The sequence below is a fragment of the Condylostylus longicornis genome, unplaced genomic scaffold (assembly GCF_029603195.1).
Source record: "Condylostylus longicornis isolate FDR11 unplaced genomic scaffold, ASM2960319v2 ptg000024l, whole genome shotgun sequence".
Lineage (NCBI taxonomy): Eukaryota > Metazoa > Arthropoda > Insecta > Diptera > Dolichopodidae > Condylostylus > Condylostylus longicornis.
The window spans coordinates 812,623-956,801 of NW_026577993.1; the positions used below are offsets into that span (position 1 = coordinate 812,623).

The 144,179-nt window shown below is 27.9% G+C and overlaps 2 protein-coding genes and 1 long non-coding RNA gene across 4 annotated transcripts; all 3 read left to right on the plus strand.

Moving 5' to 3' along the window:
- Positions 1-1,049: 1,049 nt before the first annotated feature.
- Positions 1,050-68,579, plus strand: LOC129607008 (uncharacterized). Of its 2 annotated transcripts, none has more exons than XM_055517695.1 (11): positions 1,050-1,131; positions 8,661-9,617; positions 9,689-9,927; positions 32,013-32,236; positions 32,291-32,679; positions 34,522-34,897; positions 36,462-36,630; positions 44,237-44,430; positions 62,811-63,288; positions 63,342-63,781; positions 68,253-68,579. In XM_055517695.1, the coding sequence occupies exons 2-11, from the start codon at positions 8,819-8,821 to the stop codon at positions 68,365-68,367; spliced, it is 3,423 nt and encodes a 1,140-aa protein (XP_055373670.1). In that variant the 5' UTR covers positions 1,050-1,131; positions 8,661-8,818; the 3' UTR covers positions 68,368-68,579. The 2 variants fall into 2 exon arrangements, with proteins under 2 accessions (XP_055373670.1, XP_055373669.1); XM_055517694.1 differs by lacking the exon at positions 1,050-1,131 and adding an exon at positions 5,151-5,236.
- Positions 68,580-108,927: 40,348 nt separating this feature from the next.
- On the plus strand, positions 108,928-109,643 carry LOC129607006 (uncharacterized). The gene is made up of 3 exons (XR_008696791.1): positions 108,928-109,024; positions 109,083-109,202; positions 109,281-109,643. It is a non-coding gene; the product is annotated as an uncharacterized LOC129607006 (long non-coding RNA).
- Positions 109,644-119,824: 10,181 nt separating this feature from the next.
- Positions 119,825-126,858, plus strand: LOC129606996 (neuferricin homolog). Its single transcript, XM_055517676.1, has 4 exons — positions 119,825-120,172; positions 120,555-120,778; positions 120,898-121,040; positions 124,218-126,858. Exons 1-4 carry the CDS (start codon positions 119,873-119,875, stop codon positions 124,418-124,420), a joined length of 870 nt encoding a protein of 289 aa, XP_055373651.1. The 5' UTR covers positions 119,825-119,872; the 3' UTR covers positions 124,421-126,858.
- The last annotated feature ends 17,321 nt before the right edge of the window (positions 126,859-144,179 follow it).

Sequence of the window (144,179 nt, forward strand, 5' to 3'; positions counted from 1 at the left end):
ATTTTATAATGTTTCCAAATATTTAAAATTAGCTTTTAGAGTTGTATGGCAAGTACCTGAATCTGTCAAGCAATTCCATCAAAGCTTCACAAATTTATCTGATCTATAATCGGACACACAACTGCCAAGTTTCATGAATCTGACTTTATTATTTTTCCAAATATTAAGAATAAGCTTTTAGACTTGTATGGGAGCTACTCGAACCTGTCAAGCAATCCCACCAAAACTTTAGAAATATGTCTGAACTACAATTGGACACACGACTGTCAAGTCTCATGAATCTGACTTTATTATTTTTCCAAATATTTAAAATTAGCTTCTGGAGTTGTATGGCAGGTACCCGAACCTGTCAAGCAATTCCACTAAAACTTCAGAAATATATTTGACTTATAATTGGACACATGACTGCCAAGTTTCATGAATCACTTTATTATTTTGCCGAATATAAAAAATTTGTTGTTGGAGTTGTATGACAGCCACCTAAACCGGTGAAGCTATCAAATTATAATTTCTAGAGCATATGTAGAATATAATTAGACAGATGTATACAAAATTTTATATTTATAGCTTTATTAGTTTTTGAAATATTTAAAATAAACTCTTTGAGTTGTATGGCAGCTACCCGAACCCGTTGTCCGAATCAGTCCAATAAGAATAGGGTTCGTCCTTGGCACAAAAGAAAAAATTTGTGAAAGTTTGGTGTCGATTGCATTATTCGTTTTTGAGTTATCGTGCGATCGGACGGACGGACGGACATGTCTAAATCGACGCAGAATTTTACGCTGAGCAAGAATATATATCTATATATTATACATATATTATCATTTTTATACCCTTCACGAAGTGCAGGGTACAAAAATGATAATGCAATGAATAAAAAAACATTGGAGTTATATTTTTATAGTCTAGAATACACGGCCTAAAATAAAGTTAATAAAAATTTTATTAGATTTTAATTTAAGTTTGTAATTATTGGATTTAAAGTTTTATAATTATGATAGTGCTTTTAAAATTTTATAATCATTATGAAAAATGCTTTGTTTCAAGTTGTCCCCTATATAAAAACAAACATAATAAAAATATTGTAAAGAAATTTGTATATGATTTAAAGTTTCTTATGCGGTAGTTCAGGTAAGTTAGTGAATTAGCCTTACTAACAATGTGAAAATATTTCTTAATAAAACTGAAATCACATATATACCTAAAAAGAATTATATTTAATATAAAAATGAATATTTAATATAAAATAATTATAAATATTTAATATAAAAAGAATTCACATATGCTATAATTTTTATGAATTATGAAGCATATAAATTTAATTAATATATTATACAGATGAAAATTATATACATATGTTATATACGTGATTATGTAAGAAGTATGCATTTTGAGAGACATATTATATAAAATTAGTAAACTTCTTAAATGTTTTCAATTCTCAGATTTGAAAAAATACACCGGAATCCACTAAATATTTCGAAAAAAAATTGCATTTTTTTTTTCCTGTAGTGCATCGTTTATTGAAATCTTAAAAAAGTGAACGGAACCTGAAAGGTTTTTTTTAAATCAATTTTTTAATGTTTTAATAACACAAAACTTCAAGAATGTAAGCACTAATAAAGTAGAAAAAGATTGAATTTTAACTTTTTCTATTTAAAAATTTGAAAAAAAGTTGATCTTGTGGGAGATTTATAATGTTAAAAAGGGCCCTATATAGATCCTATAAAAATACGTGTAAATTCGTCAGCTGTGAACTGCTACTCTCTCTTAGGGTCCAGGCCTGTATTTCTGTCAGCCGTGCCCAATACACTGCTTAGCTTGCACCTTAAAATTTCAAAAGAGGCATTATACATTTGTACATATGAAGTCAATGTATATATATGAGCATTTCTATATCTAAATTTGCAAAATTAAATTGTATGTATGTCCTACCTACACTGTAAAAAATGGATGCAAAATTGCTAAAAAACATAGTAATTCTTACTATGTATTTAATATAGCATATTAAATTTTACTCGATTTGAGAGTAATTTTGCAGTCTACTCGATTAGCGAGTAAATTTACAACAAGATCGAGAATATTAATGCTGTATAGTAATTCCAATCTGAAAGACAGTAATAATCATGGATCAAGTTGAAAATTACTTCAAAGTAGAGTAAAATTTTCTTTGTGAAAGTGATTTTAATTTTTTTAAAAGTATTTTTTGACAAATTACTATTTTGTAGAGTAAGTTTTATTGACCAAGTCACCATTTTTGAATTTTTTCTCAGTTTGAATAGAAAGCGATAAGATTGAGGTTGTATTTAGAATGATACATAAATTCATAAGTTTAAATTTTTAAGTGATTTTAATAAAAATATGAAAATTAAATATATTAAGAAAAATAAAATTAAATTAATTGTTTAAATCATATAGATATAAAATATTAATAACTTAATATAAAAATTTTAAGTGTAAAATAAAAGTGCAGGTAAAATTTGAAAATTATTAATTAAAAAAACGTAAATTAAATTTTTTTCTTCTGTTTTGTTACTGATGAATTTAAATGCAAACACTTTTATAATGAATAAAAAAACAAAGCTGAAATCAACCAAATTGCAAAGAACTCCAAAGAAGAAGAAGGGCAGAGTTTACATGCTTTAGCAAAATATTTTAAAGGAAGAATTGATTTGCTTTACATGAAGTGTAAGGTAAATATATTCCATATAAATATAATTTAATTTTTTTTGCAGTTTGGAACCACGATGGAAGATATCATTATATCTATTCCGACGAATGGTCCTTGGTTTGCTATAGTTGGTAAGTTTTCTTTCAAGTATTTTTTTTTGTTTTCACACTTACATAGCTTATTCAACTTAAGTTTTTTTAATTTACACTTACTTGTTTTTTAGATACTATGTTTGAACAGCGCATAGCGTATATTTTTGCAGAAAAAATACTAATAGTAAAGGAGGAAAATTTTACTTTTGTGGATTTACTCAGCCAGGTTATTTGCTACAATTATATGTATTTAACATAGTACAATCCAAATTTCGAATCCTAGAATTTTGCGTAAGGTATTTTTATAACCACTACTGCGAAAAATTACGAGGTTGTAAGAAAACAATTTTAAATATGAGCTAAATTACAAATTATATAAATTATATAAATAAAGAAAATAAACCAATTCGAATTAAAATGAAATAATATTTAGAATTTAGAAAGAATTAGATATTGTAGTTACAAACTTTTGTTAATAATATTCTTTTTAAATAATAAAAAAAAACAGTATTATACATATTTCAAATTTTATTTTAATTCATGATTTATATAAATTCATCAGCAATTTGAAATAATTATTTTAATATTTATAACTGATTATAAAAATAAAGCTCGAAATACATACTTTTACAGAGCCAAAATTTAAAATATTTGCATATGTCAAGATATTTCATAAAACAAAAATTTTTATTTGTATAAGTTTGATTTAATATCTTGTTTTGAATCTTTTTAATTTTTGTAAAATGTTTTAGTTTTAAGTAAAATATTAAAATTTTTTAATTTTTTTAAATAAATTGCGAAATGTGTAAAATGTGTAAAAAAGGTTATGTTTTAAATATTTCAACTAAAGTCAGTATGTTAAAACCCTAAGATATCTTGTTATTTAAAATTAAACATTTTTTTATTGCTCTTTTTAGCACTTTTCCAAAAAATTTTTTGAAAAAAGTGCTTATTAGCACTTTTCCAAAAAATTTTTTGAAAAAAGTGCTTATTAGTTTCACTCTGTCCGTCCGTCCGTCCGTCCGTCCGTCCGTCCGTCCGTCCGTCCGTGGACACTTTTTTTGTTTACAAAACTTCTACACCTTTGAAGATAGAAAGCTGAAATTTAATATGTACATAGATCTTCACTAGAAACTTATTTTCGTAGAACAAAATTTTTACCTATCTCCCCCCCTCTAGAAGTTATACCCCTCCAAAACCCTAAAAATGGCCTTTTTTAAATATTTGTTGCAATGAAACCATAAGCATTTTTGAAATTTTGCAAACGCAGAAACACAGTGGCTTGCTTCCCCTTGCGCGCTATACTATAGTTAAACTTTATAAAAACAAAATGGCCGTTCAAATTTACCGTTATCTAAAGTCCTTTTTTTCCAAATTTTTGATGTCGTTTTTCTTTTAGACCCCAGACTGTAGAAGCTTGGAATTTTAGGAGCTTTTAGACATTACCAAATAGTTTATTTTGTTAGAACAAAATTTTTTTCCATCTCCACCCCTTCTCAAGTTATCACCTCTTGAAATTCGTAAAATTTGAATTTTTGACACCTTATATTTCCGAAACCGCAAGCTCTTCCAAATTTTTATAAACGCAAAAAGCTAACGGTAAATTCCATGAAATTAAAAAATATAATTATTTTTCTTAACTCACACAATTAACCCTTAAAATCGAGCATTATGTTAACCCCTCTTTATATTAATTTTTGCTTTATTTCAAAGATTGCATGAATGCATCATCCTAAATATATGCAATCCTAGAAATAGTTAAATATGAATGAAAATAATTTCAATAGTGTATAGGTATACATAGACTGTATTTAAAAGCAGAATTTTCACTTGTTCAAGGGAAAAGTGCTACAATACAAACCATTGGTTTGACCCAACTTTATTTATGTAAAAAAACCATTTGTTATATTCAAGTGCCGAAAATTTTTACATAAATATTAGAATACATAATATTAGCAAAAATTTCAATAGGGCAATTTACAGTTCCATGGGAAATGCTGAAAGATAAAAATGACGTAATATTACTCGAACAAAGAGTATTATCTTTTACTTTAGTGAAGTAAATTACTCCTTTGACAGGAGGAATAAATCGCTATACCTAAATGTAAAATACTATACCGAAAATTAAAATTATTAGTTCAGATTATTATTACTCATCGAAGAGTAATTTTTGTTCTATTTTTTAAATTAAGTTTCCTCTACAATCTAGTAAAAAATTTGCTCTACAAAAAAGTACTAGGAATTCAGATTCCTAGAATTATTGTAGTAATTTTACACGACTTTTTTTCACAGTGTACTTATAGTAAAATATTGAATTAAATACATACATATATATGTGTAGAAGGTAAACGCAAAATAAGCACCTATTAGACAGAACTTGTCAGTTAGCCAAATGCATTTGTTGTACATAGTAATCGCTTTATAAAATTTTGTTAAATAAAAGTTTAAATGAAGCATATTGTATAAACGCCGGGTAATAATTAGAAAAGTGTTATTTAGATTAAATCAATATTCTATAAAAAAAAGAACCCCAAATATAAGTGCTTCTCTGTTTGCTAATAAAATAGTTTTGGAAATTCATATTTTGAAAATTTTCCGATAAACAGAGCAAAATTTTGGCTATTTATAAATTAAAATAAATTGTTATTTAAGTTATTTTCATTTCCCTATTTTAAAAATTATAACAACAAAAATCCAAGTTTTTTTTGGTTTACTATGTATGTATGTTTGCTAATGTACAAATACATATGTATGTATATATGTAAGATAAAATAGCTAAAATAAATAATATAAAGAATTATTTCATAGGGACTATAATTAGAGAAACTATAATAAATTCCAACATTCTACTATTTTTTATTAGTTGGCTTTTAATGAAATTTTTATTTGTTATATTTATACACAAATAGTGTGCCATAATACTAAAAAAAACTTTAATATAAAAACGTTGTGATGTCATTTTGTTCGCTACAGAGGAAAAACAGTGACATTTAAAAAGTTTTATGATCCAAATTGTAAACTGAAAAAATTTCATAATGTTGAATTATCCAAAATTTTTAGGAAACACCAAATAAAACCGAAAACAAAACAAACCGAGCATTTAAAAGTTTAAGTATGCTTTATTAAATCTTTCAAAACCTTATCGTATCCATTGAAAATTTAAATCGAACAGATAAACATTTTTTATGAAATTTAAAAACTATACATACAATAAATGATAATTAAAAATTATACATTACAAATACAAAAAATGATCAATACTTGATTACACTAGTGTTTGTAAGTGCTGTTTTGGCTTCGAAATTAAATTTTACAAAAAGTTTTAAAAATAAAGTTGGGTCAAACCAATGGTTTGTATTGTAGCACTTTTCCCTTCAACAAGTGAAAATTCTGCTTTTAAATACAGTCTATGTATAGCTATCACACTATTAAAATTATTTTCATTCATATACAAAACTATTTCTAGGATTGCATATATTTAGGATGACGCATATATGCAGTCTTTGAAATAAAGCATAAATTAATATAAAAAGGGGTTAACATAATGCTCGATTTTAAGGGTTAATTGTGTGAGTTAAGAAAAATAATTATATTTTTTAATTTCATGGAATTTACCGTTAGCTTTTTGCGTTTATAAAAATTTGGAAGAGCTTGCGGTTTCGGAAATATAAGGTGTCAAAAATTCAAATTTTACGAATTTCAAGAGGTGGTAACTTCAGAGGGGGTGGAGATGGAAAAAAATTTTCTTCTAACAAAATGAACTATTTATTAATATCTAAAAGCTCCTAAAATTTCAAGCTTCTACAGTCTGGGGTCTAGAAGAAAAACGACATCAAAAATTTGGAAAAAAAAGACTTTAAATAACTGTAAATTTGAGCGGCCATTTTGTTTTTCTTAAGTTGAACTATAGTATACCGCGCAAGGGGAAGCAAGCCACTGCCTTTCTGCGTTTGCAAAATTTCAAAAATGCTTATGGTTTCATTGCAACAAATATTTAAAAACGGCCATTTTTAGGGTTTTGGGGGGGTATAACTTCTAGAGGGGGGGAGATAGGTAAAAATTTTGTTCTACGGAAATAAGTTTCTAGTGAAGATCTATGTACATATTAAATTTCAGCTTTCTATCTTCAAAGTTGTAGAAGTTTTGTAAACAGACACACGGACAGACGGACGGACGGTAGGACGGACGGACGGACGGACGGACGGACGGACAGAGTGAAACTAATAAGCACTTTTTTCAAAAAATTTTTTGGAAAAGTGCTAAAAAGTGGTTCTTGTTTATCTTTTGACAGTTTTATTTTCTTAAACACTAAATATCAGTTTTAAAAAAGCTTTGAGAAAGGGCTGTCAATATTTTCTCCCATTTTTTATCAAAAATATCACGATTTCCATGCAAAATTTTAAAAAGTTTTAACAAAATTTTTTAAAAAACATTCTTACAGCAGAAATACCTAATTTCTTTAAAAGTTTTCTTTAAATTGAAACAAAAAAAAATATAAAAAGGGCAAACATTTTTGAATTAAATATTTTTTGAACATTGTTAATTATATACATTCAAGTGTTGATGTGAATACAACAACAAATTTTGACCTAAAATGTTAATTTTCTAATTGACGCTTTTTATTTTCTAATTGACGAAGAAAAAGGATTTAAAAAAAGTGCTTAATAGTTTCACTCAGTTCGTCGGTTTGTCTGTCCGTGTGTGTGTTTACAAAACTTTTCCACCCTAAGATTGAAAGGTGAAATTTCGTGTACTTATATGTAATCGTATCTTTAGTAACGAGTATTAGAAATTTTTTTTTTCTATAAGTCATAAATATGTAATTTTTTGACTATTTATTGTAACGAACTTTAAACTTCAAAAAACAATGACTAACTTTTTCTGTAACGATATAATATGGTCAACAATTTAATTGCAAAGATACCGATTAAAATTAACCGTTATTTTAAACCCCTTTTTTTCAAATTTGCGATGTCGCTTTTTTCTTATCAAAATTAAAAAAGTTGTACGATTATCTTATTTTTGAAAAGTTAGAGTAGTTTATTCATGTCCATTTCCAACTTTTCAAATCAGAAATTCATATATTAAAATCTTTTAAATGTAAACTCTACATTAATGCATTTTAATCACATGTAAAATTATGGATATTAATTATTTTTTATTTTATGCAAAAAAAATCCATATATATATATATACACATACTCGTATGATATTACGTGCACAAATATGAAAAACATGATTTTTTTAATAAGTCGCTTAAATTTTATTGATTTTCATTTTCATGATTTTCATATCTTTTTTTAGGTTTCATTTTATTTGAAAAAGTTTTAATTTAAAAAAAAAATTTAATTTATTTCGCAAAAGGATTAATTCAATTCGCAAATGGTTTAGTTCAATTCGCAAAAGGGTTAATTCTATTCGCAAAAAGTTTAATTCCACTCGCAAAAAAGTTAATTTAATTCGCAAAAGGGTTAATTTAATCTGAAAATGCTATATATTAAAGTATATGTTCAGTATAATAAACATATAATAGTTTATTTATCTAAAGTGAAAATCTAAAGAAATAAGAGGTTTTTAATGGTAACTTTCTATATGCGATTATGAGAAATGATTGCCTTTATTTTTCTAAATTGCGGTGTATGTCCAAAGGTTTCAAAATGTCAGTAATTCTATTATTTTTCTTTTAATTCTAAGAAAATTTTCTTTCATGATAAACCATTTTACAAGTGTTTGTATACATACATACATATGTGGTTTTGTACAAAAAGTTTAACTAACTGTATTGACGAAATTGAATCGCAAAGAGAAATTTTTTATTTACCTAATTTTTACCTATTTTATTTATTTTACCTAAATGGGAAATTAAACACTAATTTTATTTTTATTATATTCCAAAGTCCATTGTTTCATGTTCATTTGCGTGTTAAGTTTAAATTACGGGAAAACCAATAGAAATACTCTTTAAATTATTCCATAACTTTTTATTTTGGAGAATCATCTAATCAATTTTAACAACAAAATATCCTCAAAAACGAAAAAATTTAAACTTGTTCCAATGTCGCAACAACGATTTCCGTCATTATATTTTCAAATAACGGCTTTGCTAATATTATTTGTGATATTGCTTTTACTGCCATTTGAAAGTGCATCATACGGATTAAAAAAACCTAATCAAGAACCTAAACCAAAAAAAACATTTCCATTTCACAAAGTTACTTACGTTCCGATTAAAGAGGATGATGACGTTGACGAAGATATTAAAGAGTTTTTTGAAAAAGTACACTATGCCGACGTGAAAACATCTCACTCTCAGCTTCAAATTGATAATGACGAAGAAGACGAAGATTTTGAAGAAGACAAAAGGCGATTATCATTTGGTCTATTTGGTTGGTTTTTCGGTAGTAAGAAAAATGAGTCTGATGAATTAGAGATCACACGTGCTAATAATGACGATGAGGAACTCAATTATGAGAAAAGCGAAAACGAAGACAATAAAGTTTTAAACAAAAATAATGAGAAAACTGGTATTATAACTTGGTTAGAATATTTAATGAAGACTAATGAGCCTAGTAAATCGCAATCCGATAATTCAAAAGACATAATATCAGAATATTTTAATCGTTGGCCATTCAACGTGATTTTTCCGATAGGCCAATCACAAAAATTAGTTGTTCCCCGAAATGGAGGTAAATGGGTTTCAAGCCAAGGTATCAGCGATGAAGAGTTCGAGATTTTATTAGAAGCTCTCCCAAGTTTTATTATTAATCCAAATTTCATAGACGATATTGATTGTAAACAACAAATTCAAATTTTTCAAAGACAGCTACGTGGTCATAAAATGTGGCCATTGCAAAGTAAGTTCTATATATTAAGAGCGAAATAAAACTATAAGTATTAAAACTTACTTTTTTTCCCATAATTCCAGTGATAGATGCGTCTGGAAAAATTTCTTCTGGAATATTACGTGGTAATGTTAATCAATTTGGCGATTTTGATTTGTGTACAAACATCAAAACATCGGTAAAAATAACCAACGAAGTTTCAGTACGCATAAAAGGAAAATATTGTCTTGCGCATATTGAAATTGAGCCAACTAGTGCTGATTTGAAACTAGCAGTTCACCTATTACAGGGGCGAGGTTTATGGAACAGTCATTTAAGCGACGTAAGTTGAACCTTTTTTCGAAAGAAGCAACATTCTGAAAACATAAAATATTTTAACAAAAAATTGTGCTATATAAATGTTCATAGCAACTAAGACATTTAAATAGTCTGTACTGCTTTGCTTTTATACATGGTTTTTCGCATAAGGTCACAAATAATTTCAGGGATGATCCTTTGATTGATTTGCAGCAGAAAATTGTATGGGGGGTGGGCAGATATATTCGTTTAAGAGCTACAACCTGTTGAAAAAAAAAGGTACCGGTCTTTTCCTGCATATAAACAAATGCCTATGACTTCATAACTATACAACATAAAGTTATCATTAGCTGCTTGTTTCATAGCCGGTTGATTTTTCTTCATTTTTAGTCTCACAATTAATTTTATTTGAGCCTTAATTGATTATTATGTTTTCGAAATACAGTTTGTCCAATTCGGAATTTTTATTTTTTTTTTTTTTGAAATTTTTCTTACAAAACTCGAAATTTTTTGAAAATTATTGTTATTATTTTTTTTGTCAGTCACTATAAAAATTATATTCAATATTGGTAGTTTTCTTTTTTCATCAAAAACCAAAAGAACAACGAAGGAATATGTGCTTGAGATATCTTGGCAAAAATCCTCTTATTCTAGATTTATGTAGAAAAACTTCTGCACAAAAGCATGCTAGTTTTAAAAAACTTCAGCTAGCATTCACAAAACTCAAGTACTGAAACACAAAGGCAGTCTGTTTTTAACTAATGAAACTATTTTCATAGTTCCATTAGATAAATATTGACTTAAATAAAGATAATTTAGCGTGTGGACCCCTTTTCATTTCAGCAAAAATATGAAAAATACAAGGTTCAAAAAACAAAATGAGCTTCATAAGCTAAGTGTCATTGCTTTTAGGAAATGAAATTCAAAATATAAAAGTTCAAAAATTTAAAAAAATTTTTTTAGAATTTTCCTAAAAGGAAAACGTTCTTTCCAAATATCGACTCCTAATGTCATTTGTAATAGCAATGTTCAGAATTTCTTCAGAAAGTGTTTTCCTCATTAGTTCAAAATACTTTGTATAAGTATACATATATGTATTAGTTAAAATATAATCAATTATGTACTCAATTATAATAAATTAATATTTTGTAATAAAATACATAGTTTGTTACTTCTGAATAAACTACCATACAGTCACATGTACTTAATATATTATAATAAAAAAAATCTGATGTGGTCAGCACATAACCGACCGCATTGTGTATTGTCTAGTTAAATGAAAGTGTTACAGAATATTATAAAAATGTCTGTTAAATACTTCTTTCCAATTTTTAGGACATTAGTAAGCTTATAGTTAACATACTTAGAAAAATGTAAATTTGGCTCTTAGTAGAGTTTCGCTTTGTGCTACCCGAATTCCCTGAAATGCTCGCCAGTTAGTTTCGGTAACAACCAGAACTCAAATATCGAATTTCAAGAAATTCCATCAATTTGTTCTATGGATATGGTGAAAAATGTAAAATCGGCCCGCAAATCAGTTCTCGAGCCCTGATCTTTCCAAAAAAGTTATATGTTCATTGCTTTAATATGAGGAATTCATATATTAAATTTCAATGAAATCGGTTGATTATTTCTTTTTATATACACAAAAGTGTATGTTTGGCCCGTAGTAAACGTCTAGTTGCCGATGCCTGATCTTTCCAAAAAATTTACGTGTTCATTGTTTTAATACGGGGAATTCATATATTAAATTTCAATGAAATCGGTTGATTATTTCTCTTTATATACACAAAAATATATATTTGGCCCGTAGTAAACGCCCAGTTGCTGATGCCTGATTTCTTCCAAAAGTTAGGAATTTTTGCGTATGATCGAGCAAAGCTTATATATGAAATTTCAAGTAAATTGGTTGAATACTTTCTTCAAAATGGTAAAAAATGTAAAATCGGCCCGCAAACCCGTTTTCGAGCCCTGATTTTTCCAAAAAATTTATATGTTCATTGTTTTAATACGAGGAGTTCATATATTAAATTTCAATGAAATCGGTTGATTATTTCTCTTTATATACACAAAAATGTATATTTGGCCCGTAGTAAACGTCTAGTTGTCAATGCCTGATTTCTTCCAAAACATACGAATTTTTGCGGACGGTCGAGCTGAGCTTATATATAAAATTTCAAATAAATCGGTTGAATATTTTCTTCAAAATGTTCAAAAATGTAAAACAGGCCCGCTAAAAAGTGCAGTTCCCGAGGCCTGATATATACCAAAAGTTGATCGATCCGTGACATGGTGGAAACAAACTTACATATAAAATTTCATCAAAATCGGTTCAGCCGAACTTGAGATACACGCGTGCACACACAGACCGACAGACGGACAGACCGACAGACCGACAGACCGACAGACCGACAGACCGACAGACCGACAGGTTGCTAAAAATAGTTTATTTACACTTCCCTGCTATGGAGAAGTACGTTCCCACCGAAAACTCGATATGCAAAATTTGTTGCCATCACATAACCTACCTATTGTTTACACAATACGGTCGGTAATAAAATATATTTAACACAGTTTATGGACTCAGGTAGATGAGAAATGTGAATATAAAAGTAATCTTAATAATTCTTAAACCATCGATTTATAAAACGTTTTATTTTTTATAAAATATTAATTAACAAATATCAAAGACAAATTAGTATAAAAATTTTTGAAAGATGGCATATAAATAGAATATTTGACCATTGATACCTATGACACGTCGAAGGTGTACATGGAATCGTTGATGATAAAGAATGACGTCTGGGATTATGTATGCGGAAGTATCAAGAAGCCAGTTTCGAAGCCTGAAGAATCCAATAAGAAGATTATAGAATGGGAGCGATTAGACAAAATGGCTAAAGCTAATTTAGTATTGAATATACATCCATCATTTTTAAAGGAAATTAAAGATTGTGTCACAGCAAATGATGTCTGGAAAAAAATTAAAAGAACTGTGAATCAAAAGGGTCAGCCAAGAAAGCTACACTGCTTAAAAGATTGATTATGATGAATTTGACAGGTAATATTTCTGTTAATGAGCACTTAAATAATTTTTCTGGCGTTGTAGAAAACTGAAATCTATCGAAATGGAGATAGATGATGATTTGTTGTCTGTGCTCTTATTATATCATATACCAGAAGAATATGACAATTCCAGAAAGAGAAACTCAAAATTAATCTTGCTAATTCGAGCGCTGTTGAAATAAAATGTGTTGGTAGTATTAGATTAAAAATTATAGATAACCAATTTATAAATTTGAAGAATGTGCTATATCTATCTAATGTAAGAAAAAATATTATATCTGTGAGCAAAATAACACAAAAAGGATCCATGGTAAAATTTATTGGTAACAAAACAGTAGTATTAAATAAAATGAATAAGTCAGTGTTTGAATCAGTAAAAATAAATCATTTATATGAAGTAAATTGGAAAATAGAATATGAATTAAATTTTACAGAAAAAATAAAAAATAATATTAAATTATGGTATTATAGACATGGTCATTTAAATTATAAAACGATAATCGATATGGTGAAAAATGATAAAATAAAAGGCGTAAAAGAAAAATTTCCCACTGATTTTGGGCCAAAATGTGAAATCTTTCTTTAGGGAAACAATGTAGGCAATCATTTAAATCACATAAAAAGAATAATTGCAAAATAGAACAGTGTCGTTTGTGGTCTCTTAAACGTAACTTCTTTAGGGGGTGCGAAACGTTTTATTACGTTTACTGATGATTCGACTAGGTGGACCGAAGTATACTACATGAAAAAAAACTCTGAAGCGTTTAATCATTCAAAAATTATAAGAATACAGTTGAATTATTAATTGGAAGAAAAATTAAAAGATTACGAACAGGCAACATGTTAGAATTCGCAAATAAACAGTTTTCAACATATATTCAAGAATCTGGAATTAAGCATGAAAGGACTGATGTATATTCTCCATAAAATGGAGTTTCGGAACGGAAGAACCGTACCTTAGTTGATATGGCAAGATGCTCATTAATACAGCCTAATTTACCCAAATTTTTGTGAGCTGAATGTATTTCTACAGCAAATCATATTCGTAATCGCTGTTCCTCTAGTAGTTTAAATGGAGAAATCTCATATAAATTATGGATGAACCGAAAGCCCAATATCAGTTATTTTAAATCTATTGGCTGTATAGCTTATGATGTAGACAAGTCTCCAGGTAAGATCAAAACCGTTTTTTCTTTTAGGCTACGATAATAGTTCTAAATCTTGCCGACTATGGCAAAAAGGCAGTAAAAGTATTATTAAAAGCCGAGATGTAGTTTTTATAAATGAAATAGGCTTAGAACAAGATAATTTAAAAAGAACATACCCCATTTCAGAAAATAATGATAAGGAGACTTTAGATATTTGTAAAGATGAAGATCTCAGTTTTGAATCTGCCATTGAAAATTATGAGACTGAAATTGACGAAAGTGAAAGTTCTTTAGAAGAAGAATTTAGAAAATGTAAAAACCAAGAAAAAATGAATAGTGATGTTGAATACAAAAAGAATAGAGGACGTCCAAAATTAGTTAAAACCGGCAAAAGAGGTAGGCCACCGAAGGAGTATGCTGTAAACAAAAGAAATGAATCCAGGTCTAAGCCCATTGGTACAGCAAAAGCACACATTAAAAATGAAAAACCAAAGATAAAAGCTATGTCCGATGGTGATAAAGCACGTATTGAACAAGTAAAAACGTTTCAGTCGGTATAACCCGACTGAATTATACCCTGCACCACTAATAGTTATATAGGAATTACTCAAACCTGTGAAACCTTTCTATAGAAACTTCACGAATATATCTGACCTATAATTGGACATATGACTGCCAACTTTCATTAATCTCACTTTTTTATTTTTCCAAATATTTAAAATTATGTTTTGGACTTCTATGACACCTACTCGAAACTGACAAGCAATTTATTTATTTATTTATTTTTTTTTTATTTACTTTATTTAGTAAGTTTTACTATTTATAATAATACATAATTAAAAATTCAATTACAAATATAAATTTGTTTTTGTATATAATTAAAAGTTTCTCAAAAAAAGTTTAGGATAAATAATTCAAATTATCAAGCAAAAGTTTTCATAATATATTCTTTTAAAGCTTTTTTCAATATTCTAAAATTTTTTTCACATTTTCAGCTTAAAGGTAATTCATTGAATAATTTTAGTCCATTATACATAATCATATTCTGAGTTTTGCTTTTTTTAAATAAATTTAATCTAAAATCTAAAATGTTCTTTAGAAAATAATTATGACTAATATATGTATATTAGCCTATTTGTTAAATATTGTGGCATCAATTTATTTTTTATTTTAAACACAATTAATAAAACATTCATTTTTAATTCTTTGAGTTACACTCATCCATTTCAAAGTGCTTAACATAAAAAGCCCAGAGGTTTATCTATTGAATTTAAGAATAATTCTCATACCTCTATTTTGCAATTTTTGTAATCTGCCCATCATCTCAGAATTCATTGTGAAAAGAATTGAAGAACAGTATTCAAAGTGTGGCCTTATCATAATATTAAATAGTTTTATTGCACTCATCATTGATAAATTTTATCTAATTTTTGAAAAAAATCCTAATTTTTTTAATATTTTTTTACATAAGTAATCCAAATGTGATTTAAAATTTAAATTGTCATCTATAAATACACCTAGATACTTTATTTCACTGACAGTGTCAATTATTACATTATCTATTTTAATTTCAACATTAGAACTATTATTGATTAATATACTCTTAGTTTTAGATACATTTAATTTCAATTTATTTAAAGCCATTCATTTAATGTTTTTAGATCATAATTAATTTTTGAGACACATTCTTTTACTGAATTACCTACAGTGTAGATTAAAGCATCATCCGCAAACAAAGCTAAACTACCTAAATTGATTACCTTCTCCATATCATTAATACATATTAAAAATAACAATACGCCCAGTACCTTGAGGTACACCAAGTGCCACATCAATTGCATCAGAAAATGCCTTTCCTACTCTTGTTCTTTGAGTGCGATTAGCCAAATATAAACCAAACCAGGACAGCTCAATGTTGCAAATATCATAAGAATTTAATTTCTGCATCAAAATATTACGATCAACCGTTTCAAATGCACGCTGTAGATCAAGAAAAACTGCTGCGACCTCCTTATTATCATCAACAGCAATTTTCCAGTTGGTCAATACCAAATTTAACAATGATTCACAACTATAGTTTTTTCGAAACCCAGATTGATTAAGTGATATTAAACCATTAGTTTCAAAAAAACTTTTCCAATTGGTTGCATACTACCTTTCCTAACATTTTAGCAAGAATTGGAGACATATTGATCGGACGAAATTCTTTACATTGGATTGTGTTCTTTACCTTTTCAACTGGAACTATAATTGACTCTTTCAAACACTCCGGAAATATACCAGATCGTAAAGATTAATTTATAATTGACAGAAGATTATTGCCAATTAGATTAACATTGTCTTTAATCATTTGCACATTACAAAAATTCTTATTATTAATTGTTTTTAATACCAATTTTAAATTATTTAGTGTATATTGCTCAAATTCAAAACGTAAATTTCTATTTTCAATTAAGTTTCTGTACTGTTTTAATGGTATAGATTTTTTGATAACATCAACATTATTAATAAAGTATTTATTAAAATTATTGCAAATTTCAATATCACTTATATTGAAGTTTCACTTATATTATGCAAATTTCAATACGAGTATTAACACTGAAATATCTTGGTGATCTACATAATACTGCTAAATATAAAACTGTATTAGCTCGGTAAACTTCAACTAATAACCACCAAACTCGCAAATCAATTGAAATTGTCTTGATGACTTCATAAGACCAATCTCTTTGAATAAAAATTATAACACCACCTGTATGTCGCGATTTTGTGTTAGTTCTTACTATATTATGATGTTTTATACTTATTAAGCTATCACTATCTTCTTCCGCAAAGTGAGTTTCGCTCAGCATAAGAAATTCAAAATTATTCTTAAATATCAGTTCCTTCCGAACGTTTATATAGTGCAGACGTGTTCTCAATTCGTTTCGTAGTTATATCAACCAAAATAAAAATTATTAATAAAATTAATTGTAATAAAAGTTTAATATAATCAAATAATTACTCCTTTATATTATTGTGTTATTATAAATATATAATAATATCAATAATTTATAGAGTGAATTAAAAAAACTAAAGTTTCATTCAAATGAATGAACAAGAAGACAATATAAAATGTGACGAAAATAAAAATAGAAAAGCAAATAACGCCAAAACATCATTTAAAAGAAAACAAAATAACTTAAAAAATATGTCAAACAAAAAAAAGAGTGATTTGCAAAAAATTATTGATAGTCTTATTACAGAAAACCAAAATTTAAAAAAATTAATTCAAACTAAAAATGTGACACAGCTTAGCAACAACAATAAACACGTGCCTTTGCAAACATCATCAACATCTAATAATCAATTTGCAATGCTAAGTGAAGACATTGATATTGATGAGAATGATGAAAACGAAAACAATCATAATATTGAAGTCGAAGTTAACAATAAATACGACAATATAAATAAATTTATCGAAACAGTGAAAGAGAAAAATAAAATAAAAAAACAACAAAAAAAAGAAAAAAATAATCAGACGGACAGTAAAGAATCTGATTGTATTGATGTTAGTGAAAACAATAATAATAAAAAAAAAATCACAAAATTACCACCAATAAATGTTATGAATTCTGAACCTAAAGATATTATAAAAATTATGACTGATAAGATAAATATTGATAAAAAACTTTACTATATAAAACAAGTTAATAATAATAAACATGCAATTTATGTAGAGAATCTTGATGTGTACAAAAAATTTAAAGAAGGTTTAGATTTAATCGAAGCCGACTATTATTCATTTACACCAACTATAGAAAAAAATAAGACATACCTACTAAAAGGCTTACATGCTAATGAAAATGAACAGGATATACAAGAATATCTTCGTCAATTAAATTGCAACTCAATAGAATTTGTAAAAGTAAACAGATTTTCAACCACCAAAAGTAAAAATGAAAATAAAATTTTACCTTTATTCCTTGTACAAATCAGTCCCAACAGCAATCCAAAAGAACTGTATAACATAAAATACGTAAAAAATCAACTAGTACATTGGGAAAAACTAAGAAAAAATGATATTCTACAATGCAAGCGCTGTCAACGATTTGGTCATGCGGCACCAAATTGCCGATTAGAATACAGATGCGTCAAATGTAGTGAAAATCACGGACCTGGTGAATGCAAGTTAAATAGATCAGAGAACCATGAAATCAAACCATACTGTGTACTATGCAAAGCATCTGGACATCCTGCATCCTTTAAAGGATGCCCTGTATACCAAAACCTAAAAAATAAAATGAAAAATAAAAAAAAGGATATCAAAAATATAAGAATGGGTGAGAGACAGCTAGTAAACACATCCTACATAAATCCGAACAAAACATTCTCTAGTTTATTCCAAGATAATAACAAAACCAAACCAAATACTGATGAAAATGAGATCAAAAATTGCTTAGAACAAATTATGACAAGATTAGAAAAATTGAATAATACTGCTAACGAAAATTCGAAAAGAATAGATATACTATTTAATATACTAAGAAATGATGATAATTAATACCATGAAAATTATAGCACTAAATGTAAATTCATTAATATCAATACAAAAAAAACAAGCGTTAAAATTGTTATTAGAAGAAGAAAAGCCTGATATTGTTATGTTAAATGAAACAAATCTCCCTGCGGAACATAGGTTGTCTTATTCTGATTATAACATAATTAGAAATGATAAAATAGGTGACAAAAGAGGTACTGCAATACTAATAAAGAAAAATATAATATATGAAGCTAGTAATGGTATTATTGAAAAAAAAAAATTTTAAATGCATAGAAACTACAACCGCCATAATCAGTTTAAATGACAATAATAAATTAATTTTGATTTCATTGTATGCTTCACATTATAATAATAATTATTTTATTAAAGAAATCAGAGATATTTTTGAGTTAAATCGATTAGATTACCCGAATAATTATTATATAATAGGAGGCGACTTTAACGCCAAGCATGTGACTTGGAGAAATAACTGCTACAATGAAAGGGGTAAATCGTTAGATGCATGGATAAATTCTAATAAAATTCCATATAAAACAAAAATTTATTGCAGTACAGAACCAACCTACCCCAGATCTGGATCATATTTAGATTTATTCTTAGCTGATACAAGATTAAAATTCTTTAAGGAAAACCTAGATACAATAACATTTGATAGTGACCATCGCGCAATCTCATCAGAAATAGATTTGCAAGACAACCAAACAGCTATTTATACAGAAGTCTATGAAGAACATTTTTTAGACTTCAATAAAGCCAATTGGTATTTGTTTCAAACTACAATAGAAAAGCAAATACAAGAATTAAACTTAGATACTTCTTTACCAAATAGTAGAAATTTAACAAACGACGAAATAGATGAAACATTAAAGCTTTTCAATGAGATAATTGTAAATAACATGCAAAAATCAATACCTAGTAAGAAGAAAAAAGAAATATTTAGAGATTATAACAATCATATAATAAAAAAATTACATAAAAAGAAAAGTGTGTTAATAAGGACTCTTCATACTATGTATAGATTCGGGTTGAATGGTCATGATTCAGAAATTCAAGTAATAAAATCTTTAATAAAAAATATAAAATCACTAATACAACAAAATTATATATATCGAAATAAATAAATATTGGACTAACAAAGTTAAAAAAATTAAACCCAGCAGTAATATGTTTCCGGCGCTAAATAAACTATTCAGAAAAAACGAAAGTAGCAAAATTGATTTAATTAAAATTAAAGAAGCGGATTGTATAGATACAGATATAGACATAACACACAATATAGAAAAAGATGAACATAACAATTTTATAATAAAAGACAAAAAACTAATTGTAAGCGTACTAGGCCAAAATTTCCAAAATAAGCATGTACTAAACGAAACAGCAAGTGAAACTCTAATAAATGAAATTAATAATGCCACGCAAGAATACTTTGAAAACAGTACAATTCAAAATATCAATATTTGCGAGTTCTCTAATGTCAGCAGAGCAGATACAATAGCAGTAAATCAAAACGATAATCAATATTTTGTTACACCTGATCAAATTAAAGATATTATACATAAATTAAAAAATAAAAAATCTACTGGAATTGATGGTATTCCCAACATTGTATTAAAACACCTCCCAGAAAAAGCTATTTATTATTATACGATCATTTTTAACAACGCGATAAACAACTGTTATTTCCCCAAATGTTGGAAAAAGGCCAAAGTTATACCGATAAGAAAACCAGGTAAAGATCCTACATGTGCAAATTCATACAGACCTATAAGCTTGCTACCAACTATGAGTAAAGTATTTGAACGACTAATTAAAATGAAAATAACAAAATATTTAGATAAGAATAAAATTTTAGAAGATAATCAATTTGGTTTCAGAACAAATCATTCAACAGTCCATGCTACTAATGTATTTATGTCAAATATTTGCTGGAATATCAATGAAAATAATTGTGTGGGTGGTTTGCTAATAGATTTAAGCGATGCATTTACAAAAGTCTGGTTAAAAGGGCTTATTTATAAACTTGTGAAAATGAATTTTGAAAAACACCTAATAATATTAATAAAAAACATGATTAGCGATAGATCTTTTTACGTTAATACTGAACAATTTTCATCAGAACTTTTTCATATTAGTAATGGGCTACAACAAGGTACAGTATGTTCACCTGTCCTGTTCTTAATATACCTAAATGATTTATTAAAACAGCTGAACTCGATGCAAAACTCTGAGTGTAAAAAATACGCTATTGCATTCGCAGATGACCTTTGTCTATATGTGGGCGGTAGAAAACAAGAAGATATTCAAAATGAGCTTGAAAACATTTTTGAACTTACGAACTGCTATGTTAACTCTTGGAAAATGAGAATTAACTATAGCAAATGTGAGCTCATTCTATTCAGGAAAAATGTCTCAAAATGTCACATATCAGTTCGAAAAAATTGGAAACAATTTAAAATTAGAGCAACTAATGACATCAATATCTATACCAGCCCTAATGTAAAATATTTAGGTGTCCATTTCCAAAATAATCTCAACTTTACATTGCACTTGAGACGGCAGATCGATAAAGCAAGAAAGGCTTTCGCAATTTCAAAAAATCTATTTTATTGCAAACGCCTTGACAGCAGAGTAAAAATTATTGCCTATCAGACACTTATTAGACCTGTCTTAACATATGGTTGCCCGACATGGTTCAATGTTAGTGCATCTGTAATGGAAGAAGCAAGAAAGTTTGAAAGGAAATGCATGAGGGCTTGCCTAAACAAATACAGAAAAAGCGAAACAAATTATAAACATTACATTTCAAACAGAAACATCTACAACGAAGCAAAAATAATTAGAATCAATAATTTTATAATATCACTAACAAGAAATTTTTATAGACGTGCGGCATTAGTACAAGAAAACTCCCTTATAAACCATTCTCAACATGAAAGTGACCAATACATACAAGAAGCTATGACAAGTGGTTATATTCCCCCAGAGGGGTTTATATATCTCGACAAAATGGGAATTATACAAAATCAAGATAGAATCCCAATTCTATATCATTTTAACAGAAGAGCTACAGACACATCTATAATAAATTGCCCATATACTTTGAACGAAAGGACGAAATTCAGTAAGGACATTTCTAATAGAGACAAGAGTATTACAACACACAGAAGTCAATATTGGTGGTTAAATTGACAATTTTTTTCTTAGGTTTAGATAGTTAAATTTAGATTAGTTTAGAATTTTCAATTTTCTTTTTATTAAAGATTAGGGTGTTTTTTTAAGACTTTTTGCACCCAATGTAAATATAAATGTATTAATATAAATTAAAAGTAAATAATATAATACAGATTTGTTAAAACCAATTTTCAAATGGAAATAATGTGTAATTTAGAGAGCTCCAAGGGGGCCATTACTTTAGTTAATATGATATTGAATTCTTATTTTATAGTTTTTTTACATGAAGAAATTATATGAATTAAATGAATATAAAAAATAAAAAACTAATAAAAAAAAAAAAAAAAAAAAATTATTCTTAAATATTAATGATTCTAATTCATTAGAATCATTCTTTTATAAATAGGACACTCAACACTTTTTGTATCATGGTCAACCTTAATATCAGTTAAGTTCAAGTCCTTTTTTGCCCTGCAGCAATTTAGACACCCAATTGAATTATTTGTACATTCTTTAACTAAATGCCCCCTATCACCACACTTAAGACAGCATAAACCTAAGGTGCAGCTATCAGCTTTATGGTTATAACCAAAACACTTATATGCAGCGATTCCACTTAATATTAATTGTACCATGTTCAATAATTTTTTTAAACGCCTCGCCATCAAGCTCAATTATAGCATTATATATATTTTTTTGCTTTTTTGACTCATAAACTTTATGGCACTTTAAAGTCTTTATATCAAAATCATTTTGAGCCCTAATAGCATTTTCTACTTCACTATTATTTAATTTTACAGTTATACCTACAGCCAAAATTTTGGGATTATTTAGATAAGGAAACTGAATCACATAATTATCACCTAGCTTATTTTCTATAGCAGTTTTAATTTTTTCAGCTGATAGTTTGTTTTCACAATTAATTGATATTGCACCATTAGATTTTAGTTCATAAATATTGCTCACATATGCAGATAGCTTAGTTGAATTTATTTTATTTTTTATTTCTTTAATAGTTTTGGCACTTTCTTGATTATTCTTTTTAGGTTTAATTATAAGTGGAATTTTCAACATATCAGCATATGAAATAGCTTTCTTATTTTTTATCTCATTACATTTCTTTAATTCATTTGAAATAACATTAACATTCTTTTCTAAGCTACTAACATTTTTATTTATCGCTTGTTGTACAAGAATTTCACTCAATTTGATTAATGCTCTCTCCAAATCACTCAATTTTTATACCCTGCACTTCGTGAAGGGTATATTAACTTTGGTATGGAGTTTGTAACTACTTGAAGGAGTCATCTGCGGTATGGACATATATATATGTATATTCTTGCTCAGCGTAAAATTCTGCGTCGATTTAGACATGCCCTTCCGTCCGTCTGATCGCACGATAACTCAAAAACGAATAATGCAATCGACACCAAACTTTCACAAGTTTTTTCTTTTGTGCCAAGGACGAACCCTATTGTTATTGGACTAAGTCGGTCAATGGGTTCGGGTAGCTGCCTTACAACTCAAAGAGTTTATTTTAAATATTTCAAAAACTAATAAAGCTATAAACAGAAAATTTTGTATACATGTGTCCAATTATATTCTACACATGCTCTAAAAATTATAATGGGATAGCTGCACCGGTTCGGGTGGCTGCCATACAACTCCAACAGCAAATTTTTTATATTCGGCAAAATAATAAAGTCAGATTCACGAAACTTGGCAGTCATGTGTCCAATTATAGATCAGATATATTTCTGAAGTTTTAGTGGAATTGCTTGACAGGTTCGGGTACCTGCCATACAACTCCAGAAGCTAATGTTAAATATTTGGAAGAATAATCAAGTCAGATTCATGAAACTTGGCTGTCGTGTGTCCAATTATAGGTCAAAGATATTTCTGAAGTTTTGGTGGAATCGCTTGACAGGTTCGAGTGGCTCCCATACAAGTCTAAAAGCTTATTTTAATTATTTGGAAAAATAATAAAGTCAAATTCATGAGACTTGGCAGTCGTGTGTCCAATTGTAGGTCAGACATATTTCTAAAGTTTTGGTGGGATTGCTTGACAGGTTCGAGTAGCTCCCATACAAGTCTAAAAGCTTATTCTTAATATTTGGAAAAATAATAAAGTCAAATTCATGAAACTTGGCAGTTGTGTGTCCGATTATAGATCAGATATATTTGTGAAGTTTTGATAGAATTGCTTGACAGGTTCAGGTACTTGCCTTACAACTCTAAAAGCTTATTTTACATATTTGGAAAAATAATAAAGTCAGATTCATGAAACTTGGCAGTTGTATGTCGAGTTATAGGTCACATATATTTCTGAAGTTTTGGTGGAATTGCTTGATAGGTTCGAGTAGATCCCATACAAGTCTAAAAGCTTATTCTTAATATTTGGAAAAATAATAAAGTCAGATTCATGAAACTTGGCAGTCATGTGTCCAATTATGGGTCAAATATATTTCAGAAGTTTTGGTGGAATTGCTTGACAGGTGCGAGCTGAAATCTTATGTGACAGTAGTTTTAATCAAATTGTAAGTCAATATACTAGAATTCCTGAAACCTCCAGATCTCTAATTGATTAACATATTAGTTAATTATAAGTACAATATTAGCGCTAAAGTTGAAAGATGATCTAAAAATTAATGATCATGAAACTATATTGATTGAAGTTAATATAAAAGTTAACACAACACCGGAACCATTAGAAATAAAGTATTTGAATTATAATAAAAATAGATTCACAAGTAAAATAAATAGTAGTGAATTAATGACAATGTACTTTCTTGATTGTAATTCTAAAACTCAAATATTTCATAATAATTTAATAAGTATTGCTGATGAATTTGTTGTTAAGAAAAAAGTTTACAATAACAATAATAATTGTGAGTGGTATTCCGCAGATTTACTTATGTTAAAAAATGAAAAGATAAGGCAATATAAAGTAACGAATGTTACAAACAGTGTAATGAAGTGAAATAATTTTAAAAAATTACGAAACAATTATAAGAATAAGTTAAATGATGCTAAATGTATATTATTATATAACAAAATTGATAAAGCAATTGATCAAAAATCTACATATGTGGAAATCTATAAAGCAATTAGTTTTGCAAAAGTCAAAAAGAGAAATAAAAGAAGTAATTTTTGATAATAAGTTTTTTAAAAGTGATATTGAAATTTGCAATAATTTTAATAAATACTTTATTAATAGTGTTGATGTTGTCAATAAATCTATACCATTAAAACAGTACAGAAAATTAATTGAAAATAGAAATTTACGTTTTGAATTTGAGCAATATACACTAAATAATTTAAAATTGGTATTAAAAACAATTAATAATAAGAATGGTATGAATTTTTGTAACGTGTAAATGATTAAAGACAATGTTAATCTAATTGGCAATAATCTTCTGTCAATTATAAATTAATCTTTACGATCTGGTATATTTCCGGAGTGTTTGAAAGAGTCAATTATAGTTCCAGTTGAAAAGGTAAAGAACACAATCCAATGTAAAGAATTTCGTCCGATCAATATGTCTCCAATTCTTGCTAAAATATTAGAAAAGGTGGTATGCAACCAATTGGAAAAGTTTTTTTGAAACTAATGGTTTAATATCACTTAATCAATCTAGGTTTCGAAAAAACCATAGTTGTGAATCATTGTTAAATTTGGTATTGACCAACTGGAAAATTGCAGTTGATGATAATAAGGAGGTTGCAGCAGTTTTTCTTGATCTGCAGCGAGCATTTGAAACGGTTTATGATATTTGCAACATTGAGCTGTCCTGGATTGGTTTATATTTGGCTAATCGCACTCAAAGAACAAGAGTAGGAAAGGCATTTTCTGATGCAATTGATGTGGCACTTGGTGTACCTCAAGGTACTGGGCGTATTGTTATTTTTAATATGTATTAATGATATGGAGAAGGTAATCAATTTAGATAGTTTAGCTTTGTTTGCGGGTGATGCTTTAATCTACACTGTAGGTAATTCAGTAGAAGAATGTGTGTCAAAAATTAATTATGATCTAAAAACATTAAATGAATGGCTTTAAATAAATTGAAATTAAATGTATCTAAAACTAAGAGTATGTTAATCAATAATATGTAGTTCTAATGTTAAAATTAAAATAAATAATGTAATAATTGACACTGTCAGTGAAATAAAGTATCTAGGTGTATTTATAGATGACAATCTAAATTTTAAATCACATTTGGATTACTTATGTAAAAAAATATTAAAAAAATTAGGATTTTTTTCAAAAATTAGATAAAATTTATCAATGATGAGTGCAATAAAACTATTTAATATTATGATAAGGCCACACTTTGAATACTGTTCTTCAATTCTTTTCACAATGAATTCTGAGATGATGGGCAGATTACAAAAATTGCAAAATAGAGGTATGAGAATTATTCTTAAATTCAATAGATAAACCTCTGGGCTTTTTATGTTAAGCACTTTGAAATGGATGAGTGTAACTCAAAGAATTAAAAATGAATGTTTTATTAATTGTGTTTAAAATAAAAAATAAATTGATGCCACAATATTTAACAAATAGGCTAATATATATTAGTCATAATTATTTTCTAAAGAACATTTTAGATTTTAGATTAAATTTATTTAAAAAAAGCAAAACTTAGAATATGATTATGTATAATGGACTAAAACTATTCAATGAATTACCTTTAAGCTTAAAATGTGAAAAATTTAGAATATTTAAAAAAGCTTTAAAAGAATATATTATGAAAACTTTTGCTTGATAATTTGAATTATTTATCCTAAACTTTTTTTGAGAAACTTTTAATTATATACAAAAACAAATTTATATTTGTAATTGAATTTTTAATTCAATTTTAAATTAAAAATAAATAAATAAATTGCTTGTCAGTTTCGAGTAGGTGGCATAGGAGTCCAAAACATAATTTTAAATATTTGGAAAAATAAAAAAGTGAGATTAATGAAACTTGGCAGTCATATGTCCAATTATAGGTCAGATATATTCGTGAAGTTTCTATAGAAAGGTTTCACAGGTTTGAGTAATTCCTATATAACTATTAGTGGTGCAGGGTATAATTCAGTCGAGTTATACCAACAGAAACGTTTTTACTTGTTCAATTTCAATACGTGCTTTATAACAATCGGACATAGTTTTTATCTTTGGTTTTTCATTTTTAATGTGTGCTTTTGCAGTACCAATGGACTTAGACCTGGATTCATATCTTTTATTTACAGCATACTCCTTCGGTGGCCTACCTCTTTTGCCAGTTTTAACTAATTTTGGGCGTCCTCTATTCTTTTTGTATTTAACATCACTATTAATTTTTTCTTGGTTTTTACATTTTCTAAATTCTTCTTCTAAAGAACTTTCACTTTCGTCAATTTCAGTCTCATAATTTTCAATGGCAGATTCAAAACTGAGATCTTCATCTTTACAAATATCTAAAGTCTCCTTATCATTATTTTCTGAAATGGGGTATGTTCTTTTTAAATTATCTTGATCTAAGCCTATTGCATTTATAAAAACTACATCTCGGTTCGTCCTTGGCACAAAAGAATCAACTTGTGAAAATTTGGTGACGATTGCATTATTCGTTTTTGAGTTATTGTGCGATCGGTCGGGCGAACGGGCGGACGGACGGACATGTCTAAATCAACGCAGAATTTTACGCTGAGGAAGAATGACTCCTTCAATTAGTTACAAACTCCAAATCAAAGTTAATATACCCTTCACGAAGTGCAGGGTGTCTTAACTTTGATTTGGATTTTTTTATATCTGCTATGTAGACCATAATAGATATAAAAATACAATGGGAAAATGCCATAAAAAGAGAATTAAATGCTCACAACAAAAATAATACGTATAGCATTGTTGAAAGGCCAAGTAATGATTGAAAGTAGTACAAAACCAGTTGGTTGCTGATGGATATTTACTGAAAAAGCTGATACACCAAAGTAAGAATTGCGTATCATTAACACAACAGAAATATATTGAAAAAATCCTCAAAAGATTTAACATGGCAGATTGTAATCCGGTAAGAACACCACTAGACGCCAATATCAAAGATGTACCATATCAGGAGTTGATTGGGTAAGTTCTATACCTCGCAATTACTACAAGACAAGACATATTGCATCCAATCGTTATGCTGAGCCAATTTAATAATTATTTTGATAAAATTTATTGGGCTTCAGCTAAAAGAATTTTAAGATATTTTAGATACCTCAAACTCAATATTATAGTAAAATAAAAATGGGTACTCAACATTATAGTTAAAAAATGAATGACTTGAATGATACTTTGTTTGTTCGATATTAAAGTACCAATACTTAATAGATTAGTTAATACTTAGTTAAAGTAATAGATCTTATTTAACGACAATAAGAGCGCACAGTTAATGGCAACTAATAATATAACATAATTAACTAGTCGTGTGTGCTTGCATTGCAAGCCTTGCAAGTATTATGCCTGTAGTTTTGAAATTGTGTTCCATTCTGTGGCTGAGATATTTTAAATTTACTTTATTTTGTCAAAAACACACCTGCAATATACATATAGATATGTTTTTTCCCAATAAATAATAAGATAAAACTTAAAATAAGAAAAGTTCTAAAAATAGTTGCCAAAAAATACATAATTAAACAAATAATTAGTTCCTATCAGATCTCATACCTTTTGAGTAATTTATTTTAGAGCCTCACTTTGAGTTATGTCGCATTAAATCGTAAAATACCTTTGACAACAAGCACTTTAAGCGATAAACTACTGTATACGCATAAAATAATTCGCCACTAAAATGCATGCACGTATGTATTTGGAGTTTATAATACATGCGAATAAAACGCGTGACTGTAGAATGAGTTAACACCAATACTAACGTATATAGGGTAATGCGTATAGCATACGATTTCTATGCAAAAAGTCCCAAGTTCGAACCCTGAAAAATGCGATTTGCCGATGAACCTTTTTTTATTGATAATTTTATTTTTTTTTAAATTAAAATTAAAAAAGCTTCACCATAACAAATCAATATCAGCGAGTTTCCGTTCTAAATATTTTTTTGAAAATACCATATTTGTAAAAAGTTTAATGCAATAGAATAACATTTTCTTATAAAATATTGCCCTAAAAATATTGTCAAGAAATTTAATGTACACTTAAGTTTTGCTTACTAATACATTTTGCAGCAGATCACGAAAAGAATACATAACTAAATGCGTACGTACTTACCTATTATACAACAATGTAGATTTTATTAAAACTTTACAATTTTCTTATGAAAGTGATCACATTTTGTTATAACTCTCACTTCCAAATATGAATTTACATACAATATTTATAGCACCAAAAGTAAATAAAAAATTACCCCTACAGGATTTAGTACCATTTTGTAAAAAAAAGTCTTAAAGCATCTTGGGAGGTGGTGAAGGGGGAGGGCGGGTGGAATTCTTGCTTTTTCTGGGACCCTAGAGGCAAAACCCTATCTAATGCCTTTTGTCCCATGTTTCTAGCCCTTCTAGAAGTACTCGTACTTTTTGACACCTGAGAAGTAGCTAATAATCGCAACAAACATATAGATATTCGAAATCATTTTGTTATAAACGCTATACTTAAAAAAGATGCGGTTGTGAAATTTTTGAAAACGAATGATATGCCAGCAGACATATTAACTAAAAGTGTAACATATGCTAATTTGTAAAAATGCGTCGAAGATAAGGGGATTTCAACTTAAAGAATTAAATAATATCAGTTAGTTTTTAAGTTATTAAAAATAAATATGTATGTATGTACCTACTTCCAATCAATTTTTTTTTAAATAATTATTTTGAAGCTATTTCAAACTGTTATATTGAGTGCTTCAAAAATTTTGTTGTGCACTTGTTTCATATTTCATTAACACGTAAACAAGAGCAATCTTTTTATAAAATGGCCCTGCCTGTTTATGAATCTTAATAATAGTAAACGCAAACGGACAAAAATTTACATCAGTACCTACTACCTGTCATTTTACAATCGGAGTTTTTGAGTCATTTGCTATTCGTAAGATACTATTTATTTCAAAAATAAAAAAAGATATTCGAATTCGGTCATAAAAATATATTATTATCTTTTCCAAAACCTTTTAAATATTTTTTTACTTAGATACTATATTAAGTTTTAAAAAATTTTCTCGCAAATAGAGGTAAAATTTAGAAGTGTATATAAAATTTGTATTTAAAAAATAATATTTGATTGTATTTTAAATATTATTTTCTAATTCCCTCTTCAAATTTTTTCTTTACTACGTATTTATATCATTATTTAATAATCATGTTTCATTAATTATATTTTCAACTTGGCACCACAGTTACTTCCCATACCTTGAGTTAACTTACCCTATGAGAAAAAAAAGCTGTTCACTTAAAAATAATGAAGCTTTAATGAAGTAACATATAAAACGTTGAAGGCGAAGGTTGTGCTTGTTTTTCTTCCGCTTTTTTGTATATGCGAATATTTCAAGAATTTTAAAATAATTATGAATGAAAAAATTAATATATATAATTGATTTTTTAAATATATTTCGAAATTTTACCTGCTTTATAATAAGTGTGAATTTATTTTAATATTTCTTCTCAAAAATAGCCACTTCGATTTAAAAAAACCCATATAAAATAAGGTCGTGCTTTCAAATTTCTCTCTGAGCATTGGGATTTGTTAGATATACAGACATTATTTAAGTACATACGTACATAAATTGTGTATCTATATTTTTTTAAAGCTTGCTGACAAAACATAATATTCAAAACAATAACAAATGAAGCATTAATATTCACTTGCCATCAGATGTTTTATCTGATGTCTTTGATAAAAGCTGTCATTTATTTAAGTTCATTTCGATTTTTCGAACCACAAGTATGTAAGATAATTACGTTATACTTTGGAATATTATTTATTTCTCGTTCTCGGTTTGTGTTTCTAATAATATAAAGTATCATTTATTTCTTGGTTTGTGTTTCTAATAATATAAAGTTTAAAAGAAAAACGTGCTTTTGTTATACAAAACTTTTTTCAGAAAATCTTAAAATAGAGCGATTTCAAAAAGTTTCAATGTCAGATTCTTCTGGAACCTTAGAGGCAAAACTCTTTCTAATGCCTTCGTCCCATGTCTCTAGCCCATCTAGAAGTACCCGTACTTTTTGACACCTAAGAAGTACCTATATATGTATATATAATAAAATATTGGTTGACAGTATTGTTATTGGTGGTCGTTGTTATACCTAAACTTATATAAGACTTATATTTCTGATGAATCCGAGCAATTCTTCTGAGGAAATATCGCGCAATGACATACCCACCAGCGAAGGTGTACCCAACCTGGCACATCTCTTATGAATCAACACTACACAATGAGGAAGTACAACAGGGCATCCTTCCCTCCTCTACAGAACCTGCAAGACCTGTTAACCCCTAAACCCAGTTTCCGTAGGTGTTTCTTGAGCATTCAGTGTCCCATTAGAAAACCCGTGAGAATTTCCATCGGTTGTAATTGGTCAAAAGTGCTTTTACTTGCCGAAGTCCCAGACACGTCCTCCATAGCTCTAGCTTTTCTCCTCGTGTTCGCTTCTTAGTACCTCCCGGATTTAGCTTGCTCGAATTCCATAAAAAGGACACTGGCCTTATAAAGCTGGAACTGAATCTATGGCTTGCCTCAAATTTCTCTTTGTACTTTCGAACAAGTTATATATATGTAGGATTTGCATAAAAACATCATATCATGTCATCTGATCCAAAATATTTAGTAAATGCCACATAGAAGCAACCAACATTGTATTAGTGAGGTACATAAACTGTAATAAAACTTTGTATTGAGACGACTTGGATGTCACAGCAATATAAATTTGATTATGGTAAAATATAAAATTTTCAAACATTTCGTGTCATTTTTTTCTTTATATCTAACGGAAACAGTTGTTTTAAATCGAAAGCTATTTTGAAATAAAATTCGAAAATTATCTCTCACCTCAACTTATTTAAAATATTTATTTTTTTAATAGTATGTATGTACATATGTATAATAGCGAAACGAATTATTGAATAAACTATTATAATTGAACAAACAACAATGAAATTATTTACATATTTTATTTTCTTCTCAGCTTTTAAAATTTTTATTCCAATTTTACTTGTAATTGTAGCCTATACACTTTGCACCTAGATATTCAATTGTCAATTGGGGTATATGTATTCCACATGCATGCCAAGCGCAAGTAGTACAGAATATGATTGATAGAAGTCTCCAACCTTACAATCGTACTGGTATTTATTTTCATGTTGAAGTTAGTGAAAATGATTGCTACATTCGTAATAGCACAAACTTTGGAACTTTACTAAAACATTATAAAAACATTGATTTTACTTTGTAAGTTTCTTCATTTTTTTTTAATTTTCGACTTATACGATATTCTCATTTCAGCGGATATTTTTTGATATTTATATTCGCTGCGATAGCATCGGTTTTGATAGAAAACCGATGCATCTTTAAAAACCTTTTTAAAATGATTCAAAGTAACTTCAAACCTAAATGGTTACAAATGCTAGTAGAATTTAAAAAATTTGTTGAGATTGTAAAGAAAAGTCACAGAGAAGCTCAAGCTGAAATTGAAATGCAAATGAATAACAGTAAAATGCAAACAAGAGATGATGTTAATGCTACTGAGGTTGTTGGAGTTTTAAAAGAAGAATACGAAAAGCCAGAAAAAAAAAATGAAACCGAAAAGGAAGAAGAAATTCAAGTTGAGAATGTATCAGAAAATTTGGAAATTGAGGAAGAAAATTTTGGAAGTGAAACAAATTTTGCGAATGGTAAAATTGGAACAAATTTTTCAATCAAAAATTTGTTTTCAGTAGTCTGCTCTTGATAGCTTTATTATTCAGCTATACATTATAATGTTATTTAATACTATATTATATAGATACACATATGCATATGTGGTGCTCAAATTCTTAATGGACCTTCACAAATAATTGCATGGACCCTCATAAGAAGATAATGTACATAACAGCAGGTACCGGAATTCCAAAATACAGGGACTTAAGGTCATTGTCGACCACTTTTCTTTTTTTAAATTTTTGCAACTCCATTTCATTGTCAGAAAGACGCATGATTAAATGTGGAAGCTTAGAACAAGGACTTTCATGCTCATTTCAAGTTGCTGAAAAGAGATAGTGTTTTTGTAAGAACATCAAAGCTATAGTACTTGTTGTTATAGCATTCAGTATGTCTTGTTATAGCATTCAGTGTGTTTCAAACATAATAATTAGAATAAAATATAATAGTAATGTCTTTATATTTAACAAGTCCCAATGTTAAGAGAGAAACTTGAAAGCACGACCTTATTTTGTATGGCTTTTTTAAAATCGAAGTGGCCATTTTTTGAGAAGAAGTATTAAAATAAATTCACACTTATTATTAAGCAGGTAAAATTTCGAAAATATATTTAAAAAATCAATTAAATATATTAATATTTTCATTCACAATTATTGTAAAATTCTTAATTTTGCAATAATTTAATTTTTTCTTTCCTCCTACCTTTCTCTCTCTTTCGTGCAATAGAATTTAAATGGGAAGCTTTTTAAAAAATGTGTATAATCCTGAGATTTTTTAAATATTAAACTCTTTTTTATGTAAAAAAAGAAAAAAATAATAAAAAATATGACATGATCAGTGGCATTTAAAGAAAAAAACAGGAACCAAGGCAACAATTCGTAAAATTTCGTAAAAAAGTTGAGTATTGGGACTTGTTATATATAAAGACATTAGTTAGAGTTTTAATAAAGCTTTCAAGAGTTTTAATAAAGCGCACATAATTATAAGTTATAATTCCGCTTTGGAAAACATAAATTTATAAGAATCGATGGTTTTGTTAAAATATTGGTTTAAGAAATTGAATTAAAAATTTTTGCCTTGTTCTGGAATATTTTGCCCATTGTTATACATATATGACGAGTTATAAAATTTTCATTAAGCTAAAATAATATGTTGTTCCGTCAACTATCAATGATAGATTTTAATTGACACTGTTACAATTTATGAAAGTGCGTAATAAAATATTATATCTAATACATAACTAGCAATCAAAAATATTACATTACTAAGCCTTCGAGACACGACATTTCGAGTTACATGATAATAAAAATTTATAATTTATATTATAAATGTGGACCATTTTTATTCGGCTTGCGACATTGTTCCTGACATGAAATTAAAAATTTAAATTTTTTTTTCAGATTTTACTGATTTTTGAATAAAAATCTATACCGAATTTAGTTACGAAACAAGTCCAAAGCACGTACTTTAATGATAAACTCTTTCTAGTTAAAAATTCTAGTCAGTAGTAAAAAATACGAATTGAAGTGATACAATATCAATTTAATGAGATTTTATATTATTTATTTTTGTGACAACATTGATTTTTTTTTGTTTTATTATTATATTTTGTTGTTTTTTTAAACTTTGTTACCTTTTTTTAAAAAATAGGTGAATTATATTATAAAATAGTTTGTCTAATTCACCTTTTGTTTCCATGCATTTTTTTTCCTTCTCAAACGACAATTCGAGTTACGTAATAAATTTCTGGGACCAAAAATGTCGTATCTCGAGAACCTAGTGTATACATATACAAATTAATTTGGTTTTATTTTCAGATCCTGTTGAAAGAACTAAATCTATCTTCAATGATGCCATTCTTTCTTTCGCACCAAAACGGTCTATTGAAGCACTTTTGAGTACTGAAGGGCAAGATACAATTTTTCCAATAATTAATGTAATAAAAATATTTTCTACTTTTATGTTATACATTTGTTTTAAGTATTTGATGCTAGGACATTTACCAGTATTAAATCGTGACAAACTAATCATGTCTTTTGATACGCCTTTAAGTATTTTTTATAGATCTCCTATATTATATTTTGATATATTACTTATGATAAGTGGTTTTATTAAAGCATACCATATGTGCACAGAAATGGAGGAAAAACTTCATATACATGCGCTGAAGAGATTGATGCTAAATATTTTAAGGTAATTACAAATTATAATAAAATATAATCAAGAATTCTTTGATGTGGTGCGTTGCACTATAATTTAAAATTTTTATCGGCTTGTCTTTGTTAGTAATACTCGTATAAATTTAATTGCTGAAATATGTGAATGTACAAAAGATATCTGTCCACGAAATTTTCAATTTAATAAGTTGGAAAAACTATTGGAATAGTTTTGATAACTTAAGATTCTTCTTCTTCTGCGTATCCACTTACTGGATGTTTGCGACTACATTTCTATATGTCTCCCTGTCTTGCGCAACATGTACTAGCTCTTCTACTGTTCGTATGCCAGTCCATTGTCTGATGTTTGTGAGCCAAGACATCTGCTTTATTCCCACACGCCTTCTTCCCTCAATTTTGCCTTGCAAAATCAGCTGCAGTATGAAATATTTGTCGTTACGCATTAAATGACCGAGAAATGTTGTTTTTCTGTGTTTTATTGTTAGCAATAATTCTCTGACCATTGGTGCAGTGGTTATGGCACCGGCCCTTTAACCGAAGGGTCTCGGGTTCAAAACCCGGTCAGGTCACTATAAAAATTATATTCAATATTATAACTTAATATGCACTACTAATAAATATTATACAAGTAATTTTCAAATATTCATAATATTCGATACTAAAGACTAAGAAAAATAAACAGTAAATATTAATAAAGTGAAATATTTAATATAAATAAAAAAAAAAAAATAAAACTATGGTATTATAGTCACCTACCTAGCTAACTCTCTATGACTGTAACAGAAACTAGGCATGATAGATATCATGCACTAGCCCTATACTCCTCCTAGGAGTGAAGAAGGAAAAAAAAAAAAAAAGAAAAAATAATTCTCGGTCATTATTTACTCTTCTTAAGACCTCTTCATTTGTAACTCTATCTATCCATGGGATTTTTAACATCTTACGGTATATCCACATCTCGAAGGCTTTGATAAAAGATAATCAGGAAGAAAATCAACTCTGATAAAGTGCGTATGTAGCGCACGAAATATATTAGCAAAAAATAAAAAAAGTATTTTATTCCGAATAAAAGGAAGTGTTCTTTTCATACCAATAAAAAAAAAAAAAAGAATTATATTTCGGAAAAAGTATCAACCATTGAAAAAAAAAAAAAAATTTTTTCATAATCTTCTTGAATAATTGTACCAATCTAAACAATATACATTGCGGTCGGTTATACGCTAAACACATCAGATTTTACATCAGATTTTTTTGTTAACCGATTTACTTTTATTTTATGAATCAACTACGTAGCACGCCAAGAGCTCTCATCTATTTTGTTTGAAGAAGTTGGTATCTATTTGGTAAAGTTTACGTTTTGAGGGCATTTATTGAATACAAGTAGTATTTCTAATACCTTGTTACATAAGCTGTGAATTTCACTGTATTTCCATATTAAATGTTAAATGGGAAACTAATGTTTAAGACGAATTAAAAGAACTTTTATTAATTATCAAAAATTTTTTTTGAATGTTATAATTTGAATTGAGTACATAAATGTTATATAAGGAAAATTTAAATTCGAAAATTTTTTTTAACAGGTTTCTACCATCTCTTTATGCAATTTTACTTTTCCAAACCTGGATATTGCCACATCTCGAATCTGGACCACTTTGGAATAATATTATACGAATTCAAAGTCAATTATGCGAAAAAAACTTATGGCGAAATATATTCGGTGTTCAAAATGCTATTGACTTTGAAGAAACTGTAAGTATACAATAAAAATTAAAATGCTTTAATACAATAAAAATTAAGAGAAAAAATATAGATTTGATGAAAGCTTCAAAAATAAATAACAAAAAATATAACAAATTCTTAAGTGTTAGACTTTCTTTCCTTCCGAAAATAAAATTTAATTTTCCAAAATTTGTTCTCGGACATCTAAAAGCACAACATCTAAATGACATCGCAAAATTGGAAGTATCTCTTATCCTTTAGATTTGCCAGATTTCTTGTAAGTGTTATTATTGCTTTTGGGATCATTTTGTCCCTTTGATTTTGGAGAAAATAGAAAACCAACTAAAAGTCAGGCTCCTTTCCTCCCGGTATGAAATTTACAATATTATTTCACAATGTATAAAAGAAATACAAGATTTTTTCTTCATATTAATAAATTCTTATAGCTTCTTCAATCTGTAAAACAAGCCCTTAAGTAAAAAAGAAAATGAATGTTTCTGCACTCTACCCCCAACCAATACAATTTTTTCCTGGAAGTTGATCAAAAATCATCTCTAAAATTGCTTAACACCTTATGCGAAGCATCCCGTATATGTATGTATGTATTTGAATGAAGGTTAACGTTTTAAAAATAATATTTTTATATTCATTGCATTCACCCAAAGCGATATGGAAAGTAAAGTTAAAATAGAAATTAAATAATTTTTATTGATGATAATGTAAAAGGAATTAAACTAACCCAATTTTTACACACATACTTATGTATTTATGCATAAGGTATTTAAACAAATGTAATACTCTTACATGTCCTTGAATAAAAAGAAACTTATTAAAGAAGTATAGTCAAAAACAAACGATTTGCTTTACAAAATCTGAAATTATTGTAAGTTATAGCTGTTTTCCATTTCGAAAAAATATAATTAATTATTACATACTTGCTTATTATTGGTCTATTTGGTATAAAACTTGAAGCAACATTAAAAAGCCAAAAATAGGACGTCATTTGTTTTAAAGAGAAAAAAAATAAGCCAGACGAAAAATAATGATAATTTTGAATTTTTTCGATAATATCAATATATTTATCAAACGTACTTATGTTAACAAATACATATTTTTTAGTTATACAAACATGTAGAAAACACAAACATGTCCAGCAAAGAACAAATTTTAAATTCAATTTTTGTAATTTTCTTTAACAAAAAATTTATTATTGATGAAAAAAAGTTTTTGAAAAATAAATCCTTCTAACACAACTAGGAAAAGCATCTGTTTTGGCAGCTATATGATTTTAAAAATTTTAAAAGATTAAATTTTACTTTATAAATCTAGCAAAAACTTTAAACATTGAAAAAATGCTGACGTCATCATTTTCTCTAATTTTTTTTAAAGTAATATACCAGACGCTTTGCATACTAAAATTGTTGAGATCTTTCTCCCATAAGGTTTTCCACCCCTGGCACAATTTTTATTATTAATAAATTGTTGGAAAAACTTTCATACATTTTCTTAAATCTTTCCTTATGCTCTTTGACTTAATTATGTATATTTAAATTACCTACCTAATTTTGTATATACATATATGTATATATACATGTATTAAGTTTTTTTTCTCCATAGAAATCAATTTTATTTTTGCGTTACTTAATTATTCGTATGTTCAGTAATGATTCAAGGCATAGGGGTTTTCTTGTGTTCACCATTTTCGGCATTTGCTCACCGGCAATATATTGAGACTCAACGTGTTAAAATATGAATTTATGTACATTAGTGATTCATTTAATGAAGGAAGGAAAATTAAAAATTAAATAAGTTTATATGCTCTGTAAGAATAAATTCATATTGAAATTAAGCTAAACATACAACTGTCAAATGCACATTATGTTCTATATAAACTTAGTGTATTAACTAACATAATATGTTATAATATTCTTGCAAGCATTATATTGATTTATATAATAAAAAAAATCTGATATGGTCAACACATAACCGACCGCCAAACATTGTTCATTTTAGCTAAAATATTGCATAAAATTAAGAAAATGTCTTTTAAATATACTTCCCACAAATTTTAGGAAGGCTAGTATGGTTTTAGTTAACATAAAAAAATAAATTTAGCTCTTATCAGGGGCTCATTTTACTCCAAATTCCCTGAAAACTTCCTCAGTTAGTTTCGATAGCAAATTTTTAATTCCAAGAAATTCCATTAATTAGTTCCATATATATAATATCAAACTAAATTTCGGACCTGGTTCGGTTACCGAACCCTGATATTCACAAAAAATTTATAAGTCTATGGTGTTAACACCCTGAATGTGCACATTTCACGAAAATTGAGTAGTTATTTCTCTTTAATTATATGCACAAAAATGTAATCTCGGCCCATATTTTTTGTTTTATTTACTTTATATTTACATTATGTCGGATGTTAAGATCTTATTCGGCTGTAAACGAATTGAATTTTAATTACATGTGTACTCATTTACATACACATAAATATTATTTTTTCTATTATAAAATAATATAAATGCATGTAATTAACGCAAATCTTTTTTTGACTCTTTTTTGAGTATACATATGTAATTATAACAAGTAAAAACGTTTCAGTCGGTATAAACCGTTTGAATTATATCCTGCACCTTTCGTTGTTGTATAGCAATTACTCGAACCTGTGAAACCATTCTATAGAAACTTCACGGATATGTCTGACCTATACCTGGACACACAACTGCCAAGTTTCATGAATCTGACGTTATTATTTTTCCAAATTTTTAAAATTAGCTTTTAGACTTGTATGGGAGCTACTCGAACCTGTCAAGCAATTCAACTAAAACTTCAGAAATATATCTAACCTATAACTGGACACCCAACTGAGCAAGAATATATATATATGTCCATACCGGAGACGACTCCTTGAAGTAGTTACAAACTCCATACCAAAGTTAATATACCCTTCAAAAAGTGCAGGGTATAAAAAAACTCTTTTTTGAGTATTACTTTATTTCATATGCGTTATTATTATTCATGCCCGAATTATATTTCTTTGCTGATTTCCTTCATTTCAAGAATTAAAATTATAATGTAAATTTATAGTTAAAATAATATCAATGATAAACTACATTAACATTAATAAAAATACATACATATTTTGTTTTAAATAAATAAATAAAAAGATAAAATGGTCTTCTTGCCTACAGTAGAAGCTACATATATTGGTGACTTTGACGTGATCAATTTATTGTATAAAAACTTACTAAAAGTGTATATTGTAAAAAAATTATAATATTTTGCAACATTTATTTACATTTAAAATAAATTAAAACTACATCTCAATTAAATACGTACATTTCAAATAAATTGATTAGATAATATAAAACAACAAGATTTAATACATACAATAAAATTTTAAAATTAAAATTATAATTACAACAACTACAACAAAAGTAACCATAATAAAATATAATTATTAAAAATATCTAATTTCAATATAAGAGTATTAATCAAAGTATATCTACTAATAAGTAATTCGACTCGTTCCATTTCGTTAGTTTTCGTTTGCATCTTGCTTCCAAATTCTCAAAATATTCCATTTTTTTTAGAAATAGATGGTAATAAGAGTTGTGTAGGCTAGAAAGAAACAAAATATTGTAAACAAACGAGTGTATCAAAAACATTGAACTAAAATAAAATTAAATTAAGTTAGGTGAAAATTTTGTTATTTTTATTTTGATAATAACAAAATTTATTTTTCATTTTATAAAATTTAGGTATTTTTTTTTTATTTCTGATACCTTCTTGTATATGTATATGTTTTAGATTTGAATACAGGAAATACCCATTTAATAAAGTTTCATTCTTACTTTCTTATAAAAAGTTTGAATACCTGCTTAAAAAAACCCGAAAATAACATTTTTTGTAATATTTATTAAGTGTTGAGAAATAAATGTATCCACATTTCAGCAAAATTTTCAAATGTAGCCAATTTCGGTATTTTAGCAAATTTGAGTACCTTTGTATCCAAGCTCAAATTTAAAGCAAAAATTTATCCAAATGGATACAATTTTATACAAGTGGGAACGCTGGCCCCAATACTCAATTTTTTTACGAAATATTCCGAATTTTTGCCTTCGTTCCCGCTTTTTCCTTTAAATGCCACTGATCGTGTCATATTTCTTATTATTTTTTTCTGATTTTTACGTAAAAAAGAGTTTAATAATTTATAAAATCTCAAGATGTTATATACATTTTTTAAAAAGCTTCCAATTTGAATTCTATTGCACGAAAAAGAAAGAAAGGTAGGAGGAAAGAAAAAATGAAAAAAATTTTTTAAATTCATACTTGAGTATGGTTTCAAATGCAAACGATTGCAAATATTTTAAAGCTTGACGTACGAGTACATATAACATAGACATAGGCAGTACATACAACAGAAGAACATATCTTTTCAAAACTAAAAGTTTTTATCACAGTATGCCATTTTTTTTTCTTTATATTTCTTATGTTCTATTTGGATTATTTATTTTTTTATTCGATTTTCTAATTTAATAACAAGAAAGGGGAAAAAATTAGAGGAGTAGGATATTAAAAACTTATTTTGTTAAAAGGTCAGTTTTGCTTTATTTTTTGCATGAAAATGGCCATATTTTTTAAGGAGGTCGTTACTCTTGGAATGTGCACATTAGTGCCGTAAGAGGCATTTTTCCAATGCAAATTGTCCATTTTGGTTGTGCCGCACCCGGACGAACTGTATGCGACTCGATTTTTCATAATGATATAATATATTTTGTTATCTGAACCATTTTTTATTGAACGCTAGTTCAACTTGAAAAGAATTATTAAACCAAGTTTTCTTTTCATTTTTAAAAATCTTAAATTTACACCGAAATTACTGGGGAAATATTTATTTTATTTATTCAATATCAGGATTTCGTAAAACTTTTTTCATTTAAAATTTTTTTTTTCATTAGTGCTTTGGAGGAAGAAACAAATTACTCTTTTCGGTCCTGCGAGCGCAATAAAGTAAGTAGCGCATTAAGTGCAAAGTAGTGCACGTTTGTTTGCCCCCATTTTGGTTCGCGAACTCGGCAACCTGATTCAATCAGACTGAGGCGCAATTTTCGATTTATAAAATAACCTATAAACATAGAATTAGTTAATAAAACTATCGATAGTACCATCGATAGTTTTCAACTATCGAAAGTATCGATGGTTTAAAGTCGATACAATATTATTTATTATGAATTTCATATATTATTTTCGTACCTATGCACACTAATTTACGAGTATTATACTAGTGAAGCTTGAAAATTTTTTTTTTAAAACGTGAAGTGAAGCTGGAAGATTCTTTGGAACGAATAAGCTAAAAAACTTGTTACTAGCTATGTCGAAGTTTAACACGCAACATCTCGTTTAAATACCGAATTTAACTGAGCATAAAAATGTTTAATATATACAATAATTCTATTAATATATACAATAATTTTATTAATATGCAATAATTTTCAACTTGCCAGTTTATTGGCAAATAACAAAACATTTGCTTCGCTTAAAGATATGACAAATTCAAAAAGTTCAAAATAACAAACGATTTTATATCGGTAAAATAAAGAATGAAAAATTAGCAAAAGAAAATGTTTATTTAATAATATTTAAATGTTTAAAGATAAAATTAATAAATATGTATTTAAAGTTAATAATATTATGCAAATTACCGTTGATAAGTCTAACTACAGTTGATATTTTTCAAATAATATTATTTATATGCTGTTTGATTCATTACATGTTTGGAAATAATAGTACAATCATGTATATAACACTATTCCATGTTTCTTTACAAATTAAATGCAGGTCACCGGTGCATTATACTATACAAAAAGTTGCGTTATAAAACTACAGATCTATTGTGATAGTTTTTCGACGATGTATCGAAAACACTAGAATAACCAATAGCGATACCAAATACTGCCTTGCCTCCGCAATTTAATATACATACGTTAAGATATATTAAATTTTGTGACCGATATTTTTAACAGTTCACCGTGTTCGCAGCTATATGAAACTCTTAAGAAGGCCATTATAGAAAGACACTCGCTCTCCCAAATTAAAAGAATAGAATCTCTCTTAGATCATCAGCAAGATATCGTTGATCGTAGAATAAGAAGTCTTCAGGTCCATACGGATGCTGGCTGGTGGCTCATTTAGTTAAAATATTTTTCGAAATTTGTGGCTTCGTTATTTACCGCGCAACATTTACATTACCTTACTGGCCTCATAGAAAGACACTCGTTCTCCGAAATTGAAAAATTAGAATCTAGAAGAAAAAGATTAGAAGTCTTTAGGTCCCCGATAGGTAAACCTATCGCCGCAATGATGGAAACATGTGAATCACTCGTCATCGAATTTCAAACTTCAAAAAATTTCGGTTCCTGAATTGGATGTGTATTACGACCCTCGCAAAATCGCTCTTACATCCTAAGCCCTTTATGTCGTTATATTTTCGAACACTTGGTTTTTCTCACCCAAGAGCTTATCGTAAGCCTTTAACTAGTTTTAGTTAGATAAGTATTTTTGGCCAAAAATGAACTTCGACACCGCGAAATTGGCAGGAACTTGTTTAGCTTCCCAAAGATCAAAAATTCGATGGAAAACGAAATCAAAATTCGAAAAACCTGAACCTATTCGTACTTTCGGGTCGATTCGTAAAGGGCCTACATGGATTTGGTAGGTTATTACCCTGCCGATTCTGACAACTCTTTCATATTGACAATTGGGAACTTGATCACATCAATTGTCGCACGCGCTTTTGCCGAGAATCACATCCCGAAATTTAGAAGTCCATCTAGAATAACCACGCATCAAGATTCACAATTTAAGTCTAAATTATTTGCGGATTTTACGAGTTTATTCGGTATCCAGGAGATCCACGCTGCCCCTTATCATTCTCAGTCGAACGGAATGGCGGAGCAGTTTCACTTACAGTTAAAATCCGCATTCATGCAGCTTCGAACTCCTAATCGTGCTTCTAGGATTTCGGACCGCAATCAAAGAGGATCTAGGATGTTCACCGGCAGTAGTGGTATATAAACAAAATCTACGCGCTCTTGGCGAGATTTTTGTCGACGAAAAACCTAATGTTAACGACTGCGACACTGTTATAAAGCAGCTTCGCGAAACTATACAAAATCTCATTCCAACCGCGCCTAGGGTAACGGAACAAAAAATTTTATCCCGAAATATTTAAATAATTGCTAACACATTTTCTTATAGATACGAGCTTAACACATCCTTATGAAGGACCATTCAAGGTCATCAGAAGATTTAGAAAACATTTTGTGGTCGATATACGGGTAAAATTCTTCTATTTCGGCGACCGTTTAAAGCCTGCATTTAGCATTTTAGCTTCGGAACTAGATAGTCGCAAAAGTTCACGCCACATTAAATTTAAATAATTCTTCTTGGTTATTTTATTTTTTTTTGCAATTTTCATTTTTCATACTTAAATTAAGAATAATTTTATTTCATCACTAGGATGTAATTTTTCTTATAACATTTGCGTATTATAAATTAACCCTTATATATATTTATTTAAAAAATTCATCCACTGAAAGTTTCATGTTGTTCATTTGTTTTTTTCTTTCAGTGTTCACCAATGACTATACAAACATCTGTGGAGATGCAGCTCTACTTGCTCGCGCCGCTAATAGTTTGGTTCTTTTACTGCAATTCTGAAGTTGGGTTTTTCTTATTTGGAGGAATTAATATGATATCTGTTGCATTACGATATTCTCGGACCTATAGGGATCATTTATCACCAATCATATTTCACGGAATGCAGTTGAGTTATATATAATAATAACATAAAGTGTTGTCGCAATTTTCGACTTTCGGTTTTTATATGTTTAAAATTTACATTAAAAAGCTACCATTGTGACAAGCCCCTGAAAGTTTAAGTTGTACTTTATTTTCTAGCAGTATTGAAAAACAAACCTGTAAGAAAGAACGACATTTTAATATTATGAAAATATTCTTTGTTTCTTGTAAAAAAATATTTACTATAAAAATTTCACATCATACGCTTTAAATTGGAAAAATACATTTTTTAGTATCTCTGTCACTCGTTCGAGTTCAGTTCGAAAAGAAAATTTTTTTAATTTTTCTGCCCTAACTCAGTTGTATGAAAAAATTTCCATTGAATTAATATTAGTGCAGTACGCAAAATACTATTAAGTAGACGTATGAGTAATTCAGTAATAGGAATGAAAATTTAAAATTAAATCAGGTTCCTATTAACTCGCAAAATATAAATATTTATGTATATCCATATGTTCTAGAATTTGAAATCACAAAATATAAAAATCTAGCATATCTTTACGCTTTATCCTTTTGTTTTAGCACTTGTATAATGTTCATGAATACTACTATGAGATACTATTCATAAACATTATACATATATATTATGTTTAGTATAAAGCTCCGCCGGAATACATTTAAATCATCCTATTATACATCTTTTCTCTGTTAGTAACATGTTTATATATCATACTTTAGAAGAGTTCTGTACACCCAAAAATAAAAATAAAATGGAGATTATAATACATGTAGATGAACGTGTGATTGTCGTTGTACGATATGCAAATGTTCTATTTATGTAGACACTAAGTTTACGTTCACTAATCAATTCATCTGCGGAACATTTGAATGAATGGTATCATAATTCTTATAGAATAATGCATCGGACTTTGTTTTCGCTTTTTTATATCGTTTGGTTTTATTTACCGTGACTTCCAAAACGCAGTATAAAAAGTTTTAATACAGCTTAAATACCGTCTATAAAGTTTTACAAAAACGAAAAGCTTTTTAAATCGATGTATTGTATCATACATAGGGACGGATGGCTCATATATGCAAAGTATGTATTTGCAATGGGCGATAAAAAACGGGGGCGCCACTGAAAACTTAAACAAACCCTAAATTTAAAAAAAAAATTTAAGTTTTCCTTATATAGTTTTCCTATAATTTCTCATTTTATCAATTTACAGCGAAATTATCTTGATAAAATGTGTCAATATACAAACATAATATTTGAGTCCTAATAACATAAAAAATGTGGATGTAAAAAAAGTCAGTTTCTCAAAATATTAAGCATTGATCTATATTTATTTTTCTTTCGCACCATATAACAAAAAATGTTCATAAAATTAAAATTATTCAAACATTTTGTTACTCTACACAACTCTTTCATTTTATTTATAATACGAATTACTTTTTATACATACGAGTACTATGTTAGAATAAATTCGTAAACACACATACTATTATTTCATACAGAATTTACATACAGGTTATTATTTCATACAGCTGTATATTTTTAAATATACATAATACACAAGTGAAATCGTTTCATATACTTAGTGTACATAGAAGCACGATACGCAAAAGATAAAAAAATTAGAAAATACACCTGTACAGATATTTTATATTGTCTAATATACGAGTATATAAGATCAACACTCGTGCGTACACATGTAATTATCTCATAAAGCAAGATTTTTATTTTGCTGAGATTGCTCCCTACCAACACTTGCTCGTAGTTCGTGCACATAATTATATCACAAAAGATTTTTATTATGCTGAGTTTGTGCTCTTTCAACACTCGTTCGTACCATTGTTCCCGTTTTGACACCTTTATGGAAAAAATTGCACTTTTTAAGATTTTTTAATTCCAAAAAAAAATTTATACTATTATATTCACCCAAGAAATGTTACAAAACTGATTTTTGCAATTCTTACAAATAAGTTTTAGGAAGAATATATCAACATAAGCGACGCGTTATATTTCGCTTTAATACTGCATCTCTTACACGATTTATATTATGTTGATGAGAGTTTTTAACAATTTTAATAACTTAATTAATTGTAATAATTTTATATCCACTTTCTGTTAGACATATGTATTTTATGACGAAACGAGTAAAATGCTCTTCAAAAGTTTTTAAGTTTTTAGAGCAATGTCAGATATTATATTTAAATTGTTTCATATACATACATATATACAAAATTTTATTTTTGCTGATAAAATTTTATTTTGAGTTGGCGTCGCCTTGTCAAACAAACAAACACATCTTTATAATGTATCAATTTTTCTGTATACATTATTATAATGTATCAATTTTCTGTATTGCATTAGTAAAAAACAAAAAAAAAACGTGGAATGAGAATAGAAAGAAAATAGCAAAAGACAACGAGAACAATATTCTCAAATAATGGAATTCATAGTTTGATATTGAGATGTTTACCAATTACCATTATCTTTCTTTTTGTTTAATAACAAAAAATTTTGAATGAATTTTAAAATTACATGATTATTATGAATTTCTACTACTTTTATCAATACAGATTTAAAAATAAATTGGTAATATCTACTTTTATATTGAAGTGAAAAAATGTTGTTTAATAATGAAGTGAATGTTAAGAATTTTACGTTTGATTGATGTGTTGTATATCATCCAAAAAATAAATCCAAAATGAAATGGTGCAGAATTTATTTCATATATTTATCTCAAAAACTAAAACAGTCTGAGCAACATTTTTAAAATTCAAAACCACAGTTTATCATAAGTTCATGTATGTATGCAAATCTATAAATACCAGTAAATACATTTATTGTAATAAAATATTAAAAAATATAATGAAAAATATTAAAGCAAATAAAAATATACATAAAAAGCTTAGTTTTGAAGCCACAATTTTTGGACCGAAACTTTAATTTCTCCTAAATTTTTAAATGCAAGTCGAAACTTTTTTTTTCATTTCTCGGACGATTTGTGAAATGAAATGCAAAATTTTATTTGTAAGTATATTTAAAATTTCGAATGTTTGTAATTTTTTTAAAAATATAAAATTTCGCAATGTACAATCATTTGAGTATATTTATTAAGTACTTTAAAAAAGCATTAAGTACTTTCAAAAAGTTTACAATTTAGTTTTACTTACGCCAAAAAGTAAATTTTTGGTTGTTAAAACCAAAAAATCAAGTTTAAATTATTAAAATTAATGTGATAATAACTACATAAACTATAGTTAATACCTTGTTGTTGAATTTATAAACCAAAAAGTCTAGTTTCAAGCTTTAATTCTATAATTAATCCTGTATTCAGCCAGATAAGGTTACAAGAAAGTGATTTATGTTGCACAATTTGCAATGCTTATTACATTTTGTTCACAGTATTAAAAGAGGTGGAACAATGGAAAGGCGGACGCATTTTTCAGAAACCGCTTGGGGCGCCGAATAAAGGAGGACTGTGCCTGATTGTATGTAAGCTTTCGTTACATTTTCGAATAATGTCAATGTGATAAATAGCTTTACACATACATATGTACATATTATACGTTGTTTATTTTTTAAAATTTCCTTATAAAAATCTTTGTTCAAAAAAACATTTTTTTTTTTTTGCATTTACAATTTTTGAAATTTGCAAATAAATATTCATAATAAAAAATATGTTAAAATATTTTCTAAAGATTTAATAATTTAATTTTGATAATTTGTTGTTCTTGTTGAATTTCTTTATTGTTTTAAGAATTATTTTAAAAGCTTATTAAATACTTTTTTGAAAATCCTAAATAAATGTTTTAAAGAATATGATTATAAACAACGCAATCGATTTGAATTTTAATAGTTTCGGTAAATAAATTAAAAATAATAAAAAATATATTAAATAAAAAACAAAGATACCATTTTAATGAAAATAAGCAAAAGATTGACCCGACAGATTTCAAAAACTCTCAATTTTCTAACATTTAATACAAAAATATCCAGATGTTTACAATTATGGGAACAATTTTTCAAAGTGGAATGTTTTATTCCACAGTGCAATTTTTTTGTGGAAAAATACAAATTTATGAAAAATACAAGTTTTTAATATTCATTAGAAAGTCAAAACTGAGGTACAAAACGAAATGTAAACTTCTTATCATTAACCGCTTTTTAATAATAAGAACGTATTGTAAATCCTGTAACAAATGTTCTTTAAAGAAATATAAAAATTGTAATTTGGTTTAATTTATCGTGGAAGCTGAAATAATCAATGACGATATCTTGGAAATTCTTCAAATTTGGTCCTGTTAATACATTAAAAATATTTTTTTGATTTTATATAATGTGTTCACATAGAAACTTGTATTTGGTTGTTTTGTTTTTAAGAAGCTATTTTATTTTTATTTAGTTGTACAAATAAAATTATATTTATTCTATATAAAAAACCTATTATGTAGCCCAATTCAATTTCCCCTTGGGTGTTTTACCAAAAGTCCCCTGCATACTTTCACTTTACAGATTTTCCGGTTTTTAACAAATTCATCTTGTAAATCGCAGTTTGAAACTATTTTTTTACAAGCGAAAAATTCTAGCATATTTTTTGTGAAAAATTAGCATATTTTATTCAGATCATTTTGATTTCTTTTTTGTCACGTCATGTTATTTTTTCGTTTTCTCTTTGTTACGTTATGTTTCTTTATCGTTAAAATCTCGCTACAATCATACATATAACTAACCCCTTGTGCGAATTGCATTAAGTTAAAATATGTTCCAAAAAACTGAAACTTAATTGAAGCTTTTTCCGAGTGTATCGTACTTGCACTTCCCGAAAATATTTTAGTGTGCACTATTTATCGCACTTTAGTATTTTTCGGACAAATTTGTGATAGATAGTTAAAAAATTTTTCAGAATAGAATACGTGTTCAGTGCATATTTTTATAGTCGTTTTAAATCAATTTATTGCGACGGCACCGAACAATACTTTATATATTTTTGTTAAATGTTGTCATATTCCATATGTCATACTCATATATGTTTTTTTTACAAAATAAAGAAATTCATATGTCATTGGTTTTTGTTGTATGAGCATTTGAGCCCATATTTTTTTAAAAAATCAATATACCTTTGATTAAAAATCCGGAACCAATTATTGAAATTTAATTATAATCAGGATATTTAAAATATTTGAAACATTTGCCAAAAAAAAGATTTAAAAATTTGTTGGCAATATCAAAGACAGTTGATTGTGGAACTCCAATACATATTGCAATAGCTCTGTAGGAAGAATCACTAAGTAACCAAAGTAATACTAACGCAAAGTAATTTGCTAACGCATTAGCAGCTTCAAACCATAATTTTTTTGACGTACTTCGCATGCCAACCTTCTAAATTTTTTTGTACTTTTGTTGTCAATACCCACCTTTACATCCGATATACTACCATTTGTTATATTTCAGTACAAAATAATTTCTGCAGAGTATAATGCATAAAATTATTTATTAGCTAATAAATAGAACCATTAATTTGTTGGGAACCATTTAACGTTACACGATATACACTTATTACATTTCTTATTATATTATGATTTGTTGAATTACCATTTTGTTTGTTTTTATATTCACTTTTTCCTTAAATTATTTCTTTAACTTTTTTATTTATTTAAACTTGTTTATTTACTTAAAATTTAATGCGAATTGCGATCAGCTAATGTGGTTTTAATAACACTAAATTTTTTGCGAATAATCTAGTGCGAAGAAAAAAATAGTGCGGTATACTAAAATAGTCGGAAACAGCCTAGGAAATGAATGTATACATGTGTAAATAACTATTTTCACTCTACATAAACCATTAATTTAATGTAAGAAGGAAAGTTTAAAATAAAATCAGGATGCCGATGACTCGCAAAATATTAAAATTTATATCCATATCACTGCTATGGGTAGTTTAGGCCCGCGCAGAGAAAGCAACTCTCATTTTCCTTTAATGGTTTTTTAAAAAAAATGTACATAGTTTATACCAAGGAAAAAAGTTATGACCGTCCCTTTACGTTTTAACTCTTTTGTATCTAAAACTACTTAAAAATATTTATATATAAATAAATTTTAGAGTTTTATTTTGATATTCGCAAAAAAAAAATTGCCAAAAGAGGGAAATTTTCTTTTAAAATAAATTTTATTAAAAACTAGTTGCATGTGCTTGCACTGCAAGCCTTGCAAGTATTATATCTATAGTTTTGAAATTGTGTTCCATTCTGTCTGAGATATTTTAAATTTACTTTTTTTCTTTAAAAAACACCACCGTAACATACATATAGATATGTTTTTTTCCTAATAAATAATAGTATAAAACTTAAAATAAAAAAAGTTCTTAAAAATGCATGCACGTATGCGAATAAAACACATGAATGTATAATTAGTTAATACTAATACTATATAGGGTAATGCGTATAGTATAAGATTTCTATGCAAAAAGTTTTAGGTTCGAACCCTGCAAAATGCGATTTTGCAGGGTTTAACTTATTTCTTATTTAGAATGAAATTAAAACAGCTTTACCCTTACAAATAAATGTCAACGAGTTTTCATTCTAAATATTTTTTTGAAATTACCATAATATTAAAAGTTTAATACAATGGAATTACATTTTCTTATTGTCGAGAAATTTAATGTACTTATGTTTTGCTTACTAATACATTTTGCAGCAGATCGCGAATAGAATACATAACTAAATGCGTACAAACATACTCGTATTTGTTATAAAACAGATTTTACTAACTTTTTACAATTTAAGAAAATGTTCACTTTTTGTTATGACTCACACTTCCAAAAATGATTTTATATACAATACTTATGCCACCAAAACTAAAAGTGGAATTCTTACTTTTTCTGGGACCCTAGAGGCAAAACCCTAATTAATGCCTTTTGCCACATGTCCCTAGCACTTTTAGAAGTACCCGTACTTTTTTAAACCTGAGAAGTAGCTATATCGTATATACATAAAATGTAATATATGATGGTTTTAGAAGAGTTCTACGAAGTATGAATAAAATATAGAATTATAAAGGGAAATTTAAGGTATTGCGTAGCCTAGTGAGTAACGTGGTAGTCTGATTACCAGAAGGTATAGGATCGATGCTTGCCTGGATATTGTCGTACTTTTCCTTTTTTGGTTTTTTTTTTTAATTTTTTTTATTTTGTTTGAATTTTTTGCTTCATTTTTTTTTAAATATATCAGATAAATATTATTATAAAAATTCTAGAAAAATTTAAAAAAAAAAAATTGTTATAATGTTTTGGAAAAATTCGCAAAAATTTTATTTTGAGTTGGCGTCGCCTTGTCAAACAAACAAACACATCTTTATAATGTATCAATTTTTCTGTATACATTATTATAATGTATCAATTTTCTGTATTGCATTAGTAAAAAACAAAAAAAAAACGTGGAATGAGAATAGAAAGAAAATAGCAAAAGACAACGAGAACAATATTCTCAAATAATGGAATTCATAGTTTGATATTGAGATGTTTACCAATTACCATTATCTTTCTTTTTGTTTAATAACAAAAAATTTTGAATGAATTTTAAAATTACATGATTATTATGAATTTCTACTACTTTTATCAATACAGATTTAAAAATAAATTGGTAATATCTACTTTTATATTGAAGTGAAAAAATGTTGTTTAATAATGAAGTGAATGTTAAGAATTTTACGTTTGATTGATGTGTTGTATATCATCCAAAAAATAAATCCAAAATGAAATGGTGCAGAATTTATTTCATATATTTATCTCAAAAACTAAAACAGTCTGAGCAACATTTTTAAAATTCAAAACCACAGTTTATCATAAGTTCATGTATGTATGCAAATCTATAAATACCAGTAAATACATTTATTGTAATAAAATATTAAAAAATATAATGAAAAATATTAAAGCAAATAAAAATATACATAAAAAGCTTAGTTTTGAAGCCACAATTTTTGGACCGAAACTTTAATTTCTCCTAAATTTTTAAATGCAAGTCGAAACTTTTTTTTTCATTTCTCGGACGATTTGTGAAATGAAATGCAAAATTTTATTTGTATATTTAAAATTTCGAATGTTTGTAATTTTTTTAAAAATATAAAATTTCGCAATGTACAATCATTTGAGTATATTTATTAAGTACTTTAAAAAAGCATTAAGTACTTTCAAAAAGTTTACAATTTAGTTTTACTTACGCCAAAAAGTAAATTTTTGGTTGTTAAAACCAAAAAATCAAGTTTAAATTATTAAAATTAATGTGATAATAACTACATAAACTATAGTTAATACCTTGTTGTTGAATTTATAAACCAAAAAGTCTAGTTTCAAGCTTTAATTCTATAATTAATCCTGTATTCAGCCAGATAAGGTTACAAGAAAGTGATTTATGTTGCACAATTTGCAATGCTTATTACATTTTGTTCACAGTATTAAAAGAGGTGGAACAATGGAAAGGCGGACGCATTTTTCAGAAACCGCTTGGGGCGCCGAATAAAGGAGGACTGTGCCTGATTGTATGTAAGCTTTCGTTACATTTTCGAATAATGTCAATGTGATAAATAGCTTTACACATACATATGTACATATTATACGTTGTTTATTTTTTAAAATTTCCTTACAAAAATCTTTGTTCAAAAAAACATTTTTTTTTTTTTGCATTTACATTTTTTGAAATTTGCAAATAAATATTCATAATAAAAAATATGTTAAAATATTTTCTAAAGATTTAATAATTTAATTTTGATAATTTGTTGTTCTTGTTGAATTTCTTTATTGTTTTAAGAATTATTTTAAAAGCTTATTAAATACTTTTTTGAAAATCCTAAATAAATGTTTTAAAGAATATGATTATAAACAACGCAATCGATTTGAATTTTAATAGTTTCGGTAAATAAATTAAAAATAATAAAAAATATATTAAATAAAAAACAAAGATACCATTTTAATGAAAATAAGCAAAAGATTGACCCGACAGATTTCAAAAACTCTCAATTTTCTAACATTTAATACAAAAATATCCAGATGTTTACAATTATGGGAACAATTTTTCAAAGTGGAATGTTTTATTCCACAGTGCAATTTTTTTGTGGAAAAATACAAATTTATGAAAAATACAAGTTTTTAATATTCATTAGAAAGTCAAAACTGAGGTACAAAACGAAATGTAAACTTCTTATCATTAACCGCTTTTTAATAATAAGAACGTATTGTAAATCCTGTAATAAATGTTCTTTAAAGAAATATAAAAATTGTAATTTGGTTTAATTTATCGTGGAAGCTGAAATAATCAATGACGATATCTTGGAAATTCTTCAAATTTGGTCCTGTTAATACATTAAAAATATTTTTTTGATTTTATATAATGTGTTCACATAGAAACTTGTATTTGGTTGTTTTGTTTTTAAGAAGCTATTTTATTTTTATTTAGTTGTACAAATAAAATTATATTTATTCTATATAAAAAACCTATTATGTAGCCCAATTCAATTTCCCCTTGGGTGTTTTACCAAAAGTCCCCTGCATACTTTCACTTTACAGATTTTCCGGTTTTTAACAAATTCATCTTGTAAATCGCAGTTTGAAACTATTTTTTTACAAGCGAAAAATTCTAGCATATTTTTTGTGAAAAATTAGCATATTTTATTCAGATCATTTTGATTTCTTTTTTGTCACGTCATGTTATTTTTTCGTTTTCTCTTTGTTACGTTATGTTTCTTTATCGTTAAAATCTCGCTACAATCATACATATAACTAACCCCTTGTGCGAATTGCATTAAGTTAAAATATGTTCCAAAAAACTGAAACTTAATTGAAGCTTTTTCCGAGTGTATCGTACTAACACTTCCCGAAAATATTTTAGTGTGCACTATTTATCGCACTTTAGTATTTTTCGGACTACAAATTTGTGATAGATAGTTAAAAAATTTTTCAGAATAGAATACGTGTTCAGTGCATATTTTTATAGTCGTTTTAAATCAATTTATTGCGACGGCACCGAACAATACTTTATATATTTTTGTTAAATGTTGTCATATTCCATATGTCATACTCATATATGTTTTTTTTACAAAATAAAGAAATTCATATGTCATTGGTTTTTGTTGTATGAGCATTTGAGCCTATATTTTTTTAAAAAATCAATATACCTTTGATTAAAAATCCGGAACCAATTATTGAAATTTAATTATAATCAGGATATTTAAAATATTTGAAACATTTGCCAAAAAAAAGATTTAAAAATTTGTTGGCAATATCAAAGACAGTTGATTGTGGAACTCCAATACATATTGCAATAGCTCTGTAGGAAGAATCACTAAGTAACCAAAGTAATACTAAATTTGCTAACGCATTAGCAGCTTCAAACCATAATTTTTTTGACGTACTTCGCATGCCAACCTTCTAAATTTTTTTGTACTTTTGTTGTCAATACCCACCTTTACATCCGATATACTACCATTTGTTATATTTCAGTACAAAATAATTTCTGCAGAGTATAATGCATAAAATTATTTATTAGCTAATAAATAGAACCATTAATTTGTTGGGAACCATTTAACGTTACACGATATACACTTATTACATTTCTTATTATATTATGATTTGTTGAATTACCATTTTGTTTGTTTTTATATTCACTTTTTCCTTAAATTATTTCTTTAACTTTTTTATTTATTTAAACTTGTTTATTTACTTAAAATTTAATGCGAATTGCGATCAGCTAATGTGGTTTTAATAACACTAAATTTTTTGCGAATAATCTAGTGCGAAGAAAAAAATAGTGCGATATACTAAAATAGTCGGAAACAGCCTAGGAAATGAATGTATACATGTGTAAATAACTATTTTCACTCTACATAAACCATTAATTTAATGTAAGAAGGAAAGTTTAAAATAAAATCAGGATGCCGATGACTCGCAAAATATTAAAATTTATATCCATATCACTGCCATGGGTAGTTTAGGCCCGCGCAGAGAAAGCAACTCTCATTTTCCTTTAATGGTTTTTTAAAAAAAATGTACATAGTTTATACCAAGGAAAAAAGTTATGACCGTCCCTTTACGTTTTAACTCTTTTGTATCTAAAACTACTTAAAAATATTTATATATAAATAAATTTTAGAGTTTTATTTTGATATTCGCAAAAAAAAAATTGCCAAAAGAGGGAAATTTTCTTTTAAAATAAATTTTATTAAAAACTAGTTGCATGTGCTTGCACTGCAAGCCTTGCAAGTATTATATCTATAGTTTTGAAATTGTGTTCCATTCTGTCTGAGATATTTTAAATTTACTTTTTTTCTTTAAAAAACACCACCGTAACATACATATAGATATGTTTTTTTCCTAATAAATAATAGTATAAAACTTAAAATAAAAAAAGTTCTTAAAAATAATTACCAAAAAATACATAATTAAGCAAATAATTAGTTCCTTTAAGATCTAATATCTTTTGAGTAATTTATTTTACAACCTCGCTTTGAGTTATGTCGCATAAAATCATAAAATATTACCTTTGACAATTAGCACTTTAAGCGATCAATTACCGTATACGTATAAAATAATTCGCTACTAAAATGCATGCACGTATGCGAATAAAACACATGAATGTATAATTAGTTAATACTAATACTATATAGGGTAATGCGTATAGTATAAGATTTCTATGCAAAAAGTTTTAGGTTCGAACCCTGCAAAATGCGATTTTGCAGGGTTTAACTTATTTCTTATTTAGAATGAAATTAAAACAGCTTTACCCTTACAAATAAATGTCAACGAGTTTTCATTCTAAATATTTTTTTGAAATTACCATAATATTAAAAGTTTAATACAATGGAATTACATTTTCTTATTGTCGAGAAATTTAATGTACTTATGTTTTGCTTACTAATACATTTTGCAGCAGATCGCGAATAGAATACATAACTAAATGCGTACAAACATACTCGTATTTGTTATAAAACAGATTTTACTAACTTTTTACAATTTAAGAAAATGTTCACTTTTTGTTATGACTCACACTTCCAAAAATGATTTTATATACAATACTTATGCCACCAAAACTAAAAGTGGAATTCTTACTTTTTCTGGGACCCTAGAGGCAAAACCCTAATTAATGCCTTTTGCCACATGTCCCTAGCACTTTTAGAAGTACCCGTACTTTTTTAAACCTGAGAAGTAGCTATATCGTATATACATAAAATGTAATATATGATGGTTTTAGAAGAGTTCTACGAAGTATGAATAAAATATAGAATTATAAAGGGAAATTTAAGGTATTGCGTAGCCTAGTGAGTAACGTGGTAGTCTGATAACCAGAAGGTATAGGATCGATGCTTGCCTGGATATTGTCGTACTTTTCCTTTTTTGGTTTTTTTTTTTAATTTTTTTTATTTTGTTTGAATTTTTTGCTTCATTTTTTTTTAAATATATCAGATAAATATTATTATAAAAATTCTAGAAAAATTTAAAAAAAAAAATTGTTATAATGTTTTGGAAAAATTCGCAAAAATTTTAAGTACATAAGCATGTATGTATATTTTTTTAAAACTTCCTAACTATTGTTTTTTAAGCTTTCTATATGAGTTAAATAATATTCAAAACTGTGGTTTGGCAAATAGAAATAAATTTTAAACACATAATTATTAAATAATAAAACATACAGAAATAAATTTTTCGAATAAAGAAAAGGTTTAGGCATAAACAAAATAATATTTTTTTTCAAATATATATGTATGGACATATGAATGTATTTTAATTTAGCATTTTACAGTTTGTCGCTCGAGCAACAAAAATAAAATTTTAAGTACATACGTACATAAATTGTGTATGTATATTTTTTTAAAGCTTGCTGACGAAACATAATATTCGAAAGAATAACAAATGAAGCATTAATATTCAGATGCCACGAAACATCTGATGTCCTTAATAAAAGCTGACATTTATTTACGTTAAGCTTATTTCGATTTTTCGAAACAAAAATATGTGAGATCATTATATTTTCAAATATTATTTATTTCTCGGTTTGTGTTTTTAATAATAACGTAAAACGTATTATTTATTTCTTGGTTTGTGTATTTAATAATAACGTAAAACGTATTATTTATTTCTTGGTTTGTGTTCCTAATTATAAAAAGTATAAAAGAAAAACGTGCTATTCTTATACAAACATTTATTCAGAAAATCTTAAAATAGCGGTATTTCGAGGCTAAAAAAATCCAATATCAGATTTTTCTGGGACCTTAGAGGCAAAATTCTATCTAATGCTTTTTATCCCATGTCCCTTTTGAAGTACCCGTACTTTTTGACACCTGAGAAGTAACTATATATGAGTAATATATTTTCTAAAATGTGTAGAAATTAAATCGATGCAGACATACGACATACCTCACAACGTTTAAAATATTATTGAATTAAATTATGAGGAAAAAATTCAAAATAAAATTTAAATTAGTTATACCCAAACCAAACTATAACCATATTTTCCTTTTGTTACCAACTTTACTAAAAAAATAATTATATTGAAGAAAGTATTTGGTATTTTAAATAACCAGAGCTAACCTAAAATTAATACAAAACATCGTCGAAAAATTAAAACCGTCAAAGAACTCTTTTTAAATACTTTAAAATCTAATACAGATATTAATATCAAATTCGCAAAGGTGTCCAATTACATTTTACATATATTCTGAAAATTTTAATGGAATGACTACTCTGGTAGCCGTGCCTTGCAACTCCAAATTTCCAAATTATAGAAAACATATATTCGAAAAAGTAATAAAGTTAGTTTCATGAAACTTGGGAGACGTATGTCCAATTACAGGTCCGATATACCCTTGAAGTTTTGGTGGAATGGTTTAACAGGTTTAAGCAGCCAACTTAAAAGAAAATTCAAAATATTCGAAAAAATAATAAAATTAGATTCATAACACTTGGCAGTTGTATGTCCAATTATAGGCCGAATATGCCAGTGGTTTTCTTTAGATAGGTTTAACAAGTTCGAATACTTGGTATACAACAATGAAAGCTTATTCTAGATATTTTAAAACAAATTTTGAAATATCTAGAATAAGCTTTCTAGATATTTCAAAATTTGTTTCTATATATTTCAAAAAAAGAAACGTTTTTATTTGTTGTTTTTATTTACTTAGTTTTTATTTTATTTCATCTTCCTTTTTATTTCCTATTTAGAAATAAATCGCATAACAGCAATGGACTAATTATTATAAATGTTTCATTTAAGCTTAGTGGATGTCACTAAAAAAAAGGGAAACACATACTTTTTCTTTTCTGACGAAAAATTGTACACTATATTGGATGTATACTAACCAAGCAGTGTTCATATACAGAAACAGTAATAGCCATATTATTGTTATTTTGAAATATTCTTAAATTTTACATCAAACAATTTTAAAAATATTTGCAGTTCTGCAGGCTTTATCGATTTACTTTAACGCCTGAAAAAGTCTGCGAAAAGGAGGGGGAGAAAACGGTCGCCTGTGTTTAGTTTTGGAGGCTATTAATTGAAAACGAAAAGTCCGACAAAGCTGTCCGAAAAAAATTTTCGAGCACAGCTTTGCCGCAACAGCTTCCCCATTTTTAAACCCTCAAAAATTACCTCTTGATATTCGATTGAGTACGTATGTTTTGTTTTTTTTTTGTTTATGTTTGAAATAAGTTATGTAAAACTTTTTTGGCTACTTAAACTTATAAACATAAGCAACAATGAAAAAAATAAAAAAAATTCACTCCGTTCTCAACTTTGAGTATAACTTTATTTCATATATGATTTTATCTAGACTGCAGAAAATTTCAAATATCATTATAAGTATATAATATGAATTAAGTTAAAAATGAACGCAGCAGACTTTAGTTTGTGAGTAAAAGGATATAAATACATAACATAAAATGTATGAGCATTGAAAAAAACTGTTTTTTTCGTTTCCTTTTTTGTCATGCTTTTTATACCCTGTACCTTCGTAATGGGTATAATAACTTTGGTATGGAGGGGGTTTTCGTTTACTCAGTTCTAGAATAGTTCTAACTTGTAGTACGTTCAAAAATTCACGAAATTACTGGCTGCAATAAAATATATTCGGAAATTCCATCTGCAATAAAGAAATGTTAGAAATGTGGCGCAGACCTCTGGTATAAATTTTGTCGCTGCCTTATGAAATTTTTTTTTCTTTTTTAATTTAAAATTCAAAAACAAATTTTAAATTTCCAAATGGCAGATTCAGATATTGATGGGTGTTAAAGTAAGTTTCCTTTAAGTCTTCAAATCTTGTTAAAATTTCCTTATTTTCCAGTGAATTGGAAGGCGAAAAGTATTGGGATATAATTTCATAAACAATGTCATTTATGTTATTTTCGAACGACAGATTATTTAGAAGTTTCAGTATTTGAAAACTGCGTAAACAAAAAAAGCTTAGCTAAAGTTTTTGCATACTGTTTGAAGCTACAACTTAGAAATTTTAGTTCTGATGTAGAACTTTCAGCGCAGCGTGCATAAACGAAAACCTCCGAAGTTTGTAACCACTTCAAGGAGTCGTCTTCGGTATGCACATGTACATATATTTTTGCTGAGCTTACGCTCATTTCTGCGACCGCCCATCCGTCCGAGCGCACAAGAACTCAAAAACGAATTAAGCAAATACGATCAAACTTTCACAAGTTTCTCTTTTTGTTGCTATTGGACCAATAGCAACTGACATAACGTTTTTCACGATTTCATCACACGAATATACTTTGTTCTTTTATATTTTTTACATAAAAAAGTATGTTCAATATTTACACTGTTTTTCTGAATCGAATCAATTTTCCTTGGACTCTATATCAATCTTGAATTTTTGTATCAAACTCATCGTTCTATAAAGTGACACATCATAAACTAACTTTAGAATTTACAATTTTTTTTTTTTGGATCGAGAGGAAAGGTGAAAAATCTCGAAGAACTCTGCCAGACGAAAAGCAGTAATGTGGAACTTTAATCCATTAAAAAACACCCTCCTCAAAATAAATTATAGAACTAGTCGGAAACGACTAACCATAAATTTTGCTCTAACCTTTTTGATTATTTGCAAGCTTTTGATCTGGCACAATAGCGTACTAAGTACATATTGTTCCAGATAAAAAACATCAAACTTACTCGAGAGGTCTCGTACGTTTAAGTCTCCTAACAAAGTTTTGATTGTCAACCAATCGAGCCGCCTCGATGTTGACATGATTGAATAAAAGCATTTTATGATTGGCTGCTTGCTTTTTAAGTTCGTCTGTGGCACTTAGGGTCGTGAGATCCCTTTGTATATTGGCATTGCGGACATACCTTTTTGAAATCTTTGAATAAATTGGATATGAGTCTGCGCAGCGCAGCCCTATAACTGAATACCCTAAGCCCAGACAAGCTTAAATATTTGATTATATATCAAAACTTTGTTGTATATTGTCAACTTAAAACGCCTTCTCAAAAGCCATTCAAATTTTCTGTATTCCTCCTCAAGTGGAGACCACTTTTTCTTTATGTACTCCTTCCATCTGAGCTTTGAGTCCAACGTCATTCCCAAATACTTTATCAAGACGCCATTTATGCGAACCGTAAATGAATTGTCTATTTTCTTATTAGTGAAATTCACGTGAACTGATTTCACCTCGTTAAGATCACGCGTTTGCTGCCACCTCTTTCTCGCCCGTCTGCTTTGTCTTACTTTTGTTAGTATATGTGGGGGATAGCTAATGCCTCCCCTCCTAATAGCATTAATTTTCGAACTACTCCAAGCCGCAATTTGAATAATTTTAGTAAAGTTTTCGGCCACCTCATCTATGTGCTGGGTTGTTCCTATTCTTTTCCTTAGATCTATTTGTCGTTCAATCTCTAAGCGAAATCTTGACCAATCTGTAGCCCTATTTGTCAGCGCAGGGTTTACTCTTTTCTTTACAATATTTTCCTTAAGTTCAAGAATAACCACTGAATGATCAGAGATTAAGATCATAGTTATCATGTACCTCGATGAAATTTTTCGCAATCCGTTTTGTTATGAAGAAATCTATTAAATCTGGACACTTATTAACATCAGTTGGCCAAAACGTTGGCTTCACAGTAGAGTGAAAAAGGCACCGCCAATGGCTGTCCTAAGTTCTCTTCCTCTAGTTGAAGCATGCCTCGAACCTCAATCAGTGTACTTGGCGTTAAAGTCATCCCCCAACATAAATCTGTCCTGGGATTAAGTCGCCCAGAACGTTCTGAAACATATCTGTCGTTATTTTAAATCTGGGATGACAATACAATGCAACTACTCTAAATATTTGCTAAGTCGAAGTGATCTGAACTGCCGTCATTTGCATTCCCTCGGTTTGCATCTGGTGCAGATCGCAATGCACTATATTTTCTTTTATTATTCCGCCTTTCGCTATATTTCCAGAGTGGTTCGAGTTGTACATTCTAAAACTTCAATGTCCTTTTTATTTGCAATATCATTGCAATTCCATGTTGTTATTTTAAAATTATCTCGTGCCATCATTTACCAGGTCCTTTGGTATTCGATTTTTTCCTTTCGCTCTCTAAAATGCTCATTCTCTGAGAGATTTTGTCCATCATATCTAGCATGTTCTGCATCATATTTTGCATTTTATACAAAACATTCACGTCACTGGCCCTTGCTTTATTGCTCGTGCTACCGTCATCAGTTTTCGTTTGGAGATCTTCCTTGCATGTTACATCTTTTGAGACTATTCTCGAGGTAAATTGCCTCGGTGGCTAGTCAGAATTCTTCTTCAAGTTGTTGCTGTTCCATAGCTACAAGACATCCCCTATAGTTTACTGGGTGGGCCTCCAAGCAATTGGAACACTTTGCTGCAGTACTATGTTACCTACTTTTTGGGAGGTGAGAGTCGGATTTGTTGGCAGAGCTGATGTTTTCACAGGGCATTTCCCAGCATTTTCAGCTTCACATGTTAGTAAAATGTGAAACCCACTAGGACCCTTTCTCTCCCAAGCGTTCTTCTCAAGAAGTTACAATCTAACAAAATTTTCTTTCAAGATTCAAACTTTGACTTGGCGTTACTGGTAAACCGCCTTAATTTTTTTTAATATACCTACGTGATTGAGAATAAAAGTTTTGTTTTTTAATTTTCTTTTCCTTTGACATCTGATGAAACTTTAGTGCTACTAATCATGAATGAGATGCAATTATATTACCAAATGATGAGTTTGAAATTATTAATTTTCAATACGTTCTAAAAAATTTCTTCTGTGTTTTCTCTGTTTAGAAAAAACTTTAAAATTATTACATTAGATTCAAAATTATTATTACATTATATGTATAGTATATTATACATACGAGTACCAAGAAAATTGAGCTAATTTTTTTTCAATTTTTTTAGCATTAGCAAATTTTACCGGACTGCAAATTTGTTATTTTCCTCACCTCTTTCAAGAGCTACACCTTTTTTGATTGGAATTGGAGCTGCTATACTTCACAAAAGATTAAAGAAAACGTTTGAAGATTTATCACAAATTGGATTGATATGCGGATGGTTTACAGCAATTGCTTCACTTATTTACTGTTATTGGTATCCATATTCAGCGATTCGTTTAGATTATATTTATAACTCAACCGACGCAGCTTCGTACGCTTCATGGTCTCCTTTAGTATTGGGATTAATCATGACTTGGATAATATATATAATTTCATGCTATACATGTAATGAAAGTAGAATTCACCGTTATAAAATTTTAAAGTCAAAGCCTATTTTGATTTTAAGTAGAATCATCTATCCTACGCAATTAATTATGTATGTTACGGTATTATATTTTACAGCCCAACAAAAGGAACCACGTCCATATTCTGCCACCGATCTTGTAATTTTGAATAAATCGTTATTACTTTTAAAGTAATTTTTTTTTTATTGTAGATTAGTTTTTCTGAGATTGGTATAATCATTTTATATGCTATCGTAGTTGCGATTTTCGTTGACATACCAATGCAAAAAGTTTCCAAACTATTAGTCAATGAAATATTCCCCGATAAATCGCCATACCCTTCTAGTAACAAAGAAACAAAGGCAAATGAAACTGAGATAAACATTCAAGTAAAACAAAAATTGGTTAATGATGAATCTAGTAATAATGAACACGAAAGTGAAAGTGTTGAAACTGAACTAAATGATAAGCAAAAGCGAGAACAAATTAACGAAGAGTCCAATTACAATGAGTACGAAGTAAAAACTGCTGGAATGGAATTGAACAATCAACAAAAGGATGAAAGAATTCATGAAAGGTCTAATTATCATGTTGAGTTAGAAGCTGAAGGTGACTCTTTCACAGAAAAAGAAACGCAAAATTTAACCCAAAGGTAAACATAGATGAAATTTTATATTTTATTTTAAAAAAACAAAAAAAAGTTGAAGGATGAATTTTAACCAACAGATTTTAAAAATATTAAAAGGTATCGAAGCTTTATCATTTACATTTTATCAAGGTTAAATAAAAAATTATATCAAGATACGAAGATCCGAAATAATAAAAAAAACTTGAACTTTCGATTTAACTTGATCAGTGGCTGATTTTACTTGTGATGCAATTTATCAAAGTTAATCTAAATTTTTTCAATAAGACTATTGACCGTATATTTCGCAAAATTCTGAAAACTTTTTTTAATACTTCGAACTTAACTGTAATTTAAGTTTATAACTTGTTAGAACATTAACATCTATTTATAACATTTAGAACTTGTTTGTTGAGATACTTGAATGATAACTAGAAATTTATTCGAACTTTTTATACCCTGCACTTCGTGAAGGGTATATTAACTTTGGTATGGAGTTTGTAACTACGTGAAGGAGTCATCTGCGGTATGGACATATATATATATTCTTGCTCAGCCTAAAATTCTGCGTTGATTTAGACATGTCCGTCCGTCCGTCCGTCCGATCGCACGATAACTCAAAAACGAATTATGCAATCGTAACCAAACTTTCACAAGTTGCTTCTTTTGAGCCAAGGACGAACCCTATTATTATTGGACCAATTCGGAGAGCGGGTTCGGGTAGCTGCCATACAACTCAAAGAGTTTATTTTAATTATTTCAAAAACTAATAAAGGTACAAATATAAAATTTTGTATACATGTGTCCAATTATATTCTATATATGCTCTAAAAATTTTAATGAGATAGCTGCACCGGTTCGGGTGGCTACCATACAACTCCAAAAGCAAATTTTTCATATTCGGCAAAATAATAAAGTCAGATTCATGAAACTTGACAGTCGTGTGTCCAATTATAGGTCAAATATATTTCTGAACTTTTGGTGGAATTGCTTGACAGGTTCGAGTAGCTCCCATACAAGTTCAAAAGCTTATTTTAAATATTTGGAAAAATAATAAAGTCAGATTCATGAAACTTTGCAGTTGTGTGTCCAATTATAGGTCAAAGATATTTCTGAAGTTTTGGTGGAATTGCTTGACATCTTCGAGTAGCTCCCATACAAGTCCAAAAGCTTACTTTAAATATTTGAAAAAATAAAAAAGTTAGATTCATGAAACTTGGCAGTTGTGTGTCCAATTATAGATCATATATACCTGCGAAGTTTTAGTGGAATTGCTTGACAGGTTCGGGTACCTGCCATACAACTCCAAAAGCTAATTTTAAATATTTGGAAAAATAATAAAGTCAAATTCATGAAACTTGGCAGTTGTGTGTTCAATTATAGATCAGATATATTTGCGAAGTTTTAGTGGAATTGCTTGGCAGGTTCGGGTACCTGCCATACAACTCCAAAAGCTAATTTTAAATATTTGGAAAAATAATAAAGACAGATTCATGAAACTTGGCAGTTGTGTGTCCAATTATAGGTCAAAGATATTTCTGAAGTTTTGGTGGAATTGCTTGATAGGTTCGAGTGGCTCTCATACAAGTCCAAAAGCTTATTTTAAATATTTGGAAAAGTAATAAAGTTAGATTCATGAAACTTGGCAGTTGTGTGTCCAATTATAGATCAGATATATCAGCGAAGTTTTAGTGGAATTGCTTGACAGGTTCGGGTACCTGCCATACAACTCCAAAAGCTAATTTTAAATATTTGGAAAAATAAGAAAGTCAAATTCATGAAACTTGGCAGTTGTGTGTTCAATTATAGATCAGATATATTTGCGAAGTTTTAGTGGAATTGCTTGGCAGGTTCGGGTACCTGCCATACAACTCCAAAAGCTAATTTTAAATATTTGGAAAAATAATAAAGTCAAATTCATGAAACTTGGCAGTTGTGTGTTCAATTATAGATCAGATATATTTGCGAAGTTTTAGTGGAATTGCTTGGCAGGTTCGGGTACCTGCCATACAACTCCAAAAGCTAATTTTAAATATTTGGAAAAATAATAAAGTCAAATTCATGAAACTTGGTAGTTGTGTGTTCAGTTATAGGTCAGACATATCCGTGAAGTTTCTATAGAATGGTTTCACAGGTTTGAATAATTGCTATACAACAATGAAAGGTGCAGGGTATAATTCAATCGGTTCATACCGACTAAAACGTTTTTACTTGTTAATTTTACCCTTGCTCATTAAATTTACATAACCAGAATAACTACGATAGCTATAATAACAAACTAGCAAGAGATGTATTGTTTTTATTTGGGATAAAGAGTACGACAAAGAAGTTTTTGAGTGTACGTCTTTCTCCTTGACTTTTCCAATTATTTTGTTGGGGAAAAAATATTTGGTTATGAAATTTCGAAAAGCTTAGTAATTTTTTTTTCAAAAGTTTTTTATTAAGACCTATTTTCTTACAAAAAAATTTTTAATTTGCGCTATAATTATACTTTAAAAAAATTGTGTACCTACGAGTACCTACCTTCTCTCCAATAGAATAAATGATTTTAAAAATTTACAAAATGACGTTTTTCACAGCGATATATTTTATACTCCTAAACCTATATATGTAAATATAAACATTTGTTTATATTTTTAAAGGAAAGTGAAAAATTTAACAGTTTTATAATTTTAGTTTAATTCAACTTTAATTCACTTCTTATTTTAAAAAAAATTTGTTCATTCATTCTATTGTTTAATGTATTGTGCACGTTTCATTTTTTTGGAGAGATAAACTATTAACCAGTAAATAAAAAATTGGAAAAATAAAGTAGTAACCAGAAAGTCGGTATAAACCGACTGAATTATGCCCTCCACCTTGCCAACCTGAGTTTAAAACTTGTTATTGAAATACCTGGCTTTAACTGTTGTATACCAAGTACTCGAACCTGTCAAAACACTTTATAGAGCCTGCACGGCTCTATGCCTGATCTATAATTGGACACACAACTGCCAGATTTCATGAACCTAACTTTATTACTTTTTCGAATATTTTAAGTTTGCTTTTAGAGTTGTGTGGCAGCCACCAAACCTGTTAAGCCATTTCACCAAAACCTCAGGAACATATGTGATCCGAAATTGAGCACATAGCTAACAATTTTCATGAATATGACTTTATTATTATACTATATTATATACGAGTATTTAAAATTAGCTTTTGGACTTGTATGGCACCTACCCGAACCTGTCAAGCCATTCCACCAAAACCTCAGGAATATGTGTGGACTGTAATTGGACAACCGACGGCCAAGTCTTATGAATCTAACTTTATTATTTCCCCAAATATTTAAAATTAGCTTTTGCAGTTGTATGCCAGCTACCCGAACCCGTTGGACGAATTGGTCGAATTACAATAGCAGCCGTCGTTAGCACAAAAAAAACTTGTGAAAGTTTGGCGTCGATTATTCGTTTTTGAGTTATCTTGGGATCGGACGGACGGACATGGCTAAATCAGCGCAGAATTTTGGCTCATCAAGAATATATATACTTGTACATGTTGAAATATTTTTCCTTAATGAAAGTCGATAAAAAATGGTTAAATTACACTGTTCCTAAATTTTTTTGGGTTTCCTCCTATTTTTAATTGGGTTTTGGGTACGTTGGTTTATTCTTGTAATCGATTTTGGGCTCGAAATTTTTTCTTTTTCATTAATTTTTATTTTAAGTAATAGTGACATTTTCAGAAATACCTATATCGTTGTTATTAGTTTCTTCCAAACGATCGTGTTCAAGAATATGTAACGCTTCATATTTTCGTCGGCTTCTAGATATAATATTTCTCCTTCTAAACTCATTTTTTCCAAACCTAATAAATTAATAATTTATGTTACTAATGCATTAGATATGTAGGGATGATATATATGTATATTTCATTTTATATTTTGAAAACTATTCTTTGTAAGGAGGAAATTTAAAAATATTCAGTATAGCAATACTGTATAGGTAAGTATACCGTCCCGAATCGGTTTCTGCATTTCACATAGTTCAATTACGTTATCATCATCAGATTCATCAATATCTGAATTTAATAAATATTCCATCATTTCTTCGTTTTATTTTTTATTTATTATCTACACATAAATTTCAACTTATAATTAAATTATAATGAACTTGAGATACAAGCGTACACACACAGACCGACAGACCGACAGGTTGCTAAAAATTGTTTATTTACAGTTCCCTACTATAGAGAAGTGCATTCCCACCGAAAACTCGATATGTAAAATTTGTTGCCATCACATAACCTACCTATTGTATACACAATACGGTCGGTAATTAGAACCTTCTTATAAAATTAAGTCCAATAATCGATCTCCGTCTCTCGTTTTCCATCTTTTGGCGATTTTATTATAGCAATATACACAAAATTACACATTTAGATATATACTTATGTACATATGAATAAAAATGGTATAATTCATAAATAAGTTATTTTATAACACGTTTTTATATTTTAGAGAGATTCAAGACTCAAATTCTGATATTGCAAAAGATAACACTTCAAATGAAAATTATGCTGAAAAAAGTGAATATGAGGAAGATGATCCTAATATAAACGAGGAAGCCGAATAACTTTCAATTAGTGCATAATTAATAAGAAAATAATTTAAGGATTGTAATTTGACTTCAAAAAATAATCTTGTAACAAAATATTGCATGATATGTAATCTCAAAAGACAAAACAAACATACATAGCTTTAGGCATGAAATAATATTTTCAAGTTTGATTTATTTGTTTTAATAATTTCAGTTGATAAGTTTATAAATTACAATAAAACATAAAGAACTTTTGTTTCATTTTTAGCAAAATGAAAAAGACCGTCAAATAGTACCTTGCTAATTAACTTTACAAGAAAATATCTCTGATATTGCAGAAGGTCACATTCTAATACATCATAAATCACTAAAGAGAAAAATATTACATGTCATCGTTTAGAACCATGTTTCTCAACGAGCTCCATATGGCTCTCATCGGGCTACAGCGCGTTTTAAAGCTGATTTTCCCTGTTATAGTACCTCAAATATACAAAAAAAACTTAGAAAGTATATTAAACATTTAAAATAAAGAAAAAGTAAAAAACAAGTATTTTAATTTAAATAGAAACAAGTAAAAACGTTTCAGTCGGTATAAACTGACTGAATAATACCCTGAACTTTCACAATCTAAGTTTAAAAATTTGTTTTTGAAATATTTGGAAATAACTTTGATTGCTAAATGGCAATTACTTGAACCTGTCAAACCACTTAATAGAATCTTCATGGATATTATGTCTGACCTGCAAGTGAACACACGACTTTATGAATCTTTTATTTTTCCAAATATTTAAAATTAACTTTTGGAGTTGTATGGCAGCTACCCGAACCCGTTGTCCGAATTGATCGAATTACAATAGCAGCCGTCGTTAGCATAAAAAAAAACTTTGGTGTTGATTGCAATGTTCGTTTTTGAGTTACCGTGCGATCGGACGGACGGACGGACATGTCTAAATTGACGCAGAATTTTACGTTTAGCCAAATATATATATATATCCGTACCAGAAACGACTCCCTCAAGTGGTTACAAACTCCATACCAAAGTTAATATACCCTTCACAAGGTGCAGGGTATAAAAAAGGCAATATTTTTATGACAATTAATACTTGCAAATAACGATAGATTATGTTGTGTTAACACCACAGCTGACAGTAATACATACCTGGACCCTATGAGAGAGTGACAGTTCACAGCTGACGAATTTAAACGTATTTTTATGGGATCTATACAGGGCCCTTTTTAACATTATGAATCAAATTTTTAATTAGAAAAATTTAAAATTCAATATTTTTCTACTTTACTAGTGCTTACATTCTTGAAGCTTTGTGATATTAAAACATTAGAAAATTGATTTAAAAAAAAACTTTAAAGTTCTGTTAATTTTTTTAAGATTTCAATAAACACTACACTACAGAAAAAAATAGTGCAATTTTTTTTTCGAAATATTTTAGTTGATTTTGGTGTATTTTTTCACATTTGAGAATTTAAAACATTTAACAAGTTTACTAATTTTATATGATATGTTTCCCAAAATGCATATTTCTTATATAATCACATATACATACATATGTATTTTGCATGTGTATACTATATTTATTATATTTATATGTTTCATTAATGCCTTTACATCTAACAAGTCCCAGCACTCAACTTTTTTTACGAAATATTACGAATTTTTGGCTTCGTTCCTGTTTTTTCTTTAAATGCCACTGATCGTGCCATATTTCTTATTATTTTTTTCTTTTTTTTACGTAAAAAAAAGTTTAATATTTTAAAAAATCTCAGGATATTATACACATTTTTTAAAAAGCTTCCCATTTAAATTCTATTGCACGCAAAAGAAAGAAAGGTAGGAGAAAAGAAAAAATGAAAAAAAAAATTGAAATTCATATTTCAGTATGGTTTCAAATGTTAATGAGGAAGGATGTATGATTTTTCATGCACATTTTGTATTTCCCAATAAGGTAAGTTGAGTAGTGTCGGCTAAGAAAAATTTTAGTAAAAGTAATATAGGTTGACACATTTCAACAATTTGAATTATCTCATTTCGGTTATTTATACGTTACTTATAAAATTGTTTCAAATAATTTCAGTTAGTTTTCAAGTTATTCCCCTCTATTATGAACATCGGTATCGGCCGATATATTATCGGCAGTTCTAATCGGTTTTAGGTTTCTTCTGTATTATGAACCGATACCGATAAAAATATTTCAACCGATTAAAAGAAGCTTTTTCATACAAATTTTTGTTTTTGAAAATTGGAGAAAAAGTTTTTTTTTCTAATGACATTTGTTTTCTTTCAAAAGTTATTTTCAAAAAATTTTTAAAACTATTTTGAATTTGGTTTTGATGTGCTAAAAAGTTGTTGCAAGCAAATTATTTTCTGTTAAGTTTGTAAAATAAAAATATACATATATCGGGAAAATGTCGCGTGCATTATATTTTGAAAGTGAAGAAACGGTAGTAAGTGAAGAAACGCAAGCTATTCCAAGACGACATATAAGAGATTCAACTAATCCATTGGATTTAGACAACAAAATGTATGTTTATGTACCTATTTTATTTTATTATTTATATAATATGTACACATTTTTTAGGTTTATCCAGAATTTCAGATTATCATTCCTTGCCAGGTTTAAGTCCTCTTCCATTTTTTTTACTAACCGCGCAATTTGTTTTTTGTTGCTTACGATTTTACTCCTAAATAAAATATATGAATAATATTTTGAAAGAAAATAATTTAAAAAAAATGCTTACATTTTAAAAAAGCAATTAATTACACCAGTTTCCTTGATAAAATGAAGATTTTACAAAAAAAAAAATCTGTCGTCTCAAAATTTGTACCCGCTTTTAAATCGGTGAAAACCGACAATTTATCGTTTTCATAATACCAGCTAATACGTTTCCTATACAGGGAAAAAAAGCTTTCCCAACTCCGATAAAATTTACCGATAAACAATGTTGGTAATACAAACACAAAATTTTGCCGAAAAATTATCGTTTATCGGCCGATACCGATATACATAATAGAGGGGATTAAAAATAAATATGTATGTATCTACTTCCAATCAATTTTTTTAAATAATTATTTAATAAAGTTGGGTCAAACCAATGGTTTGTATTGTAGCACTTTTCCCTTCAACAAGTGAAAATACTGCTTTTAAAAACAGTCTATGTATATCCACCACACTATTAAAATTATTTTCATTTATAAACGAAACTATTTCTAGCATTGCATATATTTAGGATGAACCATTTATGCAGTCTTTGAAATAAAGCAAAAATTAATATAAACAGGGGTTAACATAACTACTTGTTAATGTATAAAAGCCCCTAAAATTTCAAGCTTCTACAGTCTGGGGTCTAGAAGAAAAACGACATCAAAAATTTGGAAAAAAAGGACTGTAGATAACGGTAAATTTGAAGGGCCATTTTGTTTTTCTTAAGTTGAACTATAGTATACCGCGCAAGGGGAAGCAAGCCACTGCCTTTCTGCGTTTGCAAAATTTCAAAAATGCTTATGGTTTCATTGCAACAAATATTTAAAATAGGCCATTTTTAGTGCTTTGGGGGGTAATAACTTCTGGAGGGGGGGAGATAGGTAAAAATTTTGTTCTACAAAAATAAGTTTCTAGTAAAGATCTATGTACATATTAAATTTCAGCTTTCTATCTTTAAGAATGTAGAAGTTTTGTAAACAGACACACGGACAGACGGACGGACGGACGGACGGACAGAGTGAAACTAATAAGCACTTTTTTTCAAAAATTTTTTGGAAAAGTGCTAAAAACTATTTCAAACATGTTATATTAAGTGCTTCAAAAATTCTGTTGTGCCTGTGTGTGAATCATAATAGTAAACGCAAACGGACAAAAATTTACGGATATCATTACCTACTACCTGTCATTTTACAATCGGAGTTTTGCAATCATTTGCTTAGATACTATCTATTTCAAAAATAAAAAAGATATTCGAATCCGGTCGCAAAAATATATTATAGTCTTTATAAGCAAAAAAATATTTAAAATGTTTTGGAAAAGAAAACCATATATTATTACAAACATGGCCAAACTGCGGCTCGCGAGCCGCATGTGGCTCTTCAACCAATTTCATGCGGCTCTCGAAGAAAAATTAACAAATATTTTTAGTGCAGCTCAAGTCGAAAAAAAATATTCCCAAAAAAAATTTTTTTATAGAAATTTGACTGAAAGTAAAAACAGTAGAGTAGTATAGCTTAGACTTTAGAGTATAGCTTTTCCCACACTTTTTAATTTTGTCAACGCTTACTTAACGTATGGAAAAATAATTTGTATATATTGGTAAATTCTTAAACGTCAAATTTTACAAAATCTGAGTTGTCTGAGTTTCCGAATACTCTACGTTTTTATATTACAAATTATAAGCCAGATTTTCAGAAATTTGCAATACAAACCAAGCCACATGCATCAACCAGTAAAGTATAAAAATATCATATTTTTTTTCTTTAATTCTAACTCTTTTTTATTTGTAGGACTAAGACATTTTCAGCCAGATATTACATAATATATCATTTATATCAATGCGGCTCAAAAAAAATTCAAGATTTTGAGTTTTGGCTCTTACCATGACCAAGTCTGGCCACCCCTGTATTATTATGACCGGATTTGAATTTGTTTTATTTGTGAAATAAATAGTATCTCAGCAAATTACTTAAAAATTCCGATTGTAAAATGACAGGTACTAGGTAATGATTTAAATTTTTTTCCGTTTGCGCTTACTATTAGGACAGGTCATTTATGCACAGGCAGGGCCATTTTATAAATACTCTTGTTTACCTGCTATGAAACAAGACTTCAAATAAATTTTGAAAGCACTCAATATAACTTTGTCTTATGTTTAGTGTCTATAATTTTACTTTTTAGCACTTTTCCAAAAAATTTTTGAAAAAAAGTGCTTATTAGTTTCACTCTGTCCGTCCGTCCGTCCGTGGACACTTTTTTTGTTTACAAAACTTCTACACCCTTGAAAATAGAAAGCTGAAATTGAACATGTACGTAGATCTTTACTAGAAACTTATTTCTGTATAACAAAATTTTTAGCTGTCTCCCCCACTCTAGAAGTTATACCCTCCCAAAATCCTAAAAATGGCCTTTTTTAACTATTTGTTGCAATGAAACCGTAAGCATTTTTTTGCAAACCCAGAAAGGCAGTGGCTTACTTCTCCTAGCGCGGTATACTATAGTTAAACTTTAGAAAAACAAAATGACCGTTCAAATGTACCGTTATCTAAAGTCCTTCTAGACCCCAGCCTGTAGAAGCTTGAAATTTTAGGGGCTTTTAGACACTAAAAAAAGCTGCATTTCGTTAAAAGAAAATTTTTTTCCATGTCCACCCCCTCTCAACTTATCGTCCCTTGAAATTTGTAAAATTTGAATTTTTGGCACCTTGTTTTTCCGAAACCGCAAGATTTTTAAAATTTCTATAAACGCAGAAAGCTAACGGTAAATTCCATGACATTAAAAAACATAACTATTTTTCTTAACTCACACAATTAACCCTTAACATCGAGCATTATGTTAACCCCACTTTATATTAATTTTCGCTTTATTTCAAAGACTGCATAAATCGTTCATCCTAAATATATGCAATCCTAGAAATAGTTTCGTTTATGAATGAAAATAATTTTAATAGTGTGGTAGGTACACATATACTGTATTTAAAAGCAGTATTTTCACTTGTTCAAGGGAAAAGTGCTACAATACAAACATTGCTACATTGGTTTGACCCAACTTTATTCATATTTATATGTGACGTTATATATTTGGAAGATGATTTCTTCTTCAGAATCAATTTCTTTGCTTAATTCATTTGGTATTGGTAATATGGGTCTTAATTGAACTTCAGTAAACAGTACTAGTATTTTAATAGCAAAAATTAATAAATTATCAGTAGTTTTAGAAACACCTTATTTAGTGTATTGCCTAATTAATTCAATTTATAAAAATCTATGTCATATTCCTCAATTTCTTTATTTGTTAGAATATTTGGATGTAAACTACCATACTTAGCTGAAACAATATTATCTTGAATATTTTCAATTTTTTCTTTTAACATTTGAATTTTCAACATCTGATCATTAAATATATTTTGTAAAATTATTGATTTTAACTTTTTTAAATCTTCATTTATTAATTCCCTGTCTTTTAATATTATATTTTTTAATTTCAGTTAGTGTATTATTAAATTTATTTTTAATTTTTATTTGTGAATTAACGTTAGTAATTAAATTATAATTATTTTGATGTATAATTCTTAAAAGTTCGTCAATATTTCTATCTCTCTCGTCCATAGTGCCAAACAACTATTTCTGTTGCATTAATTATGTACATACAATATTATATTTATTTTTGTAACTATTTTTGCTTCATCTAATTTAATTATTGCAAAGCCTGAGTTTTCTCTTTTGTTTTGTATTGACAGACTCCCTTCCGTTGGAATCAATAGATAGAACATCAACATCATCAGTATTATTATCTGAAAATTTTAACGGTCGTTTAATATTAGACACGTGAATATTTTTTGACTTCATCTTTCTGTATTTTAGTAATTTTTTATGCCTAGTAGCTTCATTATTTTTAATGAAACCTACTAATCTTTTTCTGCATAATCTTCCCTCTTTTCATTTAATTTATTTATTTTTTTTAATTTTCTTATTTAACAATTCATTTCATACATTTTCAATAGTAACTTTGCGATTTTGTACATCTATGTGGGTGTTTCTGATTGTTGAATGAAACCTTTCAAGCAATGCGGAAGAATATTCAAAAACAAAAGATGCTCAAAGAAACCAAAAAAACCCTTTGGGTCAACATGATGAATAATAATCAACATAAAATCAATATTGACCAAGAACAAGATTACAGAGAATTAACAAAAAAAATAAATGAATCTAATCTAGAGTGGCAAACCTACGAAAATAAAATGACAAGACCCGTCAAGGTGATGGCTAGAGGCTTGCGTCATTCGTGAAGATATTAAAAATGTGCTCAGAAAAGAGAGGGGCTTTAAAGTTCTTGAAGTCGCTAATAAAATTAGAAAGCAGAATATAGAAAACAAGACCACTATGTTTCGACTTCCCCTCTTCATGCTAATCTTTGAAAATTCGGAGGGCATAAATAAAATTTACAAAATAGATGTACTTCAGCACATAAAAATTAAAATTGAGTCACTAAGGAGGAATTATTTAGTTCCCCAGTGCAGGGTCTAGCCAGTGCAGCGTCTTGCCAGCGTCTAACTCAATGTGTTAAGTATGCTGGTCCTCATAACGATAAATTGTAGTAAGCAAAAAATTGAAGCTCCAAAGTGTGCAAATTGTCCTGAGACACATCCTGCGAATTACAGGAGTTGTATAGTAGCAAAGGAATTACAAAAAGGAAAAATAACCTTACAAAATATAAACAAATAAAAATAACACCAAAAACTACTCCCAAAACTTCAAAACCTCCAAAAACAACTACATTGAGTAAAAGAGTGCAGGGAATACAATATGTCGAAGTTTCGAAGGTTGAAACATGTAACCATACCAAAGAACGAAGAGACCACTTCAAAAGCCTGCTGAAAGCAATATAACTACAATGCAAATGATGCAAAATATGATAAAAACTTTGAACGAAATCTCATTGAGATTGAACAGATTAGAAGACAAGCATTATAAAGTTTATGAATGTACGCCAAAAAAAAATAAAAAATAATGGACGAAGATAAAATAAAAATTGCGATGTTAAACGCAAATGGCGCTCTCAATAAAAAGCATATTATTAGTAACGGAGATACATTTAAAACAGCAAACAGATATAAGAATGGTTACTTAGAATATAAAGCAACGCATCCTTATAATGAATCAAAAGATGGTTGCGCAATTTCAATAATAAGTAATATAACGAAATAAGCAAAGTAGAAAGAGACGATAGCCAATTTGTTGCAGTACGAATAGAGTGATCTAAACAAAATTTTGATGTTGGTGTACTTTACTGTCCTCCGGGACGTGTTATAAAGAGTAGTTTATTCAAAGATTTCCTGAATAGCCTTAAAGAAAGGTTTATTCTCGGAGGTGATTATAATGCCAAACATATTGATTGAGGTTCTAGATGACCTCAACAAGAGGAAGAGAACTAAAAAAAAGCTATTAAAGAGAATGGTTGACCAACATATTGGCCGAGCGATAGAAATTAAATACCGGATCTGCTAGGATTCTTAATTGCCAAAAAAATCTCGCCACATTTCTTTAGTTTAGAAGATAACTATGATTTGGATTCGGATCATACTGCAGTTACATTAAATTTAACTCAGACAGTTACCAAGAAACAAAATAAGCCCATGTTGATTAATAAAACCACTGACTGGAGTAGTTTTAAAGAAGAAATAGAGAATAAAATAAATTTAAGAATTAAATTACAAACCCAAGATAATTTAGATTCTGAGGTAGAGAATTTTAATAAAATCAATCAAAGCGTTGCCTGGAATAATACAAAACAATATGAGTAGAAATCCGTGGCTATAATTTACCCGAGAGAAATATTGAATATGATAAGCGAAAAGAGAAAAACTAGATGTAGATGGCAAAACTCACGAGATCCGGCAGATAAAACTACACTCAATCGACTCACTCAGGATCTAAAAAGAAATATAAGAAAGATCAAAGAAGATTCATTTGATAATTACATTAAAAATTTGTCAGCGGAAGAAGAAAGTTTTTATTCAATATTATAAAGCCAATCTTACATGTCCGCCCTATTAGAAGAACAGATGGCAAATGGGCAATAGAAAAGAAAGATAAGGCTGAAATATTTGCAGATCATCTTGAACAAATTTTTATGCCAAATGACATATACTTAAACGTAAATATTGCAATGGAAAATGTGAGAACAGAAAACGTTATCGTGAATTTGCACAAAAAGAAATAATGGAAAAAATAAAAAGTTTAAAATCAAAGAAAGTATCGGGTTATGACTTAATTAGCTCTGAGAAACTGAAGCAATAACAAAAAAAAGGTATTACAATGTTGACTTTTTTAATGAATTCTGCATTAGGATTAAAATATGAGCCTAATGCTTGGAATGTGGCAGAAGTTATAATGCTACCAAAACCTGGTAAACCTTTAAATGAGATCAAGTCTTATAAGCCGATTTCTCTTCTACCAATTCTGTCGAAACTTTTTGAAAAGCAACAATTTTTATAGATATGACACAGGCTTTTGACAATGTTTGACACAAAGGATTATTATACAAGTTAGAAAAAATATTACCAAAACAATATGTAGATATTCTTTCTTCTTATTTAACCGACAGATTATTTACAGTCAAACAGGAGGGGATCTATGCCAAACTTAGAAAAATAAGAGCATGTGTGCCTTAGGGCAGTATTTTGGGTCCAATACTATAATATATACTCTTTATAAGAGATGTGCCTCCTAACTACGGTTTGCCAGGAAATGGCATGTTAGTATCTTTCATGCTTTCCTCCTTCCTTTGATAAAAAAAAATCATTTCTAACATTCAATTGTAACTTTGCGATTTTGTGCATCTATAGGGGTGTTTTTGATTGTCGAATGGAATCTTTCATTTAACTTAATAGATTGTTGTATTAAAATTTTTATAGATTTTTCTTTTGTTGTTAGTCTAAGGCAGGCATGTCAAACTCATTTATAATCACGGGCCATTTTAGGGTTGCTTTGGGCCACACAATAAAAAAACTTAAACTACTTAATTATGCTCAAATTTTGATTTTTATTATCAACATAAAATATAAAACATAAAATATTACCATCATGCAAAAAATATATCAAATCATTCTTTAAGGAAACTTAGCAATGTTTTTCTGTTACTAAATCTTCGAAATTTGGTATAATTTAATTCGCAATTGTAATTTTTAATATTTTTAATATTGATTGAATATGTTGATCTGTCAATCTTAATCATTCAGCCGTTTGATTGAAATTTGATAAAACACGCTTGATTGATTTATATTGTTCCTCCAACTTTTCAATAATTGTTAAATGGTTTCTATCTTCTAAATAATATGCTGCTGCAAATTTAAAAAATTTATCTATAATGTTAAGAAAATTATTTTTTATAACAGTGTCAATATGTAACATATCATCAATATCATTTGGTATTTCTGAATGTTTAAATTTTTGCTTAATAGGTTTTCAATCATATTTTACTTGCTTACAAATTTCACATTGATTAATGACTATACAATTCAATTCCAATAATTTTGGGTAATGAATTTTATATTTAATTTGATTATATGTTTCTTGTATACCTGTGTGTAGATTTTCTCTTACATGATAAAGCGAAATTTGTTTTACTGTTTCTACTTCTTAACTCTTGTGCCCTATAAAAACATTTTATAAATTTAATTTGATTATCATTGGAATACATTTCGATTAATTTTAATTGTACAATATTATACTTATTATCTTCCATTTCTGAAAATATTCCTCTGTTAAATAACTTTCTAGAAATATCTCTTAAATTTTCAAAATCATATTCTGCTATATAAATTATTTTTCTTTCCAGTATAATTTCAAATTCAATAGTTTTATTATTTTGTCAAAATGATTTGAGTATTGCATTTATTCACTAATTATTTTTTGATTGGTATATGATGTAATAATTCTTCATCTGCTGAATTAACTGTAGCTATTGTCACATTTTCTGAATTAAAAATTAGACCTAAATCTTATTCATTTTCTTCTAAATTAATTGAAAAATTTTCTTTATTAGGTAAATCATTATTTTATATATTTTTTAGCACTTTTCCAAAAAATTTTTTGAAAAAAGTGCTTATTAGTTTCACTCTGTCCGTCCGTCCGTCCGTCTGTCCGTGTGTCTGTTTACAAAACTTCTACACCTTTGAAGATAGAAAGCTGAAATTTAATACGTACATAGATCGTCACTAGAAACTTATTTCCGTAGAACAAAATTTTTACCTATCTCCCCCCCTCTAGAAGTTATACCCCCCGAAAACCCTAAAAATGGCCTTTTTTAAATATTTGTTGCAATGAAACCATAAGCATTTTTGAAATTTTGCAAACGCAGAAAGGCAGTGGCTTGCTTCCCCTTGGTATACTATAGTTCAACTTAAGAAAAACAAAATGGCCTCTCAAATTTACCGTTATTTAAAGTCTTTTTTTTCCAAATTTTTGATGTCGTTTTTCTTCTAGACCCCAGACTGTAGAAGCTTGAAATTTTAGGAGCTTTTAGATATTAATAAATAGTTCATTTTGTTAGAAGAAAATTTTTTTTCCATCTCCACCCCCTCTCAAGTTATCACCTCTTGAAATTCGTAAAATTTGAATTTTTGACACCTTATATTTCCGAAACCGCAAGCTTTTCCAAATTTTTATAAACGCAAAAAGCTAACGGTAAATTCCGTAAAATTAAAAAATATAATTATTTTTCTTAACTCACACAATTAACCCTTAAAATCGAGCATTATGTTAACCCCTCTTTATATTAATTTTTGCTTTATTTCAAAGACTGCATATATGCGTCATCCTAAATATATGCAATCCTAGAAATAGTTTTGTATATGAATGAAAATAATTTTAATAGTGTGATAGCTATACATAGACTGTATTTAAAAGCAGAATTTTCACTTGTTGAAGGGAAAAGTGCTACAATACAAACCATTGGTTTGACCCAACTTTATTATTTCTTCCTTTTCATTTGTTTGATCAATTCTACTTAAAAAATCCGGTACCTTATTTTCTTCTCCTTTTAAATATTTTTCTACATTTATATTTAATGGTTCTAAATTACAATTTTATTCTACGAGTATGAGATTCTATAAGATTTTATTCTATAAGATAAAATTTAATAATTTTATTTTGTTATCATTGAATATAATCATACCTTCGTCCAAATTAATTTTTGTATCCATTACCCTTAATAGATTAGGCAAACTTTTCTATTTCCCACCTCACGTTTACTTCTTTTGGAGTATTAAATTCCTCAGGTGCAGGTGAATGCATTTCACTATTTACCACATCTTTTTTATTAAGGGTAGAAAAATATAAAGGTTTTATTTTATTTCTTTTGTATCCCGTTATTTTATCAACGACAATACTAAATGTTGATCCTGTATCAATTAAAATCATTCAATTAAATCAATCAATAATTATTTTTGTTCACAGTAATATTTATTATTGTTCATTTTTCTAAGGCTAATTCATAAAAAAAAATCTAAATTATTAGATTCTTCAACATAAATGTCTTGGCTATAATAATTTCTTATACTTGCTTCGTCCAGTCTTTGCCTATCAAAACATTCTGTTTCTGTTCTCAACGTGGTCAGACGTAAAAGTCATTCGTAGTTTTACAACTCGAGTCATTATTTTAATTTTATTTAATTTAATAATTTTTTTTTACTTTGACCCAATTAACTTTATAACCTTGTGTCAATAACAATATTAAAAAATTTTTTTTTTTTAAAATATTATAAAACAAAAATTTTATTCACTTTACACTTTCTTTTCTTTCGCAATTAAAGAAGAGAAATAATAATAAATAACAAATATCAAATAAATAAAAACAAAATAATAAAACAAAATAATAAAACAAAATAAAAAAATATACAGTGCACACTGGTAATTTTCGTTTCATAAATTACGAAGAATGGATTCCAAATGTTCTGCAGCTAGTTGCCACGGTATTAAAGGCATGGAAGTAGTGTCATGCAAGGGATTTTGTAGAAATTCCTTCCATGGTACATGCCTAGGAGCTCCACGTGGTTGGTACAGTGCATTTTTGGCGAACCATTTCATCTGCACGGATTGCTGCTCGGTCAACAAATCGTTGGACGAGTATTTCTGCAAACTGGAACATCGGATCGATGCAGTAAATAATAATTTCCAGGGTTCAATAGCCAGGAATGTGGACTGCATAAAAAATAACGCGGTCAGCTTCAACGAGATGGAGAGTAATTTTGAAATGTTGAATAAATCGATGTCGACATTCATGGATGAAATAAAGGTGATTGTGAGAAGTCAAGTCAAAAAGCAGACACCGGATCTCAACTCATCAATCCTTGAGAACAAGATTGACGGGGTTGGGCTAATTCTTGCCGAAAATATGGATAAAATCTTATCGGCTCTGGATACACTTGTCAATCGTATTGACGATACTTCTTATAACTTACTAGCTTCTGCCCAGGATGACATCGCTTTGATGAAGAACAAAATCGACAGTCTTGCAAACCTCGGTGGCATGATAAGGGAACTTAGCTCTCAATTTGACGAGTTGATAAAATTCAATGATGAGAAAATTACCAAAACAATGGACAAGTCCCTACATGCCGAATTGCTTGAGGTATCGAAGGAAGCGACGAAAGTAAACACTGAATCTGACATCAACCCAAGCGAACCATTAAGCGTTGCTCATTCCAAAAATGATCTGGTTGGCCCTAAACCTCCTGCCACCGTTGCCCTGCCTATTTTTAACTGTTGGATCTCCAAATTATCTTTAGATACCACAGAAAATAGCCTGGATAATTTCTTACGTACCAAATTCAAATGTACAGAGGTAGTTTGTAAGAAAATTACGCCGGCGTTTCTCAAGCAGAAGGCAAAATATCTCACCTTTAAAGCCAGCGTACCAAGGTCTAAACTAAGGAAAATTCTAAATCGTAAGCATTGGCAAGCAGGTACTCTTTTGGAAAAACTTTTTGATAAATCTAACATTAAAGTTAAGAATAAACTGCCTAACCACGACACTAATTCTACTAACAGTAACTTTATTAATAATAATAGAAATAGACTTGACAGTAGAAAAAAGAAAAACAATAGAGACACAAATTTTATCAATAACAATACTAACAAAATTAATACAAAACATTGTACTACAAATTTAAAAAACAACAATAACAGAAATAAAAATAGGAAAAATAATGACAAGATTAATAAAAATAAAGGCAGCAATAAAAGGAATAATAATAATAATAATAATAATAATAATAATAATAATAATAATAATAATAATAATAATAATAATATTAATAATAATAATAATAATAAAAAGAATAACAATAATAATAACAATAATAATAATAATAATAAAAATAATACTCGTAATAATAATAATAATAATAATAATAATAATAATAATAATAATAATAATAACAATAATAATAATAATGATAATAATACTAATAATAATAATAATAATAATAATAATAATAATAATATTGATAATAATAATAACAATTATAGTATTAATATTAATGACAATAATAATAATAATAATAGCAATAATAATACTAACAGTAATGACAGTAATAATAATGACGGCAATAATAATATTATTAGTAATAATACTGACAATCTTATGAATAATGGTGCCAATAACAACAATATTGGCAAGTATTCAAATTTCATACAGGGCGAAACATTCAACGGGACCGTAAAAGCTCAAACTTGTAAAAGTGGCGAGACCAATGCGGCGACTATTCAAACTACTCCAATTCCCATCTTGCCTTCACAATCTTTTATAGACTTGTTCCACCAGTTGTTCGTATGACAAAAAAGGCAGTTGAGGCTGGTGACAGTACGTACATTTTGTCTCGCTTTAGAGACAGGGTTGTCTATGAAAACGTTAAGCTTTATCTGGCTTACTTACATGACGCGGCGGACACAGTGCATCATGACGGCAAGACTCAGTTCAGCATAAAAGTTTTCATAGAAAGTGAGGGTCTCCCCTCTGATTACACTCTCCTCCTGAGACTGTACAAAAGATTTCATGAAACTTTAAATATGCAACCTGAAAGTGTCGAGAAGGACCTACAGACTTATCGGAAACACATGAAGAGTAAATGGGTTGATTACTTACAAAGAATGAGGGAATCAAACGATAGGTTTTTTCTTCCGTCGGGATCCTCTTAATCACCATCAAAATGGTTTAAATAGTGACGGACCCACCCTTAAAGCCTCCCATAGTAGTCTTGTGACTATTCGTCCCATCAAATCATCTGTTTTCCCTAACATATTTTACCATAATTGCAGCGGTTTAAGAGGAAAGCTTAAAAATCTCTTTATTGACGCTAAATCTTGCAATTTCAATATTTTAACTCTTACGGAAACGTGGTTGAACGATTCTTTCAAAAATGAGGAAATACTTGACAGTAATTGGTTTGTATACAGAAAAGATCGTGATTATACAACTACTGGTCAATCCAGGGGTGGGGGCGTTTTGATCGCCGTCAATAATCGGTTACCAAACCAATTGGTATCCACTTCAGTTTTTTCCACATTCGACCATCAATTTATCAAAATATACTCAGGTAGAATCTATACCTATGTGGGAGTGGTTTACTTTCCCCCTAATTCTGACGAATCCTCTTATAACGATTTCTTTACCATATGTAACGAAATATTTTCACAAATGCATGAGGATGATGAGATAGTTGTTCTAGGTGATTTTAATCGGTCGGCTTTATCGTTTATCAACGATGAATATGATAACCATCTTCTTCCAGTCAACTTCATGGAAGACATCGATTTTAATCTCGTTAGTACGTTCTATGGGAACGACTTGCAGCAGGTGGTACGTTACCCAAATGAAAGAGGTAATTGGTTAGACTTAGCTTTCTCAAATGCCTATGACAGCATACGGGTCCGACTTGCTACAGACGAAGAGAACCTTTTCAAAAATTCTATTCATCATAATGCAATTGTTCTCGAATTTCCTAATAACAAACTTAAGTTCTCTAAATCTTACAATAAAGAGATTGTATATGATTTTCTTAACGCCGACTACAACAGCATCAATTATGCTCTTAGCTTAATTAATTGGAACGATATGTTCCATCAGGACAATTTAGACAATATTATCTCCGATTTTTACTCTATTTTGTTCAGATTAATTGACGCCCATGTTCCAAGAATCCTTAAAAAGGATAGACTGGCGGAACCATGGTTAGACCGTAATTTAAGACAATTACGTCTGAGATTTGCAATTTTTTTGCCGATAATTTTCAACAAACTTATAGATTAGATTCTCTTTCTAATTATGTCTATACCCCCACTAGTATAGATAACGGTCATCCCCTTTTGAAAGATGTTCATCTTTCAGTATACAACGTACTTCAGGGTATTTGTGACTTAGAAACCAATAACTGTTTATTGGTTCAAAACCTCATAACTGTAGACACAATTTATCATATCCGCTTACTTTGATTTTTAACAAATCATTATCCTCTGGTTTTTTCCCGTCAATATGGAAACTTCATACCTCATACCTATTCATAAAAAGGGGGATAAGACTGCGGTTGAAAACTATAGGGGAATTGCCATTCAATCTGTCATTCCTAAATTACTTGAAAAATTGGTTACGGGTATAATTGCACCCATTGTTAACCCATTACTAAATAATGAGCAACACGGCTTTAGGACTGGTCGCTCTGCGACCACCAACCTTTCAATTTTTACATCCGATATTCTTTCGTTTATGGAAAGAGGGTTTCAAATGGATGCGATATATACAGACTTCAGCAAAGCTTTTGATCGCATTGATCACGTTGTCTTAGAGCATAAGCTAAGACAATTTGGTTTTAGGAACCCACTATTGGGATGGTTAAAATCTTACTTCACTGAAAGGACCCAATTTGTCAGGTTCCAGGGTGTTAAGTCGAAACCTATCCATGTCTACTCTGGAGTTCCCCAAGGAAGTCATTTAGGCAATATTCTTTTCAATATCTTCATTTCTGACCTCTCTCAGTGTTTGGCGGGTGTTCCGCATCTGATTTATGCTGATGATCTGAAAATGTATCATATTGTAAGGGATATTTCTGACACTAATTATCTCCAATTAAAGGTAGAACATCTAAATTCTTGGTGCGAGACTAATAAATTAGAACTTAACGTTAAAAAATGTTATGTTATTAGTTTTTCACGTAAGCGTTCAAACCTCTTTCAAGAATATTCACTTCAAAACTCCACTTTAGAACGCGTTGACCATATTACTGATCTAGGTATTATTATGGACAGTAAACTCAATTTCAATTTTCATTATGATTCTATTGTTTCTAAAGCAAGCAAAATGCTAGGTTTCATTAAGAGGAGAGCCAGAGAATTCAACAATACTGAAATAACTAAATCCCTCTATTGCTCCCTTGTTCGTTCTGTTCTTGAATATGGCAGTATTATTTGGGATCCGGCATTTTCTGTACACAGAAATAAAATTGAGTCGGTTCAAAAACAATTTTTGTTATTTGCTTTGAGAGGCCAATATAACCCCAATGACTTCCAAAATATTCCTTCATATAAAATTAGACTTCAATCCCTGAATATGTTAAGTCTGGAGTCACGCCGGTCTTTGTTGTCTTCTTGTTTTACCTATGATGTCCTAACAGGAAAAATAGACGTGGACTTCATTAGAGACAAAATTATTATCAACAACGACGTCAGACCTACCAGACATACTAAATTCTTAAAAGAATATACGCATAGGACTGAATATGCTAAAAATGAACCAATAAATAGATGTTGTACTGTATTCAATCGTTTTAGTCATTTTTTTCACCAGTAGTTACAAAATACACCTTCAAAAAAAAAATTCATAATTCACTACTGACCTAGTACAATATCATATGATAATTATATGACCTAATTGTACAATTATTAAATCATATTAATATTAAATACCTACTCAGCATAAATGATAACATAATAAAATTCTTTCTTTTTATTTATTATTTTTTTTTATATGTATCATATTACATTTGTGTAATAAATTCATTTAATGTTTTGTTAGTGTAATTCAACTTGGTCTATAAGTATGTATAATGTATATTTTTGTCAATTTTTGTAAACTATGTAAATTTTTGTAATTATGTAGCATCTTGCTTGGTGCAAATTAAATAAAATAAAAATAAAAAAAAATAAAATAAAAAAATAAAAATAAAATAAAATCCGGTTCAAGGCGATATTTCCCCGGATTATGTCTAGGTTTTCCTGAGGTTTGGTATAACACCAACTCACGATTACTTTTAAAATTTTATCCACATTACTAATACTTCCACTTTCAAACTGTAAATGTATTATCAACTTTCGTTGGTTCTACCCGTCTTTGTCCAGAACCAGTCTGTTGGTGGCGAGTTTGACCCGACTGTTGGATATTATTTCTGAAAGCTATTACTTTTACTTATAAACTTGGAAAACTTTTATAACCCGAATAATTTTGATAACTTGGACGATTATAGTTACTTTGGCAATTTTTAAAATTTCGGTTAGGAAAATTATTATTATTATTTTTATTTTTATTATAAAAACTATCTTGGTTTGGGCGATTGAGACCCATACTTCTACCAAAAGAACTATTATTTCTAAAATTATTCTAATCTTCGTTTTCTCATAATACGAGTAGCTCTAATTTTTCCTAAATTCTTTTCTTCATAAATTTTGTCTAAGAGTACACCTTGTGCAATCTCTTTAATGGTATTTATTAACATTGTATCTACATTACTTAAATTTATATGTGAGCTATTTATAATATATCCAAACCTCATCTGACTTAATGTTTCAAAACTGCTAACTCACTTACCGAATTAACTTTTAAATTCAAGATATTCTTATAAAGCTCTGCTGATTCTGTATCTAGTCTGCATCTCATTTTAAGTAAGGTTTTAATAATTTCCCAATCCTCTAGACCTGGTATATTGATGAAAGTAATCTTTGCCTTTCCTTGTATTTTTTCATAATATGTATATCGTTCATGGTGCATGTTTCTTTTGTGTATTGTTTGTTATTTTGCATATTTCTTCTTGCATTTTCTCTGCAATTTTTGCCTGTTTTTCTCGGTTGTTGTCTATTAGTTTTTGTCTAAATATGTTTTTAACTATTCACTGCTTTTAATAATTGTTTTGAGGATTTCTTTTATTTTATAATTCTCCTCTATATTTTATTTGGAAATTTTGTAACTGCACTAAGTTCAAAATGATTCCTTTTTATTTAATCATACAGTTTATTCATTTACTTAGAATTTTTATAACTGCTAGTTACAAAATGATTCTATCTTAATAATAACTTGTTCACAAAAATATTAAAGGTTTTAATAATTTCCCAATCCTCTAGACCTGGTATATTGATGAAAGTAATCTTTGCCTTTCCTTGTATTTTTTCATAATATGTATATCGTTCATGGTGCATGTTTCTTTTGTGTATTGTTTGTTATTTTGCATATTTCTTCTTGCATTTTCTCTGCAATTTTTGCCTGTTTTTCTCGGTTGTTGTCTATTAGTTTTTGTCTAAATATGTTTTTAACTATTCACTGCTTTTAATAATTGTTTTGAGGATTTCTTTTATTTTATAATTCTCCTCTATATTTTATTTGGAAATTTTGTAACTGCACTAAGTTCAAAATGATTCCTTTTTATTTAATCATACAGTTTATTCATTTACTTAGAATTTTTATAACTGCTAGTTACAAAATGATTCTATCTTAATAATACCTTGTTCACAAAAATATTAAAAGTTAGTATTTTTTTATTTTAATATACATATTACAGTTTATATTATACAATTTATATTTTTACCGACCGTATTGTGTATACAATAGGTAGGTTATGTGATGGGAACAAATTTTGCATATCGAGTTTTCGATGGGAATGCACTTTCTCATGGTAGGGAAGTGTAAATAAACTATTTTTAGCAATATGTCGGTCTGTCGGTCCGTTTGCGCACGCGTGTATCTCAAGTTCGGCTGAACTGATTTTGATAAAATTTTATATGTAAGTTTATTTCGACCATGGCACGGATTGATCAACTTTTGGGATATATCAGACCTCGGCAACTGCACTTTTTAGCGGGTCTTTTTTACATTTTTGACCATTTTGAAGAAAATATTCAACCGATTTACTTGAAATTTCATATATAAGCTTTGCTCGACCATCCGCGAAAATTCGTAATTTTTGAAAGAAATCTGGCGTCAGCAACTGGATGTTTACTACGGACCAAATATAGATTTTTGCGTATATAAAGAGAAATAATCAACCGATTTCATTGAAATTTAATATATAAATTCTTCGTATTAAAACAATGAACATATACATTTTTTTGAAAGATCAGGGCTCAAAAACTGATCTGTGGGCCGATTTTATATTTTTCATCATATCTATGAATTTCTTGAAATTTGATATTTAAGTTTTTACCGAAAATAACTGGCAAGCATTTCAGGGAATTCGGGTAGCACAAAACGAAACTCTACTAAGGGCCAAATTTACATTTTTCTAGGTATGTTAATTATAAGCTTACTAATGTCCAAAAAATTGGAAAGAAGTTTAACTTAATGGAAATTTCTTCATGCAACTGCAGAACAGATGGATGACGTAATCAAAGGAACGAGTTAAAGGCAGAAATATTAATTAAAAAATTTTTCTCCTCGAACTGGACTCGAACCAGTGACCTACTGCTTTCTAGGCGGACGCTCTACCAACTGAGCTACAGAGGCATGAAGAAATTGCCGACGAAATGTTCTCTACATTGCTTTATACTACATTTTGTTTTTATTATTATTTTATTAATAGCATTATTGTAAATTTACTTTAAAAATTCAAATTCTTATATTTGATTTTCAAGATGAACAAAACTCCCGCATTCTTTTGGAAAGTTTTTAGGTTTTATTTACTTTTGTTGATATTTCCACAAGTATATCTGCGTAATTATTAAGTAATGGTTTTGTGCAAAACCTGTATATAACTGGTACGTACATACTATGTGCGTCTTCTACATGCCCTAAATTTGTGAATACTTTTATGCATACAGGCATACCAAAATAAAACAAACAAAGCCAAACAAATAGAAGCATAAAAACAAATTTTTAAGAAATGAGAAAAAATTAAAGAAAGAGACTGGGAATAAGAAAATTAATACAAAAGACTAAAAATGTATTTACGTTCTGCCTATGTTTTGTATCCCAGAATTGATTTTTTAAGCAAAAATTTATCTTGTTAGTACATCTTTGTATTTGTAATGTGTTTGATTTTAGTTAACTTTTTGTACAGAAAACTATAACAATTTTTTATAGCTAATAATAATTTTTTATAATAGTTTTTATAATAAAAATAAAAATAATAATAATAATTTTACTAACCGAAATTTTACAAATTCCCAAAGTAACTATAATCGTCCAAGTTATCAAAATTATTCGGGTTATCAAAGTTATCCAAGTTTATTAGAAAAAGTAATAGCTTTCAGAAACAATATCCAACGCCAAGAAACTCTAGAATACAGTCGGGCCAAAATCGCCACCAAAAGACTGGTTCTGGACAAAGACGTTTGAAAATAGAACCATTGAAAGTTGATAATATACAGTTTGAAAGTGAAAATAAAATAAAAGTAATGTAAATAAAATTTTAAAAATAATCGTGAGTTTGTGTCTTACGAAACGTCAGAAAACCCTAAACCTAATCCGGGAAAATATCGCCTTGAACAAGATTATGATAGGCAAAGTGAACGAACAGGACGAAGCAAGTATAAGAAATTAATATAGTTAAGATGGTCATAATGAAGAATCTAATAATTTAGATTTTTTTTATGAATTGGCCTCGGGAAAAAGACCAATAATAAATATTACTATGAACAAAAATAATTATTGATTGATTTAATTGAATAATTTTGATTGATACAGGGACAGCATTTATAGTATTGTTGTTGATAATATAACGGGATACAAAAGAAACAAAATAAAACCTTTATATTTTTCTACCCTTAATAAAAAAGATGTGGTAAATAGTGAAATGCATTCACCTGCACCTGAGGAATTTAATACTCCAAAAGAAGTAAACGTGTGGTGGGAAATAGAAAAGTTTGCCTAATCTATTAAGGGTAATGGATACAAAAATTAATTTGGACGAAGGTATGATTATATTCAATGATAATAAAATAAAATTATTAAATTTTATCTTATAGAATAAAATCTTATAGAATTTCATAGAATAAAATTGTAATTTAGAACCATTAAATATAAATGTAGAAAAATATTTAAAAGGAGAAGAAAATAAGGTAGCGGATTTTTTAAGTAGAATTGATCAAACAAATGAAAAGGAAGAAATAAAAAATATGGAAAATAATAATTTACCTAATAAAGAAAATTTTTCAATTAATTTAGAAGAAAATGAGTAAGATTTAGGTCTAATTTTTAATTCAGAAAATGTGACAATAGCTACAGTTAATTCAGCAGATGAAGAATTATTACATCATATACCAATCAAAAAATAATTAGTGAATAAATGCAATACTCAAATCATTTTGACAAAATAATAAAACTATTGAATTTGAAATTATACTGGAAAGAAAAATAATTTATATAGCAGAATATGATTTTGAAAATTTAAGAGATATTTCTAGAAAGTTATTTAACAGAGGAATATTTTCAGAAATGGAAGATAATAAGTATAATATTGTACAATTAAAACTAATCGAAATGTATTCCAATGATAATTAAATTAAATTTATAAAATGTTTATGTAGGGCACAAGAGTGAAAGAACGGAAATAGAAGCAGTAAAACAAATTTCGTTTTAACATGTAAGAGAAAATCTACACTCAGGTATACAAGAAACATATAATCAAATTAAATATAAAGTATAATTACTGAAATTGATTTAATGAAATAAAATATGATAGAAAACCTATTAAGCAAAAATTTAAACATTCAGAAATACCAAATGATATTGATGGTATGTTACATATTGACACTGTTATGGAAAATAATTTTCTTATCATTATAGATAAATTTTTTAAATTTGCAGCGGCATATTATTTAGATTTAGATTTAACAATTATTGAAAAGTTGGAGGAACATTTTAGAAAGGCTTTACAAATTAAAGACTTTTTGAGAAGAGAAAATATTGAACTACATTTATGCAAACCAAATATTCACAGAGGTAATTCAGACAAAGAAAGGTTATATAATATTCTTCCAGAGAAATTCAGAAATCTTAGACCAGGTATGTCAAACAAGCAACCCGCAGCTCTTAATCCTGCAGCCCGTTACAATTTTTGAAAATTGTGAAATAATTTTGTTACAAATATTGATTTAGATCAGTAAGAAATATAATTTAGCAACGTTAAAACCAGAGTGAAGGTTCTGCGAGGGTTTGTTACATATCCAAAAATCAAACTTATGCATATGTGAAAAATGCACAACTGTATGTAAAATATAGCTGAAACCGAATTTTCGCTTTTGTCTCTTTCGAGAAGTGGAAAGCGACTGTTCTATAAATCAAATTCTTATATATTTCAACTAGCGTAATTTTCTTATATTTGTAAACAGTAGACCAGTGTAGTAAATTCGAAATTTTCCGAATATTCTAATTCGAATAAATTATTGAAAACCGAATTTGAAAGAAGATTTTTAGATTTTAATAGATGTCAAAATGAATTTAACCTATTACTTTTACTTTTCCATTTTCTGTTGATATTGAAATGGAAATGCTTTGCGATTCTATATTAAAACAAAAATTTAGAGAGGTGGAAATTACTAAATTTTATAATTATTTTCTTATAATGTTTTATCAATTTGTGTTTGTGCTATCAATGGGTGTTTTATCAATTTTCAGAAGCATATATTTGTTTGAACAATTGTTTTCGAAATTAAAAAGTAATAAAACAGCTGAAAGATTAAAATTAACGGATCAACATGTTCAATCAATATTTCTTTGTAATTGAACTTATCATTGATAAATTTCATTAATCCGTCTAAAAGTTTAAAAAATGTTATGCTTCATTTATTGTTGTCTTAAGGAAATAATTTTCAATTACTACAAAAGCCATAAAATTGTGCATTTATAAATCAACTTTTTCATAATTCTTTACACCGTTCGCAAAAGTTGACATCCAAGAAAAATTGGTTTTATATTTCGTACAAAAAATGGATCAGATAAAATAAAAGGTAATTTAGAATCTCGAATAAAACTGTACTGCGATATAACAGTTTTTGTTCTTTTTGTTTAGATAGGTAAAGTAGAAGATTTTTTAACGAATTTTTAATGCGAAGATTAAGGAATACTGCAGAACAAGTAGAAAATCCTGAAACCAGCACTAGGCAAGATAAAATTAATGATAGCAATGATTAAAATAATGACACAGAAACTGAAACCGTGGCAATTAATAATGAAAATAATATCACAGAAGGAATTTTTTTTTGAGGAAGATATAACAATTAAGCAAGGCATGGCTTACAAAAATATCTTACAGAAATAATTCAAGAAATAGAAAAATTCAATAAAAATTTGGAGTTGTAACAAAGGAAACAGTTTTTAAAATTGGAAAATTTGAAGAAAAAAATGGTTCGGTACTTCATCATTCGAATAAACATTTCGTTCAAAATATAATGATTCGAAAAGCAAGATTTAATTAGTATAAACATATGTATTCCAAGCTTGAAATGTAGGAATTGAGATCTAGATTGATTCTCTTCAGTTTCCCAATCAACTGCAAATTTCATGGTTTCGGACTTATTAGAAATAGTCCCTGCAATAGTATGAATACCTTCTAGAAAAGGTAGGGTCCCAGAAAACAATTTAACAGATACAGAAATTTTAACAAAAAAAAAAGCATAATCGACAGAGGTGAAAATATTGCCAATAAATGTTACTGGGGGTTATATAAATTGGTAAAATTCTCGCTGATCAGGTAACCGCAACTTTAAAAAAAAACATTTGAGAAAAAATTCAAAAACTCTTAATATCAAAGTAAAATATAACATATATCCCAAAAGTTGATCAATCCATGCCATGGTCGAAATAAACTTGCTTATAAAATTTCATCAAAATCGGTTCAGCCGAACTTGAGATATACGTGTGCACAAACGGACCGACAGACCAACGGGTTGCTAAAAATAGTTTATATACACTTCCCTATTATGGAGAAGTGCATTCCCACCGAAAACGCGATATGCCAAATTTGTTGCAATACGGTTAAACATAACCTACGGTCGGTAAAAAGGAGGTCTTTTTACTGATTGTATGGTTTGTTTTATCAAACATAAAGCAGAAGGATCTAATTATCCAACTGATATTAAAATTGAAGCTGAGAAAAATACATATATAAAACTATTTTTCGAAAAAGAAGGAGTAATGTTAGATAAATCTAAAATTGTTTCAAATCCTTCATTAAGAAATTTAGCAAAATTGAAGTTCAATTCTTTTTGGGGAAAGTTAACACAAAAAACAACCGTCATTTAACAAATGTTGTACAAGCACGTACAGAGTTTTAGAAATTGATACACTCAAGCGCAATATCAATGTCAGATACATATGTTGCAAATAGATATCAAATTTGGATTAGTTGGAAATAAAATTTTCCAGAACTGAATACAGCACTTAAACATTAGTCTCCAATAATTTGAGCGTTTACCACAGCACATGCAGTTTACCACAAGATATTTTTTGTATAACGAAATGAGTAAAATTTAAAAAAATCTTCTTTATTGCGATATAGATTCTATGATATTTGTACAAAATACTGAGAAACGCAAATGTAAGCTGGTAATAGGTAATGTTTATTATTATAATGTTAATAATTTTACTTTATAACAATAAAAAACTTTTACTTATTGTTGTGGGAAATTTTATGGAACATTTAACAGGTGAAGTTGCATCTTATGGAAAAAATGTTTATGGTTCAGAATTTGTATTGAGTGGTTCTAAAAGTTTTTCATACCGTTATTATAACCTTAGAGGTGGACGGTTCATATATGCAAAGTATGCATTTGCAGTGGGCGACAAAATGCAGGGCCACCATTAAAAACTTTAAAAAACCATAAATTTAAAAAAAAATTTTTAATACAAATTTAATTCAATTTACAGCGAAATTAACTTGATAAAATGTACCTACATACAAACATAATATTTTATTCGTAATAATACAAAAAATTTGCATTAAAAAAAACGGTCAGTTACGCAAAACACTAAAAATTGATCTTCATATATTTTTTTACTCTACACTACTCTTTTATTTTTATTTATTGTACGAATACACATTATATTTTTTTCAATGATATGAATCATCAGAATTGCAATCATTAATTTTTCCTTTTACATACATACTAGAATAAATTCTTATATTATGCTAATGTCTTTATATCTAACAAGTCCCAATGCTCAGAGAGAAACTTGAAAGCACGACCTTATTTTATATGGGTTTTTTTAAATCGAAGTGGCTATTTTTTGAGAAGAAATATTAAAATAAATTCACACTTATCATAAAGCAGGTAAAATTTTGAAAATATATTTAAAAAATCAAAAAAATATATTAATACTTTCATTGATAATTATTTTAAAATTTAAAAAAAAAGCGGAAAAACAACAAGCACAACCTTTGCCTTCAACGTTTTATATGTTAATGAAAGCATTTCATTATTTTTAAGTGAACAGCTTTTTTTTCTCATAGGGTAAGTTAACTCAAGATATGGGGAGTAACTGTGGTGTCAAGTTGAAAATATAATTAATGAAAAATAGTTCTTAAATATTGATATAAATACATAGTAAAGAAAAAATTTGAGGAGAGAATTAGAAAATAATATCTAAAATACAATCAAATATTATTTGTTAAATACAAATTTTATATAAAAAATTATATTAAATACAAATTTTACTTATCATTTATATCAATTACCAAAAAAAAAATATTTAAAATGTTTGGAAAAACAATCATATATTTTTATGACTGGATTTGAATATTTTTCTATTTTTGAAATAAATGGTATTTTACCAAATGACTTAAAAATTCCGACTGTAAAATAACAGGTATTTTAAAATTTTTGTTCAGGTATTTTAAAATTCTTTCCGTTTAGAATTAAGATAGGTCATTTGATTGCAAGGACATTTTACAAATAGATTGCTCTTGTTTATCTGTTAATAAGATATGAAAAAAGAGCACCGCAAAATTTTTAAAGCACTCAATATAACATGTTTGAAATAGTTTTAAAATAATTATTTAAAAAAAAAATTTATTGGAAGTAGGTACATACATATTTATTTTTAATAACTTGAAAACTAACTGAAATTATTTGAAACAATTTTATAAGTAACGTATAAATAACCGAAATGAGATAATTCAAATTGTTGAAATGTGTCAACCTATATTACTTTTATTAACATTTTTGTTAGCCGACACTACTAAACTTATCTTATTGGGAAATACAAAATGTGCATAAAAAATCATACATCCTTCCTCATTAACATTTGAAACCATACTGAAATATGAATTTCAAATTTTTTATCATTTTTTCTTTCTTCCTACCTTTCTTTCTTTTTCGTGCAATAGAATTTAAATGGGAAGCTTCTTAAAAAATGTGTGTAATATCCTGAGATTTTTTAAAATATTAAACTCTTTTTTACGTAAAAAAAAAGAAAAAATAATAAGAAATATGACACGATCAGTAGCATTTAAAGAAAAAAACAGGAACGAAGCCAAAAATTCGTAATATTTCGTAAAAAAATTGAGTATTGGGATTTGTTAGATATAAAGACATTAATTATGCCTATGCACAGAAAATATTATTTCATAGAGCTGTACACATTCAATCCTACATATACATAAGTGAAATCGTCTCATATAATATACATAGAAGCAGGATACGCCAAAAATAAAAATATTCAAAAATACATATGCACACATAATTTATGTTGTCTAATATGAATAAGCATGATTTTTACTTTGCTGAGATTGGTCCCTATCAACACTCGCTCGTACACATAATTATATCACAAAGCAAGATTTTTATTATGCTGAGTGATCGTTCTGGCTACACTCGTTCGTGCACATTATATATAAATTGTTTCATATACGCAAAATTGTATTTATGCTGAGTTTTCGCCCACTCACCAAACAAATAAACACATTACTGTAATGTATAACTTTTTCTATATACTATTGCATTAGTAAACAACAAGAACAAAAAAAAAAAAAGAAAAATTAAGAATGAGAATAGAAAGAAATTAGGAAACGATATTCTTAAATAATGAAATGCATAACTTGATATTGAGATTGTGTATACCAATATCTTTTTTTTGTTTAACAACAAAAAATTTTGAATGAAATTCAAAGTTACATGATCGTTATGAATTTCTACTACTACTTTGTTTTGCTTTCTTTTTTGAAAAAACTGTTATAAATCACAGAATTAAATATTAATTGGTAATATCTACTACTTATATTGAATTGAAAAAATGTTGTTTAATAATCAAGCGAATGTTAAGAATTTTCATGTTGAATTGATGTAGTGTGAGTCATCCAAAAAATAAGAGTAAAATGAAATGACGCATAATTTGTTTCACACATTTATCTCCAAAATTAAAACAGTTAAGCAGAATGAAATTCTGAAATTTTAAAACCACAAGTCTATAAATGCCAGTAAATGCATTTACTTTAATAAAATCTAAAAAGTATAATGAACAATATAAAAGCGTGTACCTATGTACATAAAGAGCTTATTTTTTAAGTCACAAATTTTATACCGAATTTTTGATTTTCCTTAAATTTTTGAATGCAAATCGAAACTTTTTTTATATACTGCTTCATTTCTCAGGCGATTTGTGAAATAAAAAGCTAAATTTTATTCGTAAATTTAAAATTACGAATAAAATTTCGCTATGTACGATCATTTAAGTATACAAGTAAATAAATTTTTACTTCTTTTTATATTCAAATAAGCTTCGAAAAAGTTCGTCTGATATTATTTTCTTAAAACATTTTACAATAAGTTTCACTTACGGCAAAAAGTAAATTTTTGGTTGTTAAAATGAAAAAATCAAGTTTTAAATGATTGAAATAAATCTGATCATTACTTCATAAAAAAACATACAGTTAAATAAATTACCTTGTTGTTGAATTTATAAAACACAAAATTGAAAGTTTAGTTCCAAACTTTAATTCTATAATTAGTTCTGCATTCAGCATAATAAGGTTACAAGAAAGTGGTTTATGATGCGCAATGCTTATTAAATTTTGTTCACAGTAATAAAATAGGTGAAACGATGGAAGGGAGGGGCACTTTTTAGGAACCGCTTAGGGCGACGAGTACATCAGGGCCGTGCCTGTATAACCTTGACACAAACGAATATGATGGGACTTTAAAATGTAAAGGAATGACAAGTAAGAAAAGTACCGCAACACTAAATTTTGAGCATGTAAAGGAAATAGTTACCATCTTTTTGGAGCAAGTGATATCTATTTCACAACTTTAAATAAAATTCAAATAACATCAGGAGATGAAAAGAAAAAATTTTGCTTTACAATTACGAAACGGGCTTGCCGTGATAATTTTGAAACAATTGCTGGTTTTTAAACCGGTTACAAAAATTGGTATGTATAAAAATTTTTGTACATAAGAATGAAATTCTATTATTATACATATACTCATATAATGACAACTTACTCATATAATAACAGAATTTCATTCTTATTTTTACATGAACACAATTTATATTTAATTTATTGCCGGAAAAGATAATCAAAATTATCTAAAGGAGATGGCTACAGTCCATAATCACTCAGTTATCGCTAATTTATACTACTTTAAACCTCCGTATTCTAAAGAAAACCTTGATTCTAAAGCAAGGAAACAAAACGAATAAACCTAAGACATATCGACGGTTTTAATTGGGGTCACGATCATATTAATTATAGTAGCATTCGAAAAATATTGGGAAGTTTTTCGTATTACGATAAAGTTTATGTAAAAGGAGTTCAAAAGAAATCGTTTCTGAAAATATATTTGCGACCCCAGGTTATTAATATGGATGATGAAAAACCACCTTTAGACATATTGGAAAATTATGAATCATCCTGCCAAATTCATATAAAATCTATTTATTAAAGTATTTATTAAAAATAAAATTTATTTAAGAAAAATGTTTTTTTTTTTTTATTTTGGCATTAACTTTACATATTTTAGAATCATTACGTAAATTCAAGTCATACAAAATATTTATTGATTTATTGAACAAATGTTCTGCCATAAAGATTGGTGCATCATAGAATAATATACTATAATTGAATCGGTAAGACAAAAACTGCATTGGTATATAAAAATTTTTCTGTTAAAGCTTTCTGCAACAATTTCACTAGTATTGTTATTATATGACTTGTATGTAATCTAACATTTCGTTCAATTTCCAAAGTTTTATTTTTTTCGTTCTCGAGCAGACTCTAACATTTTTGCTTTTTCGCAAAACGAGTGGCAATTATTATAAAAAACATGAATGGATATTTTGCCATTTCTATGAAATATTATTTTTGACTGGAAACTATTTTGCATGTTTGTATCGTATTAAAAAGTTTATATAAGAAAGTAATTATAAAAAAGAAAATTTTCCTTTTTAAGTAATATTTTCCTTTCTTTTTTTGTTGACATTTTTGATTGAGATATTTTCTTTTTAACGGCATTTTACAATAATAATGCTAAAAATGAATAATAGTTTCCAAGCTTTTTTCCAACTTTAGTACCGTTGCGAAACCGGTTTTTTGCATATTTGTAAATACATAGTTTTTTGTTTGTTTTTGGTTTCCAAAAAATTTAAAAAACAATATCACAATCTTTACATCTGTACCACAAATGCACGCAGCAATATTGCTCACAAACTTTGAAAAGACGCCTTGCAATCTTTTGTAATTCCAGACAGTATATGAATTCTTTGAAATTCTTGTTAGAAAATGTAGTTCTTTTTAGAAAGATGCTTGACCATACGAATTAAAATGCTCAACAAAACCATTAGTGGGTATAAAGATACAATATATCCAAAAGGTTCATCATATTTGTTTGCTAATTGCATGTCAATACATTTTTAATTTGAGAAGTATCCGTAAAAGTTATTTACTTGTCTTTTCCAAAAGAAGCAAAATCATAAATTTTTGTGTTTCCTTTTAAATAGTATTTTAAAAAATCAATTTTAATCCGATCATTTACTAAAATAATATCACATTTTTAAATTAATAAGGCAAGTTCCTTTTCTGCTTATATTATACATGTTTCTAAATGCATAGCTTTTAGTAGCACTTGGTTTAAGGTCTTTAGTGAGAAATTTGTATAGTATTTCTTTAACGAGTACTTTACAGTTTTCTTTTATTCCTCCTAGCGCTACATTTTTAACAAAGACGAACTCCATGAGTGCACAAGCTTGTTTAGACATGTTTGATATGTAAAGAATAATATTTGATTGTTTCATAGTACATAAATGTTGGGCTATTTATAAATTTGTATAGACATTTCAATTTTAATCTATTTGTACGTTTGCATCAAATTCTATATAAACTAGAGCTGAAAGTGTTGATGAAGTTGGTTTCGATAATCTTGCCTCAATAAGTACAGTAGCCAATAAAGAAAAACCATTTGTAAACATAGATTTCGTTTTTTGATGACCTCTGTCGTAACAATAAATTACTGTCCCAGAAAATAATGCATGATAAGCTCTTGTGCTGCAGTTATTATCGTCAGAAAAACTTGTTTCTATTGCTGCATTTGGCACTTGAACAATATTAACATAAATTATGAATTGTGAAATATCAAAATGGTTAAAATTGTATGGATTTTTGATTGTTTTCCTAATGTCCTGCATTTTAAAACATGCAAAAGATAACAGTGTTTGGTAATTGACCAATGAAAACATTGTCTAGTGAAATCGATATTTTGCATTTACTTTTAACAAAACTGCATTATGGGCTAGTAATACGCTAGGATTTATGGTTACACGTCTCATAAATAAATTGGCTTCTACAATTTTTAGTTACAATTTATCAGAATCGTCCGCAAATCACGTCTGGTTTTTCTAATCTAAATAGTATTCGAGTATCAACGTTGTTTATTAAAAGTCTGATTAAACATATGAAGTTTTCCTATGAGCTCAACAAAGTCACTGTTCTGACATAGTTCTCGAGGTTTTTTTGAACTATTATTGTCGGATCTGGCTGTATTCGGTTTATCTAAAATCGACCCAGCACATTCTAAATGAGTTTTTTCAGCATCAGTTCCATAATTTAACAGTAATTCAATATAAGCACAATAATGCTAATTTCCATCTGGCGGTTTTAGATATGTTGAAAATTTAGATAATTTTAGTTTTAGATATGTTGAAAACAATAATCCCTGTATGTATTGCCGTGATCTAATGAAAATTCTCGAAAAATGTTGCTTCTCGAAAAATTTAGATTACAGATATCCATATTTGTCCCATAACAAAATTGACATGCTTTCAAAACTGTTTTTCAATATTACAATACTGAACTTGATGAAATTGTGTTACAAAATCTATAAATGGATTCGTTGCATCAATAGTTCTCATACATCTTGCCATTGTACATGCAACATATTGCGATTCTATTATATCTGTATTTACGGTCATTTACTGACAAAACTGATATGGTGTTTATGAGTTTTAGTTTCTGGAGAGGTTACTAACTTATTTGTTATTATTTGATATGCTTCAATAATTTTTGATTTATATTTGTTAAATTCTTTTTGTACAGCAAACACTTGTTGAAGACAAGTTTTCAATAAAAATTTTACTGTACATAGTATAATTTTCTTTATTCAATAAAAAATAATACTGTATTACAATACCGATTAATTTTTTTTGATCTAATTAATACTACAGATTAATTCATATATTTTGGTAATTTATTTGTAAATTATAATAAAGTACTTTCCAGCTAATACTTAATTGATGTGTAACTCAACAACGTTATATTAAAATCGTTCTCATTATGTTCTATTTGAAACGTGTCCATTGTTGCGTAGATACACTACAGGCCGACTTTGTTTTTGTTTTTTTTACGAACAGGAAAATTTAGTTGTAATTGTTTATCACCTTATCTTGTGCATGTGCGAAATACTCGTTTTAAAGGTTTTTTTGGACTTTTAATGGGAACACTTATAATATCGCCCGAATCTGTTTAAAACATTCGTATATTTACTACATGTATAGATTTTTTTTTTGCTTTAAACGTGCTCCAACTGATAGTGCTCTGTCTCGTAATAGCGATTCCTCTTTTATATCATTATCAAAAACATAATCTTTTTCCTAAGCTGAAGGTGCTTAATACCTAAGATTCTATAGGGTCATATTCAAAAAGCTCTTTTCTTTATTCTAAATTTCATCAACTTTTAATGATATAAAAACTATTTTTGACTATCATTTAATTTTTTGTTAAATAAAATAGCTTTTATATTTCTATCAATATCCGGAGTTCGCTATCGTTTATGATATTTTCTTTTAGTTTGGTGTATAAGTCTGGTTGAATAACAATCATGCGTTGTAATGTGTTCTTCATTCTTTATATTTTGAAATAAGTGTTCCTACTAAACCCGACAAAACTGTACCGATTAATTGAATTTTCAAATTTGTTAATAAAATATTTCGAAATTTTGTTTTAGACTTTCTTAATGTATGCAGTATAGTATGTTGCTTTGCTATCAAACGCTTCATATTTCTCACCTAACGTTTTATTTTTTAATTGATCTAGTGTGCAAAATATATCAAATATATCAGTTCTGAATCGAAATAAATCGTTTATACCTTGTGTCAGGGTTAAGATAATATAGCTTATTGCTCTGATGTTGTCTCATTATATAATTTTTTAAATTCCTTAGTGTTTTCTGGTACTATTTATTGTGCAATAAATTCCGTCGTGATAAATTTGCGATTTATCTCGCGATTGAATGCAAAATCTTGGTGTTGTTTTTAAATAACACCAAGTATTTTGTATTCAATGATATATCTCTTGTAAAAATTTTTCCTGATGAAAAATATTTTGCAATATCGGCATAGTTGATTGGTTGCGATGATGAGATGCTTTAGTAAAAAGTTCACAAACTTTTATATTGTTAGCATCAATCATTAAATCATCCAAAATAATAAATGTTGGAATATTGCTATTATTTTCTGAATTAAGTTCTTCCTTTGACTGATTAAATTACAAATAAATATTGTTCTTCCCGAACTAGATGGCCCAGCAATTATCATTGTAAACGGGTGATGGAACTGTTCATTATTTTAACATAAACTTTTTGTAACTCTTGATAGTAAAATCTTCCGTTTATTTCTTTACCCCTTAAATCGTGCAGTACAAATAATGGATAGCTTCTCTTTTTATAACCTTATCTACTATAAAAATTTCCTTTGTCGAATTTTCTGTATATCCATGTTCAAAAGTTGTTTTTTTTTTCTAAGTACGCACACCAAATCTCTAACAAAAATATCAAGGAAGAGTTTAGGGTCTTTTTGAAAACGGTTTTTTAAATTTTTATAAATTTCCATAGAGTGTTTTGGTTGAATTTCTACAGGACGAAATTTCGTAGTACTGTGCAAGTTATACTTATATCCAACTAACCAAACACTTGCAGAAATCATAGAGTCAAATTCAAAGATTTCTGTTGATTCTGAAAATTAATATTATTCTCATAAAAAATTAAAATTCAAAATTTTAATTTTTGTTTTTTTTTATTATATTTTTTCTTATTTTACTCTAAAATTATTTCACACTGTTTTGACCAAATAAGTAAAGTAATTGTTTTTTCATAATTTTCATGAATCTCAAATTTCAATGATAAAAACTTAACAAATATATTTTTTTATAAATTTTCGTTTTTAAGTGCGAAAGACTAATTTCGATACCACTTAAAAACAACCAGACGATATTAGAACCTTTTTTGTTTTTTTTTTCCTTTTCTTATGAAATATTACTACTCCGTGTGAAACTATCAGATTAGGAATTATTTTTCTAAAAGTCAATTTTTTAGTTTAAGACAAGCCATAAGAAAATAAAGATCTATTTTAAGGAATTAAAAAAAAGAATATTTTTTGTGTTAAATTTCTTTCTTTTTATTACATACTCGTATTATTGAAATTAAAAGTTAAATAAAATAAATATTGTGTTTTATTAAAATTATTACGGAAAATAATAATATCAATAATAAACATAAAATAGACAATACTGATTAACGAACAAAATTAAACTTGCACAAAAATATTGTAAATTTTAACCATTGGTTGTAAAATATCAATGTAAATTTTTCTCAAACTTTCCGTGAAGAACTTCACCATCTTTTCTTTAAGCGTTGGATTGAATCTTACAATTATCGCAGATGTAATTGTTGGAAAACTTTGATTAATATCATTATGTTTTAAAAAAACTTCTAAAGTTTACATTTTTAAATTCTCTACTCTCATCTGATTGAACCGTTTCTGGTTTTCTTTGACTTCCTGAAATAATTTTACTAAAATCTTTTATAACTTTAGGTCCTGTTTATAGGTACTACCCAAGCAAACCTGGAAAACAGATGAATTACTGTTAACAAAAACGTGTAAAAATCAATATATTTTTTAAACATTTTTAAATTACATAAATCTATTTCCCACAACTTATCAATTTATAGTGCTAAGTAATCATTTCTAGGAAACTTTGTTTTTACTGGATAATGCAAAGTATATGTTAGCTGAACTCTTAACCAAGTTTGAATTCTTTTCTGAGATATTTTATCATTTTTTAAAGTTTTGTGAAATTTATTAATTAAACCATAAAGACTTTCTTTATTTTTGTCTTAATATATACATATGTTATGTATTTGGGAATTAACATTACCCATATTAATATGAACTTTTAGGTTTTAATGCTTTACATAAGAACATGTGTCATGAAATTAACTTTTAATTTTAAAATTGTTTGAACTAAAATACCGGAACTATAAAGTTTTCAAACAATTTAAATTCAAACAATTTTAAAAAAATTTCATTTTATTTTTGTATATACGTGCATAATAATGTATTAAATGTAAAAACCAACATAGTGCAGATATTATCATCTTTTTTTATAAACGTTAACGGTTGACGTTGTAGATTGTAGAGATTATGTAATTGTAAACGCGTGGTAACAATGCACTGCGACCATATAAAGGATCTATTGTGCCACCCCCCCCCCCTGGGTGCGAGGCTCGGCCCTATAGAACTCACTCGAGATTCACAGCCCTGATGTACTCGAGCAATTTGTGAGGCGCAGAGGACCGTAACTCCGCCGCCGTTATAGTAAAGTTCCCCAGTATTTTTCTTCTCGTGCTTTCGAGAGAAATATTCAGTACCACAAAAGGCGTACGATTCGACAAGAGGATTCTCACCTGATTTTTGCTCATTCGCGGTCATAATCTCCCAGAAGCTCCTTGGCCCGTCGAAGCTCCGGATGATTTTTCCAACGTTCCGACCGCCTCCTCTCTGATCCCTTCCTTAGGTTTGATTCCTTTCTTTCTTCTCAACGAATAGTATGTGGACTGATGCCGCAGAAGGGCTCCGGCCCTAGGTTTATTAAGTTAACATTATTTGTGTAATAGGCACTATACTTATTAATTAAAACAACTATACGTTTTATTAGTAATTCAATGTAATAGGCAATACCTATTTATATATATGTTCTTGTGATTGTGTGTTTCAAATAAAAAAATGCATGTAGCATCTCAATTAATGTAAACGATTAACGTTATCGACTACTTCTTACCGCCTGCAAAGAAAAACAAATATCTCTTATATGTTAATGCAAGATTTACATTAAAATAAGTTTTTTTTTATATCTTCATAATTTACCTTTTCTCAGTATACGCTTTCAGTTTCATTTATAATCATAACTAACCTAACTTACTTTTAAATACTACATTTTTAATTCATATTTTTTCTTTTCATTTTGCGATAATTTTTTATAATTTCATTTTTGTTACAAAAGTTTCTTTGTGCACATTACAGAGCGATGTATATTTTTGTTTATTTTTTTACTTTTACGATTTTTTTTTAATATTCATTCTCTTCAGCATCGAGGATTTGTTGACATTCCATTGCCATTCATATTGTTATTTTATTTCGGGATTTCTCCCCTGTTATGTTTTCTGTCTGATCAACTAATGTCTTTATATCTAACAAGTCCCAATGCTCAGAGAGAAACTTGAAAGCACGACCTTATTTTATATGTTTTTTTTTAAATCGAAGTGGCTATTTTTTGAGAAGATATATTAAAATAAATTTACACTTATTATAAAGCAGGTAAAATTCTAAAAATATATTTGAAAAATCAAGAAAATATATTAATATTTTCATTCAGAATTATTTTAAAATTCTTGAAACAGCGGAAAAACAACAAGCACAACCTTCGCCTTCAATGTTTTATATGTTACTGAAAGCATTTCATTATTTTTAAGTGAACAGCTTTTTTTTCTCATAGCGTAAGTTAACTCAAGATGAAGTAACTGTGGTGTCAAGTTGAAAATATAATTAATGAAAGATAATTATTAAATATTGATATAAATACGTAGTAAAAAAAAATTTGAAGAGGGAATTAGAAAATAATATCTAAAATACAATCAAACATTATTTTTTAAATACAAATTTTATATACACTTCTAAATTTTACCTCTTTTTGTGAGAAAAATTTTTAAAACTTAATATATTACCTAAGTAAAAAAATATTTGAAAGGTTTTGTAAAAGACAATAATATATTTTATGACCGGATTCGAATATCTTTTTTATTTTTGAAATAAATAGTATCTTACGAATAGCAAATGACTCAAAAACTCCGATTGTAAAATGAGAGGTAGTAGGTACTGATGTAAATTTTCGTTCGTTTGCGTTTACTATTAAGATTCATACACAGGCAGGACCATTTTATAAATATATTTCTCTTGTTTATCTGCTAATAAAATATGAAAGAAGAGCACAACAAAATTTTGAAGCACTCAATATAACATGTTCGAAAAAGTTTTAAAATAATTATTTAAAAAAAAATTGATTGGAAGTAGGTACATACATATTTATTTTTAATAACTTAAAAACTAACTGAAATTATTTGAAACAATTTAAATTAAAATTACTTCCGATAACATATTTTTACCAGGACCGAATTTTTTTTAAAGCAAAACGAGTTTGTGTTACATAAATAACACATAACATAAGAAGTATAAGTATACTTCTCCTATAGAAATAATATATAAAAAATAATGAGAGTCAATGAAAGGCATTTTAGAAATAGAATTTTTGCAAACAAACCAATATACGAAAAAAAAAACGCTCGAACCTTTAAAAACAAAAACATCAGAGTCGAATAAGAAATACGAAAGGAAGGAGCATCTTGAAGCCATTTTTTTTTGTTGTTTATTTCTTTGCTCCGAGCGTTGTCAAAGTCGTAACAGTAGCGTATTTTTTTATTTTCTTGTTTAGTCTCTTAAGTTTAAGTACGGTTTTAATACCATAGTAGTACCGTCTCAGAGCTTTCAATAACTTTACATTGTAAAAAAAACTGCTGAAGCTTTTGTTACATTTTGGAATACAATTTTTTCATTATTAATACAGGTTACTTTGACGTTTGTTTGAAAATTTCAATTTAAAGCTCTGGGTCAATGTTAATTTTCAACAAACGTTGCCACATCTTCAAAAACATAGCATTCTTATGTCTAATAACTAGCGATTTATTGCTGAAAATATATGCTAGTTTATTAATTTGGTTATTTCTGGCAATATTTATATAAGATGTATTAGAAAAGCGTGCTCAATTTTTTCGATACCAAATACCAGAAACGTGGTATGATAATTTGCTGTTACAATTATATGATATACCTAATTATAATGCTGTACACTGTGCTCGTAGTGATGCTCATGGAGGTGTTAGTATATATATTCACAAGTCTCTTAGATATGAGGTGATAGATAAAATCAACAAAAATTTTTTTAATGCCATTATTATTAAACTTCCTGATATAAAATTTTTCAATAGGGTACTAGTTTTATGTACATATTATAGATCACATAAATGTAGTCTTGAGGTTTTCAATAGGATTCTTGAGGGAATCTTGTTGAGAATTTCAACCTTACCGTGCTTACTAACCGGCGATACTAATGTTAATTTATTTGAAAATAATGCTTCTAAGTTAAAATATTTAAACATTCTCTCTTCTTTTAATTATGAGCATCGACATAATTTAATTACAAGACCATCAAGTTCTACCTGTATCGATCATGTGTTCTGTAATGAATCAAAATTAAAAACAAATATTGCTGCAATAGAAATCAACACAAGTGATCACAATTTACTGTTAGTTTTATTAAATAAAAACATAAATATTACTCAGTCTTCTAATATAATTAAGAATAATCTTGATTTTTCTTCGATTAAAGTTGCTATAAACTCGTCTTTAACATTGGATAGGTATAGTGGATTGAATTCAAATGAAATGTGTGATAAACTGGTTTCTGACATTAAAAATATTATTAACTCCAATTCTAAGGTTTTTGAAATTTCTGATATTGATGAAAAAAATGCATTAGTTCCTTGGCTAAATAATTCTTTGAAAGGCTTAATTCAAGAAAAAAATAGATTAAGAAAAAAATTGAAGCGTAATCCGAATAATACAAATTTGCGTGATAATTTCTTAAGAATAAACAAAATTGTTAATAAATCAATAAAAATGTCGAAATGGAATTATTATAGTTATCGGTTAGGCTCATTTGGATTCGATCAAAAAAAGATTTGGTCGTTTCTTAATGATATCACTGGGAGGAAAAAAAAGGTAGTAACAAATTGTATTGTTAAGAGTGATAATACTGAAATATATGATAATTATTTAATTGCTGAGGAATTTAATAATTATTTTGCTCACATAGGCCAAACTATTTCTGCTTCGTTTAATTGTATACCGGGTGGTGATTTAAATTTAAGTAATTTAAATTTTTTTGGCACTCTAAACTTAAATTTTAATGATTTCCAATTTTCCGATGTTGGTGAATTGGAAGTACTAGACATTATAACTAATTTGCAAAACAAAAGCTCTGTTGGTTGGGATGGTATACCAATAAAAGTTATAAAAAATTCAGCATATTTATTCTCTTCTTTACTTACTCAACTTTATAGAAATTTATCAGTGGTGGCATATATCCTGATTCTTTAAAGATTCAAAAGGTTGTGCCTATTTTCAAAGGCGGTGACATTTCCAAAACTAATAATTACAGACCAATAACAGTCCCCCCAGTATTTGCAAAGATTATTGAAAAAATAATGTATAAAAGGATTGAGTCACATTTAACTACGAATCAGTTCTTTTTTCCATATCAATACGGTTTTAGGAAAGGAATAGGAACACAAAACGCGTTGATTGACGTCGTTGACATGATTTGTGAGAAACTGACAAATTTTAATATTGTGACTGGACTTTTTATAGATTTACAAAAGGCTTTTGATACTATTGACCACGACCTACTACTATCTAAACTTTCTTTTGTTGGATTTACTTCTGATTCACTTGACATAATGGATAGCTATTTAAAAAATAGAAGGCAATTTGTAAATTTTAAAAATGAATTTAGCTCCGCAAAAAGGATTAATATCGGGGTTCCTCAAGGTTCTACTTTGGGGCCTTTATTGTTTCTCATATTTATCAATGACATACATAGGTTACCTCTCGTGGGTAAATTATTTTTATTTGCGGACGATTGTAGTTTGTTCTACCCTGGTAACAACTTAAACTTTATTAAATCAAATGTTGAACATGATTTAGTTATTCTGAGTGAATTTTTTAGAATAAATAAATTGTCGATGAATGCGCTTAAGTCCAAAGTAATTCATTTTAGATCGCGTCGAAGAAATATTGGAAATGTAGATATTCTATTAGATAACAAAATATTAGAAGAAGTAGAGGTAATTAAATTTCTTGGTATTATGATAGACAAAAATTTGAGCTGGTCCTCTCATATAGATAAATTAAACGAAAAATTAAGTGTTTTTAATGGCATAATGTATAAATACAAAAATAAGATACCTAGAGAAATCAAAATGAATATGTACAGTGCTTTAATTCACTCTATATTGTCATATGGTACGTCTATTTGGTCGACAAATAATAGAATTCAAAAGTTACAAATAAGTCAAAATAAAATTCTAAAAAACATTTTAGGTTTGCCGCTGTTATATGGTTCTTTTGACCTTTATTTCGAAAATAGGATCCTGCCTATAAGGAGTATTTACCAGTACCAAGTAATTTTGGCAATCTATAAAATACTTAATAATATTGGTTATTCTAATATCTTTTCGATTGAAAGATATTCACATAGGTTTAATACTAGGCACAGGAATAACATTCGTGTTTGTAGGAGCGGTTCCGTAATGTCGTCTCAAAGATTATCTGTCGCCGGTTCTAGATTATACAATAATCTGCCGAGCAATCTAAAAAATATACCGGATATTGGTCGTTTTAAAATTGAATTAAAAGAACTCTTACTATCCTCAGCTCGCTTGAACGAAATCTTGAATTAATTATTATACCACTTGTTCAAAATAAATTATTTATTACGTAATAATAACTGATGAAATACTTCTTAAATGAATAATCTAAATTTGTAAATTTGAAAATCAATATTCTGAATTAAAATTTTATTAACTTTCCATTACGATTAATAACATTTATTTATATTAAGAACAAAAGGAATTTTTATAATTTTTGCCAGATTTAAGTTTCTGTAATGCCTACTTTAGGCGATGAAACGCTTGTATACAATTGTAAATAACAAATAAGTAATAAATGATAAAAAAAAAAAAAAAAAAAAAAAAAAAAAAAAAAAAAAGGAATTAGACACCAACAAAGTAACGAAATATTTTCAATTTGTAAGAGCTTTAAATTTTATTTCCTTGCCTGTGTCAAATATAATTTAATCAATCACCTACAAGTTCTTAAATTTTGACAATTTAAAGAAGTATGTACTTATATAATTTAATTTCTCATAGAAGGAAATTTTGTGTAATTTAGGTGAATGCCTTTATAGAAAAAATGTAACCTATAAATTTTATCATAATCATATGTAGGTACGTTTACATGATAAAATTCATAGGTTTTCTTATCAAGTATTACTAGTTTTAAGAAAAATAGATTTAGAATTTAATTTTTTTATGTAAATGTGTTATGTAGCTAATGAAAAATGTGAATTCATTTTTTTTTTTCAAAAACAATTTTTTTATGCACCTATTTATTATTTTTGTTTTACCTGCAAAATGTTTTGTTACCTATAATTATTTTATTATTCTAGTTTGTAAGAACGTGAAATTTAATTTTGTTATTATTCAAATGATATAAAATAATTTCTGTATATATGTATTTAATAATTTTTAATTTTCCAGAGATCCCAAATCATTTCTAAATTATCCGAAGATACCTGATATAAGAGTATATTTCTTAACAAAAATTACGATGACCAATTTTCAATACACCGTATGTATGTATGTATTAGTAAATTGTGTATTCCGGAGCAAGGCTTTCGTTTGAATGGGGAGCAAAAATATTCAAAAGTGGGAGCTGTTTTAAAAAAAAGTGAAGCTAATTCCTATATTTCATAAAAAACAATGTATTATCATACGAAAACAAAACAAAAACTTTGAGCAAAAATTATAAACAAATTTATAATTACATTCGAATTAAAAAATATCGCAATAAAAACTTAAACTTAAAATAATATTTTTTACATGAAGCTTGATATACGTTTATACATTTTCTTAAGTTTAATGAAAACTCATAAAAATGTTTATGGCGTTTTTTATGATCATATATTTACTGCTTTTGTCATTTTCTTATATGTAGATTTCCTTATTCAACACTATTTTAAAAAGCGTACTTCAAATTAAAAAGTGCGTGCTTCAAATTTTCTTACTGAAAGTATAAATAAGATTACAACTTGGTTCCTAGCTTTTCGCATCAATATTGTTAAATAATTTTTTTTTATTTTAAAATGTTGCTTACCATTTCAACATAAAAGGAGTTTCTCAATTTAGTTTCAATCAAATTATCAGAAGAAAATACCGTTTCAGCTGCTGCACTACAATGCGCTAAACTAAGGAAGCTTTGAATAAATTTTTCAAATTTTCAACAATATACTCGATCGGCTTTAATTAAAATGTTAAAATCGCAATTACTGCACAATCGTCTCTTACAAAAACTCTATACAAACAACTTTCATCTGTTTAATATCCTAAGTTTGGATATTTGAGACTTGAACTGACTGATTTCAATTTCAAAATGAAACTTGACGATAAAAAGATAGGTGGGGGCTTTTGAATTAGCAAAAAAAAGTTTTTGTATGTACATAATTTCGTTAGCCAAGCTTTTGTCAAAAAATATTTAAATATTCCAAAAAAAGTTTTTTTCTTGTTTAGAAATTATAGCCAAACGACAGCCTTGTTCCGGAGTCTTATATAAAGATGTGTGTGGCACTTGACATTTAAAAAAAATCAAGGTCTGGACCATGCCTTTTTTGTGAATGATTTGTAAAATTGCATGTGTATTTTAGCCGAAATGACATTTCAGAAGAATCATTTTTTTTTGTTGTTTTTTTTTGGAAAAATTATGATTTTTACCTATTTTCATTTCGAGTTTTCTATAGGAAAAGTATACTAAAACTTAAAAATTTTTATATTAAAATGAAATTTGTAGTTTTTTGAACAAAATATCAAAAATTCAAATTTTAATTATAATTTTTATTAAATATATTTTGCAGTTTTTTCCGCATTTTTTTGTACGGTCATGTCAGGCAATATATCTGAGGGAATTTAGAGGAAAAAATGGTAGTACACTAAATAAAAAAAAAATTCTTGCTATATTTTTTAGTCTAGAATACACGGTTTAAAATAAAGTTAATAAAAATTTTATTAGATTGAAATTTAGAATTTCAGTTTGCAATTTTTTGGTTTTGTTTTCTAATTATGATACTGCTTTGAAATTTTATAATCATTATCCCCTATATAAAAACATATACATATAATAAAAATTTAACTTATACAAAAGAAATTTGTATAAGTTTTAAAGTTACTAATGCGGTAGTTTAGGAAAATTAGTGAATTAGCCTTACTAACAATGTGAAAATATTTCTAAATAAAACTTAAAACACGCTGTATCTCAAAAGAATATTTATGAAATTTTAATATAAAAAGAATCCACATAATTCAAGCATAAAAATTTAATTAATAATGAAAATTATATATGTAGATATACATATGATTATATAAATATGCATTTTGGAAGGAATATCAAACAAAATTAGCAAACTTGTTAATTTCAAATGTACATTTTCTCAAATTTAAAAAAATACACCACAATCAACAAAAAATTGCACTTTTTTTTTCTTTTTGTAGTGTAGCATTTCTTGAATTTTTAAAAAAATTAGCAGAACCTGGAAGGTTTTTTTAAATCAATTTTTTAATGTTTTAATAACACAAAACTTTAAGAATGTAAACATTAGTAAAGTAGAAAAAGATTGAATTTTAACTTTTTCTAATTAAAAATTTGGAAAAAGTTAATCATAAGAATACATGTAAATTCGTCAGCTGTGAACTATCACTCTCTCTTAGGGTCCAGCCCAAAGTATATCTACTAATAAGTAATTCGACTCGTTCCATTCCGTTAGTTTTCATTTGCATCTTGCTTCCAAATTCTTAAAATATTCCATTTTTTTTTAGAAATAGATGGTAATAAGAGTTGTGTAGGCAAGAAAGAAACAAAATATTTTAAACAAACGAGTGTATCAAAAACATTGAACTAAAATAAAATTAAATTAAGTTAGGTAAAAATTTTGTTATTTTTATTTTGAAATAACAAAATTTATATTTCATTTTATAAAATTTAGGTAAAAAATTCGAATGTATGAAAGCAAAAGAGTTTAAATTTTAAGACATAGAAATAAAGTAATTTATAAGGAAAAAAAGGTGTATGCATACTGATTACTTTATGAAATATAATTATTAACAATTCATGGGAAATATGTTCTAAATTTATTAAGATTGAAATAAAAATAAAAAATTTAAAGATAATTTATTTATTTTATTTATTAATTACAAATGCCTAACACTAAATATTTAAAATATTTAAAAAGTATATATCTCTTCACATCTTTTGGCAACAAATGAAATTTTTTGGTGTCGGCTTTTTTTCATCCCAAACACTTCAAATAATGTTTACCCATTATTATAAAAAATTTTTTTTTTTTCACAACTACTTAAAATTTTTTTTGATATTATACGTCTTTTTAAAATTTATTTTTATTATTTTTCTTATAAATTATAATAATTTTTTTTAAACACTTTTTTTCCGCTTCGCTTTTATAATACGAATGCACCTTTTTTCCCACCTTGTACTGGAATGAATTACAGAAATTATTGTGTCGCTTTTAAATTTCTTAATATTTTTCCCTATACTTTATATAGGAACAAATAATAAAGTGTCGCCTTTCAAAATTACATTATAAATAAACAGGTTGGCAACTATTGCGTACTCTTTCCCTCTCCCAAAAATTCTTATGTGTATAAAAATGAAAATAAGAAAGTATACTGCTTAACTCTTTTAACTAAGGGAATTTTTTGTATACAAAAATTGGTGAGTGATTGCATTAGTGTGATGTAAACGGAGAGTCGAACTACTTGTTAGTAGATATACTCTGGTCCAGCCCACAGGCATCTTTATACAAGAGTTGACAATACACAATTTACTAATACATTTATACGGTGTATTGAAAATTGATCATCGTACTTTTTCTTAAGAAATATATTTTAAACTAGGTATTTTCGAATAAATTAGAAATGTTCATATGGTGATTTGGGATGTTTGTAAAATAAAAAACGATTAAATACAAAAAATATGCAGAAATTATTTTATTTAAATATTAATTAAATTAAATTTCTTGTTCTTACAAACTAGTTACTTATTACAGGTAACAAATTACATTATAATTATTATTTAATTATTATACAGGTAACAAATTACATACATATAAAAATTATAGATAACAAATTACATACATATAAAAATTACAGGTAACAAAATATTTTTTAGTTAAAACCAAAATGATAAATACATAATAAATTTTTTTTTGAAAAAACTACATGACACATTTACATAAAAAAATAAAATTTTTAATAAATTTTTTACAACTAGTAATATTTGAATCTTACTGATTTATTAAGTCATTTAATTTATTAAGTCATTTTTTCTTTTTCAATAACTTTTCTCAAATTCACCTTTGTTTTATTCCAAATATTATGAACAAAACACAAAATTTAGTTGATATAAATTATAATTTAATTTTATTTAATAACACAAAAAATTAATATAATTATTCACTCAATTTAAATTAAAATTAAATTTTAAACAGCAAATAAATTATTTTACCGCTTAGCGAAACAGGCTTCCCGTACGAAATTTATATATAGACTAAAGAAATGAATAGTCTTTTTTCTAAACAAAAAATTTTGGATACACACATACGTAAAAATATTAAAACGGCTTGTACATTATAGGAGTTTATTCCTGCAATCCTGCTTTTCTGGTAGCCGTGATTTGGTATATAAGACATCTATTTTAGTGTTGGAGAATTATCGATATATTGAACCATCGATATTTTCGATATATCGCCGCAAAATTACCGTAAAATATTGATGAAACTATTAATGCAACTTGCTGTATAGTATAATGCAACTAGTAGTCTGCATCAAAGTATATCTACTAACAAGTAGTTCGACTCTCCGTTTACATCACACTAATGCAATCACTTACCAATTTTTGTATACAAAAAATTCCCTTAGTTAAAAGAGTTAAGCAGTATACCTTCTTATTTTCATTTTTATACACATAAGAATTTTTGGGAGAGGGAAAGAGTACGCAATAGATGTCAACCTGTTTTCTTATAATGTATTTTGAAAGGCGACACTTTATTATTTGCTCGTATATAAAGTATAGGGAAAAATATTAAGAATTTTAAAAGCGACACAATATTTTCTGTAATTCATTCCAGTACAAGGTGGCAAAAAAGGTGTATTCATATTATAAAAGCGAAGCGGAAAAAAAGTGTTTAAAAAAAATTATTATAATTTATATGAAAAATAATAAAAATAAATTTTAAAAAGACGTATAATATCAAAAAAAATTTTAAGTAGTTGTGAAAAAAAAAATTTTTTTATAATAATGGGTAAACATTATTTGAAGTGTTTGGGATGTAATATTGTGTGTGAGACAAAAAAGCCGACACGAAATTTAATTTGTTGCCAAGAGATGTGGAGAGCTTTGTTCTTTTAAATGAATCGGTAATAACTATATTTCATAAAGTAATCAGTATGCATACACCTTTTTTTCTTTATAAATGTACATACATGTGTACATTCATACATGAAATTTCAAACTCTTTTGCTTTCATACATTCGAATTTTTTACCTAAATTTTATAAAATGAAATATAAATTTTGTTATTATCAAAACAAAAATAACAAAATTTTTACCTAACTTAATTTAATTTTATTTTAGTTCAATGTTTTTGATACACTCGTTTGTTTACAATATTTTGTTTCTTTCTTGCCTACACAACTCTTATTACCATCTATTTCTAAAAAAAAATAGAATATTTTAAGAATTTGCAAACAAGATGCAAATGAAAACTAACGGAATGGAACGAGTCGAATTACTTATTAGTAGATATACTTTGGTCTGCATTTAATTTGTAAAGAAACATATAATAGTGTGATTATAACCAAACATGGAATAAATAAAACGAGCATATAAATAATATTATTTGAAGATAGTAGAATCAAAACCTATACATTTGCAGATTAATAAGTTTTGAGTAAAATGGAAAAAACGTTTTGTGAGTTATTCGGCACTCATATTTCAAATTATATTATTTATACTCGTGAAAAAAATGAGTTTAAGCCTTTCTGTAAAGAAATAATAAAGATAAACAAGACATTTTGAACAAAAAACGGAATTTAAGAAAGCAAATAAGGGGTTTTGTTGCAATTATATACAAGTATTGATGGGTTCTGTTGCAACTAATATAGCAAATAATGGGTTTTGTTGCAATAATTTTGATCAGAAACAAAAGTCAAAATGTTTTAATGTCAATTTTGTTCAATTTTATTTAAATTTTGCAATAATATAAATTAAATTTTGGTTATGGTATATAAAAAACTGTAAAAATGAAACTTTTTCTAATGTTGTAAGAGATTATAAATTTGTTCTGAACTTGTTTGGTAAGAAAGAAAGTTAAGTACAAATTTTATTTTAAATGCCGGTATAGCTATATTTAGTTAAGTATAGCAGAATTATAATGAATACGTTTTCTGTTGTAGATGAGAATAATATTTAGTTCCGTTTACAACATAATCTACAACTTTTGAAAGTATTACACAGTTACATGAAAAATATTATAATTTTGTAAATGTTCTTAAGTCTACAGTACTTTGCCAACAGTTTTATTGAGTGATGAGTAATTTTAAAGAATTAAATAGAAAGCTGATTAAGAGCTTCAAGGAAAATGTTTAATAAAATTTGAAACTAATATAGCACTGTAGAAAGTAACATTTCGTATTTTAGTACTTTTATAAAAATTTTAGATATTTTTCATAAACAAATCAAAATACTTCGAAAACTGAACCAGGGGTCGATTTAACATTTCTAATCACATCTAAGAAACTAATTGAACGTAAATATAATGTAAATAGAACAACGTTCATTTCGATTCCATTTTAATTCAACATTTATTTCTACGGTTAGTACAAGAACTTCATTTTATTAATTTGCTAAAGCCATAAAATTACTTGGGAATAAATAACATATTCTCTAAAATCTTCTCGATCTTTGAAATATGTCAATTAACATCGTGTTTCATGATAAAAATGTATTATGTCAAGCTTTAAATTTACAAATAATGTATTTTGAAACAACATTTTACGGCTACTAATACTACAATCCAACCAAACATGGGATTTTGTTACAAAATTTTTTTTGTGTTGTAAACAAAGGGTTTTGATACATTTAATTATATACAAATGTAGGAAAATGTGTATTTTCACAAGAGGAATAAAACCTTATACATAATTAGTTTAATTTTTTAAAATTTTGCAAATATATGGGTTTTGAATCTACTATTATCATATATCAATTTTACAAATCTATTTTACTTAAGCAAGAATAAATGACATTTAATTTAATAGCACAATTCATTGTCTTCAATCCACTTAATGATTTATAAGATCTCCAAAGCAAATTCCTTATCCTACTGCACTATGGCCAGTAAATGTAATTTAGATAATCCTTTGTTGTACAATTTTTAAAGTGGTTGATTAACAGGTTCTTTTTTACTGTAACAGTACCAAAATTTGTACAAAGTCAGTTGCTTTTGATTCTATGCACTATGTATCTTAAGAATGCCATTGTTTTTCTGTAAACATTGTTTTTGTAAATAGGCTATTAGAATAAGGTATAACAGACTGGAACGATGTCGAAATATGCCAATTGCAGATACGACGCCCCAAAAAAAAATTTCAAGACAAAAATAATTTTGAACTTGCATATACATACATATGTATGTTTTCAATGCGAAATTTTAGCTTTCCATATTTCAATCAACATTAAACAGTAGAAATTTCAATCAGCACGAATATAAAATTATATTTGCAATTTGCAACGAATTAGAAATACTAAAGGAAGGCGCATCTTTGTTTCTATCTCGCTTACACTCACTAAAAAATCGTATCTTGAAAAAAACATAGTGCAGCCAAAAACTTTAGGTAGGTCTCTTTCTTTGTATTGTGAAACTGAAATTAACATAAAATGCAAAGAAGATTTTTTATTCTGTATATAAAATTAGTGCAGTTGGTAAATAAAAAATTATAAAATATTTAATAATAAGTGTTAAAAAAAGAATACTATTTGATAAAAACTTATAAAAAAATTATAAGAAGTGAAAAAAAGAAAAAAATCTGTTAAAAAGAAAAAGGTGTGTAGTTCCAAATTGTTATTCCCACTTGTAAAAGCAAATAGTTTTATTACAATATTTACATGTGAATATTATTCATTTCAATAATTAAAAGAAATATTTATTCAACAATGCTTTGATTAATTCATAATTTATAATTTTCTTAAGTTTTTAATTTTGCAAAGAAAACATATATTTTTGTTTTGTTTTAAATTAAAATTACTTCGAATGACATAATTTTACCAAGACCGGATTTACCATAATTTTTTCTATACAAAATTAGTTTGCGTTTAGTAAAATATAGCTTACATACAATATTTTAAATTGTATCTTTTATTTTTATATAATTACAGTTTTCCTAGATGTACTGAAATGAAAAGAAAATGGATCGGAATTATTAATGAAGAAGTTGGCATTTCAAATATTTTACAAAAATTTATAATTTTATAATTCATAAAATAAATTTATTCAAAGAGAAAAAAAAATAATAAGTTTTGTTTAAATTTGATTTTTTTTTACAGGTATTTAAAATGAAAAAAAATATTTTGAAATATTTTTTAGTTTTTACTTTTAAAAAAAATTTTAACTTATCCTTCCAAATTACACATATTTTATAGTTGAGGCCAGGTAAGAAATAAAATAAATACGCTACTGTTACGACTTTGTCACTGCTCGGAGCAAAAAAAGAGACAACTAGATAAAATTCGGTTTAATTGTTTTTACAAGATCCTTCTTTTAGTATTTCTAATTCGTTGGTTATTTGCTATTGCAATGATATATTATGTACTTCAATTTATTTAAATACAAATTCATAATTTGCAGTTACACACATACATAATGTATCAAAGATTTATACTGCGTATAAGAAAAGAAGATATTTTAAAAAATTTTTCCTTTATTAATGAGCTTATTAATGTGATATTAAAAAATAATGAATAGTTTTATTTACTGCCCTATCTGTGTTTTTCATTTTAAAATTTACCTTTTTACGAACATTTTAAAATGAAAACAAAGATATGACGCATTATCGTCCAAAGCTAAAAGAAGCATTGAATTTTTTGTCGATAGTCGTTGTAAATATAAATATAGGAAACAGTGATGCCAATTTAGCACTTTCCTGTGCTTTTTTATCACTCTCTAACTTTTACATACACCCGATAAATGTAATGTACCCTAAAGTAAAATTAGCGCTATTTTAAAGTTATTGCGCTATTTTGCGCTTAAACTAAAATTTTTGCTAAAATTTTAAAGAGATTTTTTACTTTTAAAAATTTTCTTTAAAAAATGTTGAACTAATGACGAAATAAATTCCCCATAAAATATGATAAATAAAATCGAAACCCTTAATGTTTACAATTAAAAAAAGAAATCGTTAGTGAAAGGATGAACGAAATAGTAAGGTCCTTAATAAACTGTTATTCAAATCAGCAATAGTGTTTGTCATTGAATTTTGTAAAGTTTTCACAATCCAAATAAAAGTTAGATAGCTTTTTATAATTAAATTATTTTCAAACCTAAAAAATTTGATATATATTTTAAATTTTTTTGAATTCTTGAGATATGCCCCTTTTACTTTCAGAAACTGAATAAAGAAAAACACTGTTAGTGGTCAATCGCTCCTACTTTTATTTGAAAGAAAAAAGTTTTTTCTTCTACAATTGTATTTGTGTACTAATTTTTAGTAGCAAAAAAAGCGTCATCCCATCCTTGTTTACGTTTGTTAGTGTCATTTTTTTATTAGTTTACATCTGATAAATAAACAAAAAATGTTAAGAATAATCAAACATTTATTTAAAATCCAGTTTTTAATGATTTTGGTGTCTATACTGGCAGGCATATATTACCCTCAAATATTAGATACCTTTAAGTGGTCACTTAGAGATTTCGTAATATACAATTCTTCCGATTCTGTTAAAAAATTAGGCAATACCAAATCAGAATCTGGATATACCAAAAAGCTCAAAGCACACAGCGACACAAAGGAATTGTTATTTACTAAAGATGAATTATGGAAGTTTAATGGAGCTGACGAGAATACAGAAATATACTTGAGTATCTTAGGGTCGGTAAGTTGAAATTGCTATAAATATGTAATGTAAACAAAAATGTTCTATTGTCCAGAAATAAAAAGCTCATTAAGAATTAAAACAAAGTGTAATTTACATTTAATTAATTATATTTTTAAATGCAATTGCGAGAAAAATTAACTACAAAATTTCATTACAAATCCACCCACTTTAGATATAAGCTTAAAATTTTTTAAGGATATTAAAAGTTTTAATTTTATACATTATAAAATTGTATGTATTTATAACATAATGTTAAAATTTTATAAAAAATCGAAAGATAGATTTTTTTGGTAACTAATATTTTAGTTGCAAATTCTTTACTGTTTTTCTAAAAATTATGCTCATTTTAAATTCAAAAGTAAGATAACAGTAATTAAAGGTATTTGATGTTACTCGTGGAAGAAAGCATTATGGTTTTGGCTGCACTTATAACGCATTTGCCGGACGTGATGCATCAGCATCTTTTATTACGGGTGATTTCGATGTTTACAATGAGGATTCAGATAACGTAGCTTCTTTGAAACTATCTCAAATTTGGGAACTCAACAATTGGAGAGACTTTTATCATAAAGAATATGTATATAAAGGGAAATTGATTGGGAGGTAGTTGGTTTATTTTTTTTAAGAATATATACATATATAATATCTAAGTATATAATATGTAGATAAAGTCCAGTAATATATAAAATTTTTGAATCAAAAATTGAATAAAATTATTTTAGATTTTTTGACGAATTCGGAAGAAAAACTAGTTATCATTTAAAACTTGACGAGCAGATTATACTAGCCAAAAGAGAAAAAGAAAAAATCCAAAAAGAAAAAGAAAAATTTCCATACTGCAATATTGAATGGAAAGAAGAAAAAGGTAATTTTAATAAGATAAAATAGCATTTTTTCGATTATTTTAGTGATCGTTTTCCTAAAGACAATATAGATTTGTAATTTTATACTTAAAAAATAAATGCACAGAAACATAATATTCTAAAATTTAGAGTTAAATAATAAATTCAAAATCAATTTTGTTCACTTTTCAAATGTAAACTGAATTTTTGCCAATGAATTTGGCTGAAATTCTGCCATATGTTGTCTTACATTTTTGTTAATTAAGTTTTATTTTAATCTTTACGCTTTGATGGTTTTTGCCCTTTATCTAAATATTTGATATATCAATAAATATTTTATTCCAAGAGTTAGAATTTTAAAGTTTTTAGAGAATGCGCTTTTAGTGTGCCAGTTATAAATTTCTTAATTTAATTTTTTCGCTATTGTAAAAAAGTCTACCACTTTTAATTCTGAAGTGTACTATCTTCACCTTAATCTTGTTTGAAAGTCAGTAGGATTTTTATAACTTCAAGTAAAAATGAAAAAACTGAACAAAAAGTGCAAAAATATTCAGTTATATTTTTGAAAAAAAAAGCATTAAAAATTAATGTCTATTTTAGTAAAAAAATTCATACGTTCTTTTTGAAAACACTTTGAATAATTTGAAAATTTATTTTTAAATTAAAAAAAAAGCTACCAGTAATAAAAACATTTTAATAATTATTGTACTAATTTTAATGCAGTTTTATCAAACAATAAATACATTGAAATTTAATACCAGTATATCCGCTAAACTTTTATAATTACGTGATTTTTCCTGAAAAACGAAAAAATTTAAATTCCGGAGACATTCATAATTTGCATTTTCATTTGAGAAAAATTGTTTTTTTATCCACATGCAAATGTATAGATTAATCATCAAAAATATTCAGCCTCTTATTAATAAATTTTTTCGCATTTCATTCTTTATAATTTACACTTGCGATGATTGTGCATTGAAAATTAGAAACTGATCAAAAAAGTTCTTCTAATTTTTTTTTTGTTATTCAATAATTTCAATGTTTTGCGTTTATTATTCGATTTTCATACATATAAAGTAGTCAATGAACAAATAAACAAAATTAATTTTGGCATTTAGGTATCAAAATTAAATACCTGCATATTTTATGTGAACTCTATCTTAATTCAAAACTGTAAAATTTTACACTGGATAGACATATTGCGCTGTTATAAAAATAACCTGATACATAATATTAAAATTACATTGAGCTATCCGTTTATTATATTACCCAATATATGTATGTTATAGATACGCAAAATTTTTGTTTTATTCGTCTCAGATGACCTTTTTCAGGATCTTTTCTGGGCACAATTTTTAAATAATTTGTCGAACATAACAAAAGTTTTTCAACATCTTTCAAAACCGTTGCAACGATGCGCGCGACATGACAACGATATGTAGCAAGTGGCCAAATTTTCAGGAAATTTTTAGCGAACTGGGACGTTAGAGGACTGATGTTCAAAAATTTGCCGAATAAATTTGTACTGATTTCGGACATTGTTGTCTCAAATTTGCAATAAACATAATATGTTTTATCGATCATGAGAAGGCCCCATATTTATGTACGCACATGCATACATATTTATTATGTAGTTATGTATATGCTAGTAAGCTACATAATACGAAATGTTACTCTTACTGGCATCAAAGATGCGGCGGACTGGTAAATCCCCTCGTCAATATGGATGCTAAGGTAGACTCGCGTCTCCAGGTTGAGACTTAGTCTGTTCAAGAGCTCCAACGGTTTCCAGTTAGAGATTTTTGCTTTGGGCCTTTGCTTACGTAAAAACATTCGACAGGGATATGTTAACAAAACTTATTTTTATTAAAATTTAGTTTAACACGGGCTACAGGCGCTACTAAGCTGGGTCGAGCTTTTTTATTAAGAATTCAATGCCTCCTAATAGTTCGTCTCTCCAAAGTCTCCATTGGACTTTGGGCGTGTAGTAGAAGCGGAGCCAAATTGGTGGGCGGCCTCCCTACTGGAAATTGCATACTGAATTATAATTTGCACAAATATGAACGACTTAACATATTTTCCAACTTTGTGAAGTAATACCAGGAGGCGATTGGTTTAGCTTATGAATATTTGTTAACATCTTCATACTTGTTTTTCTCATTAACTCTTTATACGAGTAGGTGAAGTTACTTGGTTCGAATTTTCAAATCTATTATTTCTATTAATTGAGCGTTTCTTGAATTGATTCAACAGCTGTTTAAAGTATATTCTAGTTTGGTTTGTCTTGATTCTCTTTAATATTATTAGTTTTTTCTCAGAGTTATTAGTGATATCTAACAATTTGTTATTAAATACAATATAAATGTAGTCTTAATATAATATACATATAGTTGACTATTATAGAATAAAAAAATTTGTTATTAGAAAAATGTCAATATGTACACATTTATACGCTGCACCGTGGTGAAGGGTATTTTCACTTTTATGTGGAGTTTGTAACCTTGAAGGAGTCGTCTCCGGTGTGGACATGCATATACATATCATGTACGTCCGTCCGATCGCAGATAACCTAAAAACAAATAATGCAATCGACAGCAAACTTTCACAAGTTATTTCTTTTTTTGACAAGGACGGCTGCTATTGTAATTGGAGCAATTTGAACAACGGGTTCGAGTAGCTGTCGTACAAAAAAGTTTTTTTATATATTTCGAAAACTAACAAAGATTATTAATATCAAATTTTACAAAGATGTATACAATTACTCTTTTCATATGTCCTGAAAATTTTAATCGAATGGGTGCATTGGTTCGGGTCTTATAATGTGTCTTATAACTTCAAAAGCTAATTTTAAATATTTGAATAGAAAAATATTAAAGTCAGATTCATGAAACTTGGCAGTCGTGTGTCCAATTATAGGTCAGACATATCCGTGCAGTTCCTATAGAGTGGTTTGACCAGTTCGAATACTTGATATACAACAATGAAAGCTTTTTTTGAAATTTTAAAAAGAAAATACAGATTACCAAGGCCCAGGGTATAATTCAGTCAGTTCATACCGACTGAAACGCCTTTATTTTTTTTATATAATATTTTCTAGCTCTTAATTGCATAAAATTGTCAAGGCTTCAATTGACCTAATTTGACTTAAAAATAAGAATTTTTTGAAACAAGCCTAATGTTATATTTAAATTCAATTTTAGGAACAAGGGTTTGGTGCACAAAATCAAGTGGGGGGATAGAAAGGAATTGGTCTGGCGTTCCAAGAAAATTTTTTGAAAATCCAAGGTTGTCTACAGAATACCGTTGCGCTTGCGTTAACCATGAAGATTTGATGTCTCCAAAAATAAAAGAATATGCAAATTGTGATACGGACGCACAAGAATGCTATTATAACGAGAGTTAAGTGGAAAATACTTAAAATAAGTTTATTAAATAAAAACCCACATATATTTTTTATTATATATTAATACTTTGTAATTATTTTTCTTCGCATGTAATAAGGTATATTTAATTAAATATTAGTTTGAATGTGTAAATATTTTCCATATAGATTTTAATATACATAGTTCATTTTTCAATATACACTAAGTCCTCGAGATACGACATCTTCTAATACGACATTTCGAGTTACGACATGATATAAATTTGGATCATTTTTATTCGGCTTACGACATTGTTCCTAATACGACATTGAAAATTTAAAAAAAAAATTGTTTTTTTGACAGATTTTACTGTTTTTTGAATAAAAATCTATACCGAGTTAACTAAAAATCTATACTAACTATATTTAGTTATAAGACGAGACTAAAGCACTTACTTCAACAATGAACTCTTTCTAGTTAAAAATTCTAGTTAGTAGTTATGAGTACGAATTGAAGTGATAAAATATCAACTTATTTAGATTTTATTTTATTTATTTTTGTTACATCATTGAATTTTTTTGATTTTGTTATTATATTTTGCTGTTTTTTTTTTTAAACTTTGTTACCTTTTTGTATAAAAAAAGGTAAATTATTTTATAATATAGTTTGTCTAATTCACTTTTTGTTTCAATACATTTTTTTTTCCTCTTCAAACGACAATTCGAGTTACGACATAAATTTCTGGAACCAAAAATGTCGTATCTCGAGGACTTAGTGTAGTTTAGTTTTGTCGCAATAGATATTTCATTTTACTAAAATTTAGAATTAAAATTCAAAAATAATTTAAAACACTAACTGTTCAACAAAAAATTTATCGTAGAATGTCGTTTGAATGTTATTCATTCCGTTTTATTTTATTTCAAACCGATAACTGAAGTGGAAACGTGTAATTTGTTTCAAATCGAAATTTTTAAAAAAGTTAATTTGAAACAAAAATTTAATGATGAAATCAAGTACGTTGCTTCGAACAAAAAATAACAAAACGAAATTCTTTTTATACAAAAATGTTGTTTCGTTTCCGTTTGAACACAATATTTTAGTTTTTTTTTAAACAAACAAAATTTGGCTCGGTTCTTTTCTATTTTTTTTTTTGTTTTAAAAGTCATTCATAGATATACATATGTACATATAGCCAACAAGAAGCCTTGTGAAACTGTGTGGCAATCATCACACACTTCAAAATACTCATTTCACTCAATTCGTCTGAGTATTGCAAAATTGACAGGGTCAACTCTACCTATTCTCATTTCTTTAAAATTCCTTTATAAAAATTTCACTAACTGAAAATGCTGTAGAATGTAATATATGTACATATGTATATCGTAAAAACATATTCATCTATCAGGCCACCAAGTAAATGGTGCAATGTTTATATCACTCGTCTTTTAACCGAAGGTTCTCAAACCCTAATCAGTTCATTAGGGTTTGAATCTCTTCCAGGGTCCCTTTAAAAATTGTATTTTGTTTATGTTATATAGCTTAATATGCAATATAAATTTTTAAAACTATAGAGGGGAATATTATAAATTTTTAAAACTATTTTGAATTTGGTTTTGATGTGCTAAAAAGTTGTTGTAAGAAAATTATTTTCTGTTAAATTTGTAAAATAAAAGTATACATATATCGGGAAAATGTCACGTGCATTATATTTTGAAAGTGAAGAAACGGTAGTAAGTGAAGAAACGCAAGCTATTCAAATACGACATATAAGAGATTCAACCCTATCCATTGGATTTAGACAACAAAATGTATGTTTATGTTCCTATTTTATTTTATTATTTATATAATATGTACACATTTTTTAGGTTTATCCAGAATTTCAGATTATCATTCCTTGCCAGGTTTAAGTCCTCTTCCATTTTTTCTACTAACCGTGCAATTTGTTTTTTGTTGCTTACGATTTTACAGCTAAATAAAATATATGAATAACATTTTGAAAGAAAATAATTTAGAAAAAATGCTTACATTTTAAAAAAGCAATTAATTACACCAGTTTCCTTGATAAAATGAAGATTTTACAAAAAAAAAAAAAATCTGTCGTCTAAAAATTTGTACCCGCTTTTAAATCGGTGAAAACCCGACAATTTATCGTTTTCATAATACCAGCTAATACGTTTCCTATACAGGGAAAAAAAGCTTTCCCGACTCCGATAAAATTTACCGATAAACAATGTTGGTAATACAAACGCAAAATTTTGCCGATAAATTATCGTTTATCGGCCGATACCGATATACATAATAGAGGGGAATAATAAACAATTAGATAGTTGGTAAATTCTTAAACGTCAAATTTTACAAAATCTGAGTTGTCTGAGTTTACGGATACTCTACTACGTTTTTACTCTCAGTCAAAGTTTAAATTCTTAAACGTTTAAAAAAAGTCAATTAAGCGTCAAAATTGTAGATTTTTTTTTTTACATGCAGACAGTCTGACGTAGTAATTCAGTAAATAAATTTGATGTATTGAGTGACTATCATTACGTTAAAAATAATATAAAAAATACTTTTTTTATTAATTTTTAATATGTAAGTATAAAATTATTTTAAATCTAAAAAAAATTTTTTTTTTGACGTTTACGGATGATCAAAATTCAAAGTCAATTACGGGTAAAAAGTTTACTACATTTCTGTCCGTAAAAGTTTTAGTTTCAGACATTTTGCAGACTAAAATCAAAATTTTGACGTTAAAGAATTTGCGGAGTGTCTCCACTAGAGCTTTGTCGTGATTTTTCCATTATGATTTTTTCTATCCTTATTTTTCTTACTGCGCCAATTCAGTCAGGCAAAACTTTTTTTAATCATGAATTTAAACAAAAACTAACAAAGAACGATTCTAGTTTTGCACTAATTAAAATATTTACATGATGCGAGAAAGAGAAAAAATAAAATAAAATAGAAACAAATTTTGGATGAATCGTTTTTTGTAAAAACGAGAACAGCATGATCTTGAAACTCTTCTTTTGAAAAACGTATTATGGGAAAATTCCGAAGAAATTAAAAATTTTTGTCGAAAGACGATTCATGGTTTTGAAGCCTTCCTTGCTTTGGTAAAATTAAATTATGTTATATTAAAACAAAAAATCAATTTTTTTAAATATTAGGTAGAGCCAACAATAAAAAACAAAATGCATAAGTATATGAGGTATGGAATAGCTTGCAGAACTGGGCTTGCTATATATTTGAGGTACATTGTTACAGGAGACTCGTATCCATTCAATACAAGATAAAACAAATTCGATGTATAAAGCCTTTCAACCACATTTAAAGGTAAAATAATAGATATTATACCTACACATTTATTTTTTTTTTGCGACATTTTCAATAAGAACATGTAAACTTTAGATACCATCTACGGAATATGAATCTGAGGAATTCGAACAAATTTGGGACTTTTCCCACACATTGGGAGCCATCGATGGAAGCCATATTAGAATTAACGTCCAGCGCACTGTGGATCTGATTATTTTAATTACGAGCATTTTTTCAAGATAGTTCTTTTAGCTGAAGTTAATGCGCATAGTAAATTTGTGAACATAGATATTGGGGGAAGCGGAAGAGCATCAGGCAGTATGATCTAAGTTTTCTGTATGTAGCAATCACATCAAGTTTTCTCAATAAAAACTAAAAAGTATTTTAAAATATTTTTTATTTGAAATATCTGAAAAAAAAATTAAATTTAAAAAACTCAATCATTTTTTTTTTCTTTATTTGAAAAAATTTATTTTATAAATTGAAATGTAAATGTAAGTGTTAATATTTTAATATTACAATATGTTACTCGCCTTGAAAATGAACATATGTATGTAGGTATGTATGTGTTTTGTTAAAAAAGTTTTAATATTATCAGTTTAATATGGCAGTTTTACTTCATGTTTTATTCTAATATAGAATATGTGTGGCACATTGATTTTAAAATTAAAGTAAAATGACTTATTTCTGGCTCCAGGTCTAATATAGGAATTATTTAAATTTAAAAAAAAATATTGTCGTCAAAAGATTTATGGTAATTCTCGACGTGGATTTGTATAATAAATATCCTTCCTGAAAATTTGTTGTTAATTATGCAACATTAATTAATCTGGCATTAAATAAATTGTACCATATATTTCTTTATATTTTTATTAAAAATGTTTTCATTATACAGTACTTCATATTTAGTAAAATATTTGAAATGAAAATTTGTTTACTAATTGCAATCCACTTTCTTTTAATTTTAAAAAAAATCCATTTAGAATATTATATTCATGACATTAAATACAAACTAATTCCCTTAATAAAAAAATAGCTGCTCCTAGGTGTAATTATGAAACGCCCGAAGTTATTTTATTTTAAAAACAAACCAAATGTTGGAAGAAAATTTACGAATTATAAATTAACTCAACAATTTGAAACTATGAACCTTTTTCTTTTTCGAAAACTTAGTTTTTTTTTCAATTTTTTATATTTTTTTAACAGTTTTTACAAAACAATCATCTTTCTTTAACACTTTTTTTATGTTTTTTCTAACTGTTCATTCACAAATTGCACTAACTAAAAAATAAAATCACAAAACTTTGTTTGTTAACTAACCTATTTGTACCAGCTATCCTTACTTTTCCAAAAAAATAAAAAAAAATCATTTGGCATTAAAATGTCAATTTCAATTTTACAATGCTTGGAACAAAGATAGTTTTGGACTTCACAATGCTTTTTTGCAATATGCAATTTTTTAGAGAATACAAACAAGATAGAGACAAATGACTTTTCTTTAACATTTCTAATTCGTTGTCAAAACTGCTAAGATTTAAACCTTATTAATTGAAATTGCTAAGTTTAAAGTAAAAATTAATTTCAAACCGTAAAGTTTTAAGGTTAAAGTAAACTTTTAAGGTTTAAAGCAAAAATTTTTTAAAGTTTATTTAGATTTTAAAAAGAAGACTTCAAATTGGTAATAACATTTAAAACCATTATAATTAAAAAGTTAATTTCTAAAATCTAGCAAGTTTAAAATTGGTGAAGTAAGGAAATTGTAAATTCCTCTGGCTTATAATTTACCTAAACAAAAATTTTAAAAACTAAACTTTAAATTTCTTACAGTATAAGATGTTATAGAAATTCAAAGTTGATGGCGTTCACAATATTGCGAGCAATTTTAAAAACATGAACGCAGAAAATGAGCCACCGTCCCCTCCTCCTTCTAGTCACATGCAGCTTTTGAAGATATTGTTAGCGGAGCGGGCCATCCTCCTACTGTGTTTGTCAATCAGATAGTACCCAAAGAGTCACGAAGAGTGAATCACGCGAGACTCGATGCCGCACTTTTTCCAAATGGCTCTGTTGCATGAATAAAGCGCAGTAGTTTTTTTTATTCACTCGCTCCCTCATGTTGGATCCTCAGTTTAGCTTAGAGTCCAAAATTAGTCCCAAGAATCTAGTCTCGGAGGAGAAAGAAAGCCTCATTCAGTTTCGGCAGAACCTTACGCGGTATTTTGTATTTCCTTTTGAGGATGACCAGTTCTGTCTTATGGGTGCCCAGGTGTGTTAATAGAAAAACCGCCAATTTTCACAAAAAAAAAAAAGTAAAATATATACATGAAAAAGTAAAATATATACATATTTGAAAATTTTACACACTTTAACGTTCCATATAAGGTATACATAATGTAAAAGCGTGTAAAACATGCAAGGCGTATATTATACGAGTATACTTTACTTTGTAATTTTTGATACTTTAAATGAAAAGCTGTCAAAAATAAGAGAACTGAGAAGGCAACTAAACCCCTGTTCGTTGTCTTCATTAAATATAGTGTGCAAATTCCTGATACAATAGCTCAAATGTCTATATAAAAATAAAAAAAATATGTTGATGCTTAAATAATATATGTATATGTGTATTTATAAATGTCTATATACATTTTGTACTAAAATTTTTAAACGTCAAAATGCCATATTTAGTTCCAAAATGCCACCAGGTCTCGCATTTTGATTAACTTTATTAATGCAATGGAATTTTTAAGCAAAATTGAGAGGAATTGTAGGTAATACATAAAATAATGAATTTTAAAAGATCCTAAATAACAAGACAGCTGATTTTAAAAGGATGAAAGGATGTGAAAATTAAAATATTTTGATTGACACTTACATATTTGATAATAATAACAGCTCCATCTGTAAATAAATTTAAATTTGTTAAACGCATAAATATTTATGAATATTTACATGACTTATTATTTACCCATTCGTTCTTGCTTAAAGTTACGTTTGACGGATTAACTTGTTGCCCAAAAATTTCAATTTTTAAATTTTTGTAGCCCAATGTCTCGCCAGCTACTTTTTTAAAATTCTTAGAGCGAATGAGATCTTTCCAATCTCAATTCGTCTGGAATTCGGCCGATTCTCTTCAGATTGCTAAACACAGATCGACGTTCCAAACAGAGATTCGCAACCGTTGGCATGCGTTTAGTGCTGAAGCCAGTCCTTTTGACCATCTGTAGCCTCGCCTCACATTTAGATTCGGAATTGGCTTGGACATATTCCTTTCTGGATTTTGGTGAGTATCATTTGGTTTTTTTTTTTCAAAATTTAATTTCTCCATTGTTGATCCCACGAAATGCGCAGAAATGATGTCCCGAGGACGGCAGGCATCCGAATACTCCATCCGGAAAATTTATTTGGAACACTAGTCAACCTAATTATCGCGTTACATAAGTTCTTAATCCGGCGCAAAAGAGTTTAGAATGATGGAGTGTAATGGGAAAGGAAGGCTATGAAAGGGACTGATTATTTTTTGGTTTCAGATCTCATCTCAAATTCTGAAAATCCTTGACATTACTACGCTTCTACACCATGATAAGGTCTTCGATAATCTTCATTCGACTTTACCGATATATTTTCAAAAAACCTTTATTTCGAAGATAAAAGCTTCACTTTTTGCAGCACTGTGTGGGAAGCATTTTATGTTACGATGCTTGTCTGTATATGATTAGAATAAAAAAAAAGTTTATACGTAGAAATAATCAACAATGGTGTTTGTAAATTTTGAACAAGTGTTGATTTCTTTTATTAATCTTCAATATTCTCACCATAACTTTTCTTAAAAATTTACTTTTTCAGGAAAATAAGAAAAGTCATGTTACTTCTCTAATCGCTTGGTCCACAATGCCATTTCAATGCTATAGTAATGTACATATAAAAAGTAATTATTCATAGGAAAATTTTAAGATTTCTGTCTGTAAAGTTTTTCAAGAATCTTAAGAAAACTTTGTTAAAAGAATTCCAAGCTTAAATTTTTAAACAAAAGATTAATTTAGAAAAATATTATATTATTATTTCTACAAATTAAATGTTTTAAAAAACTTAGTACAAAATTTTTAAACATACATATGTATGTATGTATGCACATTTTTTCTGTTGTGAAAACTTAAATAACGTTTATAACTAATTTAAAGTTTATATTTGGTGCCTTAACGTATAGTTATTAGTAATCGAAAATACTATATTTTTACAAATATGATTTAATAGAAGGATGGATTGAAGCCAAATTGTGTTCACATTTTCCATCAAAATTAAAAAATTATAATTTTGAATATTATTCTTTTCTAAGAGGAAAAGAATAGTAGAAAAATGTGTACATATGTATATACGTATGTATTCAACAAAAAAAAAAAATTGTCATAACATTCTTCAAAGAAAAATAAAAAAAAAAACAAAGCAGAAATGATAAATTCTTGACCAAATGCATATGGTTGAACAATAACTCTGTAACTCTGATTATAAGTTTTTTTCATAATTTATGTGCTTTTTTTTCTGTATGATTTTCTTATACCTTTCTACCAACAATTTAACTAATAAATCGAATATCAAATACTTTCCCTATTTTTTTCTCCTAAAAAGTCTTCCTTTCTTAGACTTATTTAGATTTACTTTTTTATTAAATTTTTATGAGGTTCCCAAACTTTTTCCTCTCGTAGACCCCTTGCCGTGTTTTTGAATTTTTTATAGACCCCCTGCTACTTTCTTTAATAAATTTAAATTTGTAACAGTAGCAAGATACACATAAGTATGTATGATGTGAAAAAGTTATATAAAAAACTAATTTAATTAAGTTCATATTTTTTGGTAGACCCCTAGCAGGTTTTCATGGACCCCTGGAGGTCTATATAGACAACTTTGGGATTCACTCGTACGTATTAATATGTAATAATTTTTGATTGAGTTTTCAAAATTCTTTTGCAAAAAAAAATAAATACATACGACTGCAAAGCAGAATGAATGTGTGTTATGCGTGCATAATTATGTACATATGCAAAAACATAATAATATTATATTAATACTAGTAGTGTGTGCTTGCATGGCAAGCCTTGCAAGTATTATTTCTGTAGTTTTGAAATTGTGTTCCATTCTGTGTCTGAGATATTTTAAGTTTACTTTCTTTCTTCAAAAACCCGTAATATACATATAGATATATTTTTTTCCCAATAAATAATAAGATCAAACTTAAAATAAGAAAAGTTCTTAAAAATAATTACGAAAAAGTACATAATAAAACAAATAATTAGTTCTTTGAGATCTAATATCTTTTGAGTAATTTATGTTAGAACCTCCCTTTGAGTTACATATGTCGCATAAAATCCTAAAATACCTTTGACAATAAGCACTTTTTGGAGTTTATAATGCATGCGAATAAAACGCGTGACTGTAAAATGAGTTAACACTAATACTAACGTATATAGGGTAATGCGTATAGCATACGATTTCTATGCAAAAAGTCCTAGGTTCGAACGCTGAAAAATGCGATTTGCCAGATGAACGTTTTTTTATTGATAATTTTATTTTTTTTAAAATGAAATAAAAAGAGCTTCACCCTTACAAATCAATATCAGCGAGTTTCCGTTCTAAATATTTTTTTGAAAATACGCTATTTGTAAAAAGTTCAATGCAATAGAATAACATTTTTTTATAAAATTTTGCCCTAAAATATATTGTCAAGAAGTTTAATGTACACTTAAGTTTTGCTTACTAATACATTTTGCAACAGATCGCGAAAAGAATACATAACTATTATATTACTTATTATAAAACAATGTAGATTTTATTAAAACTTTACAATTTCTTAAGAAAGTGATTACTTTTTGTTATAACTCACACTTCCAATTATGAATTTACATACAATATTTATACCACCAAAAGGAAATAAAAAATTACCCCTAAAGGATGTAGTACCATTTTGTAAAAAGCAATCACAAAGCATTTTGGGAGGCGGTGAAGGGGCAGGGTGGGTGGAATAAATGCTTTTTCTGGAACTCTAGAGGCAAACCCCTATCTAATGCCCTTTATCCCATGTCTCTAGCTCTTATAGAAGTACCCGTACTTTTTGACACTTGAGAAATAGCTATAAGTATATAATGTTATATAAGGGTTGTTAGCACTATGTGCTTTTTCATGTACTTTCCGAAAAGTAAGATTTAAGAAAATATGTGAATCAGAATATTGAACATAAAAGCGGTTAAAAATTCGTGTTTAGAGTTAACAACACACACCAAACTTATACGCACCTCATAATTATTTCTAACAATTTTTGTATTTTATTTCAATAAATTTATAATCTATTTATATACATACTTATGTATATCATTTAATTATCATATTATGCATATTTAAATACACACCAAAAATCATAATATATTCAAAAGCAGATTGATTAAAGTGTTTTTGCAGGAAGGGAAAAAAAAATACCATTTACTAAAGAAAAATATTACCAAAATAACAACGTGATGCTATTATGTATACAAAAGTAAAAAAATCTGATTTGTAAGCACATTACCGCAAAGTTTATTTCTTTGAGTATTGCTCAATATTTCAAAAATTGCTTTCAAAAAAATATTAATTTTCAAATTTTTCTTTTAAAATTTAAGAAAGTCAGTAAGCCTTTAGGTGCTTTCTTTGGACAAATAAAACTTCCATTCATAATAATTTTGTCAACCTATTAGAGAACATGATCTTTTTTCTGTAAGTCTTTAATAACAAAGAGTGTTATTTTCAATATTAAGAAGAATGTGTTCTGAAAACAACCTTTTTTTTCTGTTAAAAAAATAATAGTCTAAGAATGTCAGTATTAAGAACTTGTGTTTACGGAAAGGTAAGCAGAGTTATGTAGAAATCTACCAGAATCCAGCCCTGCTTATCGTTAGAAAAAAATATTAATACATCACTTCACCTTTATATTTTCTTTTTTTATTGTGCTGTATAACAGAAATTAAAATCTGATGCATATTTCAACGAAGCTCAACCGATGGGTCTGGGAAAAATTGGAAAATCGTAAAATTTTTCATACCTAAACACTAAATTTGTTGTCTTTTAAATATATGGTCTTTGGTGCTATATATGTTTACACATACATATTATGTACATATTAGATAAAAGTTTTTTTATTTTTTTCCATATTAATTGCATTTATATTATACCAAATTTGGGCACCATACGTTGTTACTGGTCTAATTAGGGCTTTATAATCTATTATTTTCACTCCAGGACTTACATTTTTATTATAGAAAAGGCTTTTATTTATTCCAAATGCTTTTTTCGCTTTTTGTAGCTGATTGGCAGTATACTTGGTCAAATTTAACCTAATGTCTTTACATCTAAGTCCCACTACTCAATTTTTTTTACGAAATATTACGAATTTTTGGCTTCGTTCCTGTTTTTTTCTTTAAATGCCACTGATCGTGTCATATTTCTTATTATTTTTTTCTTTTTTTTTACGTAAAAAAGAGTTTAATATTTTAAAAAATCGCAGGATATTATACACATTTTTTAAAAAGCTTCCCATTTAAATTGCACGTTAAAGAAAGAAAGGTAGGAGGAAAGAAAAAATGATAAAAAATTTGAAATTCATATTTCAGTATGGTTTCAAATGTTGATGAGGAAGGATGTATGTTTTTTCATGCACATTTTGTATTTCCCAATAAGGTAAGTTGAGTAGTGTCGGCTAACAAAAATGTTAATAAAACTAATATAGGTTGACACATTTCAACAATTTAAATTATCTCATTACGGTTATTTATACGTTACTTATAAAATTGTTTCAAATAATGTCAGTTAGTTTTTAAGTTATTAAAAATAAATATGTATGTACGAGTACCTACTTCCAATCAATTTTTTTGAAAATAATTATTTTAAAACTATTTCAAACATGTTATATTGAGTGCTTCAAAAATTTTGTTGTGCTCTTCTTTCATATTTTATTAGCAGGTAAACAAGAGAAAATTATAAAATGGCCCTGCCTGTGTATGAATTTTATTAGTAAACGCAAACGGACAAAAATTTACGGATATCAGTACCTACTACTTGTCATTTTACAATTGGAGTTTTTGAGTCATTTTGAGATACTATTTATTTCAAAATTAAAAAAGATATTCGAATCGGGTCATAAAAATATATTATTGTCAAAACCTTTATTCTTATAAAGCCTTTATATCCTTATTTTCAAAAACCTTTTAAATATTTTTTTACTTAGGTAATATATTAAGTTTTAAAAATTTTCTCAAAAATAGAGGTAAAATTTAGAAGTGTATATAAAATTTGTATTTAAAAAATAATATTTGAATGTATTTTAGATATTATTTTCTAATTCCCTCTTCAAATTTTTTCTTTACTATGTATTCATATCAATATTTAATAATTATCTTTCATTAATTACATTTTCAACTTGACACCACAGTTACTTCCATATCTTGAGTTAACTAACCCTTATGAGAAAAAAACTTATGAGAAAAAAAGCTATTCCCTTAAAAATAATGAAATGCTTTCAGTAACATATAAAATGTTGAAGGTGAAGGTTGTGCTTGTTGTTTTTCCGCTGTTTCAAGAATTTTAAAATAATTATGAATGAAAATATTAATATATTTTCTTGATTTTTCAAATATATTTTCGAAATTTTACCTGCTTTATAATAAGTGTGAATTTATTTTAATATTTCTTCTCAAAAAATAGCCACTTCGATTTAAAAAAACCCATATAAAATAAGGTCGTGCTTTCAAGTTTCTCTCTGAGCATTGGGACTTGTTAGATATAAAGACATTATTTAACCTATTTGCCTGTGTTACTCCAAAGTATTTCACTTTTGTCTTATGTATTATAATTACATTATTTTTGGTGTTAATTTCAAAATTTCTCCAGTTTCTTCTAACACTGATTCAGGGTAAAACATTTACAGCTAACACCCAATTTTCTATATCTATACCCAACCCTCACAACCTACTCAATACTCGCTCATTGCAAACACATCCGCCTGCTAATTTTGTAGATCCGCTGACTCCACCGATTGTTCGTATGACCAAAAGGTCCGTTGAAGATGGCGACAGTACATATGTACTATCTCGCTTCAGAGATCGGGGGATGACTCATGATGAGAAACCATTTTTGATATCAATTGACTGTCCTAGTGAGTTGGAATTGTCCTTTATAGATACCTTTCATCTAAATAATTTGCAACAAATATCGTCAATAACAAACCATCAGTCGAGGCAACTGGATTTAGTCTTTACTTCCAATTGGTACAATTGTTTACCTACAACTGTCCCGGATCCGTTGGTTAACGTTGATATCTATCATCCTCCGATATCTTTCTCTTATTGCATTGACGACCAACCATCTATTGACGAGCCCTTTTTCTGTCGTTTTGATTTTAAAAGGGCGAATTTCGTATTGCTAGATGATTTCTTTTTTACTTACGACTTCTCTTCAGTATTTAACTTTACTGATATTGAGTCTATGACGGGTAAGTTTTACGAAATAATTTTTGCTGCATTTGAATTGTTTATTCCAGTGTTGAAAACTAAAGATACTGGCTCTGGCCCTCCATGGTTTTCACAAGAGTTGAGGGTACTTCGCAACAAAAAGAATAAGCTGTGGTGCAAATATCTCTCCACTAAAGGCGACAGGGACTATGATAATTTCCGATTGTCGTATGATCAATTTAAATTAGCAGCAAAAGAACGTTAGGAATAATATATCCTAACTAAATTATTTCCAAATTTTTTCGTAACTTTTTCGCCGAATCTTATCTTTTTCATCTTTTCAATTAAATGTCGACAACTTTCGGCACATTGATAACTATCCTAAAACTACCTTTACAAATTTTGTCATGAACTCTTTTGCGGTTGAAAAATATCTTTCTAATTTGGGTTCTAACCCTTCTCCTGGACCAGATGGAGTTCCTGAGATTATTTTAAGCAGGTGCTGCTCTACTCTGGCGCCCATCTTAACCTTAATTTTTAATAAGTCTTATTCTTCGGGTATTTTCCCGTCCGTCTGGAAGGACCAATCCATAAGAAAAACAATAAAAATGACGTGTCAAGCTATCGTCCTATAGCCAAACTGTCGGCAATTCCTAAGGTTTTTGAGTTGATGGTATATGACAATATTTATTTCCATTGTATGCCATTCATTAGTACGCATCAGCATGGCTTCTTGAAAAAGAAATCCACGGTGACTAATCTAGTGGAAGCCACGACAGTTTTCTCAAATAATATGGAAAATGGGTATCAGAGGGACGTGATTTACACAGACTTTAGCAAACCCTTTGACATACTACCACATGAAATTATTATTTTAAAATTGAAACTCTTAGGATTCCCTGACAAATTCTTAGCATGAATAAAGTCATATCTCGCTGGCAGGACTTACAGAGTCCTCTTTCGTTCAGCAATTTCCTCGCCTCTTTCGTCTAATTCTGGTGTACGCCAGGGTAGTCACTAAGATCCAATTGATGGTGATGTTTCAATGCTAACGCACAGTGAGGTATTAATATATGCTAATGACATGAAAATTTTAAAAAAAATAAGCTCTACAAATGATGCGTTGTGTCTTCAGAAAGATCTTAACCGCTTCTACGTTGCTTAAGTAACAACTTAAAAATCAATGTAAGTAAATGTGCACAAATGTGCTACTCTAGGCAAAAACGGCCATTTTTTACAAACTATACTTTGAATGGCCAAGCTCTTGGTCAAGTTGATTGAATAATGGACCTGGGAGTTTGCTTCGATAGTAAGTTATCATTTATTAACCATTATAATCATATCATATGCAGATCAAGCTCGATGTTAGGTTTCATTACACGCTGGTCAAAGGAGTTTAATGATCCTTACGTCTTAAAATCACTTTACACATGTCTAGTCCGTCCTCATCTTGGATATGCTTCACAAGTATGGTCACCCTATTATGATATACATATTAATAGGATTGAGTTTATTCAAAAAAATTTTTTAGGGTTCGCACTGCGCCTTCTTCCTTGAGAGGACCGCATCATTCTTCCACCTTACGTGCACAGACTCAAATTAATTGACCTACCCATACTGGGTAGAAGACGTGTCGTCGTGGATTTGTTATTCATTTTTCAGTTTATGAAAACTGACTTAATCTCCCCCGACATTTTAAATAAAATTGTGTTTAATTCCAACCTTAGGTCTCGTTCCCCGGATCTTTTCATGGTTCCTTTTCATAGGACTAATTATGGGAAACATGAACCTCTCAGCAGAATGCTGCGTTTATGCAACAAACACAAATACAGACTTGACTTTTCACTGAAGAAAGACACGATGAAAAAGCTTCTATTTACTTATAGTTAACCCTTTGCTTTATTTTAACAAATTCTTGTTTTACCTCTTCATTGTCTATATTCATATTTAATCGAATGTTATTATTAATAAGTTTTATTTTGTATAATTTTTAAATTTAATTTTTAAGTCAAAAATTTGTTCTGTCTAAAAAATATGTATCTGTATATTCATTCTTTAATTTTTAGTTATGTAAAATGTTTGAGCTAAATATAAATAAATAAATAAATAAAGAACTTGTTTATACTAGTATGTCATCTGCTAAAGCTTTCCCTTTGTTCACGTTCAATTCAAAATCCTTATGTTGAAATATGTTGGATATAAGGATATTAAATAAAGTTGGACCTAATAGTCTATCCTGTTGCAAACCTGATGCAAAATTAGAGACAATTTCCAGAGTTTCATTATATCTTAACATTTTGTAGATCAAACCGTCTATCTATAAGGTATCGAACGAAGTTTTCAAATTGAGTAAACATGCACCTACACATCTTTTTGCATTTGGGCTCCAACAATGATGTTAATTTATTTACTACGTGGACTGTACTATGCTTTTCTTTAAATCCAAATTGATTTTCTGGTACAATTTTCTTATTTATTGGAATTTTATCAAGCTTTATTTTCACAATTCTTTCAAAAATTTAACCAATATTTGGTAACATATATGTATATCGGACTGTAACTCTGTACAGAATCTCTCGTACAGAATCAACTTTTTTGAAATTTTTAATTAAAAAAAGTTAAAATTCATCTTTTTCTACTTTACTAGTTCTTAATTCTTAAAGTTTTTCGTTATTAAAGCATTAAAAAATTAATTTAAAACAAGTAAAAACGTTTCAGTCGGTATAAACCGATTGAATTATACCCTGCACCTTTCGTTATTGTGTAGCAATTACTCGAACCCGTGAAGACATTCTATAGAAACTTCACGGATATGTCTGACCTATAATTGGACATCCGACTGCCAAGTTTCATGAATCTGACTTTATAATTTTTCCAAATATTCAAAATTAGCTTTTGGAGTTGTATGGCAGGTACCTGAACCTGTCAAGCAATTCCATCAAAACTTCATATATCTGATCTACAATCGGACACACAACTGCCAAGTTTCATGAATCTGGCTTTATTATTTTTTCAAATATTTAAAATTAGCTTCTGGAGTTGTATGGCAGGTACCCGAACCTGTCAAGCAATTCTTCTAAAACTTCAGAAATATATTTGGCCTATAATTGGACACATGACTGCCAAGTTTCATGAATCTGACTTTATTATTTTGCCGAATATAAAAAATTTGCTGTTGAAGTTCTATGGCAAGTACCCGAACCTGTTAAGCAATTCCACTAAAACTTCACAAATATATCTGATCTATAATCGGACACAAAACTGCCAAGTTTCATGAATCTGACTTTATTATTTTTCCAAATATTAAGAATAAGCTTTTAGACTTGTATGGGAGCTACTCGAACCTGCCAAGCAATCCCACCAAAACTTCAGAAATATATCTGACCTATAACTCGACATACAACTGCCAAGTTTCATGAATCTGACTTTATTATTTTTCCAAATATTTAAAATAAGCTTTTAGACTTGCATGGCAAGTACCCGAACCTGTCAAGCAATTCCACTAAAACTTCACAAATATGTCTGATCTACAATCGGACACACAACTGCCAAGTTTCATGAATCTGACTCTATTATTTTTCCAAATATTTAAAATTAGCTTCTGGAGTTGTATGGCAGGTACCCGAACCTGTCAAGCAATTCTTCTAAAACTTCAGAAATATATTTGACCTATAATTGGACACATGACTGCCAAGTTTCATGAATCTGACTTTATTATTTTGCCGAATATAAAAAATTTGCTGTTGGAGTTGTATGGCAGCCACCCGAACCGGTGCAGCTATCCCATTATAATTTTTAGAGCATGTGTAAAATGTAATTGGACACATGTATACAAAATTTTATATTTATAGCTTTATTAGTTTTCGAAATATTTAAAATAAACTCTTTGAGTTGTATGGCAGCTACCCGAACCCGTTGTCCGAATTAGTCCAATAACAATAGGGTTCGTCCTTGGCACAAAAGAAAAAACTTGTGAAAGTTTGGTGTCGATAGCATTTTTCGTTTTTGAGTTATCGTGCGATCGGACGGACGGACGGACATGTCTAAATCGACGCAGAATTTTACGCTGAGCAAGAATATATATATATGTCCATACCGCAGATGACTCCTTCAAGTAGTTACAAACTCCATACCAAAGTTAATATACCCTTCACGAAGTGCAGGGTATAAAAAGACTTCTAAGCTCTGTTAATTTTTTTTAGGATATCAATGAATACTACACTAGAATTTTCGATATGTTGCTCAGAAAATTGTTATTCAATTCATAGAAAAAAAAAGAAAAAAGGATGATTCAGAAATATCATTTTGTGTTAAAAATGCATTCGCAGTTTTAACACATATGTACATTCACAGAAAAATAAAGATCCAGACCTTGATATTTCTGCTAATTTGAAGATGAAAGAGTATACAAAAGAACAGGAAAAGTAACAACGCCCAAAGAATGCAGATGCTCAAAGGACCATTGTACATGCCAAGTTTCATACAATTGTTCTTTATTATGTTTCAATGTTTCAAAAAATCCCTCAAGACTACAACAAGCTAATAATTTAATTTTCGATTAAACTTTCAATAAAAAAACTTTGAATTTAATTATTATATTCTTTTGTTTATGATGTCAAATTGTTCTGTCAATACTTGTCATACTTTTTTCTTTTTTTTTGTTGTTTTTTTTTGTTTTAAATTAGGTCTGTCTGATATCAGAAAGTTTTCAAAAACTTTATGAAACTTAAAAAAAATTTATAAAGTTTTTGCATGTCTGATACAACACTTTTTGGACTAAAATGAGAGAAAATGATAACGATTTATTTTTTTCAATATTTAAAGCTTTTTCAAGTTTTGCAAAGGAAAATTTAGTGTTATGCAAGCTTCAGTGTTTTTAAAATCTTCAGCTGTCACATACATATGTATGTACGTTTTTCTTCGTTATTTCTGAAGGTTTTATTTTTTAAAAAAAATTTTTTCATCAACAAAAAGTTTTTTTTCAAAACTTTTTAACTAAAAATAAAATAAAGTAAACAAAATGGATTCCCAAATGGTTTTTTCTAAGTTTTATACTTTTATCATCCAAAATCATAATTTTCGGTTTTTGGCATAATCAAAAAATATTTGTTTATGTTTGATAAATATTTTGAAATGAAGTCTATCTCCTATTTATGTAAGAAGTTTTTGAAATTTTTTCAATTTTTCTGTCTGGTTTATTTTTTTAAATGAGAGTTTTTTCTTTTTGCGAGAAATTGTTTCTCTTTTTAAAGTTCTTTTAAGTTTTATATCCAACGGACATATTTTTTTGGTTAATTTTCAAACTGCGATTGAATCTTATGTATGCAAAAAAAAACAAAAATCGAGGGTAAAAAAAGTTTTGTGCACATTTTTCTACGTGGGAGTAAAAGAATCAGTTTGCTAAAAATATTTTCTGCTGAAAATAGGCTCCAAAAAAACTTTTACACAAAACTATGATGATGGTAAGGAGAATTGAACGAATGTCAACCATTGCTAAAAAAATTTTCGTAGGAACACATCAAAGTGAACTTTCTTTTTGTTGTACTATTTAATCATTTACACAACAAAAAAATACAGGTCTAGAACAAAAAATTGTGATTCTACATTTCATGCAATCATGTACTTCGGAAATCAGGAAATGTTTTTTAAACAGAGTTATCGCCAACGAATTCGTTTACGTTATCATAAAATTGAAAAATTTATTTGAAAAGCAATTCTGCGTTGTGAACACATTTTACTACATAATAGTAAAATGTGTTCACAGCGCAGTAACAGTTCAAACAGAAAAATTCAAAAAATCAAATTTTCCTATTTCACTAAACGTGTGTACGTACCTTCATCTTCTACTAACATTATGAAACTATAATTTACAGCCTAATCACTTTTTATTCGCCTTCGAATCAGAATTCTCAATTTTTCTAACTGATATTTAATTTTCCCAACAAGATTGCTAAATTTTTCAATTAGATATTTGTATTTTTTCGCAAATTATCGACAGAACGTCTCACTTTCAAAAACAAAGTGAATAAATTTTGTATACATTTTAGAAAAACGAGATATAACGCGAATTTGACAATGTATCCCTTTTCGTATTGTTTTTTGAAAAAATATTACAATATCACTGCTATTTTTAAAGAGAATAGTAGTAATTTCAATAATATTTTTTTTTCTTACAATTAGCTGGGTTGCGTGAGCTTTCCAATTCTTGATACTAACATTGTTAAATTATTGTTATTTTTATAAAACAAAAAAAAGTGTTGTTTGCAGACCACCTTCTTCTTAATATGGAAAATAAAATTTTTCCTATTAAAGACCTTTAAAGAAAAAATTGTTGTTTTCAGACGTCGTTGGTAAATATTGTAAATAGAAGTGTTAATTGTTCAAAATATTAACTTAAAGGCTTACTGATTTTCTTAAATTTTAAAAGGAAAATTTAGGACTTAAAACTATTTTAAAGGAAATTCTTGAAATTTTGAGCAACAATCAAAGACATACAATTTGCGGTTACCAGATCAGAGTTTTTGTACTTTTGCCTACAGTTACTCACAAAATTGAGCATACACCAACTTTTTTAGCACATAAATAATATATGTATACATGCTTATATATTTTTTTTAAATTTTTTTTTTATTTTGAAAATATGTTTATTTTTTTACATAATTCATAAAATATTAAATAAAAGACAATAATTTTTCAATAAATATTTATATAACATGTATATAACAGCATCACATTGTTATTTTGGTAACATTTTGTTAACTACATAGGTAGCTTTTCAAAACGTAAATGGTAATTTTTTCCACTTCGCACGGCATATTCACATACACATTTATGTTGTGTATTTACATATATACATATATGATGATTGATATATGAACACATATAATTAGATCAAAATAAATGTAGAAAAAAAATACAAAAATTATAAGGAATAATTGTGTACGCGTGTTTAGTTTTGCATGTATAGAACATTTAAGTACAAATGTGTGTTCTTAACATTCCAAACAAAAATTTTTATTCGCAT

Excerpts from the sequence above, each read along its gene's own strand:
- LOC129607008 (XM_055517695.1), top strand. The coding sequence starts at position 8,819 with ATGTCGCAACAACGATTTCCGTCATTATATTTTCAAATAACGGCTTTG. Across the intron at positions 32,680-34,521 it reads TGAAACAAATTTTGCGAATG|ATCCTGTTGAAAGAACTAAA; the intron begins GTAAAATTGGAA and ends TTTTATTTTCAG. Across the intron at positions 63,289-63,341 it reads CATATTCTGCCACCGATCTT|ATTAGTTTTTCTGAGATTGG; the intron begins GTAATTTTGAAT and ends TTTTTATTGTAG.
- LOC129606996 (XM_055517676.1), top strand. The coding sequence starts at position 119,873 with ATGTTAAGAATAATCAAACATTTATTTAAAATCCAGTTTTTAATGATT. Across the intron at positions 120,779-120,897 it reads AAAGGGAAATTGATTGGGAG|ATTTTTTGACGAATTCGGAA; the intron begins GTAGTTGGTTTA and ends AAATTATTTTAG. Across the intron at positions 121,041-124,217 it reads TGAATGGAAAGAAGAAAAAG|GAACAAGGGTTTGGTGCACA; the intron begins GTAATTTTAATA and ends ATTCAATTTTAG.